At 44.8% G+C, this 144,179-nt stretch overlaps 1 protein-coding gene and 1 pseudogene across 2 annotated transcripts; one reads left to right on the plus strand and one right to left on the minus strand.

Moving 5' to 3' along the window:
- Nucleotides 1–16,535: 16,535 nt before the first annotated feature.
- On the minus strand, nt 16,536–86,860 carry LOC146786147 (cytochrome P450 2J6-like). 2 transcript variants are annotated; one of them, XM_085635651.1, is made up of 9 exons: nt 86,616–86,860; nt 71,125–71,287; nt 67,524–67,673; nt 63,848–64,008; nt 57,360–57,536; nt 51,732–51,873; nt 28,926–29,113; nt 22,027–22,168; nt 16,536–16,743 (listed from the first exon to the last, which is right to left on the minus strand). In XM_085635651.1, the coding sequence occupies exons 1-9, from the start codon at nt 86,781–86,783 to the stop codon at nt 16,649–16,651; spliced, it is 1,386 nt and encodes a 461-aa protein (XP_085491777.1). In that variant the 5' UTR covers nt 86,784–86,860; the 3' UTR covers nt 16,536–16,648. The 2 variants fall into 2 exon arrangements, with proteins under 2 accessions (XP_085491777.1, XP_085491778.1); XM_085635652.1 differs by lacking the exons at nt 16,536–16,743; nt 22,027–22,168 and adding an exon at nt 26,391–26,544.
- A 54,930-nt stretch (nt 86,861–141,790) lies between these two features.
- On the plus strand, nt 141,791–141,898 carry LOC146786148 (U2 spliceosomal RNA; annotated as a pseudogene).
- The last annotated feature ends 2,281 nt before the right edge of the window (nt 141,899–144,179 follow it).

A 144,179-nucleotide genomic window follows, 5' to 3' on the forward strand; every position in this document is an offset into this window, starting at 1 on the left:
AAGACCTCGTGTCCAATGCATGCATGACTGAAACAATAGGCTAGCACGGCAAGATGAGTCTCGAGCGGGGCCATCTGCCTTCGCCGTGTCATTTCCCTTATCGTAAAAGTCACCCTCAAAGAAACACGTGTCCCTCGTGTAAGCTTGGGAGTCCCAGGGTCACGAAGCGGGCAACGTCCGTTCGCTGGCTACTTGAGGGCAAGAAACAAAATGGATGCCGTATCTAAAATGGAACCCGAGGGTTCGGATGAACAAACCCAAAAATGAGACGAACCATACGTGATTGCGTAGCGAAACTGCGTACACCCACTATACTCGTCATTTGCGGTTCGTAGACACCAAACTCATCCATATTCGTCACCACTCAAAAGTGTCGTTCCGTCTCACACGGAACCTCAGACGCTCCTTTTGCCCTCATGTAGGCAAGCACTAGTCAAGATCGGAATCAATTTCAATATTCAGCAGATCGTTCACTTGCTGCTGGAACATCATTCTATTTATCAATGTCTCCTTGGTAACAGATGGCCGTCTTATACACGTTGTAGCACAAAGGCCACATAAGGCAGGACCACACTGTACACAAAGACAACATGTGAATAGAAACGTTACAACAACCCCTACGATCATCAGAATCTTCCAACCCCAAGTTGACATCAAACCCCAAAACCATCCTAGAAGCGTCCAATTACCTTCGTCCACGTGTATGGACTCGGAAATCTTGTGCAACTTTGAGATGGCTTGGTAGACAGTTGGAGCATTGTCAGGAATGAAAATGCAACAGCTCGAATGGATAACTTTACACACACCACCTCTATCTGCAAGAACAACGTCTAGAACCATCCGGTTCTGCAACGTCATGAGTCTATCCGCCTGAAGTTCAGCTGTCAAATTACCAAGGGCACTCGCAGTAATATTAGCAGTCGACTCAACTACACGGGTCAACTGTTGTAGGTTCCTACTATTAACCATAGGTCCCCAAAACGGCAAGAAACCCTTAAAGAAATCTCCTGCTTCTTGACCGGCAGTATCCTCTTTGCTAATAACGCCTCTCACAACTCTAGTCTTGTGATAGTCTGAGGCAACTGTGAAAGTCGGTGGTAAAAGATTCACAATATAACAGGTACCCGAAAAATCACGGGGTAGCCATGTATATGCGCGTTCATAACATACGAAATAAGTGCCCTTAGCAGTCAGTAAAACAGGGGAAGAGAGCATCGGTAGGACATACGTGTCAGTGCAAGCACTGTTCCCAAGTTGTGCTCTCGGATTTCGACCCAAACCTTTCAAGCAGAAATTACCGAGGTGTGGTACGATCCATATTGGGGACGAGCTCTTAAGCTGTCTATCACCCACTGACGTACTATACTCAGCCTCACTCAGATCCTTATAGGCCTGCACCTCTTCATCTGGGATAAGCGATGCATCAAAAACATCTCTATCTAAATCCGCTATCGCTATCGCCAAAGGCTTGTGGTACGGCCCAGGACCAAAATTGACGGAGCGTGGCTCTCGACTGGGGTAGGAATCTAGTGCACTACGGAACATAGTTTGGAATGCTCGAGCTGAACCCTGGGAGCTGTAAGGAAGAACCAAATACGGAATACCCCTATCCATGGTATGTGGCATTAACCCACACACCCAACAGTTGGTAGTATTCATCACCAACTGATGCTGATGTAGGAGTTGAACGAAGGAGTTATTCATAAATTCCGCACGTCTAACCTGTTCGTGTTGAGGCAAGGGATGAAAAGAATGTGGGGAAACAGTGGTGATGGAACTTAGTTTAGGAGAAAGGGTAGGTGAAACAGAAGGTAATAACAACTGTATTCCAAAATACACACCGCCCACCAATAGCATAGACACAGTCAGAAACAGTAGGAACACCTGAAACAGAAAACATTTTGTTCGTACAACCCTATATAACTCTGATCTCTGCGCCGACATCCTTTCTACTTCCAACAGCTTAGAGAATGCCATCCTCTACAAACCGTCCGTGACGTACTTGACGCACTTCGTTCTGAGTAGCGATTATCAATCCCCAGGAGTTCCCAGGAATCGACAAAAGTAACCGACCTAGCGTCAGAAACCTGCTAAACAGAAAGGAGTACCCACACGGCCCTACGGTAACCCGGATGGTAGGGTTTTCTCAAAACGTTCAGTTTTAATACAAATCTCTTAGCAGTGAAAAGCACATAAGAACTCAAAAAGAAAGGATATAATTGTCCATAATGTTCATAACACCAGGAAAAGGAGAAAACGAATATACGACTACTTTTTATTAGTCCTTGAACGAAGAAAGTATCGACTTCTTCCAGGTCGAGTTTGCTCTGTAAACAGTTGTTCAGCTGGCGCAACAGTGTTCGATAAAGTGGACAACGAGTCGGACCTTGGGTTCTCTGCTACTGATGACTCCACAAGTGAGTTTGGCAGCGACAAATCATCCCCTACAAGTTGAGCGTCACTGAACGGCACAAAGTTCAAAGGAGTCTCAGTTTCCGTTGCCGAAATCCCAGTTCTCACCCAACTGTCTGTTGGTAAGGGGATCGGTACCTTTTTCGTGTGGCCGGCATGAACCCAGTTTTTCCGGCCCTCCAATCGAACCGCAGTCCTTGTTGTCAACAAGACTTGAAAGGGTCCTACGAATCTTGGCTCCAAGTTACGTTTCCGACCAAAATTTCGGGTAACGACCCAATCGCCTGGCCGGAGCTGATGTCCAGGACCCTTTGTCTGCACCGGTAGAGCTTCAAAGACCTGTTGATGGATTAACCGTAGTTTAGTGGTCAAATCATGAAGGTAATCAATTAGCATTGGATACTCCAGACTATCAAAGGCCTTAGGTCTCGGGACTCCCCAAATGTTTGCAGGGCGGCCGAACACAATCTCATATGGGCTAAGCCCTACTCGAGAGTGTACAGTCGCTCTGGTTGATAGGAGAGCCAGAGGCAAGGCATCAGGCCATGATAGACCAGTCGTAGCTTGTATTTTTGCAAGTTTCAGTTTCAGGGTACCATTGTACCCTTCAACCAAACCCGCTGCCTGAGGATGATTAGCGCTATGGAATTTTTTACGAATTCCAAGGCCCTTACACACGCTCTGCATCACACTTCCCACAAACTCACTTCCATTATCCGACCACACGATTCGTGGCATTCCATACCTAGGAAAGTATTCCTTCAGCAGGATTTTCGCTGTGGACAGGGCAGTATTATCCTTAAGAGGATAGGCCTCAATCCATCTAGAGAAAGCACAAACCACAACCAAAACATACTTCAGGTTATTGCATCTCTCCATATGGATAAAGTCCAGTTGGATGACCTCAAAGGGACAAACAGGTGGAGCAAAATGACCAGGTGGAGTGGGGGTGCCCTTGCCAGGATTGTGCATCAAACACACCATGCAATTCTTAACCACTCTCTCAGCACACTTAGTAATACCCTCATTCTTCCATACAGGGGACAAGAACTTACATATTCCTTTTGCACTAATATGTGACAACCCATGAGCCATCGTCACAACAGCTAACACGTACGCATCTGGTAACATCCACCTCTGACGTTCCGTTAAATCAACCCAACATCCATGCATATCCAACCTTCCCACACTTTCTTTCCACTTGGTCTTTTCAGCTTCAGTTGCTTCGTTCTGAATTGCTTTCACACTCTCAATAGTGTCTTCACACATACCAGTCTCCGTCGGCCATCTTACTGAACTTGTCACGTACATTCGGGTTGTAAGATTCTTAGCCGTTTCCTTAGCAATCTCATCCGCAAATGCATTACCACAACCAACATCATCCGTCACTTTCCGATGTGCACTACATTTAACAATCGCCACTTGTTTAGGCAACGTAAGTGCATCCAAAAGATCATTCACGAGCTGCCCGTGTTGGATCTTCGTACCATGCGATGTCATAAATCCTCTTTCTCTCCACAGTCTTCCAAAACTGTGCGCAACGCCGAATGCGTACTGACTGTCGGTAAACACATTCACTCGCTTTCCCTTAGACAAAACACACGCTCTTGTCAATGCAATCAATTCTGCCGCTTGTGCTGAATTCTGATTCAATCTCGCAGTTTCCACAACCGTGCTCAATGTCACTACAGCATACGCAGTCGTCACATCGCCATTCGACAATTTAAAGCAAGAACCATCCACATACAAAGTACCATCGGGATCTGTCAATGGAGTGTTTTTCAGGTCCACACGACCCTTTGTTTCTTCCTCAGTTCGTAAATAACAATCATGTGGTGGTACCTCATCTGATTCCATATTAATCGGCAACAATGTCGCCGGATTCAGTACATTACAACGCTTGATCTGTACATGACTTGCCAAAAGGGTCAGCTCGTACCCAGACAACCTTGCACTCGTCAGATGTTGAGTTTTTGTACGATTCAGGAGAGTATCAACTGCATGCGGAACCATCACTATGAGCATATTATCCATGACAAGACCTGCGGATTGTCGAATAGATGCCGCAGCTGCCGCCGTCGCCCTCAAGCAACTCTGCAACGCTCTAGCTACCGGATCTAAGGTCGAGGAAAAATATGCACACGGACGCTGCTTGCCACCAAATTGTTGCGTTAAAACACTCAACGCACAACCTTCCCTCTCATGGACGTATAGTGTAAATGGCTTGCTGTAATCAGGAGTACCTAACACAGGAGCCGAACACAACGCATCACGAAGTTCAGAAAAACTTTTCTGACATTCCTCCGTCCATGGCAAAGGAGTCAAAACATCCTTGCACGTGAGAGCTATCAATGGTTTCGCTAACAGTGAAAAGTTCGGAATCCACTGTCTGCAGTATGACGTGATACCTAAAAAGGCACGCACATCTCTCTGAGTCCTCGGCACAGTCATTCGAGCAATTGCTGCAATTCTTTCAGGGGTCAACCTTCTTCCCGCCTTTGACAATAAGTGACCTAGGTAGGTAACTTCTTGACAACAATATTGCAATTTAGAAGGTGACACCTTGTGGTGTAAGTCGCATAGATGCTGCAACAGTGACACAGTAGCAGTTTTGCAAACTTGTTCAGTGTCTGCAGCTACCAACAGATCGTCAACGTACTGAATCAAGGCCGCACCAGCTGGCAGCACAAATGCATCAAGTTGGCTCTTGAGAGCTTGGCTATAGATCGATGGGCTCTCACAATAGCCTTGAGGTGCACGTTTGAACCGGAAGCTACGACCACCTAATGAAAAACCGAACAAATCTCGACTTTCTTCAGCAATCGGAATGCTAAAGAACGCATTCTTCAGATCAATTACCGAGAACCATGATGCAGAGGCTGGAATCAGAGTCAGTAACGCTGTAATGTCAGGCACCACAGGAAACTGCGGGACAACAATTTTATTTACCTCCCATAAGTCAATAACTAGACGGTACACGGGAGGCTTGGAGGAATCAGTTCGCTTCAGAATAGGCAACACAGGACTATTACACATGTTACCTCGTGTCTCCTCAATAACATCTTTATCGATCAAATCATAGATGATCGCTAATAGTGCCCGTTCACCATCAAGGGAGATACGATACTGGGGTATGCGCGGTAATCGCGCATCAACTTTCAATTGAACAACATAAGGTGGTATTTCCAGCAGGCCCACATCATTGGGACCTGTCGCCCACAAAGAAGCCGGAAGAGAACTCAATTCCGGTGGGAGCTTGTCGATCGATAGATACATAGGGGAAATCACTCTCTGATCCAATGTAAGCTCCACTCCCGTAGGAGAGCAGTACAAATTCGCATGTAACCTTTTCAACAAATCCAAGCCCAAAAGATTCTCACCACAACCAGTAGTCAAAATCAAAGGAGCTTCTAACTCATAAGACCCAATCGTAAGGGGCAAGGGGCTAGAAACTGGATTGCTAACGGGGGCGCCAGAGAATCCAACGGAAACATTCGTTAAGCCAGACAAAGGCGCGCCAGGGAGTTTCGAATGCATGATGGAACTTTTTGCTGCACCAGTGTCCAACAGAAAAGGCTCAACGACACCCAATGTGGCAACTGCGACATAAGGCCCTCTCTGATCTACCGGAACTGACACTTCTCCCTTCCTTTGTCTATGGCTGTCCTAGTAGATACCATCCGTATCAACATCACGCTCAACATAATAGTCGTCCACATGATACTGTGCAGATCTACCAGACGAGAGATCGCGTCGATCGAAACAATTCTGCGAGTCTGAGGAAGTGGCAAGACGCTCGGCCTGATTCTGAGTAACACCGCGACCTCTACCACGTGAAGCTTGTTGAGGACCACTACGACCTCCTCGAGCCGACACACCATTGTTCCTATCACGTAGAACTGGGCAATTAAACTTCAAATGGCCCTCCCCTCGAAAATACGCACATTGATTATACCCCAACACAAAGCGAGGTGCGGGAGAGTCATTGCGCACCTGTGATCTGGAAAACTGAGATTGTGAGCGATTTGGCTGTTGCGAGTCATTGAAATTAGAGCGCGGAGGATACGCTTGCTGCAATAAGACCTTAGTTTTAAGATCCTTCGTTTTCTTATCTGCACGTTCGCTTTCTTCCTTTTCTCTGTTTTCGTAATATTGGGCCGTAGCCAATATTTGAGCAGTGGTAGAAACAGCCCACGAACTCTCAGAATTCTTCAACTTGTTGCTGAGTTCGGGCAACAAGTTCGATACAAATTTATCAACGAACAACCGCTGACCACCCTCCGAACTCATGTCCTGACCACTATGATCAACAAATGCTTCCTCAAATCTCGTAAAGAAATCGGAGACACTCTCATCCCTCTTTTGCTTACACGCGGACAATTTGTCCCAATTGACGCGCATTGCTGGCATAAGCGTTTTCATAAGAGTAATTATCCTCTGGGGCAAAGCCACAATAAGCTGTTCAGGTTTAGCCCCACCAACTTGCTGGGCGTCTGCCGCCGTAAGGGCAGCCCAGTCACCGCCTAACTCAGCCGCGTGATTCTCGTGACGAATTTTCGCCCAAATCGGCTGAGGCACTACATTGCCAAACAACATGTCGATATCAGCAAGATTCATAACAGTAGCATCCACTAGTTGGGACAACTCCTTATAATAACCTGCAGGATTTTTACGGGGATCGGGCAAAGTTTGCTTCACCTGCAAAACTTCCGATCGCTTCCAAGGGAGGTGTATCCACACTCTCTGAAAACGTCCTGGGACAGCAGGATTAGCATTAGGATCACCTGGCATCCACACTGGGGGAACTTCCCGCATAGGATATTGACCAGGTTTTGCCATCCACTCTTCGGTCTCATCTTTAAACAGTGCTCGAGGTTGCACTGTACATCGAAAGGATAACAGGCGTTCTAGAGCAGCTTGAACCTTATCACCTACAATCACACCAGTTGTAAATTGATGCTGGAGCTCAGAAACCTCAGACGGTACACTATCGACCACATCATGATCCCAATCTTCCTTCAACGATTTACACATTTCCTCAAACACGAATCGTTGCGTGGGCGCATTAAACTGGGAAAATGTTTCAAACACTATACGCGAAGTGTACTTAACAGGATTACGAATCCATTTACGTGCCATTTTTACCAACGATTCACGTTCCCTACCATCAGGAAGCTGGCTACGCCTCTGAGCAACATCAGAAAGAGTCGATCCAAGTATTGGCCCAAAAAGCGGAGAATAAAGAGTAGCAACAGCATTCAGGAGACGGCTACGAACAGAAGGAGAGGAAGAAGAAGGCACAGGAGCAACAACAGTAGGAGTGGAAACAGTAGAAGTGGACGCGGCACCAGGAGTAGCGGGAACGACAGGCTGAGGAGGGGCTGGGAAAAGCGCAGTAGGAAGAAAAGCCGGTAAAGGAGGATGAACAATTTGCGGCACAAGAGGATTCGGGCGAGCGGGAGGAACGACGGGCTGACCAGCAGCCGCCAAAACAGCAGGTTGAGGAATAGGAGGAATCACAGGACCCACAGTATCTGGAGCATAGGGAGGTGGTGATTTCAACAGATAGGACAATAGCGAATCTTCCATCACTTCTTCTCCCGTTTTATCGACATTAGACGGTAACACCGGATAACACTTATCCACCACCATATGATGAAGTCGAGCACTAACTTCCTGCTCTTTCTCATCTTTGTCTCGCTGATACTGTTCAGCATTTCGCATCACCGTAATGACACCTTCTCTCTTATTTTTCTTACTCTGTTTGATTTCTTTCTGCTTGGCCTCTTTACGCCATAACCGGAAGGAATCAAACATGGCTGGCCTAGCCTTCTTTTTAAACAGTTTAGCTTCCAAATTATCTAAAACGGCAGTTTCGAAACTACCATGTGATGGCCAACTAAGAACACCATCATTTTTAGTGTAACGAACCCAATATTCGTTATATACGATAGGACCCACGCCATGGCGACTATAGAGCTCATAAATTGGAGTTCCAACCGGAGGTATCGGACATGAATCCTCCAGCCGGGAATCCGTTCTGCAACATTTAAGAAACCCAAACAAAGTACTACGGCCAGGCATCATGCACACTAACCGAGTTTACAAACTTCAAGGGCTATCGAATTATGATGTCCTCGCAAAAAAAAAATGCAAGACCCTCGGTTTTGGCAATTGCAATCGTCAAATAAAACCCAACAACTAAGAACCACAAATGCTATGGAACCATGCAAACAACAAAGGACCACTGGGAGCGACCCACAAATACTTAACTGAAAGAACAATGGCGTCACCAGGAAGGCCCGTCTATCGTCTCGCCATACAAAGGACTACGCCAGGCGCCAAAACGGGTCGACAGTCAGGGCATCAGTCCGTCGCAGCCGTCAGGAGGCGGGGATCTTCGCGGGAAAAGACGTCAGGCCACTTATTTCGACAACTGGATCGATGAAGCGGGGTGCACCTTCCCTCGGAGATTTCACACGAAGTTCCTCACGATCGTCGGGCTTTGGACCGGTACCGCTGATGTCGCCCCACGTTGGGCGCCAACTGAAGGACTGGGTTATTCTAAGACCCAGCGGTGCCAGGGGACAACACCTGAAACCTTCGTGGGTTACCTGTTCTGGCGTACAAAACACAGAGACACGGGACACTTCCAGCGACGTCAGAGATCAGCGTTTATTTACTGCAGGGATACAGAAATCACAAGAAGTACACAACGTGTAGGTTCTCGGAGACCGCTTCAAATTGCTAAAGTGGATCGCTCCTTTTATACACGTTTTTGCCATTGCACAGTATGGCGAACAAAAGTTACAACTCAGTTCCCACAATAAACTTCAAAAGAGTCGTGTTCATGTTTCAAGAGGCCGGAACATAATTACAGCAGCATTGCCGGTTCCCAACTGTAAAAACATGCCTACCCCGCAATAAAACATATTCCATCCTGACCGTAAACACTTTAGGAGAAGGAACAAAAACAGATGCAAAGAAAGGACAAAGATGCACAACAGGTTAAAAAAAGTGTTTAAGAGTAATAAAGGAAACTTGATGACTGGATCAAAGACCTCGTGTCCAATGCATGCATGACTGAAACAATAGGCTAGCACGGCAAGATGAGTCTCGAGCGGGGCCATCTGCCTTCGCCGTGTCATTTCCCTTATCGTAAAAGTCACCCTCAAAGAAACACGTGTCCCTCGTGTAAGCTTGGGAGTCCCAGGGTCACGAAGCGGGCAACGTCCGTTCGCTGGCTACTTGAGGGCAAGAAACAAAATGGATGCCGTATCTAAAATGGAACCCGAGGGTTCGGATGAACAAACCCAAAAATGAGACGAACCATACGTGGTTGCGTAGCGAAACTGCGTACACCCACTATACTCGTCATTTGCGGTTCGTAGACACCAAACTCATCCATATTCATCACCACTCAAAAGTGTCATTCCGTCTCACACGGAACCTCAGGCTGCTAGCATATCTGATGGGTTTTTTTTGGGGGGGGGGCAATGACGTTATCTCCTTTCTCTGTTCCACTTGATACGTTCAGTAACATGGCGATGCATGTCTTCAGTCATCCATTTGGATGGCCATTTTTGCAATTTTTCACATCAATGTATAAACGATATTCTGCTCTTGGTTAACAGGGTCTACGTTTCTCGTATAAGGATCACATCAAACCCAACTTTAGAGAAATGCCGGTCCTCATCCTGTATCCTTGAAACAAGGCCAATGATAGGGCACAGGAGCTCTGCAGAGGGGAATGAAGGATCCGCCAAGCTAGGTTTGGGCAGAGTGGGGCAGTGTGGCATTGTGTGCACTAAAACACACACGAAGTGCTGCAAAAGTGGGTATGGTCACCCCTGTAAACTTTTACCACACTGTTTAGAGAGTGGCCGGAAGTTTCCCCACCCACAGGCTGGCACTGGGCATATATGTGGCACTCATAGTACCCTCCTCACATCATTTTTGGTCCTGCAGAAAAACAGAAGAGGACTGGACCTGCTGTGTGTGATCTGCGAAGAGCATTGAAGATGAACTTGCTCTTCCTCTGGTACCTAGGGCATGGAAGTGTACTCCAAGGGTAATACGGTTGATCTATTTGGGCTACAGGGTCACAAGTAGCTCCTTTGCGCCTTTTTCTGAATTTCTGACTGATCAGTTCAAACTGTACCTGACCTGGACGCTACTGCTGGTGTCTGCTGGAGAGATTCTTGACCCCCATAGTGCTGTCTCCAAGGTTCTGGACATTTGACTGGTCTCAAAAGTGTCGTCCTCTTAACCAATCCTGAAACCTGGGACCTAGAAACTTTTTGCCAACTTTTTAGGGCCTCGGACTAACCTGCCAAGGATGAAAGTGCTTTGTTGCTGGCCAAACATTCAAGTTGCTCTCAGTATGTTATTTTTTACAGCAGCAAATCTGATTGAGCGGGACCTCGCAGGGAATATATCCAGCCTCTTGGAGACCTCTTCAGATACAGCCTGTAGCCTTGACCTGCTGGAAGAATCCAAACTCCAAAAAAGTGACTATGTCTGAAGGTAGAACTCTTTGCTGTTGAACGACCCAAAACCTATCTGGTAAGTGAGGGTCCTTTACAGGGTGCAAAATTGAAGATTTTCGTGCTCTAAGCTTTCCCGCCAAAAGTCAATGGTTTCACCCAGACCTTTTCAGTGACCACATGACATGCTTGTTTGATTGAAGTAGCTGATCGGATGCGTAGAAATACCGTAAAGTTAATTGGGTATAAAAATGAACCCCTTTCTTTTGGCCCCACGTCAATCCAACATACACTAAAATGGTAGCCCATGGTGTGCATATTTCTATATGACAAATGTTTGCGACACAAACCCGCAGGTATATAAATTAGCATTGTCAAGTTCAAGTTCAAAGATACCTTATTCAGCAATTCAATGCCATAAAAGTAAACATGTAAAAGAAAATACATTTCATCGACAAGCTTTAAAACCTTTAAAAAGATTAAAATGGAAACATTCTTAACATCAATCAAGGGACAGAGTTCGAATTCACAGGTGAGGCAGAAGGCATCCTATAAAGTGCAACGTGCTAGAATCAAGTATGATAGCCAGTGTATAATAAAAATACCAATATTAACGTAAAATGGGCCCTAAAATCAAAGCAGATAAAAACTAATGACGGCTAAAATGACAATTTTTTCCCGTACCGAATGGCTCCTGTTAAAAAAACTTGCAACCACAAAACAAACCATGGGGGAAGATAGCATTTGGAGATACAAAAAAGCAGGCCTGACTTGAGTAAAATGACAATCTCGGAGCAATGGAAGTATAAACCTTTTGCTCAATAAAACATAATAATCACAAAAGAAGATAAAATGTAAGGTATCCTGCTCAGAGAAATTGTCGCGAGGACAAGGTTTTAAAATGCCCGGTTTTGTAAAACCTGGAGAACAGCCAAAAGCCAGGGAACCAAATGTAATTGGAATCTGGTGAGCACAAAGCGATGAAAGATGTTACCAACGACAAGTAGATATGCTTGGACTTGATTGCACAAAGATAATGTAACTTATCTTCCCACCGTTTGTTTTGCTAGCTCCTTTTCTTCCCTAAGACGCTGGCGCTTGTCCAGGAATAATTGTTTAATGGTTTTAGTTTTGGATTTGCCCAAAGGTTTAGAGCTGCAGTATAGGTCCGGGCAACCAAGCCATTTTGTCAAATCCTTTATATACTTTAGCCAAGGGATGTGCACGGCTCTATCCAGCGCTACACAATCAATAATTATTAGTTGGTTTAAGTTAATTTTGTGACTGGCCCAAACTCTCAACCAGTGTAGCAAGAGGTCTACCGCTATCAAATCCGATATGTAACCCACCCCTACTTCTTTGTGTAAAATAAATGCCGGGGTGGTAGGCGGGACTGCCAAAAGCTTACGTAAGAACTTATCTTCAGCTCCCTGAATTTCCTTTCCTTCCTTGTATCCCCAAATATCACAGCCATAGATTGCCATAGGGATGCACTTTTCTTTATCTATCTTCATCAGGGCAGGGGAAGGTTTAGACCCTAGTCTTTTTGCAAAATTTAGTGTAGCCCCCGTTGCTCTGGTTAGAGTATTCTTTTTTTGCATAATTTGTGCACCCCAAGACCCACGCTTATCAAAAAGTACCCTCACATAGAGGAATGTTGGGACTTTGGTTAGTTCGAGCCCTTTACAATACAATTTAGGCTTTTGGGGCTTTCGAGAGCCAATAGACATTGTATGTGATTTCGTAACATTTGTGGACAGGTCTAAAGAGTCCATAAAAACTATAAAACCATCTAGAAGTAATTGGAGGCCCACTGCGATTCTGGCTAGCAGGACCGTATCATCTGCATATAAGAATGCAGGGTTCATCTTGTCACCAACCCTAGGGATATCTTTGCAGCTAGCTATTAAAAAGTCCCCTAGCTTATTTATGTAGAGCGTAAGTAGAAGGGGGGCCAGACTACAATCCTGGCGTACCGCTCTCTTCACATTCCAAGAATTTGTCAAATCGCCATTTCTAGTATATCTAACCGCAGCTGTATTATTTTCATGAATAGTATGTAAAAAGGCCACCAGCTGTGATTTGAGGCCCATGTCACTTAAAATTTACCATAGTTTTGATCTATTTACACAATCAAACGCTTCTGTCAAGTCCATAAAAGCTAAATATTCCCTTTTTGGCGATGGTGTACTTTCCTACTACTAGATGGAAATTTAGACATTGGTCCAGGGTCCCTTTGCCGGGCCTAAAGCCATATTGCAGATCAGAGATGACATTTCGATTGTCCAACCAATTCACAATGCGATCTAGTATGACTTTGCCCATTATTTTGGTAGAGGAATCTAAAAGTGAAGTCAGACTGTAACATGCACCTGTCAAAATGTTGTGCTTTCACTATAGGTAAGGGTGCGATTTAGACATTAACACACAGGATATACTGCAACAAACATAGCAGTAGTCACAGCCAGCATGACTCGGTGGTGAGGAGGTGGGGGGGTCGGGTTGGGGGGTCGTGTGGGGAGGAGGTCGCACGGGGAGGAGGTCGCGCGGGGAGGAGGTCGCGCGGGGTTTAGTTTAAAAAAAGTTACAAATTTAAACTTACCTTGGCCTCCGGTCCCACGTTTGCGTCATGTCTCCTTTCTCTGCTTCAACAGATAGCAGGCGGCCTCCCTCTCCTTCACCAAGGCAATCACAATGCTGCAATGGCATCATTGTGATTGGCTAGGACGCCGACCCCACAGGCCTCTATGGGGAGGCCATTTTCTCTATGTAGGCTGCATGCAGCCTACATAGAGAAAATGCAGAGTGTGCATGACTGGTTTGGTTGGCCCTGGGGCCGACCAAACAGTCAGAGCCCATAACAGTGGGCAAGCCACTCCTCCCCTGTTTGGAGCAGGAATGCCCACCCGCCCCCAACCAAACCCTGCCTTCTGCTTCCTCGCAGTGCAAGAAGCAGAAACATAAAATGGTATTTAAGATAGCAGTGAGGCAACGCTCCTCCGCCCACGTGGAGGAGCCGGCCCTGCATAGCAGAGTACCCTGCCCACCAAACTCACAGTCCGCCAGCTTTATTCAGAGTGGGGTAAACCCCCATGTTTCTGCTGGTGGTACCCCTCCTAGCTCTGCCGCTGGAGGAAACCTTACACAGACGGCCTGACAGACTTGGGGCCATTGGTATAAGTATCATGGACTTTCCACCGCACACAGGATGAATGGTCTGAGGAACTTCTTTTCCAGTTTAAGAGTGCCAGGAAAAGCCTAGTGGCTCTGGACAGAAAAACAAAAATAATGACTCCCACATCCTGGGAAAAACGTGCAAGTAATCATGTTCATTATAAATAAATGTATTCATTGTTTTCAGCGTAAGCCTTAATAATACAAATAATAACCATATTAAAATTAAAATAAAACACCGGTTCTAAAAGTGATTACATTTACGTAGTGCAATTCAAAAACATTGTAAAGATACAATTGGTCTGTTCCACAACAGTAAACAGGCGACAGGCAGCATGACAGGTAAGTAACAGATCATGTACAAGTCACCCAATTTGAAAAAAAAAATTGTTGAAAAGGTAAATAATTACTTTCATTGCCAAATCTATATGACTATAAAACTGCACATCGTATTGTCTAACTTAATGCTCTGTATAATAAAGTGCTATTAGTATATGGCATGTCTGTAGCAATACTAACACATACATTAAAATTAGTTTGGCTTTCTAGTTATTCTTGATCTGACGAGTTATAGTCCAAGTAGTCCAGATATAAGTGGAGACTGCATTGTAGACTACAGAGTGGTTTGTCCTATAACTAGATTTAAGGTATCTGTATATTTCAATATATTATGTGCATCAAATAAGGGAACTAGCCATTTCATGCAGGCAGTAGTTGTCTTAGGACAGACTAATAAATTGTGCATGATAGTTCCACTGAGTGCCATATTGTTCATTGCAGGCTTTGTTATGTTTCCATTTGACAGTATATGTTTTTTGAGAAAGTATGCCAACACAAAACTTAATGTACAGCATATGTGGTGCTTCAATATGTATTACATCTAAATAGGTCTCCAAACCAACGTGATCTTTATGTAAGAGAAATCTGTACACCAAGGAATTGCTGTTGGCACGTCTGTAACTTTATATTGGGATTTTGTTTTTGAAAAACTGAAAATTTGCACAGAAGTTGCATGAAATATGGCTGTCTCCCTGCACATTTTCAGTGCCTATAGAGGAGCCACAGTGGGCTGTGGTCTCCCAGGCCAGTGGAGTACATACCTTTCTTCATTACTTTTTTATTGGTCAATTTTTACATAGTGCCTACATAAGACACTTTCAAAGTGCTTTTAATATGTGAGTCCATAATTAGCATAGGATACTCCTTCAAAACATTCAGATAATTTTACTTTTGTGATTTAAGTTCTTTGAATTCCTCACAAATAAACTTGACAAAATATTTATCTATGTCAATTCCTTGCAAAAACACCAATAATAAAAGGGTAGGGATAAAATATAGTCATAGTAGGGAAGAGTTTCAAAAGATCACCGTTTTGTATGAATACATAGGGCCTGACTTTGACTTTGGTGGACAGGATTTGCTCCATCTGTCCCAGCAGACATCTCTTGCATTGGCAGGAACCATGGTCACGGCGGTTCCTGTCAATGCATTGAAAGGTTGACAGAAGGCACAGTCAACACGACAGAGCCATGCAGCAAAACCTAGTTGGCTTTTTTATCTTAAAAAACAAAATCCCAATGCAGGAATTTGTTTTTGAAAATAAAAAAATAATTACCCCCTCGCCATGGGGTTTTCTCTGACTTGGGAGTCGAGTTGCAGTTTTTATTACCCTTTACCATCATGTTTTACCTGGTGGTGACAGACAGATAAAATTTGCCATTTGGTTGTCCGCTTTAAATAGGGCAGGCATACAAATGGCGAAACCTCCACTTGGCCCTTAATCCGTAGCTCCATTTGGCATGTATGTTGGCAACAGAGATGGAGTAGCCTCTGTCATTGGAAATACTGATGGTCTTCCCGTCTCGCTGTTGTGATGGAGTACCCTCGCCGTCAAACTCTGAAACAGGCCCATAGTCTTTCATTGGTAGTTGCTAAGAATACCATTAGGCCAAAGGAAAAATTTAACTGGAAATGACATCAGCATAGTATATAAAAATACCTCATTGTTTTATATAATGTCGGGCTAGTTTCGTTTTCAATGGGAAGTACTCAATGACAATTTGAAAATTATTTGGACGCTTGTGTCAGAAGGACATGACGTTTACACTTCCTTTTGTTTTGGGAGCTTCTCTGCAGAGCGGGGCACAGCACAGATCTGATATGGGTGCGGATGCAGTGTGGGTGCATTAACGTAGTCCATGTTGACATTTTTCACCCCCTCTGGGAGCCGAAAGGTGAAGACCCGGAGGAGGTTGGCGAAGAAGATGTAAATGTGGGTGTACTTGTAAAGCGCACTGTGACTCCATGGAGTATCCTGGCGCTGAAGACCGCTGGGGAACCCGTCCTGGTTTTCCCTGTGAGATGGTCCCTTTCTGGGTATCTCCAAGGTGAAACCAGGCATCCCTGGCGTCTGTGGGGGGCCGTTGTAGAGATGAGGCAAGCTTAATGCCCAGAGTTGCCGAGTGTGTTCCTGGTTAGAGTAGGTACCGAGGCGAGAATTATCGAGTCCGTTTAGACCCTGGTCCACAACCCTGCCGCGTCGGGAATTGAACCCTGGTCCCTGGCCGATTCTCTGCTTACGGGTCGGCCGCCTCTAACCAGTGAGCCACACCTCTCCACAAGATAAAGAGCTCGATCCTGGCCAGCTGCTCCCCTAAACACACACGGAGTCCTGCAATAGAGAGAAGAAAAGAACTGGGGTCACCTAATTTAAAAGTAATCTCTTCAAAGATAAAATCATCTAGATATGGTGGTAGTAATGATACCAATAATAAGAGGTAAAGGGTGGCTTGTAATGTAAAAGTTTCATGTGATAAGTGCACAACATCAATATGAATGATGCATGGCTACAAGCATTCAGCTTAGGAAAATGTTTAACTTTGTCAGTTAACATCCTTTTCCAACATCTCTGAAAATATGATTGTAAGACTGTATTCATAAAAATGGGCACCTGAAGCATTTTTGTGCTAGTTTATTATTGATTTTTTGAGAGGCTTTAAAATCTGTTTGTTGTCAACTTCTAAGTCTTCTATGTTCTCTCCTATCAAATTGTGGCTTTTGGAATGTATTTCAAAATGTTAATAAAAACTTATACAAACCAAAAATGTAATCATTAGAGCCTATTAGTTGTGCCTATGGCATGCGGAGCACTGATGAAAGAAGTCAAACTTAGTTAAGCTTAGAACTACCCATCTAAGCGTAACCCCTCCATCTATGCCCTTGGGTGATGTAGGGGTGGTTTATTTAAGAATCCCTGTCCTTGGGCAAGATAAAGTGTAGAGGTTGGGAATGCCCCCATGGGTCTTTTTTGCTAAAAACCACATGACCTGCAATGCTTTATATTTGATTCTCTATGATTTCATGAACATTGGCAGACACTTTAATAAAAAAAGCGCCCGGGATCAGGAATTTGAGAGAAACAACTCTACCAGTCCTTAATCTGAAATATAAAATGTGTGTGACAAGGCTTGACATAAATCACGGGGAGCATTAGGGCTCTCTAAACCCCCTTCCCAAAGAGTGAGTTGTTTACCAACATTGCCACCACCACCAATGCCACTACAACCTTCATTACTTTTATCAGCTTCACTCTTACCACCCTTACCACCAACCCCAGTGCAACCACCACAACTATGACCTTTATCAATGCCCTCACAGATACCATGGCTACCACCAACACTGCAACACGCTTTGTCTTGGACACCCGCCATCCAATGGGTACATAGACAAATCATACACCAATACGCCTAACATCATACATCCACAATCAATATCATTGGCCAAAACTACCCACCATAATAAACCAATAGAACCAACATCACATATTCCACAATTTATAGTATAGGCCAACAAATCCACCTTTTTGCATAAACACAGCAACCTTCAGAAGTAGATATTCAGCAGTTATAGTTAGAGTTATTTCAAGTAACTATAACTTGTGCGCTAAGATAGCTATAACTCGCACACCCGCCATGCACAGTTTTCTCATCAACAATTGCACAGCAAATGTTAAAGTGATGTTATCAATAATGTCATAGAAGATGCCATGAGTGATGTAATATGTGGTGAAATTAGCAGTGCATGGCGAGGGCACGAGTTATAGTTACCATAGGGCACGAGTTATAGTTACTTAAGATAACTCTAACTATAACTGAAGAATTTCTTTTGTTTTGTGGGTGTAAAATGTGAACCTAACTATAAAGTCCCTGTAACTTTTGCATTTTTTAGTGAATTTCTAAGGTTTTAAAAATGTTATATTCTAACTATAACATCCCTATACCCTTTGGTTTTTTCCAATGAATTTCTGTGTTTTTAAATGGTATTTCCTAACTATAACGTACCTGTAACCTTAATTATTTTTTGTGAATTTCTAGTCTTATTTAACGTTAAGTAATATTTAATTACCTTACGTCAATCCAAACCCCGCCGCTCCTGCGTCAAGGCGCTGTGACTAGCTCCTGTAGGCACTCAACCCCGCTCCATGCACAACCTTCAGCCTTGCATACAGGTGGGTGGGCTGCAGGGCCTGTGTCCCCCTCACCCTTTTTGATAAATCTGCTATTTCCCATAAAAGGCCTTGGAGGGGAGCCCCCTTACCTGGTATTTAAGTTCTTGGCCTTGCCCTGGGGAGGTGATGGTCGCCGGGGTTGAAAATGGCCTGGGGAGGGTGGTGCATAGCCCTTGTCCTCCATTATATTACACTGGCTAGGCTCGATATCGGCCATGGGGAGAGTGGCTCCATGTTCCCCCCTCCTCAAACTTAATAGCACCCGGGACCTGGCCCACCTGGGGGCACAGCTATAAACAAGTGTGAGAGACCATGCTTGTTCCCCTCCCCCCCCCACAATTTGTGGATTCGACCGCAACTTTCTAGGGAGTTTTCTTTTAAAAAGAAAGGCGTTTTGGCCCTGGTGGGGTCTCTGGGGGACCTCTCACCCCATCTAGGGGTGCAGGGTCTTCCTACCCTGCCCACTTCTCTTTATTTAAAACACTTTCTTGGGGGACTCAGCTGAGTCCGAGTCCCTCCCCTTTAAAATAGAAATTGTCCTGGGAGCAGGAGTTGCCAGGACCTGATCAGGCTCATGGAGGGAGTCCAGGGGAATGGTGTCCCCATGGCCAATATAGGCTAAGGGAGGGCGGCCAAATTGCCCCCTCTACAGTTATTGATATTATGGCCAGACGGTCGTGGAGGAGGGCCTCGTAACCCCCTACCCTTTTAATAAATGTATGGCCATGGGGATGGGATTACTGTGGCCTAATAAGACTTGGGGAGGCTGGCCACATGGCTTGTCTCCTTTTCTATTATATTTGGCCCCAGGGAATGGGATTCCTGGGACCCAAGATGATTATTATTATAGATATTAAGATGGCTCAGGAAGGGGGCTGCATGACCCTCCTCTTTGTTAAATTGGATTTGGCCACAGGTTATGGGGTCCCCGGGGCCTAATGCAAATCCAACACTGTGTGGCAATGGCTCAATCCTCCTGCCATGTACGGCTGAAGGTGGTGCGTGATGTGAGGTTGGCTGCCTGAGAAGGGGTGGGTCATAGGGCCTGGGCAAAGGCCAGGCCCTCTGGCCAACCCCCAGCATGCGTGGCCAAAGGCCGTGGGCCTCGAGGGGTTGGCTGCATGTGGGGAGTTGGCTTAATGCAGATGTTGGGTTTATGTATGATGATAAAATATTACTTTATGTTAAAAAAAACTCAAAATTCACTCAAAATTACAAAGGTTAAAGTAACGTTACAGTTAGGTGAAATATACGTAATGTTTTAAGCTCTAGGAACCACAGAAATTCACCAGTTATAGTCGTCTCAAGTAGCTATAACTCGTGCCCTAAGGGAACTATAACTCACACCGTCACCATGCACTTGTAATCACTCAACATATTACATCACTCATGACATCTTCTATGCCATCATTGAAACTATCACTGCAACATTTGCAATAAACTTATTGATGGGAAAACTGTGCATGGCGGGGTCTATTAGGATCTTGTAACTTGTCATTTCACCATCAGGAGAGTCCCAGACAACCTGCTGAGATTTCACTCAATTATGAAAACTCTTGATCATTATGGCACCTATTTCTCCACTTCTCTAAAAGGCTTTCACGTTTGCTTGGCTTAGAAGATAATAATTGATTATCTGTGCCCATTGCCACCAAGGAGTAGAGGATCTAACTTAAGATCTAACTCACAAGCTTAAGATGGGGACAATGATGACATTGTTGTTCATCATGGAATATAGTGGAGCTGGATTTGCTCTAAACGTCTTGAGTGTGCTTGGGTGAATTTAATTAAAGAGCATCAAGTTATTGTATTACAGTGCAGTATCCCTCATTTGTCAGGATACTGCCCGTTTTTGGTTCCTACTATACCATCCCCTACACGATGATCCAAATGATGCTTAGTCATATGGGTTTCCCTTGATATTCAATCTTTGTTTTTTGCTCACAAATTAGGATTTATGACTAACTTTGGTATTGCTACTAGACTTTCTGTGGTTTGCAACTGTTTTGGCCTGAGAGGCCAAAGCGGAAGATGGTGAAAGTTTTTTTTAGTCATTAAATAGATTTCTACCCTACTACAGGTATCATGCATATGATCATAACTATTCATGTGGAATACGGCCTACCTAAAAAAGACCTATTCAAAGACATTTCAAATAACATCTTGTTTGAATGCAAGTTGCTAGCTTTTATTGAATTGGTCTAAGACAGAGATTTCAGGTATGCTTCTCCATCTCATTCTTCCTTACCAGAGAGCTTGAACAGAGGAAAGGAGACGGGAAAGTCTGCGATATTTTGGTCTGTGAGCTGTCATATGTGAAATAGATTGGTGTGTTGATTTTCTACTATTAAACAGAGCAATAATGCAACTTTCTAAAATCTGCCTCTTATGCATTTGCTCTTTTGCAAGGTAGTATTGCCCTGAAAGTATTACTGTAAAAATATTCCTTAGTAACCATTACTGACCACTTAGTTGATTGTAATTAAATACACCTTGAATTAAACCTCACCCATTAATTAAATGTAAGTACCTTGCTGTTTTATTAAATTACACAAATGTACCTAAATTATGTAGTGACAGTTTCCTTATTGCTGTCCCAATGAGATAGTAGAATTAAAATAAAGGGGCTCACCCTGATTTTAATAAATTTAAATTCAAAGACTGCTGCTTCACATGTCATGATTCACCACCTCTTTTGTTAATACCCCCAACCACATTGGCACAAAAAGAGATCCCCTCTTCATACCTTTATCCATCCACATAGTATAAATTTTACATACATGTCTCATAATAGTCATCTATTTTTATACACACACTTATGGTCAAAAGGTTCAGAAAGCTTATCAAGACTAATGTCTACTAAAAAGAAAAAAACGTAATCATAAGAAGTCACGTGGACCAATTGCTGGTACCAGTCAAAGACAACCAAGCAAAAACTCCACTCTTTAGTGTGGTGATGTGCTCTTATTAGCTTTGCTGCTTCTCCCATGGTTTCAGATGTCACTCACACATTTATGAGTTCAATATGAGTTCAATAACTTATGAATTATGATTAGGTCAGAAGGAGCTGTGTCATGATAAGAGATAATGTCAAATGCTACTTAACAGTGGTGCCCACCATAGGTACAGGAGAAATAGATTGATTGCAATATTTTAAGAAAATACATGTAACATAAATTGACAGATATTGAATTTGAAAGAAGCTTATTTAGATTGTGGTTAAACTGAACATTTGTCATCCATCTGACCCTCCTGGATGTCCATTAGCATGAATGATTTAACTCAAAAAGACTTATTGTGTTCATAGACCAATGTACAATTTGGTATACAAATGTTTGGCACAGGCATGCACTAACTATTAAGCTTGAACAATTGACAAAGAAAAGGTAAGGAGAAAAGGAAATTTGTCACATTTCTATCTTAATATCCATTCTAAACATTGCTTACCTGCAGAGAAGGGTAAAAAGGCATTGCAGGTCACAAAGTTTCCATCCTTGTCCAAGAAATGGTCTGAATTGAATTGTCGGGGTGTCTTCCAGTGTGCAGGATCATACAGCGAAGAGGACAGATTGGCTATCAAATTGGTGCCCTGAAAGCAATAAACCTGCTATTAGTACAATCATTCTTTTTGTCTGATGACATCAAACAACTAGCTGTGAAATAAGGAACACTAGCCCACAGTACTCTTCCAAAGTGTTACATACTAAAACGGGTCATTAAAAATATTGTGATATAAATCAACACATTTAAGTAAGTGGTCATACTGGGAATGAAAGAAACATTATGCTCTACTCGCAAATTGAGGCTGAACTACTGTCTTCTTTTAATAAAGATATATGTCTGTATTTCAGTCAGAATACTTGAGGCACAGCCTGCTTCCGGATTCAGCATTATAAACTAGCCAAGTTTATTTTATTTGTCAGTTTTCTGAATTCTTGTTTACTTCATATTTAGTGGTGCTATTGTTTGCGTTTTCTTGTAAAACATTGGCCATCAGTTGCAGCAGTTATGGGGGATTTTACACATATATGATCACTTTGTCTACAAGGGATATCAAATCATCATTTAATGGGTCTTGGTCGTGGTCTAGAATTTTCCAAAATCATCACATTTCTTGGTCACATTTTAACTACAATTTTCAATTTATAATCTCAGGTTTACTGTCTATTCATTAAAATAGAGACAAGACTGTATTGTCTCCTCAAACTAAGCAAGAGTCAACCATCTGTTCAAGAACATGCTATACCTGATACAATGGAATATTTCTCTTTACTACGAATGCGCTTTCCATTACAATGAGGTCATTACAACAACCACGTTGTTTCAACGCAACCGATTACATCACAAGTCGTTACAATGACATGCTGTAGGGGGCACTCTGGACTTAGGAATATTATTATTTACTATTCCTACTCCAGTTTGTGAAACAGTAGGGAAGATGTTGGATTGTAAATCCAACACCAGCGTGCCCCCTACAGCAATTCATTGAAATGACTTGTGATGTAATGGTTCGCTTTGAAACAACGCGGTCATTGTAACGACTGCGTTGTAATGGAAGGTATTGTAGCGCATTCGTAGTAAACGATGTCTCCCAATACAATGACTTAGGAATTAGTTACCTATTAGTTATGCAACAGTTTCGAGCCAGACTCCAATTAATGCAAGGCTAATAAAATGACTGTATTTTACATTCTTGTACAGCACACTATTACCACTAGGGCCAACATTTATCATAGAGCTGCGTTGCCCCTGCATCACATAAGATAACGCAAGGGCAACACAACACTTAAGTTAGATTTACCAAGCAACGCAAGGTCACCTTGGAATAATGCAAGGCAACACAAGTCACTGCCTTGCGTTACTCTGCCCTGGGAAGGCATTCCATGGGTGGAGCATGGGTGTTCCCTCGCATCCAGCCATGTATTTTGGCAAGTTCCCAGAATTACCATGAGTGGTAGATCTAGGGATGCCTCAGAATTCTACACCTTCCCAGAGGAGGCATGATAAGAAGAAATACCTTCATTTCTCCTGGTTTTTCCCCTACAGCACGCACAGATAGAGAAAAAAGCCTCAGAGGATTGTTTTTGTGCACAGCATAAAGAGAGGACAGGAATGCACCACATAATGTTCAATATGGCGCAATCCTGCCCTTTCACGCAGTGCAACAGTGCGTTGCCTTGCATGAAAGTTTAATACATTTATGGATGGGTTACTTGGGGCTGAACAGTTGACCTAAACATTGAGGTATAACACACGCAAGAGCCCACGGATCCAAATTTCTAATAGTACAAGGGTGTGACAACATATATAAGTGACACCAAAAGTCCTAACAGGGGAAGGTATCCCTTTTAAGGACGACTCCCCTCACACACCAAAGGTGTCATGCTTCATCATAGGGGTGCCTCCTCGCGTTAGGAACCTTGTCCTAACGCGGGCTACAACCCCCTCTCTTCGAGGGAGGAGCTCAGGGATGTTCTTTCAACTTCGGCACATGGGTTATACGAAAAACCCTATGTGAGCGTGGTGTGTGGATGAGTGAAAAGTTCAGTGCTGGTGAATGTGAGTTAAAACTGACTATATAGCTAACCGCCAGGAACTTTATTTTAGCCACCCTATGACAGGATTAAAAACAACAATAAGCTGAATCATACAGCTGTCAAGATTCAAAACAGGTGCAGACAGGGGATCAACATGTTTCGGCCATCAGCGACCTATACGAATGTCTTGGCCTTCGTCAGGATCCAAAGAGTATTAACAGCTACTGCAACAAGTGCAATAACAAAAAAGCGATAAGAAGTATCCAAAGATGTATACTGAACCAAAAGTTAATGTGTTCAGTGAAGTGTTATGCTGCCACCAAATGTGGTATCAAATGTTACCGCATCTTTCCGGGGCTAAATTAGCCATAGGTACAGACGATACCCCCACCTGTTTATAGGTATCGGGTGTTTCAGGCATCTGTTCTCCTGTAAGAAATAAAAACATTGAGGTGCCTGCCCATTATGCCTACAGAAAACGTACATTTCCATGGCTTTCTGAAATGAAAAGAAGTAAGATATTTGTCTCCTGACAACAGAGGCTGATTCTAGTGTCTACCCTTTAAATAACTGAATACGTAATCTCAGTGATGAGACTTTTTTTATCAATGGAATTTTCAACAGTAGTTGCCCTTCCTAGTTTGGCAACTGTTCCCTTCTATAATGCTTCAATAGCTGACATAACCAAAATGTGTCAGATTGATATGTTTATGAATATGTTTAGGAGATTAAAAACATTCTTTCTTCCACTGACAACCAGTGAAGTTCTCTGTGAGCCCCTAAAACGTAATAGTATTTTCTCAATTGACAGATGAGTCAAACTGCTATGTTTTACATTCTTTGTAACTTTGTTAGGTTAATAGATATAAGGGTGAAATACATACTATTTCAGTAGCCCACTGTATAGTCTGAGACTGTGGCTGCATGGAAACTGGCAGGAAGTTAGGCCAATACATGAGCATGTCTTACCAGTGGATCATCTAACCCCTACATAACTTCCGTAAACAGGGAGATAGGCTGATTTTTGACACAAGGAAATTGTGTTATTTGCAGTAGTTAATGTTTACTTGCTACCAATTCACCAGAGGATCTCTTAGTTCAAACAGTGCAAATTGTGTCTAGCTGCAATCTGAGTGCAAATTACTGTTTTCTGATCTTTGAATTTACCTTCTTTTTTTGAGAGCTGTAATCACCTTAAAATGAGTAGATCGAGGGTCTGTTGAGTCCACACTATTAAATATAATGTAGGATCTTTCCCAGCCCGGTAGCATGCACCATTAACAAGCCACACATGTAGCTAGTGTCGGATGTCTTTATTCACCATCGAACAACATTCAACTGAACTTCTCATTTTCTCCTAACGCATGATGACCACACCTTAACACATCCAAAAACTGTTATGTAATTCTCTCATTGAGTCCGCCCTGAACAGCGGGGTACTGGCACTCACAGTCTTAAGACATTACACATAGTCCTCTTTTGTAACAGCAAAAATGAATGGTTCATGGATAGGTATTTCCGTTTAGTTGAATACAAACATATTTACGTGTTACAGCAGTTCTTCAGTTTTTTTATCTTTCATATTATCACCTGCCTATATTGTTCCACATTGTTAGTATGAGAATTCCCCGTGTTAAAACCACAATCTACACAAAAAATTTGTTTAACTTTGCACCTTGAACAGTGTATATGCCTCAGTGTATGATAATATGAACCCCGGCCAATGAGGTGGAAAGTCTTAAAGCTCGACTCCAGCTGAAACTTCCTCAACTCAGTTTTTTTAGGGAGTAGAATGCATCATGGAAGAGGCTCGTGAAAGGGGAGCGGAGAGGTTTGCTTGTGAATCTATGAACGATGCCAAAGCTGGAGGACTTTAGATGCAGGTAAGAGGAGCATTTGCTTCTTTAGCATTGGATCTTGATTGAGGTCATATGTTTGAATCATGACTGACAAAGCAGTAGAGATAAGCAACAGTACATTTTGGTTATAAATCTCTCCTAATTCTAAATGATTTTACAGCACAAGAGCTGCCTCTTATTTTGCCTCTACATCAAGGCAATATAGGTTTTAGAAGACATGTTGTGTCTTCTACTTTGCTGCTTTGCATATTTCAACTGAGATGTTCTGGGGAAGCACTGCACCCATTACTCTTGAGTAGTCACCTTTAACTCATCTGGCTAAGTAGACTACCAGGAATGTACTTCCTCGGGGCCTAGCATCTGTGCATATTGCTAAGGTCCTCTCTCCTCCTTTTGTTTTTCCTTTTCTTTTGTTACCTCATGTGTCATTCCTTTTGCTGTTAGAGAGTTAGAGTTTTGTCTTTGCTGTGGGTACCTCTTCTCCTGTAGGGTCACAGTGGAGCCTGCCATCTCTCCTCTTTGTTGGTCAATAAGGAAGGCTCCACGATATTAGTCCATGATCATCGAAGCTGCATTGGAGGAAGGATGGTAAGTAACAAATACCAAATGTAATGTTTTTACTGTGAGTGCCTTACAATATTGCAACATTACTCATGCTCTCCTCCGCTGTTATTCTAGAGGTGGTTGGGCTTGTATATACCTACGTTCCTGGCTTCTTTATAGACTCAAGGCTTCCCCATCTGGAATCTCGCAGTACTGGGCACCCAGCTGTAGACAGAAGACTGCACGGGCCTGGATTGTGTTTCTCGCTTCCCTATTTCTCATTTACCCAATTCTATCTGGCATGGCCCTTGGACATTATACAGCCTTGGTTTTCCCTCTTTTATTATATTGGCAATTCATTTTAAACTACATCTGAAAAGTAAGTGGTGTGGGATATTCTGACCAGGCTTGAAACTCTGATACCTATGGTTGCCATTAACATAAAAACAAATTGTTTATGAAGGATATATAGATTGATCATGGATATTTAATCCACATGTAGACATAGATATTACTCTCTTGATTAGTAATTCTTAGTAACATCAGGAAATCTCATTCGATACAACGCCAGGTATTACAAATATAGCTTTTTGTAAAGCGTCAAAGTAGATCTTATTTGACACTATGAATTATGTTTCGCAATTAAAATTCATTTTCAACAAAACATGTCAGGGTAAACTTTGTTAATTCATGGTAATGCAGGTTGTGACAGAGTAGTGAGTAAATTACATGGGAATTGCTAAAATACCCTTCTAGAAGCTATATTGGGTTAGTATCCTATAGAAGACACAATAGAGATGTATGATAAGGAGGTTATTTCTATACTGGATATAAGGGTGACATTCTACAATTTAAAACAAAATGGATATGTGGCTACACAAAAAGATTGGAATGTTTGATGGCATGCACAACTGGATATGCCAGTTAGCGTATGTGGGATGCAAACAACTGAAATACACACTGTGTTTTTTGGCATGGTGGTGAGTTTCGTATTGTAAAACTATTGATTGTATTATGCTACTTATGTTATCAGCATGGTGCTCATTGAACTGTATTTGTAGATATCAAATATTATTCTCCTGAAGAAGGGAGTAATTAGATCCTGAAGTGTGTTGGGTTAAAATATATCTATATTATGATTTATAACAAATTGATTTAAATGAAAAATGATGAAGAAAACAAAATAGTCTTGGGGAAATTTATTAACGCGGGCATAGTAAATGACATGAATTGTGTGATTGTGTGTGATTTAGTCAGGAAGACTCCTGTTTATGGTCACAATTTGTAGCATGGAACAAGATCTATGCACCCAAGAGATTACAAAATCAGCAAAGTAATCTGTGAGTACTCAATAAATGCATTGAATTATCTCTTCTCGAGTCCCCAAGCAAAATAATGAGCCTATCTACTAGAGTCAAAGCTATACTTGGGCAATCACATCAAAACCTGTGTAAACCAGCCATAACGATCTCCTCTTAACCACTGAAAACACTGCAATATACATACCCTACAGTGGACTCTGCAATGTGTTTCACTGAGGACTGCACTTGATAGGCCAAGGTAATGCCTTTATGATGAGCCATCTTAAATCTGCATTGGTCCTCTGAAGGGAGTGCATTGAGCAGTCCATTGGATGACCAACGTATAGCCATTAGACAAATGTTTCCATAATCTTTGATACTCTACATGGGCAGAAGGACATGATTGGTCATTGTGCCACTTTTTAATTTCCCATTAGGCTGTGGGCTAGAGGGAATGCTAACCATGACTAAACCATGCACCCCTAAACCCCATTCTATTTGTCAATTTCTGCATGGTGGGGCGCATTTGACCTGTTTTTTGCCGAGGCTGATCTTGATATCCAGCCTGGCACTGCCTCGCTGTCTCTGAATGCCACATCTGTTTGAAAATAACCTCATGCGCAGCAGTATCATGTTCAATAACCCTATAGATCTTGTTAAACCCTGACTCACTTTCTTAAGCAAAAATATCCTAGGTACATTGATAGACTCCACACCTTAAGAAATCTAAAGTTCATTGGTTCTCTGGATGTGCCTTGAGTATTTGTAGTGACTAAAATGGTAATGCTATATATGCACCTTCAGTATTCTATATCTGAATAGACCTGAAGTGAGAAATGAAACACAACATCTCAAAATAGAACTGTGCCTTTGTGTGCAAGAACACCACTCTGTGCCATCAGTAAACCACCACCGCTTTCATGTCAATACCTTGTGGATAGTAATCCTTTCAGCATCTGCTTGCTTTGTAAATGAATTCACAACACTTGTGAGTGCAAGCGTTGTTGAATGAAAAGCACTACAGTTCATGCCATTTTGTCTTTTAAAGTGATATTGTTGCTTCACCTTCCCACCTACCCCATTACAAAGTGCTGGTGTTTCTGTACCTTCTCAATGTTGAATCCTTGCAGTGAGGTCTTCTTCACAACCTGCCTCACAAACCCAAAGGATGTGACATTGCTATAGCGTTGGATCTCGTGAATCACAGCATTGGTGTATGGAAGTCTCAACCGGTCCTCATACTGGATGATCTGAGAGTCTTCTAGGACAGTGTCCAACTCCTTCTGCACTTTCTCTGTGAAGAGACATTTACAGCTTATGACAGGAAAAGAGCAAAATAGTTTATATGACAGTCCTGTGAAATTCGAGATATACATACCCTAGGAAACTAGGCACTCTATGCTGTTTGATGCCTCTAATACATGTAAATGATGCTAATATCCTTTAGTCCCATCCCAAATTCACAGGTACCCTGCACCAATCCAGTTGGCACCGGTGCTCATCTTTAAGCATTTAAATGTTGGTTTTCTAAAACACAAGCCACTTCCTTTTCCATTTTTACAGAAGCATATTTGGGAGATGGAGGGTCCTATTTGTTCTGCCTCTTACAAGACAGAGTTGCCCAGTAAAACCCTTTCCGTCTTTTGAGTGTGAAATGATCTTTATTCAACATTGACCTTTTCAATAATACCTGAGAATCGACACAGGGATGAAGAGCTTTCTGTGCATCAACTGTGAGAGCAATTTAATCTCTAAGAGGATCTTCAGTGTCACCTATGAGGCCCAACAGGGCCTGTGCCTTTACAATGCCACCTTTCAAATGAATGAGGTGGACATAAATTGCAGACAGCTGCAGGACTTAGAGTTTACTAACTTCCTTAGTTTTCCTGAAATACTTTCTTGGTATGCCACAGGAAAGCTCCCATGGCAGGACATTCTACTTAGAGTTGCAGATGTCACCTCTGGCAATTTGGAGGGAGATTGGGATAATGAGTGGACGATAGCGCTCTACAGTTTTTATTATTGGTTCCAATTGGAGTTTGGAGTGTAACATAGCTGCTACAAGAAAGGATAATGTGTTTGAAAATGATGTGCTTCTGTTTTTGTTGGACATGAGGAGCACTCATTCTTCTTAGACTTTGGATGATTACCCTAGCAAGCAAGGAAAGTCAGCATGTCAGTGGTGAATGAGGGTAGAAGATGTTGAAGAAAATGTAAGAAGGTGTGGGGTAGATGGAGGACTTCCTATGGTCCGGCATGGGAGAAAACTGCATCATTAGGCAACAGTGGATCCACAGATTGATTGTCACTGACTAAACAAGGCGAGAGGGGTAGTGAACTCTACTCAGAGGGGGGACCCAAAAATGTCTAGGGATTAAAGGGGAAGGGCAGCTTGAAGTTCTGCTCTGAGAGGGATGACTAGGCTACTCAAAATGTGTGATACAAGTATAGACGTGACGTAATAAGTATAACATGCATGATGCTATGTTATGTTACGTTATGTCACTTCACGTCATGTCACATGTTACACGTTGTACAGATTTGTAGAGTGCAATATTACCCAGGACAGTATCCTGGCACATATATTAGAAAATGAATAAACATAGTTAAAAAAAAGAAATTAAGGATTCATGGGAAGGCTACATAGAGGTCTCTATTTCCTTACATGGCAGTAGATCACGTAAAATGTTTTGTAAAGAAGAACAATAGTTACTTACCTGTAATCTGTGGTTCTCCAGTATTGGTGTCTTTCATAGATTCACATGCCTGAATCATTCCCCGTCGTAGGAGTGGGAGTCCCACGGTACATAAAAAAGCAATAATTATGCATATAATAACCAAAAAACCTTGGTAACACAAAACCAGGAAGTAAAGTAGCCTAAGCTACAAGAAAAAAACCTTCCACACTTATGACTATCCAAGTTATTATGTACAGTCCAAACTACAGCTAATCAGGCGACAGCACCCACCAGAATGTTCTCCTCAGAGGCTCAGGCTCTCAGATTTTCTCGCACAGGAGTGAAACCAAAGTATAACAGCCTAAATAGCCACTGAGGGGAGGTGGGCGGGTTGCATGTGAATCTATGAAAGACACCAATCCTGGAGAACCACAGATTACAGGTAAATTACTATTGTTCTTCTCCAGTATTTAGGGTGTCTTTCATAGATTCACATGCCTGAATCAGAGTAGATAGCAGTACAGATCATAATGCTCATAAGATGCTCCTTATGTACCATAGTAAATACACACCACCAAAATGTATAATCATATATAAAAACATCTGCGCTGAACATATGCAGAACAATTTCAAGATATAGAACAAAACAGTATGGAATAAGCGTCTCATAGAAGAGAGCATAGTGGAGGAGGGAGAACAGAGGCTCACCTTATTTGAAAAGATTGCAGAGAACAGCTTGTCCCACTGACGCATCTGCATCGCTTGAGGCTTCCAAACAGTAGTGCTTGCTAAAGTGTGTCTGTTGGACCAGGTTGCCGCTCTACAGATCTGTTGATGAGGCACACCGGCAAAAAGAGCGGTAGATGAAGAAATTGCTCTTGTAGAGTGCGCTCTTGGGGTTGCCTGCAACGGTCTTCCCGCTTGTTCATGGCATAAACAAATTGCAGCAGAAATCCAACGAGCTATGGTTGGTTTGGAGACAGGATGTCCTTGGCGCAATCTACCATATGCTACAAACAGTTGGTCTGATTTACGTATCGTTGCTGTCCGTTGTAAGTAGAACTTGAGACATCTTCTGATGTCAAGGGAATGCAAGACCCTTTCCGCAGCTGTGAGCGGATTTGGGAAAAATGTCTTATAGGTTCATTAAGATGAAAGTCCGCAGGAACTTTTGGCATGAAGCTGGGATTAGTGCGTAGCACTACAGATTTCGATGTAAATTGCAGGAAAGGTGGATTAATAGTGAACGCTTGGAGGTCACTGACTCTTCTTGTTGATGGCAGAGCCAATAGCAAAGAAACTTTCCAAGAAAGGAACTTCAAGTCCACTTTATGCATAGGTTCAAAGAGGTGCCGCATAAGTTGCGTAAGAACTACATTAAGGTGCCAGGATGGAGGTGGACGTCGAATAGGGGGAAACATCCGAAACAACCCCTTGAAGAATTGCTGAATGACTCTATTTGAATACAAAGAATTAGAACCATCCTGCCGAAACCTTGAAATTGCCGCCAAGAAAACTTTCAAAGTAGAATGGGAGAGGGCCAATCTAGCCAAATGAAGAAAGAATGGTGAAAGTTGTTCTGGTTTTGCATGAATAGGGTGGATATTTACAGATTGACACCACATGCAAAACCTCTTCCATTTTAGTTTGTAAGTATTAATAGTAGCAGGTGCTCGAGCATTAGCTAAAACTTCCTGACAGTCCGCAGGAATATTTAGATGTGCGAATTCAAGGTGTTGAGGAGCCATGCCGCTAATCTCAACGTTCTAGATGGACAGAAGGTTCGGTATTGGCCGAAACTGAATGGGTTCGCACTCCGAGAGGAGGAGAAGTTCGGTGAACCAGTATTGGCGAGGCCACCTGGGAGCAATGAGGATCATGCGGCAAGGTTGTTTCTTGATCTTGCGGAGAACTCGTGGAACCAACGGAATCGGTGGAAAGGCGTAGGCATATATCTGCGACCAGTTCATCGAAAACGCATTTCCGCATGAATTTTTGTGGGGAACCCAACTTGCAAAGGATGGGCATTTGCGGTTCTGGATGGTTGCAAACAGGTCTAAATCTGGGCGCCCCCACTCTCGAAAAACTCTGTTTTTGTTGGTTGATGTAGCTCCCACGCGTGGTTGGATGTTGTGGACCTGCTGAGGGAATCCGCTAGAACATTGGCGACCCCTGGAACATGAATGGCTGAAAGGCTGATCTTGTGACGAATCACCCAGTCACAAATCTCTTGAGCTTGTTTAGATAGTAGGGCTGACTTTGTCCCTCCCTGCTTGTTCAAGTAATGCATACTTGTAGTATTGTCCGTTCGAATTAGTACTGATGTTCCTCGGATGATGGTTCGAAATGACTTCAGAGCCAAGAAAATGGCTTGTAACTCCAGAAGATTGATATGCCACTTCCTTTTCTGGAAAGTCCATCTGCCATTGACTGTCATTCCTTGAAGGTGTGCCCCCCATCCCTCGAGGGAAGCATCTGTGGTTATTGTGAAATCCGGCATTTCGACCAGAAAAGCACATCCTTCCCTTATGTTCTTTATTTGGCTCCACCAATGAAAGGCTTCTCGCATCCGAGGAGTGATGCGAATGATGTCCTCGAAAGACCCCGAAATCTGGAGCCATTGAAGGCTGAGTTCCTCTTGCAATGGCCTCATTCTGTAACGGCAGTTGGGTATCAGAGGGATGCAAGAAGAAATCATCCCTAGGAAGGACTTGTACAAACGGACTGAAATGCACTCTTTTGACAGCAACAAGCGAGCGAGATTGCAGATCTTGAGTTGTCTTTCTTTTGAGACGAAAGCCAGAGCCAGCCGAGTGTCCAGTGTGGCTCCCAGAAAAGTCTTTCTCTGTGATGGAGTCAGATGAGACTTTTCGAAATTTATGGAGAGACCCAGAGATTGGAATAGTAATAGACACTTCTGGACATGTGCGTTTGCGGTTTGAAAAGAATTCGCCTTGATAAGGCAGTCGTCCAAGTAAGGGATAATTTGAATGCCCTGTAGACGAAGGTGTGCGGTCACTGGTGCTAGGAACTTTGTAAATACACGGTGTGCTGAACGAAGTCCAAACGCAAGGACTCTGAATTGAAAGTCTCTGCCAGCCACTCTAAACCGTAGAAATTGTCTGTGTCTGGGTAGGATTGGTACGTGAAAATAAGCGCCTTGGAGGTCGAGGGTGGCCATGTGATCCCCCGCCGAAAGCAATTGGAGGATTTCTTGAAGTGTTAACATTCGGAAGGATAACTTTTTCAGGTATTTGCTGAGGGTGCGAAGGTCGAGAATGGGGCGCCATTCCCCCAACTTTTTTAGAATCAGGAAAAATCTCAAATAAAATCCTGTTCCTCTTTGTAAAGGAGGGACCTTTTCGATTGCTCCTTTCTGAATCATCAGATATATTTGGGAAAAAAGCTCCTTGAAATGAGCAGGAGGTGGTCCTTTTGGAGGAGAATTTGGGGGAATCTTTATGAACTCCAGAGCATGGCCTCTGGCCACTATATCCAAAACCCACTTGTCTGTTGTAATTGTGGACCAGTTCGAGTAGAAGTAGGATATTCTTCCTCCAATTTTTGACTGGGGTAACGGCAGAGATGGTGGCAATTGGCGGATCTCATTGTTTTTTATTTGAATCCCGTCCACAATAGGATGGCTTCTTTCTTGATTGCGAGTAGGAGTTACCTCGCTGACCGTATGATTGCTGTCTGTAGGGTTGAAACCTCTGATTACTGTGAGAGGTTTGATAAGATCGTTGCTGATTGTAACCTTCCCTATTGGAGAAGGACCAACGTCCTTTGGCACCATGAAAGGACGACTTATGAAATTGCAGGCTACCAAGAGACCTCGCTGTCTCTGTGTCTTTTTTAATAGCCTGAAGGGCCTCATCAACATGTTGGCCGAATAGTGACTCCCTATCGAACGGCATGTCAATAATCTTGGTTTGGACCTCTTGGCGAAAAGATGTCGATTTCAGCCGACCTTGTCTCCTCAGTACTGCTGCACCCGCTAACTGCCTAAATCCTGTGAATGCAACATCCACGGCTGCGTCAATGATTTCCGCAGAGGTACACTCTCCTTCCTGTAAAATCTTCAAGGCCTCGGACTTGGAAGGTTCTGGCAGCATGTTAATGTAGGGGGAGATGTCGGACCACATTTGCCTATCGTATCTCCCTAATATGGCTAGGGAATTTGCAGCACGGACAGTCGTCGCATCCATAGTGGAAACCTTTTTTCCAATTGAATCCATCCGTCTGCCATCCCTGTCTGGCGGAGCTGTTATAGGCGAAGAGGGGTTCCTGGCCCGTCCCTGCGCCGCTTGTGCGATGACAGAATCAGCTGTCGGCTGGCCGATAAGGCATGCAGGTGAATCACTCGGCGCTTTATATTTTTTGTCTAACCGAGGCAAGACTGCAGGAAGAGAGTTTGGTGCTGCCATGATCTTCAACCCTTCCTTCCAAATGAAATCTATGATAGGAATTGTCCTGACCTGCTTCCGTGGTTGGTCTTTAAAATCATAAAGAAAGCAATCATCTTTCTTTGTCTCCATAGGTATGAGAAACCTCTTTGTTGCCCTCTCCATAAGGAGATGAAAGCCTCCGATATTCACAGGAGGAGAGTCCACGGGAGCTGGAGCTGACGGTGATGGGGTTTAAATTTGGTATTCGTCCCACTCCGAAAGAACAGACTGATCATCCACCTCTCCCTCTTCCCTGTCATCATCTGTTGTATTGGCATCATGGGAATGTTGAGATGGCACTGGAGAAGGTGGTCTAGGAGATCGTAAAGGAGTTACAGGAACCCTTGGCATGGGTGTGGATGGAAAAGACTCCGCTGATTCAGATGGAGGAAAACTACGGTAATAGTCCTGCAACATATATTGCAAATTATTAATCAAGTCCAAAGGCATTTGTGTTGTGGGAACAGTGACAGGAGCTGGAGCTTGAGACTCCGGACAAGGTTCTTCCTCCTGGTCGTCATCTTGGTATTTTATAAACAATTACGACGGACTCCTAGCATTGCGAAATCTATCATCCTCTCCTGATTCCTCTTCTTCTTCCTCCTCAGAATCTAATAATTGCTCAGGCAACTTCAATGGGGAAAGGGCTTCCAATGAGGAGCCACGACGTTGTAGTAAAGAAGCCGCCGTTGTAGGCAGGGCGGAGGAAGCAGTAGCCGATGTTGCAGACCAAACTTGTAAATCCATGCAGGAAGACAAAAGAGGCGTCAACGAGTGTGCCGTCGACGAGATCGTCGTCGATGGAGCTGGCGTCAGAAAAGTGAGTGTGGACGAGGCAGCTGTTTTCGTCGACGAGGCAGTCTTCGTCGACGAGAGGTTCGCCGTCGACGAGGCAATCTTCGTCGATGAGGAGGTCGTCGTCGACGAGGCAATCTTCGCCGATGAGGCAATTTTCGTGGACGACGAGTCAGTCTTCGTCGATGAGGCAGTCGTCGACGACGAGGTAGGCTTCGACGACGAGGTGTCGGTCGACGAGGAAGTCTTTGTCGACGAGGTGGCCGTCGACTCAGCAGTTGTCGACGAGATCTTCTTAATCCTTACTGTCGACGGAGCGCTGACGAGAGATGAAATCTCCTTCGCCGACGAGATGGGTCGAACAGACATGGAGACCAGAGTCAACGGAGAAGAAGCCGATGCCATGATCATCTTGGGTCTCGGCGACGAGAAGGTAACCGTCGACGTAGAAGTAGCGTCGACGATGATAATCGTCGACAAAGGAGCCGTCGACGACGCCGTCGACGACAGAGCTTTCTGCTGAGGTAAATCTTTGTCAGGAAGTCTTTTTGATGCCAGAGACTTTCCAGACTTTCTCGGGGGCGTAGCAGGCTTAGATTTTGAAGGTGGAGAAGCCTTTTTTGAAGAGGAAGTAGAAGGCAAGCTAGAGCCCTTAGCAGGCTGGACTTTTCTCAACACCTTAGCCCCAGGAGATGATAAGTCTTCCTCAGCCATCCTCTTTCTAGAGGACATAGATGAACCAGAGGCTACACTTTCCACCTCAGATCAAGGGTTATCCTTGTCCTTGATCTTCTGTAGCCACAGAAGTAGGTGCCCTTCTCTATCTCTGAGGGTCTTCTGAGGGAAGGTCCTGCAGATCTTACAATCCCTCACCTCATGATCCGGATAGAGGCAGTAAATACACTTCTTATGGGGGTCTTCTGGGAATAGCCGGAGCTTCCCACAAGATTCACAAGGCCTAAAGAGAGACCTTTTAGAAGATGACATCTTGAAGATAAGCAAGAAACCAGAAAAAACTGTGAAGTACTGAGCAGAGCTCAGGGAGACTCCCTACACACAACATGCGGTACAAAATCTGAGAGCCTGAGCCTCTGAGGAGAACATTCTGGTGGGTGCTGTCGCCTGATTGGCTGCAGTTTGGACTGTACATAATGACTTGGATAGTCATAAGTGTGGAAGGTTTTTTTCTTGTAGCTTAGGCTACTTTACTTCCTAGTTTTGTGTTACCAAAGTTTTTGGGTTAATATATGCATAATTATTGCTTTTTTATGTACCGTGGGACTCCCACTCCGACGACGGGGAATCATTCAGGCATGTGAATCTATGAAAGACACTCTAAATACTGGAGAATATGTCATTACGATATCTCTGATCTTGCACTCTTCATTGCACAGGTAAAGAAGACATCAGCAAGAGCTTTGGCCACACACTTATATATTTTGGAACAAGCCATTGAGAGGCTTTCTTAAATTGAAAATTGTTTGGTTCACACCAGTGGAAGTGCTTTTTGACATTGTAAAACTTGTTATCATAATACCAGCAGGCACAGATTCCCTTCACCTTGCAAGAATGGGCTGAAGGTGATATGGAAATGATGTATGGGTTTGACATTGCAAACTCCATTCTGCCTGTGTCAGTTTGGGTGTACTGTTTACTAATGTGTTGTACGTAGGTAATGTGTGGTGACATCAAATGTCACTGAAGCAGATGCCATGATTAAGAGGCTGTATAAGAAAAACTGGTCCCAGTACATAACAGAATGTACAAATAACATTGATAAACATGTAGACAGACACTAAAGAAAGTTCTAGTGGTATTTTAATCACACTGAACAAGCATAGGCATGTAGCCAATTCCAATCTTTAGATACAATTATTAACAAAGATTACTGAATGTGCCCCGAAGCGGGGAGAAGAGGGAGGGAGGGAAGAGATTTGGTGAGGTTAGTGATTGGGTGTGGACTTTCAGGGAAGAAGTGAAAACGATAATATATCCATTTAGACAACAATCAAATTGGTTGGCATTATTCAATTAATACCATATATTGCATGTTGAATCCATCATAAAATACAATGTAAACACAATTTGGACAACGCCATGTACAACAAGAAATCACAGTGCACCATGTACTAGTGATGGTACTGGCAGTGTTGTGATGTCGACGTTTCGACCCCTTGATAGGTGTCGAAACGTCGACATCACAACACTGCCAGTACCATCACTACATGGCGTTGTCCAAATTGTGTTTACATTGTATTTTATGATGGATTCAACATGCAATATATGGTATTAATTGAATAATGCCAACCAATTTGATTGTTGTCTAAATGGATATATTATCGTTTTCACTTCTTCCCTGAAAGTCCACACCCAATCACTAACCTCACCAAATCTCTTCCCTCCCTCCCTCTTCTCCCCGCTTCGGGGCACATTCAGTAATCTTTGTTAATAATTGTATCTAAAGATTGGAATTGGCTACATGCCTATGCTTGTTCAGTGTGATTAAAATACCACTAGAACTTTCTTTAGTGTCTGTCTAAATGTTTATCAATGTTATTTGTACATTCTGTTATGTACTGGGACCAGTTTTTCTTATACTGTTCTATACCCAGGTCCCAGTGATTTTGGGTTGACCCTTTTTGTAACTACTTCAGAGCAGGTGCACACCTGCGAGGTCTTTTGAGTGATTTTTCACCGTTTACTAAAATGACAGAGAGTGAGACCCTTTCATACACAGAGGAGTATATTAATCAGTTGCTATTGGACCCTGCTAATCAATTTCTATCCTCTGACACTCCGAATATTGATTTCACTTTGAATGATAAGGTGGCGCGTTTGGAACGCCTTGAAAAGAAGCTCATTCGAACCCGTTTACATGGTCACTTACTTACGAAATATCTCCAGGCTAATGTAATACCTGTCGGGCTCCAGATCAGGAACGAACCTGCGATTTTTGTTGATATCCCTAAGTTTAAGGAAGGCTTCAGCTTTGTGCCGAATAACGCGTCTCGCCACTGGATGGTATTGGGGGTTGAAACAGCGGCTGAGCAGGTACAAATACTTTCAAGAGAAATCGCTTCCCTCAAACAAGAAATCGCAGGGGATTCAACCTTAGCTAATGCCAAGGAGGCTTTGGCAAACTTAACCAAATCCCTGAAAGATTTCGAAACTACGACTCAGGGCAAGAAATTGGATAAATTATCGAAGGATATCCGCTTTTATGTAAAAAAGAATACTTATCCTTATCTCAACGAGGATTATTATAAGCAGGATACCCAGGGGAGATTCACGGGTAGGGGTAGAGGTTCCTACAGAGGTAGAAGAAACTTCACCACTTTTTCGGATTCATCACTAAGTTCTGAAAGCGATCACGAACAACCATCTACCAGTTCTGACCAGGGTTACCGAGACAACTGGTACCCCCCACAAGGCTACTACCCTTCTTTTTTAGGCGAGGGCCAATGGAGACCCCCCAGGGGACGGGGGAATTGGCAGAGGGGCGCGCAGAGAGGTCGCCAATCCAACACAACGAATTGGGAAAGGGGCCGAGCAACTACGGGGAAACAGGTACGGTTCCAACCGGAGAATCATGGAGAAATATCGACACGACGCAAGGTCTACAGATGGTAGAAGAGGAGAGCCCAGTGATAAATATTTCATCATACACATTGGATGAACATGAACAACGAATTTTTTGTAAGGGGTTATCCTTTGTACCCACGTCTCAACCAAACAACTTTTCTACAAGGATTGAATTACATAGCTTCTTCCGTAAAATTCGTTTGAGATATTTCTTTAAACATTCGACATCTGATCCATTAGATTCAGCTACAGGACTCAGGGTCCCTTCTACGTTTGTTCCCCCCTCTAATACAATGACCAGTAAAATCTTGGCATATGAGAACATGGTACTAACCGAGGTAATGAATTTGTTGTCAACATATAAGTATACCATCCCAAACACCAGTAAATTGGAGAGAACTGCATTAACAAAACTTAAGAACAATAAGGAGATCGTTATAAAGGCAGCCGACAAAGGTGGTGCCATTGTGATCCAGAATACAGCATCTTATAAAGCGGAGATCATGAGGCAGCTCCAAGATGGGGTGAGTTACTCCAGACTGCGGTCAGATCCAACCATTGAATTGACAAAGGAAATCTTTAAGAACACTTCTGAAGGATATGCAGAAGGCTTTGTAAGCAAATTGGAATTTGATTACTTGAATCAGAAACATCCCCGTTTATCAACAATCTACACCCTACCCAAAATTCATAAGGATATGCATAACCCACCGGGACGTCCTATCGTCTCAGGATGCGGATCCCTACTTGAGCCCTTATGCAAGTATGTGGATGTCTTCCTTAAACCACTGGCAGAGAGCACCGCAGCATATTTACGTGACACGATGCAAACCATCAATCTGATTGATCAATTACCTTTTGACCCCAGTGGGCAACTACTTGTGACCTGTGATATCGTGTCCCTTTATACCAGCATTCCTCAGGAATCAGCACTGACAATTGTAAGTGAAGCCCTGAACACACGACCATCGCCAATGAGAGTACCTACAGAATTTATCATCTCTCTACTAACGATTGCCATGAAGAAAAATTTATTTTTCTTCCAAGGAGAGTACTACATCCAAACAAACGGTGTAGCCATGGGAGCAGCCTTTGCACCGGATCTGGCGATTATTTATATGGACCATTTTGAAAGATTGTTTATCTTCAACAATAATCCATTCTCTGATAAGATCAACCTATGGAAACGGTATATCGATGATATACTTTTCATCTGGGACGGGGGTCCCTCAGATCTGGCTATTTTTCATAACTGGCTCAATCAATGCAACTCTCACATTCAGTTTACAATTCAGTCTGATAATAAAGAACTTGCATTCCTTGACATTAAGATCTACTGTGAGGAGAATAAATTGCATACAACGTTATATCGGAAACCAGCTGAACGAAACTCCCTGCTCCGATATAACAGTCATCACCCACGTGGGTTGAGGGACAATCTACCGGTGGGCCAATTCTTGAGGATTCGGAGAAACTGTACTAAGAAAGAGGACTATATGGCTGAATCTGAAGATCTGAGTAATCGATTGATGGCAAGGGGATACCCGAGGAGATTGGTCAAGAAAGCACGGAAAAGGGCTTGGTTTAATCCTCGAGAGACCCTATTAACACCCAAAGATAAGCAAGACAAGACATCACAGAGAATGATTTGTGTCACCACTTTCTCAACAAGGAGCAATGCAATTAAAAAAGTGATAAACAGGCATTGGGGTTTAGTAGCAGAGGACATCGATCAACCTATTCCACCGATGCACTCTTTCAAAAAAGCTATGAGTGTTAAGGACCACGTAGTCCACTCCTTTCTGGAGACTACACCTACGCCCACAATCCAAGAACTATGGAGTCTTCCACCTGTGATTGGTCATTTCAAATGTGCACACTGCAAGGCTTGTGAAACAACGAATACTACAAAAACTTTCGTTTATAAAGAACACTCAATCACCCTAAATTCATTCACCAACTGCAATTCGACCAATGTGATCTATGCCATACTCTGCCCTTGTGAACTACTTTACATTGGCCAAACTCAACAAAAAGTGAAATCTAGAATTCTGCAACACCATAGCAGAATCAGGTGTAATGTAGTGGGAGCCCCATTGGTGGAACACTGTGCTCTTAAAAAACATAACCCTGATGATCTACGATGGTTGGTACTTGAAAAAGTAATGTTGGGACCAAGAGGCGGTAACATATCCGCCATTCTGAATCTGAGAGAAGCAAAATGGATGACACGCTTGGACACAGTGGCCAATGGGCTAAATGAACTAGATGGTACTTATGCCCAACTAGCAGTTCTTCACACCTAATGTTTATAATCAAATATTTAGGCTGTTCGAATGATCAATATATACCTAATTCTTGAGGTGGAGGGTGGTTATGTTTCCCGTTTCATGCACTCTAGTTGCGGGTTGTTTTTTAATTACTCCTTCCTCCTGATACGTATATACATCTTGAGATTTTGTTTCATTTGTTATATATGTTATTTACGTACAACTACAGGCCATGGTACCTTGACAATGCGTTTTCATTCACCTGGTATCTGGTTTTCAATATGTGTTGACAACCTATTTGATGAATGTCTTTTGGATTGTTTAAATATGCTTTTTAAATCGAGTGCCATGCTATTTACTATGCTATTTACTGTTGTTTAACCATAGAACATGTTCAAAATCGACAGCTTGTCAATGAAATGCACTAGTAAGGTTTTCCGTATGTAAACCGCCAGGATTCTCCTTCAGGATCTGAATATGTGCCCGATTCAACTTTAATGACTTTACTTGCACATTGCAACGTCATACGGATGCTTTCAAATGTAATTAGTTGTACTCGAGCTTTGCATCCATTCACCTTTCAGGCTTTGTTTTATTTATTAACTATTTTAAAGTGTTTCCTCAGCAAGGTCACATTTAAATGAACTTCACAATTTAATAACCTTCCTTTGTGTCCAATGCGAGGTACGAGTCTTTTTTCCATCATGATGCCTTACCGGCATCTAGCTGCAGCACGGGAACGGGAGACACGTGTCCGTTTGCACGTTTCCCGTTAAATAGGCTTAGTAACGGGCCGACCGCGCGCTTGCCTTTCTCAGTTACGAAGTGAGGTCTGACGTCGAGGGTGAGTACCGCTCCTCCGCAATACCGCACTCTAGCATCCTTTGCGAAGTCTCTAGAGGCCTTTAGTGTACTATTATGACACCGGGACCCTTACCGGAGCGAAATTTGGGTACTGACACAGCCCCCCCCCCCCCTTTTTTTTTTTTTTGCGTTACGATCAGGTTTATTATCAATTGGGGCCACGCTAGTCTCCGAGACTATAATGCTACTTTGTGACTATTATTTGAATTTTGTTCTTATAAAGGATAGAACGCATTAGTCTTTTACTGTCATTCTCGCACTAACCCTCCCGTGATTTTTTAAATTTGACTGCAGGGTCCATAGCTTCGATTTCTTTTCTTTTGTGTTTAGATTCATCCTTTGGTGAATAATTAGTGGAGGCACAGCCCCGTTTTTCTGTACACCTACACGTGGATTAGCGGCCACGGTTTCATCCAGGCTATATTGATACGGCCTTTTGGATTATATGATAATGGATTCGTGTCTTCGACACTTAGTAAGTTTTTAGTAATTCATTACACTAATTTTACTGTTCTCTTAACTCTGAGAGACTGCTAAAATAATGATCACCTTAATCCTTTTAGGTGACTTTCACTCTCTGACGCATTTACCGCTGGGAGATTTCTTACCCCTGTTCTCTGACGATTCAATGCGCCACAGAACCTTGCTGTTCGATACGGTAATTTTTTTGAACTTTTGGATTAATTATGTCCTCACAAATTAAGTCCAACTATCCTTATATTTGTTTTATTTGGTTTTCTTTGTAGGTGCCCTTCTCCCCCCGCCCTACCACTTACACTGTAGTCCTGAGGAAGACCCCACTCTGTAAGGTCCAAACGTATACCTACACCTATCAAGGGGTCGAAACGTCGACATCACAACACTGCCAGTACCATCACTAGTACATGGTGCACTGTGATTTCTTGTTGTACATGGCGTTGTCCAAATTGTGTTTACATTGTATTTTATGATGGATTCAACATGCAATATATGGTATTAATTGAATAATGCCAACCAATTTGATTGTTGTCTAAATGGATATATTATCGTTTTCACTTCTTCCCTGAAAGTCCACACCCAATCACTAACCTCACCAAATCTCTTCCCTCCCTCCCTCTTCTCCCCGCTTTGGGGCACATTCAGTAATCTTTGTTAATAATTGTATCTAAAGATTGGAATTGGCTACATGCCTATGCCAAGTATAAGCTTTTGCAGCAACACTTAAGGTCTCCTTTACTACAAGAAAAGCTACATCTGTTTCTGTGTCTTTGAATGTGTGTCTTGAAGCAGACACCGACAGCAGTAGCAGCAGCAAAGCACTGATCCGATCCCACATTGGGATCTTCAGGTACAAGAATTACTGATGTTGTGCATCCTGGTGATGTTTCATCTGGACTTCATACCTAAGTACTCACCCACGGCCAATCAGGTCCTTTGGTCATGATAGAACCTAACATTGAAAACAAGAGAACTGTGTTGTAGCCATCAACCTTCGAAGGGCGTCAGAAGACAGGCAGCGTCCCAATAGAGGAACAACAGGGTTTAAAGTCTTCCCCCCTTAGCCTTATATGTGTCAAGATTGGAGAATGGTCTTGGACCTCAAACAGCTGACAGGTTCCTTGGTACGTCTTTGTTTAAGATGGAGACCTTGCAGAGGACAACCCTATACACTCTACTTGGCAATTTCCTTTACTGTGCAAATATGCCTGATACCTACTTGTAAATTTCAATATATTCATCCAACCCGATTTCTTGCTGTTTACTATCCGTAGTATCATTATCAATTTAAAAGCCTTCCGTTTGCACGTTAGCAATATGAACCCATCCTAGACATTCTTCGAGAGCAAAATGTGTCATTCACTTATTGGAAGATATAATGGTGTCAGCACGCTTGTTGAATCATACATCAAGTGAAATGGAATGTGTCTGCTAGGCCCTTCAAAGTCTGTTCCGGGACTTTGCAAAACTTATCTGACAATAGTCCAAGATCTTGTTTTGTTGGTGCCAATTTCACAACACACAATGATCTAGTGTGTCTTCTTGAGGTGAAAGCTATCGAGCTTATCACTAGGAGCTGCACCCCTGGGGATCCACAGATGCATGCAGTTGTTATCCTAGAGGAACCTGGTGGCCTTCCTGGGAGTGGCTCTGTGGGCAAACCTTCATTTGTGGCCGGTGGAGTATTTGTTCTGCGACATTGGGTTCTCAACATGGGGCATTAACTAATGATGATGTGATTTTTGTTTCCTCTCCACCAAGACAGTGATGTGAGGATGGGCGCTAAAAGAGCACTTGGCCCTTTCCTAATGTCAATATTGTTCAGGGGCTTCCTCAGCACAAATGTAGCTTTCATGTCTAACGAATAATAATCTACCCATGTTTTCCTCCTGCAGCAATATTAGACGTTCCCTAACACATCACATATTGTTGGTATCAATAGGGATGCTATCCCAACTCACTCTCAGGCGCATCCTTAGCAATTTACTTGGGAATATACTAACCCCATTATCTATGATGCCACTTTTCGGGAACGCCTTGCTCATGCACGCTGTGTGTTTGTGGGCCATGTGATCACAGATCTTTCCTCTGCAAATAAACATTAAATAGTCAAGTAAAAGGTGCTTCCAATGACCTTCTGATTGAACACTCAAGGGCCTATTTATGAGCCAGTTTGTCAACATGGTGCAAGAGTGACGCAAACCTCACATGTGATTTGTAAAGACACAAAAGGTCACTTTGCATGATCCTGAGTGGCTCCATAAATCTGGAGTAAATCACTTTGCTGCCTTACCCTGCCCTGGGAAGGCATCCCATGGGCGTTGCATGGGTGTTCCCAAGCAACTCCCATGGGTTTTGACTCATTCCCATGTTTACCAGAACTGGAAAACCTGGGACTGCTCCAAAAAGATACGTCTTCTCAGGTTAGGCGTAACAAGGAGAAATATCTTTATCTCTCCTTGTTACTTCCTCTTTCTATGCGTGCTGCATTCTGCAGCACATATAGAAATAAGAATATGCCTCTCAGTATTGTTTTTGTGCACACAAAAATCCTGCCTACAACAAATTGGCATCCCCGTATTTTAATTGTTTTTCAACGCCAGCAATATTCCAAGAGCAGATTTTGAGAAAAGAGTTGGAGAGGGTATCATTCAATACAGCTACATCAGTAATCTACTCCAAAACATGAAGAAATGATGAATTAAAACCCAGTGACTAATGTAGAATCATTGTTAAAAAGCACATGATTGGATGATTGGATTAATGGCCTTGTCCACATTAACCATTAAATGATCAGCACCATTTGAGAAATAAACATCTGAATGATTAAAGATGATAGTTACCCCATTACTTTTTGCATAGATGTATTGTTCATGAGAGTAACTTGATAATATTTGTTTATTAGGTTTTAAGATTAAGGGATAGTTCATTTGTGCCACTCTTCTGCCTAGAATTCCCTTATCTAGGAGAACTGAGCGTTTCTCTCATACTTTGTCGACACAAGACTGAGACTGAAACTCTGGTTGTGTTGTTAGTTGATGAGTGACTTGTTATAAAATGAATCCTTAATAGATCATTTGATCTTACATTTAAGAAATCGGGATAAGAGGATAGTAATCTCAAAGCATTAGATCTATTTAAAACTTCATGTAATCCTTCCGAAGAGTGCAAAGGCATAAAGTCAATTTGAGAGCTGATCAATCTCCAGACTCACTCACGATGGAAAGCCAGGCATCAGGATTACAGGGACTGTGGTTGGTGGATCAGTAATTCAGGTACGAACTAGAGTGGTGATTGGACTCGAGAACAGGTCCTTTTTTATTGTTTGCCGGGTCTTTCAGGTAGTTTATTGGTATTTAAGTCACCTGAAGTTATAACACAATCCAAAGACTTGTTGAGTTATAAGTGTTTTTGAAAAGATGATCTATGCCTGTTAGCATTTTGTTTAATCAAGTTATCTGATTGAATATATTCATGCAAGCGTGAGAAGGTTTCAGAGCAATTACCATTAAAATTAGCAAACAAAAAGTAGGTTCATCATCAGTTTATTTCATTTCTGTTTCTTGGGGTGTTGACATTAACCTAGATAGATACAATTATTGCTGGTAGGTGGTCATTAGGCAGAGTTTTAGGTGATGAACTTGATGTCTCAGTCACTCAGCTGGCAGAGGATTATACATTATTCCACACAATTGCTTGAAGATTGGATAACGTTTAAGAATAGGGGTAAATCTGAGATGTTTTGAGGAGGATCAACCATTGCTTTTGCTTTCATCATTTTCTTAGTTAATTCCCTCAGCCTTTTCAATCTTTGCTTACATATGCAAGGCTGCAAGTTGCCCTCCCCTTCATGATCAAGTTGGCCAGATTGCTCTTTGACCTACTGCATGACTTTATCGGAACTATCCTGATGCGCAGTCGGATAAAAAAAAAATGTATTTGAGTCAGTGCTTGATGATCAGGCTCAAGATGCAATTTATGTGTAAAGGTCAGATCAGAAACTTTGAACAATAAGTTTTGGTTAGAGGAATTGGTTGTTTCAGTAGATTTTAAATTTATAGCTAACTCATTAGTTAACGTGGGTTGTGAAGCTGGATAACTGGTCCGAGTTAGATAGTTGTCTGAGTTGTTTAGCACATAACTGATTTTATTTGTCAGGAGCTGTACTTGGTCAACCAAATGGTCAATATGAAGAATAGCAATGCTTTCTCTGGGTAACTTCTGTAGATTTCCTTTCGACAATTCAGCAGTGTTACTCTGTTAATTGTTTCTGTACTTGAGGCATTGGTCTTTAACAAATTCACTTGGTCATTTGCCAGCTTGGTGTTGTGTAGTAGGGTGTCACCCATTTTCCTAAAAAAAACTAAAATTGCTTCCAATGCAGTCAAAATAGGATATACTGGAGGAGTATTGAGATGAGTATGATGATCTGATACAGGAGAAAGGGTAAGGTTGGGTTTATTGGGGTGGCAACTCTTTTGTTAAACAGCAATATTGTGTTCAGTAATGTTGTTGGGATTACTTGGATAAGAAAGTGTCTTGAGTTGATCTACGTTTGCCAGAGATGCTTAGTTTTCAAAACATTTATGTCAAAAGAGGGGTGTTGGAATTAATTAAGAAGACTTCATAGGGCCCCCTGGCTTAAAAGTCATCACAACCATAAATGAACTCAGAATACAATAGTTGGGAGTGCTGTGTCAGGGGACTGTTTGTGATTTTACAGAGTAGATCAATACATTTGTAACAACACTGTTATGGTTTCATACATTAGGTTCATGGGTTATACTGCCAGCTGAAGTAGATGTTTTAGCCTCGCATTTGACCTGAGGAGGACATAAGAGCAAGGATGAGTGTATTCGCTGAAGGAGCCAACAGTCAGAGTATGCATGTGACCCTTTGGCCACATTTTTTATTTTTCTTTCGGGGCTCCTTTAGGCCATTTTTGGTATCCAGATCTGGCACTGTTTTGCAGCGTTTCTGAGTTTGCGCCTGAGTACAGCTCAGTGTTTCTGATTTTTCTGAGACAAGGTGAGCTGCTGATGACCTTGCTCTACAGCTGCTACTTTTGTTGACTGTGTGTCTGTTGTGCCACAGAAGAGTGAGACATGCTGTCCCCTGCTTCCATCCAAGCTGTGCATCAGAGAACAAATCAGAATTACAAGCCCAAAATCAGCAGTAGCTGTGGGATCTCTAAGGATAGTGGAGTAAGGAAGTGAGGTATGGTGGGGGAGCCTGAAGGTAGCCAGAGTGTCTGAAAGATGGTGATATTGCAGAAAAGATCTAGTGCAGCAGATGCCTCGAAACAAGAGACTTGCATGCAAATATGTCCTAAACTTTTGCTGCTAATCTGGCGGCGTCCTGCCTCTCCCTGAAACACAGTCCCAACTACATGGATGCTTGCCATCTTAATGTCCAAGGTGTCAGTGATGCTCTAAGCTGTTGTCCAAGAAATTGCTGCTCCTTTGTTATTTAAACCACTTCAGATCAAGTACTGAGTGGCTCACGGCCAATACCAATGTTGCTTGAACACCATCTAGAGGCAGTGTGACATTTGCAAGAAGGGTGCCCAGTAGGCTCATGAAGGATTGAAAGGAGTTTAAGGCTATTTCATTTACACTGTTTGGTCCTGCTCTGTTACCTTTGCATCTCTCTTGTCCTTGTCCCCTTTCCTCTTCCTGGAATTTGTTGGTATAACCCAGGCTATTTATTTGCATGTCTATTTATGTCCTTGCTGTTTTCCATTCAGACCAGAGGAGTTTTGCCCCCAAATCCCTGTAAATGTTTCAACATTTTTTATGCTCCGGACGTGCATCAATTTTAACTACTATGAAGATGTCAACATTCATTCTTGTGTCCCAGGGGATTTAAACTGCAAGTTGTTGGCATTTAAAAATAAAATCAGTTTTGCTTAATTAGGTTTAATGTCCGAGCCAATGAAGAAGTGAAAGGTGTTCTCTCTTGAATGTCCCTAACCAGCTCATGGCATGAAGCATATTACCTCCTACTCTTCTTTTCCCTATTCACTACCCGAAAACTGAGCTTTGTTTTGAAATCTGAGATTTTACCTATCAGTTATTCCCAAGTTGCTGCTCTCACTGCAATGCACTCTTGACTATGAATGCAAAACACATATTTAAAGTAATTACCAGCACCCAGCATGGATACTGCATAGTAATAAATGGTTGCACATATCATCCAAGACAAAAAGCTCAAATCTTTCCAGACTTTTTTACTCACATAACTATTGTAGAGGTGGGTACATGTTCAATACAAATTAAAAATGACATTATATAGTAAAACCAGTGCAGTGCTTGAGAACTAAAAGGCAATAATTATTTCTCTAAGTGTAAATGTTATCATGATCAAATCAGTACTCTACTATAGATATTGCTAACATGCTGTACAGCAGTTTAATACAATCTTAGGGGCTGATTTATAAGTAGGAGGTAAGGATACCCCGCTGAGTTTTGCTAGCGGAACTCCGCAAAGTTACAAACAAAACTCTGCAAAGTTCACGAGTGGCAGAGTGCAGTGCGAACTGCAGTTTGTGCTGGTATTCCTGCCACTCGGGTAGAAATTCTACCCGAGCGGCAGCTCGCACTCGCGAACTTACCGTTCAAGATCGCGAACCTACCAAAAAATCCGGATCCCGATCGCGAGCAGGAAAAAAACTCCTCTGCACATCGTGAAGCGGAATTTTTTGCACTCCGCGAGTCTCGCAGTGTGCGGAGTGCAGAAAACTCTGCGTACGAAGCAAAGTTCACCACCCAGGCCTACAACCGTGATGGACTACCTTACCGCCAATGGTTTGCCTGCCAGATTTAAATGCCAGCAAACCCTAGGTGTAACCACTGCAGAGAAACCTCTCTCAACAAGGTTCTTGTGAAAGGGGTATAAGAAGTATCTCAGATTTAGTGCAAGTCAAGCCCTCAGGGCAAAGTAACAGTGATGGCTTCCCAATATTTGAGGTCATAAACCCTACAGTGTTACATAACTATTGTGGTCTTTTGGAGAATATAGGGATATTTAGATTTATAAGAACTTGCCTGAAGAAAACCTAAAGTTGTGGTGTGTTTAGAGCTTTATATCCAAGTTGCAGGTCTGACTTGGATCCTAGCCACATATTCCTAAAAAGGGGGACAGGGGATTCTATTATTGCATTTTCATTGGGATCCCATGTGCTCTGTCCCTAAAAGGACGTGTTTTATTAAATAAGTGGTATTCTCAAATGTAACTTTGTACCCCAGTTTCGGACCTTAAGCGGGGTGAGGTGCTTTGTAAATGAATAGGAAACACCAAACTTTTTCCTCAGAGTATGCATGTAATCTTTTTTAGCAGGTGTGTAATTAGAACCCACAGCATTAAGTAATAGGAAGTGATTTAACATCCAGGTGAACTAAGACTTTAAAGAGATCTCTGATCATATTTAGTATTGAGTGCGATGAGAGTATTTAAGACCCAGCAAGATGGTTCCTTACAGTGCATGATGCAAGGGTGTTTTTAGAAAAGTGGATACAGGGTCCACTAGTGATTAGCAGAAGATCATCTGCCCTTTTCATAAAGACCACCAACATGCATCTAGACAGTATCAAGTTGAGGGCCCAAATGTCCTTTGGAATGTCAAGATCGAGATGTGCATGCCCATATTCAAGTTGTATGGAAGGTAGAAAACAGCAGTCAATTTCTATAACGTCCTCAGATTGCAAGATTTTTACCAATTACGTCCTATGCTTACAACCGAACATAAAATGTACTGTTGGTGTCACACGAGCAACTGGACTTAGGATCCACCTTTAAAGAGGAAGTACATTGGTTTTTGCTTATGCTAATACTCAACTCATTTTTCAATACCTCTAAAAATATAGCTGTGAAAACTTTCAAACTGCCAAGATACAACCAGTGGCGGCCACCACAAATAAAAGGAGATGGGGTGGGTGGAGGGAGCGTGGGGGTCGCGTGGGGGAGGGTGTTAGAAATTTAGAAATACATTATTTTAAAAAATCCTTAGCTTTAGTCGCTGGCCACCTCCAGCATTGCGTCGCACTGACTATTCTCTTCCTGGGTCCCAGCAGCCCCTGGGACAGACTCCCATCCAATCCCCGTGCTGCAGAGCAGCACAGGGATTGGCCTGAGCGGGCTAGAAAGATGCTCCGCTCAGGTCAGAGAGTCTGTGGGGTTTCTCCAGCCGGCTGCTCAATGCAGCGGGCTGCAGAAACCTAGGTGCACATGTGTGTTTTGGTCGGCCTGAGACAGCTGGCCAAACACACATGAGCACTTAGGGAGTGGAGTGCACATAGCACTCCTCCTCCTCCTCCCTCCCATGGCCCTGCCCCTCCCTACAGCACTGGCTAAGAGCCAGCAAATGCAAAATTAAACAATGCAAGAACATAGTTGTATTTTACATTTGCTGGCTCTGAGCCAGGCAGTGGGTCAACACTCCTGCGCCATTGCGGTGGAGCCACTGCTGGATACAACTCCTGGGTATCAAGCATCGGTATGATAAGACTGAGCCATGCAAACTCAAGGTCTTTTAACAGACACATTCCTGTTGCACCAGTTTAGTAGCCAAGACCATTTCCCATCTTTGAGGCATTAGACTCCTATGCCATGCCTTCATGAAAGGATTATAGGTTCCACCTGTGGACACTACAACACCCTCCATAGACAGAGGTCTTCGTGTAACCTCATGCCTTGAAAACCTCCGGAATACTTCTTGGCTTAAATGTAGGAATTTTCCCAAAACATTAATGTATAAACTTATGAGGCATACTTTATCCTGTCCTCACTCAGAGTCTCACCTTGTAGTTCAGGTTGATTCACCATGTGGAGAAGCGCCCAGAGTAGTGTGTTGTTGGTTGTTTCCATACCAGCTATGAACAATTCAACCAAAAGGTGGACCAAGTTGTCTTCATCATATGGAGTAGTTGTATCATCAGAGGCCTGGGTAAAATAAGAGGCTGGGTGAGAAGTTTCAAAGTATCCAAATCAGTATTGTAAAAGGAGGTGACAGATAGGGCTTTTTATGTGTGGAAACTCCACACTCATAAAGTTACTACACATAATTCCTTTTGTGAATAGCAAACAGTCGTAAACTTACTGAAAAATGCCAGTTTACCTTTTGTGAATCAGGCTCTAAATGTTAGGGAAAAAAATCATCTTTACTGTTCATAATACCAGATGGGATATTACACAGGGTATTAGGGCCAATTGTGTATTAAAGTTGATTCAGTTAGCGAGTGAGTGGATCTTTCTTCATTGTATATGAAAAAATCCTCAACACAGGAATTCCTTTCTTTTATTTATCATCTAATTTCACTAATTCATCCAGAATTTTTTAGCTTAATGGTGTAGCTTGGTTTGTTTAGGTCATTTTCTGAGCTCCCTAAGGCATACGCTTTCCGCAAACAGAATAGGTGCCTGATATGCACACCGCAGAAAGGAAAAAATCTCCAACAATGGAAATCCGGTCCTTTGTTACCCTTGCCCTGCAAGGTAATGAGAGACGAGTAAACAGAATGGAACCAAGAATGGTTCCATTCATCCCCACCAACTTGGCTGGGTGCGATGTCTAGTTGACTGTCCCCCAGCAACCCCGATCAAACACTCTCAATCTAACACAAGACAGATAAAAGCCTGATATGCGGGTTCCCACAGGCAATGTTCAGGCTCCGTTGACCTGATCACAGGCTACTAAACCAGACAAGACTTGATGCAGTGAGTACAGCATAGCTGAAGTGATCCTTCAAAAAAGGATCACGCTTCTCATTCATAACAACTGATTTACCTTTATTTTTGCATGCAGGGTGTGACAAAAGGCTTGTCTCGCCACCGGAGGACCTATGAAGCAATATTATTGCTTTACACATGTATGTAATGTCATTTTTATGTATTGTGCTATCTAGCATGTCTGTTTTACTTTGGGTGCTTGATCACAGTTGTTTACCATTGATTATTATAGATGTGTCCAACAAAACACAGCATTTAGAATGCATTCTTTCCAGATGCATGGACCACATTAGGGTGTATTTTAATGCATGGTGATATCTATTTGCTATACTGTTGAGGAACGGACGGTTTCCGATAAAGTGCCATTCACCACGGGAAACTAATTCTCTTTTTATATGTGTCAGAAAAATACAGAAAGTAACACCAAGTAGGAGTGTGTATGGTGTTTTTGAATTTGCATGCAGAGTGTGTGAAGGCATACCACTTTGCGTTTTCATTGTTTTTGAACTAGGAGTGGTCTCAGGGAGAATAGTTCCTTGGTGCAGGCGAAAGTCGTGGGGAAAGGTGGCTTGAAACATGTAGACCGATCAGAAAGTAGGATCATTCAATCTGAGCATGCTTTCTACTGTTCTTCCCCTTTAAATCATACCGCCTGGAAGACAGAATAAAATGCAGGTTTTCCTTCCAGACTATCATTTTTAACTCTAAAGAACCCTCCAATGTCTTTTGCCCATCATTTTGTGTATACCATACAGTGCTTGTGTGTAACACACAGGGAACAGCATGCCCGATTCTGCAGCAGAACGGGAGGAACGCAATATTGAAGCATGCCAAGAGGATAAATCATAGTGGGTGAGGGTTATGCAACAAAATACTTTTTTGCCCCATGCTCTTCAACATCTACATGGCCCCCCTTGCCGCCATCGTCAGACAGCATGGGCTCAGCATAGTATCCCATGCCGACTACACCCAGTTCATCCTCTCCTTCACTCCGAAGTCACCAGACTCAGCTTCCAGGAAGGAATGAAAGACGTTGCAGCCTGGATGAGCAACAGCTGCCTGAAGCTCAACTCGGAGAAAACTGAGGTCCTCGTCCATGGACCCTCCCCCACCACTTGGGACAACACCTGGTGGCCCCCCGCCCTGGGAAACCCACCCACCCCGACAGACCACGCCCGTAACCTCGGACGCATTCTAGACTCCTCCCTCACCATGACTTGCCAGATCAACGCCGTCGCCTCCAATTGTTTATACTCCCTCCGCATTCTCCGCAAGACCTTCAAGTGGATCCCATGCAAAGCCAGAAAGACCATCACCCACTCCCTCATAACGAGCAGACTGGACTACGGCAACGCCCTCGATGCTGGAATCAACAAATACCTGCTGCACAAACTCCAGACCATCCAGAACACCACAGCCAGACTCGTCCTCACACCTCTCGACATGAGCACATGACCCAACCCTGCAAGATCTCCACTGGCTCCCCGTCGAGAAGAGAATGACCTTCAGGCCACTCACCCACACCTACAAATCCCTTTACAATACCTCAATGAAAGAGTCTCCTTCCACGTACCCAAAAGAAACCTCCGCTCCACCAACCTCGGCCTGGCAGAGACCACGCGCATCCGCAGAACCAGAGCAGGTGGAAGAGCCTTCTCCTACGTCGTCACCAAGGCCTGGAACGAGCTCCCAGTCAACATCAGATGCTCTCCTACGCTGCACACCTTCAGGAAGAGCCTCAAGACCTGGCTTTTTGGCTGACCCGGAGCTGCACCCCCCCACCCCCAGTGCCATGAGACCCTCATGGGTGAATAGCACGCTTTCTAAGCCCCTGAGTGATTGATTGATCAATTTTTCCACAAAGGAGGCTTAGCTCACATATCTGAGTAGGGCTCTTATTTTTGGTGTACTTTCAAGTAAGCAAGATGAGCCCTCCTCTGTAAATACCTCTTGCCTACCTCCCGTTCATATATGAGTACCTCTGTATTTCATCCAGCTGTAAATGGGGCAGGGGAGCTTTAATCGAATGACTAAAGGAGCACATTCAGATAGCCTGTGGGAATGATAAGAAATGGGAGATTGAGATAAAAAAAGATGTTGTGGAAGTATCGTCTAACTCCTTCACTCACAGGATTTAGTCCAATTGTCCTGATGCAGAGTGGAGAACCATTCACTAAGGACATTCTAGGATGGATGGATATTGCGAGAAAAAGGGAATGATTGCCGGGAAATATTCTGAAAGATCAGTGTGTATTTATTTTTATTCTAAGTAAGGGACAAAGGTAGGTGGAGAGATTAGTGGAAGGTGATTGGGTGAAGGTCCGGAAGGTGGGTAAGGTTCCAAAAGTGAAAGTGTGTATTCGGAACCATTGAGAGTTGTGGAATGTTTGAATAACTCTGTGTTAAGTGATAACTGTGTGTGGCATGAGTTGATTGGCAATAGGCAAAGAGACAGAAAATATGGAGAGGGGCAATGAGGAAAAGGGGCCTCTTGAGTACAATTGGTTGTGAGGAGAGGAAGTGATTATGGAACATGAAGGTTCGAGTGGAAGCCTCTGAAAAAAAAGAAGAGGTTCGGGGGGAAGATGGTGTTGGTATGGAAAGAACTGGGAAATTGGGTAGGATTACTAAAACTCCGCCTAGATTATGAGTCTAGCGGTCCGAGGACTGCCAGACTCATAGTGGCATGGTTGTCCAGCCACCGCAGCACCGGAGGTCCGACCACCCTATTACGAGTTGAGTGGTCATACTGCCTTGGGATCACAGCCACTGCCAGGGAACCGCCTTTCCCTGGCGGTGATGCGGCGGTCTTGAGGACACAATATGCTTGGCGGGACCGCTGCTGTCCTACAAAGCATTTTAAGAGTTTCATCTATGCCCCGGTTTTCATGGCAGTTCCACCTCAATGACAACCATGGCGAAGAGGAAACAAAGGGGTCCTACAGGGCCCCCTGGTGCCTCATGCCATGTGGATGCATGGAGGGGTGCACAACATATGCTCCCCAGTATGCATGCACACCATTTCCTGCATGGCATGGACTTTATAGTCCATGTCGTGCAGGAACTGTTTTTGGCGTTCCCATGCGGTGGACATTTCTCGAGGCAACGCTGTGGGAATGCCATAAAACAGCCCGCCAGACAGAAGGAAATGCCTAATCTGACTAGAGGCCCGACCATGGCTTTGGTGCAGCGGGAGCGTGGCTGTGGCATACCGCCTGCTTCCGCTGCACCAAAAGTCATAATCTGGCCTATGGTGTTAAAACAGTATGGCCGTCAAGGTCATTTGTTTTGATTATCAGAAAGTCTTAGAACGTATGTTTAGCATTTAATATCATTCTTCCATCGTATTTTGTTATCAATATTCCACACTGGTGGTATCAAGAGGCTATTTTATATTTTATGTTGTGATATTTATCTATGTTGGTATTGATTTATTGTTATGCATTGATGTGTATAAATGGGAAGTATGTCTGGTGTTGCTGCTTGAAAGCAGCAGAATGTGTGAGGCAAGCTTTCTGTGAGAAAATATAGAGTGTGGGATAAGACCAGGCTTTGTGGAGGGTGGTTGGGACTAGGATTTTGGATGAGAAAGGCGCCGCTTCCTTGCTGTTTCCAGCTACTGCAGAGTTGAGAATATAGGATCATTTGTACACCAAGTTGGAGCATGCATCTTCACCACAATGGTATCTTGCAACGCTTAGCAACCAAGATTTAAGGTACTTTGTTCAGCGGAAGTAAGTTGGTCCGTGTATCTGGTATGTGCTCCATTACAGTCAGCCTGAACTTCTGACTTTGTCCCTGTTTGGCGTGATGAGATAACCATAGTTGGCACTTTGTACTTTTAAGCACTATTTCTTCCTAAATCTTTAAAATTGCATAGCTCGGGGTATACTGACTGGATTTTTGTTCTTTAGGTCTCAAATCATTTTCTAAATTGTACTGTATTTGTCTAAATTGGTGTGGGATGTTTCTTGTGTTGTGTTTTCACTTAATTACTGTTTGAAGTGCTGCAATAATACTTTACACATTGCCTCTAGGTTAAGCCTGACTGCTTTGTGCAAAGCTACCAGAGGGTTAAGCACAGGTTAATTTGTGGTTTGTTTTTGTTTTTCACCCAGACAAGAAATGTGGTTGCTGCTTGAGTAGGGTTCCCTCCCTCAACCAATACTCCAAGTTCTTCAAGTAGAATAGATCACCCAATTTGGGAAGAGTAAGCTTTGAGAGCCATCATTAGAGGTAAGAATTGATGTAAGGAATGGAAGAGAAGGACTCCTGTCCATTGGGATAAGGGTTAAATTAGAGGCTTGGCCTACAGAGGAATGGAAGAGCTCAAGGTATCAATGAGAATGAAGGGCGAACGGTGGTAGTTACAGTCAGAGATAGAGGGGTAAAGGAAGTTCATGACTGTTTTGATGGATGAGGTCACATAAGACAGGGATAGCAGACATCATCCTCAAAAAATGGTGATATGAAATTAGTGCAGTTTTAAGGACTTAGAAAACATTAGGATCTAGCAATCCTTTATTTATTCTGTTTCTTTTCACACATTCAGGGAAATGCAGCAGGCCCTCAATCACATTATATGATCAATTATTGCAAAGTTCTTCCTAATCTTGCACAATTGTTTGAAAATGCCTGTTTGTTTTTCACGTGTAACTAACACCTCCTTAAACCAGAGTCAACCAATATTCAATACTTACTTTTGATATTTGTGTCAGGTAGTAGTCTACAAAGTCTTCAGGCTGCTCTGGCACTCCATTCTCTTTGTGCCTTGTAATTTGCTTCTTCACAAATGTCTCCATTAAGGTTTGATACTTAAAGATCTTCTGATGAGGTGCTGGAAGATGGCGCATCAGCCAAGGGAAAGCATCAAAGAGCTGCGGAAGTAAACAGTAACAGGTTTGAAGCGTGTTTTGTGTTCTGCAACAAACACTAGTGCATCACAGTCAAATTATTACAGGTTTTCAAACTGCCCTCTGGTGTCCTCGTTCAGAATTTCATAACCTGGATTACAGGTGTACTCTAACCAAGTCTGCTCTAATAATGTTGGTGTCAAATGAAATAGAGGATTTGGGGGTCTGTACGAAGCTGTTCTGAGAGCCTTGAAGAACGTACATGGCCTCCATAAAACCCAGTGCAGAACTGTGGGACATAATTCTGGATGGGGACTTGAATTTTGGAACAGAGCAATACAATCTCCGCTCAATAAATTGGAAACCATTATCCTGCTGCTAGCATGGATTAGGGGAGAACACAAACTACATGAATTCTTCAGGGTTGATGAAGATACAGAATGTTCATAGCTTATATTATTACATCCATGTTGTCAGCGAGATGACACTTTTACATCGGTAGAATAGTAATATGAATACATATCACTAATACTTGTATTACTTGTTTAGCACTCCAGTGGTGTAGCTTAGCAGGTGCAGTGGCATTGGAGCCCAGAAACCGAGGGGCCTAATGGATCATTATTGCTGTATTTCCCAGTTCAAACATTGGCCCGGGTAGGCATTTCTTTTCTTGCACTGGGGCCAATGACACACTGGTCATGTCACTGTTAACTTCATACAATGTTGTTATCACTCGTCTGTTCGACCTGTCAGCTTTGGGTTGTCTTCCCCCAAAAGTGTGCCTACTTACCTCTATTTTTGGTGCTGAAATTGTTTTTTGCTGGCCATAGGACTCTGTGCCCTTTACCACTACCAACAAGTAGTAAAGTGCGAGTGCTCACTCCCTTAAACATGGTTTGATTGGCTTACACTTGATTGACATATTTAATGTACGTATAAGTCCCTTGTAGAGTGGTATACCATACAGCCAGGATCTTGTAAATTAAATGCTACCAGTGGGCCTGCAGCACATATTGTGTCATCCACTTAAGTGGCACCTTAACATGTCCCTGGCCTGCCACTGAAGTCTGAATGCAGTTTTAAACTGCCATGTTGACTTGACATTTAAACCACCTTTGCAAGCCTTAATCTCTCCGTTTATTATATATGTCACCCCTAAGGTAGGTCCTAGGTAGCCCAAAGGACAGGGTGCTGTCTAATTAAAAGGTTGGACATTTACTTTTAAGTTTTACATGTCCTGGTACTGAAAAACTCCTACATTCGTTTTTCACTACTGTGTGGCCTACCCCTCCTATAGGCAAACATTGGGGATTCCTTAATACATTTAATAAGCTGTAATTTCCAATTGGGAGGGGGTAGCTATATCATGTTTGGCATCTTTAAGATCAAGGGTAAACTTGCATAAATTAGCTAGACAGACAGAATACCTCAACACCTGGACTGTTCCTTGACTGTCGGCCAAGTGTCAGAAAGGCCCTAGCCTTAGCATGGATGTACTTAAAACAGGGTACTTCAAACAGGAGTAGGGCTCCAGACCGCAAATTTCTAGAAGGAATATAGGGGGGCAATTTATGTGACAAAAAAGCATGACCATTTGTATTGAATGCAAAATGACAAATGCATTGGGTTTTAAGATGTAATCTGTTCTACCAGATTAAGGCAGTGACAGGCTTATGTTACAAAGTTGTTCTTGCTTTGCTGCATCAAGATTTACTAAAATAGTCTGTAGGCACGTCAGCTTAACAGTGCAACAGTCTAGAGGGCAGTGGTAGCTTACTTAATAATAATCTGCATGAGGTGTTATGCAAGCCCCCAAACTGAAGCGTGCTTGTCAGGTGCAATAAAAGGGAGATGTTTCTTGAGGATTTCAAGTTGATGGAAGTCTTCAGACCAGACCTTTTGAATTTGGGGTAAAAAGCATTAATTGCAGTCAAAGAGGATGCCTCAGTTTTACCCCTTGGCTCCAGCTGTCAGTAAGGGGTCACATTTTTATAGCCAGAGATCCGAAGTCCATCATGCGATGTTCTCCCAGAGTAAGAGGACTTCCTCAGCTATGCATACCCAGAAAACAGTCTTTAAACTGCTTGACAGAGTTGGAGGGCTGGTGGTCAAACCTGAGCAAGAGTAGGGTATCATCACCATTGGTCAACGTGCTAAAAGTGAAGTAGAGAATAAGGCCACCAGGAGGCTGGATATAAAGATAAACATTACATAAGAACAGAGCCTTGAGGGACATCACTGGGAACTTTCACTTCAAGAGATCGAAATGGCAGGAAAGATACTATAGCCTAACATATCTGAGTTGGCCAATGAAGATAGAATGATTGACTATATCAACATCTACAGAGAGATCCAAGAGTAAAAGACATGCAGTCTTATCCTTGTCATCTTTCTACCTCAGAGGTCATCGAGGACAGTTGCCAGCATGGATTCTGTGCTATGGCCTCATAATCACCCAGAAGTTTGTAGGTTTTAAGATGGTTAGCTACACAACTAGCAACATGCTTTTCCATCAGTTTAGCAATTGGTAGCAAGGTGAAAGAATGAAAGTTCCCCAAACAAGGGGTACTCAGCCCAGGGTATTTGATCATGATGGTGTGGTATCATCATGGTATGATGCTGTCAATTTCCTATGCATTTGTGACATATCCACTTATCAGCAAGATATTAATAATCTGACTCAACTTGTTGCAGATGGAGGGCACGTGGCCATTGGACAAGGCTCATCAAGAGAGCGTAATTTAAGGTTTGTCATTACGTGACAGACCTTTGTCTTACTGTTGGGTGAGTGTCCTAACATGTGAGAGAAAAGTGGTATATCTGGAAAGATATCTAGTTTTTTTTCTTGGAAATCACAATGAGAAGTGACACTTTTAGACTAAAACCCTAGTTTGATTGTCAGAAGAAAAAGCCTGTGAAAGTGTGTTGTTTGAAGAGAAAGAACATGACATGACGAAAATAGAAAAATTATTTTCTAGGGGTCATAAAACACTATCCGGAGTAGGTCTTATTGACCAATGGTATAGGATCTTCTTTGTTTATAGGAACAACCGACTATCTCCAAATAGGTCTGTAATCAGAGAGATGCTTGGAGAAATTATTAATAGATTATAGGTAATAATTTTCCAACCATAAAAAGCTTTGCATCTCCTTTACTGAAAACGGAATGGGCCAATCCAGGTTGGTTTGAACCTTTTTTTAGAATCCCTTGCTATTCCTTGAGGGGAAAGGAAGTAGCCCATATAACCTACTGAATCTTTTCCCAATGAGAAATTTTTCCAGTTTGTCCTGCTATTTATTCTCCCTCAGACTCTGTAGAACTTGCGTGACATGCTGTTCATCTTCTACTCGATCTTTAGAAAATACAAGAAAATCATTGAGATAGACCACCGAAGTCTGGGGGATCAAATCTCAAAAAATTGTGTTTATAAAACACTGGACGACAGCAGGGGCATTCCTATGGCCAAATGGGATCACATGATATTTGTGATGCCAAAGGGGTGTTCTCAGTGTTGTCTTCTATTCATCACCTGATTGGATTTGGATCAAGTGATGTGCTCCACTTAAATCTAATTTAGTAAGGATTAAAGGGGCACATGTATGAAGCCTTTTTCCCGTTCGCAAACGGGACGATTCTCAAAATTTGCGATTCCCTATTCTGCAAATGCATTTAAGGAATCGCAAATTGCGATTCCTTGAATGCAATTCTGGAAGCACGCAAGTTGTGCGATTTTGCTATTAGAAATCGCAAATTACCACCAACTTCAAGTTGGTGGTAATTTTCGATTTCTCTGAAAAATGCACTTTTCAGCATTTTTAAAAGTGCTATGTGGCGTACATACATGCCCATAGGACATGTATGTGCTCCACATGTGCACACATTCTTATTTCAGGGGTGCGACAGGCTGTCCTTTTGACACCCTTGCACCCTTGAAATTGCATTTGCAATTTGTGAGTACCTAATGGGTACTCCCAAATTGTGAATGTCTTCCCATTCATTCCGATGGGCCTCTAGGTATTCCTTAAATGCATTAAGGTTTCTGCGTAGGGTTTTAAGTATACAGGAAGAATGGCGCACTCAACAGGTAGCGGTGAAGTAGGAAATTAGTTATCAAAAGAAAATGGTGCTACCAGGTCAGGGGGAACCCAAAACCCCTGAGTGGGCAAGGGCCTCACCCTGAACAATACATACAAAGGTCCGGTGCACACGTCAGATAAATTGGTTCAAAACAACATGAATTAACATAAATATTTTGTGTTTGATCAAAATTGAAGACAGGGGCGACAAGAAATAGTATTTGTTCGTTTTATATACTGTGAACCTCCTTTAGGAGGAAAACACGAAGAAGAAACCAGCCGACACGTGTTTCGTCAAGCGGGTAGTCTCCCGTGACTCTTCAGGGCTGGGGGTAACAAAACAAAAACATAGTACAATACCAAATATCAAAAGATACATTTATTCTCTAATTTGAGACGAACAAAGGTGTGGTAAGAAAAACACCTCCATGTGAGTGGAAAAAACCTTATAAGTAATGTGGATAGAGCAAAATAATGTGACTTCCCACAACTGGAAGAAAAGTACCAATGGTATTGTGTGAAAAATATGATCAAAACATTGTCTAACCCTGAAGCAGTTAAAGTTTCTCTATCACAATTGGAGGATCCACAATCAACAAGAACAGGAAGCGAGTGCTTTTGGGAAAGGAGTTAAAGTTCCCCTTATAGTGAGACATAGCCAGCAAGACACAGCCAGAGGATTTCAAAGGAGGAAGCAGGGTTGTCGAACCTTTACTCGCCTCTATTCGCTGCACTAGAGGCCAGCTTTTTAGTTCTCAGTATTCTTAGTAGGCGAGAAGGATGTACAGAACAGGAACTCAGATGTCCATGTTGGCCACAGTATAAACATAACCCCTGCTTACATCATCTTGTTATTTCTTCATCTGTGAAAGGACTTTTGGTAAAATCCACTTGCATGGGTTCGTCTTCAGGATCAGATGTCTTAAAATGTGTTTTAAATGCAGGCCACTGAGGGGGTTTTGACTGAGGTTATTTATGACTGTCCACTCATCTTTCACAAGACAACTATTAATCTGAATGATTAGCTAGATTAGATCTTGTAAAGATGCTGGTCTAGCGGCTTGAGCAAATTCGTCCTTCAGCTGACCCCTTGGTGAATAACGTGAACGGGTCTGAGTCAGGCCAACTAATCTCTCTAGCCAAGGCCTTGAACCTGCAGATAAATGTATGGAAGTCCCAAGAACCTTAGGCTAATGTCTAATATCTCTACTTGGGCGAAAAACTTTAACTTTGTTTTTTATATATGCAACTAGAAAGTAAAGAAGTAGTTATAAAAAAAAACTTAAATATGTATTTGTGAAATATATTGTAGTAGGGTATATATTTTTTTTGCATATTTTAATTGTTTAATTTTTTTAAGTACTGTGGTGCTTACTAGTTAATACCCTGTTACTCTGCAAACTATATAGAGTATTATAACTAGATTGACCTACCTTTACATACTTCCCTAAATAGTCTCAAGCTTTCCTATGCTATTATTACACAATACTACAATATATATCAATTTAAAACCCACAACACAGACTAAGTGTGGGCTAAACAACATGGCTGCATTTTTATTTTTGTAAAAGCAGTCATTAGCTAATCATACACTGCCTTGTCATTGGCATGCACCGTGGTACACTTTAAAGTCACTGCGGCCCAATATATCACTAAGTTTTAACGCCTCATAATTCTAAAACTACTCAACCAAATACCATTGAGTTCCAAAAAGGATCCCGTCTAACTGACAATATATAATTTTGCCAATTTTTATTAAAATCTAACTGCCCATTTTGGCAGCACGCGTCTGTAAAAAGTCTATGAAAAATGCATTGGTTAAAAAACGTGTTTTGAGACCTCCCTTTTTTCTGTGCACCCTCTTAACAAAACACTGCAAATCTTTACATCATCCACCAATGATGAAAAAATAGTAGGTTTGCAAAGTTTTGTGAGATTAGTCAGACAGGGACAATGTTATTAGCAGCACGCAAAAGCCAACAAATTCCCATCTCTGGGAATACTAACTATAATTAGAGAGTGGATATCGCTACTCTGTAAGATATATGCCACATTCACTTACTGATTAATATTCAAATTTTTTATTTTCAAATTCTTTTTTGCTTTTTTTGTATGTATTCTGTATTATTATGTTTTTTTCTTCACTGTTTAAAAGCCACAACAAAACTGATCATAAAAAGTTGACATATATTAATGAATAACTTTAACATGTTTCTTATGATTCATGAATTATGTTAAAACTCAAGACACTCACTCACCCAAGCCCAGAATATGTCTGTGAAGTTCGCAAAGAAATGAGAGGCTTCCATGAGCTGAAGGAAATCTTTATCCTCGCTGGAGAAGCGGTGACCAAACACTACAGCAGCAATGACATTTGTGGCAGAATTTAGCAGGGCCGGCGAGGGGTTCACAGCATCCCCTGTGGGTAAAGTAGGCTGCAATTAGTGGAGTAAAGAGACCCTCAGGCTATAACTAGAAATAAGTAAGAGATTTCAAGTATGTGCTGCATCACCGAGCAGCTTTTTCCTGAACAATGCACCCGTGGCAGCACATGCAGATAAGCGCTGTGGGGCGGGTCGGGGTGGGGGGTGAAAGTGACATACGACGGGAATGTAAAATAAATAAACTCACTTACCTTGCGCTCACTGCATTGCTGACTCAAGGTAAGTGGTTTTATTTGTTTATTTATTTTACATTCCCTATCCTGTTGTTTGTCATTTTCACAGCCCCCAACCCCACCTACTGCGCTTACATACATGAGCCGCCACTGCAATGCACTACCATCTTCTCACTTCTTCCAAATGTCCCATTGTCTTCTTATCAGCACCTTACCTCCCTATAACCTATTTTAAGGGTTTCGGGCAACATGTGCAAAGCTTAGTGTTTGCGATGATCAAATAATTAATTTTTGCAATTCGCTATTTGGTAAACGCAAACACTAATGTACTAAAGTGTGTGTCACACTTTCTGCGATTCCAAGTGGGTCGCAAATAGACCTACCTCATGGATATTAAGGAGTTAGGTCTCAGTTTGCGTCCCATTGAGATTCGCAAAAATCACAGGTGTGGTGGCCTGCTTAAGTCAGCAGACCATATGTCTGTATTTGTTTTTAAATAAAGCAATCTTTTCTTTTAAAACGCAGTCATTTAAAGATAAATGGGATGCGTATAAAAAGAAAAAAATAAACGTTTAAGTATCATTTTTTAAGAGTAGACAGTGGTCTCTGGGGCCACTGCCTGCCCTAAGATATATTGTTTTCCATTCTCAAAGGGGCAGGAGCTAATGGCTTACCAACTTTGTTAGTGGTAAAGTGTGAATGTTTTGCGACCACATTTCAGATGCCAAACATTTGTACATACCAATGCAAATTGGTATTTGGAAGGGACGCTCTAAACACGCCCCTGCCAAATACCGATTTGCAAACCCAAATTGCTATTCAGTAATGGGTTACCGAATCACAATTAGGGCTTTGCACATTTCCAAATGCCTATTTGTGTTCGCAAACAGGATGATTCTGGGAATCGACCTGTTTGTACCACAAAAATGTTTTGTACATATGGCCCTACATTTCTAAGGAAAAGCAGCCTTTCCGCGTTAAACAATCACGATCCCCCAAAAACTCATCTGTACACAAAAGGCCTGATGACCAAAGCCTTTTTGTGTTCCCATACCATGCAAATCACAGAATTACAGTAATTGTGAACGCAAAAGGGCTCTTTGTAAAGCAAAAAAGCCATTTTATGAGTTGTAAAATTATTTCTGATTTGTGAAAGGGCTTTTGCGTTCCTTTAAATATCAAACATAGGAGGGCTCGCTCCTATTTGCGATTTGGAGAGGAAAACATCAGTGACTATGGCCACAATTTCAGTTGGAAACCATTGAGGAGTTACTGACCCTTGAGTTGGCGTGGTAACTGGTTCACAAAGTATAAGGTGTCTTTGTGAGACACCTTTCCCCAAGAGTATGGAATTGGTTTTCTGGGGCCAGATGTAAGACCCTTTTTAATAGTCGCAAATGGAAAATAGGCCCGTTTGTGACTGCTAAAAAGGTCTGTGGCATGCACAAACCCTATTTAGAGTCGGTAATCTATTACAGACTCACAAAATAGGGTTTGTGAGTCGCTATTAGGAAGGGACATGACAAGAGCGTCCCTCGCTAATAGCGACTGGCATGCGACCAAAAGGCAGTCGCAAAACATTTGCATTTTATCGCCAATCGAAAGCTGGTGGTAGAACAGTTGCAAATGGAAAGTGGTCCAAGGGACTCCTTCCCCTTTGTGAATGTGGGCGCAAATATTTTTTAAGAGCTCTTAAAGAAGGAAACAGAAACGTTTCATTTTTCTTTTCGAAACGCATCTTGGTTTCCTTTAAGGAATCGTTGTGATTTTAGCGATTCCCAATGGGTCGCAAACCGAGTCCTACCTTATGAATATTAATGAGGTACATCTATTTGTGACCCACTGGAAATCGCAAAATATGTCAAAGACACATCAGGACAAGGGTATTTTCGATTACCAAATAGCAAATCATAAAAATCTTCTATTTGGTTATTGCAAAGCCAAACCTATGTACATCTGGCCTTAATCTTCTCAGCTCAAATGACTGTTTTTCCAGCAGAGTTTTTAAGCAGTGGAGTGCCACAGTGATATCCACACCGAGATACCAACCCAAAGCTGTAACATTGTGCCAGCCAGAAATACAAAAATACTTTACTCATTTGTCATCTGTACATGGATAGCATTAACTAATACTTTTTTTTAAAACTTTGCTGCAAAAACCACAAAGTGCTTTGTCACTTTTCTAGTCTAGAGTGTAAACCACTGTGCTAATCCAGTACTTAAAAAATCTGCAAATGCTTTCTCCTGCACACAAAACCTCTCTGAAGTTAATATGTGAATTGACATTCTGGCACTCTGTGGTGGTTTGGGGTGTAAGGGACAGAGATGCTGCACCACACTAAAATAAGTGGACACCAATCCAATGGGCAGAAAAACATTTTGACTGTGCCAGAAATCATTTAATTGGGGACAGGATCAGTGCTCTGGGGTCTTTTTGCCACATAGTCACCAAATACATTATTAGGTCACGACAGTAAGGAAATAATTCTGAGCACGGTCTGTCATTATCCCGTGATATAAATATTGTGCATATAAATCATTGAATTCAATTAGTTTAGGGTTTTGCTAGAAGGGCTTTTAGCATTTACATTCGGCAGAGGAGGCCAACTCCTTTAAAGCTGTGCAACACACGAAATACCAACAAGGAACTGCTCCAAATATGTCTAAAGGAATCCAAAAATGCTTTAACAGTTAGCACCAAGAGGTGGCACTACTGAGCTTCATCTACCACCCAACCCAACCAGAACACTCCACAATATGGTTAGGGTGAACTGTAGGTAACCATTGCATCACAATTTCATGGTTGCCACCAGCCTATGTGTTGCGACATTTACCCGGTCAAAAGCATTATTGGAAACGTTTTCACCTCAGGTTCATCTTCAGTTCACTACAGGAAATCTATGACTACACATGGGTTGTCGCTGAACATAACATCTGGGAGGGCATCCCCTATGAGGACAATACACACCTGTCTGAAGAACATCTCCTTTGGTAATGTCCAGCTCACCTAAATGCACTAACGTACTCTACTGTAGGGAAGCATCACACAGCAGATGTACATTGGTTTCAATTTTTGTTTTTCTGATATTGTTAGGATTATGTTGTGCAGTGTCTGTGCTTGTTGCCTGTAGCTTCTAAGAAGGTAAACACTTTTTTTTTCTTCTTAATAATGACTGTCATGGTGAGCAAATAATTTCAGCAGAGCCATTTAAAGAGGGAGCTTCACGGGGGCAAGGTTCATGGTCCTAGTCAACTTATAAGTACTGTGTGTGGGGATCACACGTTTTACTATATTAGAGATGGCACTTGGGCTTTACCTTTCTTCATTGCAAAACATTCCACCAAGTTATGAGCCTCCTCCTGGATCCTCCGTTCTAGAATTTTCTTTCCAAGTCCCAGGTTCCGCAGGGTCATCATTGCAAACCGTCTCTGCTGCTTCCATTTGTCTCCAGACGTGAAGGCAAGACCTATAAAAATGATGAATCTTGTTACTGTTCTTTTAGAAGCACATCTGCTTAATAAGACTAGCTCCACTTCTATCCTAAACTGTTCTAACCTCAGCATGGAGTTATTGTGCTTGCATGGTGCAACAATAGAAGGCCCACGATACAATAAGGGAAGGAGATTGGCTAGGGATAAATCCACCAGATCGCTTGAAGACTCTTGACGGCCAATTACAGATGACAGAAATGAGTTGGCCAAGACAGATAGACAGGCATTTATTGTGGTAGATCGATGTTCCACGCCATGTTCCAGAGGAAGATGGAGGGGGCTAATGAGAAGGAAGTCTGAGTCGAGAAATGTAATCCCCTGTTCATGGTTGAATTAGTCTAATTGTCAGCGCACCATAGGTAAACTCATGCTGGCTTTTATACTGACAAGTTAACACTTTACAAACTGTGAAGTGTTAAACCTCTGCAATATTCTTATCTGGCCTGCAAAGTCCTTTCACCAGGGATTTTAAATTCAATTTTCCTTTTCCAGAAAGATTTGAAACCTCATCACTGTAAGGAACACTTTGTTACTTCATAGCCCTTTGCTGCCACTCTCTCCCAAACACAGTCCTCAGTTTCCCACTCTACCATCCTATTCTATGAGAATTAAAGTAACTAGCTACATACAATTACCAGTCATCAATAAATACAGGCTTCCTCCCAATGCACTGTTCTTTACAGAGGTGTGACTTTAGAATTTACTAAATTGAAAATGGGTGGCAGACGGTCTTCTTTGAAACAGGCACGTGGTCACGGGTCCTATTATGGATATGGAAAGCATCTGCTGCCTAGTGTTCTCTTTCACACACTTCTTCATTCAATCTCCATTTGGATGGTATCCTAGCTAGAGGTGTGCAGGGGCCACTGCAGTTCATGAACGTGTCAGCCGAACAGGCAGGTGTGTGATTTAGAAAAAATGTTTTTATTGATTTCTTTTATTTAATTGGATTGATATCTTTGTGGAGATGGTGACATCCTTAGAGGTAAGTCACTAAAGTAGAGATATATACTTTTAAATAATGCTACTACCTTTATAGTATGCCTGACATTTTAAAAATGTGACATTACAGCAGAGGAAGATATGCCAGTGCAGATTTGCACAAATCCAATTCCCATGAGGCCAGGTCACTAGCTACCCGGAAATAAATAGAATTAACAACAAGTTCAGTATTCTATTTGATGAATGCTGTTCATGGCCCACCTTCTCCATCCAGTATAAGAAAATTGATTGCAGCATGAGGACTTTCAAATCTATTATCTTATTATCTTATACAAAATGTCAAACATTCCTCCTTCAATTATAAGTTAGAAATATTGAGGTCCAAGAAATAATAGGAGCACCTGCCACTCAGAGGAGGTAATTAAATATTTAAAACAAACACAAAATGTATCCCTTTTGCCATCAACTCAACCCTATTACGAGTCTGTGAACCGCTGTGCCTGTGGTCACGGGACTGCTGAGATTTTGGCGGTCTAACCACTGTATTACAAGATGAGCGGACTGCATTTGGAAAGGCAGCGGCTGAACCGTCGACACCGCTAGCACACAGCAGACTGCCTTGGTCGTGGTCGGGGAAAAGCCGCTGCCATTGGACAGTACTGGGAAGTTTCACCGCTGTCCGTATTCCGAGTTGGCTTTTTGACGAGCTGACCGTGGCGATGGGACCACCAGCTTCAAGTCCGCGGAAACTAAGAATTTGGGGTGCGTACTTACCCCTTTCCTGGTATTTCATTTGGAGTTGGATCCCTTTCTTCAGGTCCTCCCTTCACAGCAGTATCTTCACCCCGAGGATCACAACCCTGTTTCCGGCGATATACAGGTGAGTCCTTTTTGTACCATATGTCCATTGCCTGAACTGTCCACATACGGGCCAGACTCCGGCAATGGGTAGGTGGTATTTTTCCACATGTATCATGAATATGTGTGCATCCGACACATATGCAGTTGAAATGCTCACAAAGGCATCAATACATATGGTAAAATATTCACCATCACCGCAAGATCCCCTCAGCTTCACCGCGGGCACCGCGGTAAACTCGTAAAATGGCAGTTGTAAGACCGAAAAGGAAAGGGAGTTATTAAGCATTTCGCTGACTGTGAGCACTGCTTTATATCTGCAAGACTCTAGTTCTGCCAAACTGGCATGTCCCCTCCACCCTACTTACAGGTAGTTAACCACTGATTGGACACTGGTGGAGCCTCTGTCCTAGCCTGCTACCGTTGACCATGCTTTAGGAGGTACAACCTATTTAGGATGGGGCTCCTAATACGCATTGTCCCTCAATAATGGGTTCCACAAAAAATATGAATTGTGATTAAAGGCTCTAGTACTTTTTTCACTGGAATAAACCTCTTGGTTGGGTTTTGTTTCTGAGAACAAACAAAAAATTGCAATAAAGTCACAACAACATGGCAGCTCGAACAGCATTCATATCCGACAAAAGTGCTACAGCTTTTCTGCGGAAAAACTTTTAACTGATGTCCGGCACTGCAGCTCAAAATGTTAGAGTGGGTGGTTGAAGTAAAGCAGCAGAGTCTGGAAATATAAAAATACTGCTTTTATTTGAAGTGCCAAAAACTGACCCACTGGTGACAGCAAACATGTCCTGCTGACACGAAGTCCAACTGAACAATCCAGAACTCAACTAACATTGCCTAGACATAGTGCACATTCTACAGGTGACGAGTAGATGACATATAAACATTCTGAAACCATGGAAACAATAGCCATACTACAGTGGTCTTCTGTGGGAAGGGTGGAGGCGTGGCCTAAGTAAATATCTGGGTTTTTCACCAGACATTTCTATTTGAATATTTAACTGGAAATGCAGATTTGAATAAGATGACTTTCTGAGGAAATCAAAATATCTGAGTCAAGAAAAAACACTTTAAATGGGAGCAGGTTTGAGGAAGAACACAATGCTGAGAATTCAAGTCCTGTCTAAACCCTGAAAACAATAAGGCAAACAAAATTATGGAAATAATCATATATGAGATGTGTAACTAAAAATTTAGATTAGTGTAGGTGTCAAGATAGGTTTGAAATTGTGTTGTCGGGTGGGCATAAACAGTAATGTTTTGAATGGACTGATTTGTAAACATGGTGTCCTCTGAAATCAAGGCTCTTATAATTATATGAAATTGTTAGAATTTGATTTTTGATGAATAGGAATTGTAAAATATCAGTAAAATATATTCTGAAATCCTATATATCAATATTTAGGAATAAATGTTGTGTGGAGAATTTTAAATAAATTTATATTTATAGTTAATTTACCTATAAATTAGCGTTTGGGAAAAAGACAATAACATTGATATGAATAAAAATATGGTAATAGAAATCCTTTACCTAAAAATCCAAGTGTTGAAGAAAGACAGCAATATCAGACTGAAGGCATAGATAAATCCAAACATGTTACTTACCCTTGCCCTTTGAGGTTTCCTCAAAAAGAGGAGTGGTCGGGCGTCCAGAGAGCTCCTCTGAGTGGGAGATTAGACCATCTCTTATAGTCTGGCATCCATTCAGCACAACCACTGGCTTTTGCCCCAGCCAAACAGTGAAAACGTTCCCATAGGTCTCTGCAAGCTGGGGACAGAAGGTAAAAGTTCACATCACTAAAGAAGTCCACAATATACAGGCAATCTGATAACCTCAATAATGGAAGATTTACTATATCAACATCAGACAGTGTGCAGGCCTATGGTGATGCAGCAAGATGTATTTACTTTACGACACCCAGCTGATCCTCCCCCTCACCAAGGACCCCCACACCACCAAAACCAACCTCCACGAAGGAATGAAGGCCATCGCCGACTGAATGAAGAACAGCCGACTGAAGCTGAACCCGGACAAGACGGAGGTCCTCATCCTCGGATCCACCCCCTCGGACTGGGACAATTCTTGGTGGCCGACTGCACTAGAAACACCCCCAACACCCACCGACCACGCACGCAACCTAGGGGTCATCCTCGACTCTACCCTCTCCATGACGAAGCAGGTCAACGCTGCCTCCTCCTCCTGCTTCAACACCCTCCGCATGCTCCTCAGGCAGGATCTTCAAGTGGATACCCACTGAAACAAGAAGGATGGTCACCCAGGCCCTCGTCAGCAGCAGACTGGACTACGGGAACGCCCTCTATGCAGGAGCCTCGGCCAAACTCCTGAGACGGCTCCAACGCATCCAGAACGCCTCCGCGCGCCTGATCCTCAACATCCCTCGCTGCAGCCACAGCACACCCCACCTGAGAGACCTGCACTGGCTCCCTGTCAACAAGAGGATAACCTTCAAACTCCTCACCCCAGCACACAAGGCACTCCAAAACACTGGACCAGCATACCTCAACAGCCGACTCAGCCTCTAAACCCCCACCCGCCAGCTCCGCTCCGCAGACCGCGCCCTCGCCACCGTCCCCCGCATCTGCAGAGTGACCACCAGCGGCAGATCATTCTCCCACCTCGCCAACAAGACATGGAACACCCTCCCCATCCGCCTACGGCAGACCGAAGACCTTCTGACCTTCAGAAGACTTCTCAAGACTTGGCTCTTCGAATAGTAGCAGCTCCCCCCCCCCCTCAGCACCTTGAGACCCTCACGGGTATGTAGTGCGCTTTACAAATGCTTTGATTGATTGATTGATTGACTTTGCATTTTCAGACAGTTCTTTGTCTGAGGTGCTTTGTGCCTCCTATGCTATTCACGTTCAGACATATTTGTGTGTGTGATGTATGCAAGGCAAGGCCACCACTGCAGATTACATGCTGCTTGCACACAGAGTGAGATATGATTCTATTCAAGTAGGGCTAGGAAGCTGGTTGCCTCAGAATACAGGGTGCACAAGCATGAAGGAAAACTCATCTGCCTTATTAAAAGTGCATTATATCCTATGGCACTTTTAATAAGGTGACACAAAGTCAATTTCCTGAGCCACAATCATGGAGTGTCCAACAATATTTAATTCATGCAGTAGTTTTCTTTAGAACTTCATCTTTGGTCTTTATTCCATATCTTTTAATATTGGATTGCGCTTCAGTTCTTTATCAGAGCAACCAACAGTCACAGTTTTTGCCAACACGTGTTTCGCCTAATGGTAATAACCAAAGACTTTATCAGGGCATGGACTGCAAGATCTACAAATAATAGACTCAATGTCCACTGCAATTAAGCGTCTTCAGCTTCAAATGACCAATAGGTGAACTCCAGTTGTAGCAATTTCTGCATAATATGAGTAAAATTTGACTCCAATCTATCTCCAATCTTCACAAGAACAATCAATATCCCTTAAACTCGAACAGTGCGACGGAGAGTACTCCGATCTGGTTTTTGGCGTCTAGCGTTTTAGTAAGGTGGACAGGATATCCGTCACGTATGTGACCGAGTACCTCTCTGGCAAACTCTGAATCAGGTCATTAGTGTTTATAAGTGGCTGCTAAAGGACGCTCCAATTGGAGCAAAATTTGTATATAAAAACCATAACCAATTATGCTCCGCTTCTAAGGACATGCCCCTAAACTCATTGTTTTCACATGGGGCATCATTCCTCCAATCTGGACCTGTGACTGTAATTGATCCAAGCACAAAAAAATATTCACTGTGTAAGAAGAAAGCAAACAGAAACGTTTTCCCCTGGTTACTATTGCCAGGTGGACCTTTGTCTACATCACCGCTTTATCATGCAGCATGTGCAGTGGTATTGGGCAGAATTGAGGCTCATTCTCTTGACCGAGTCCCTCAACTAAAATTATCCTTGCTCAATTGAAACACAATAGCCTGTGCCCCGGTAAATCAGTGTAGGTAATTTGTGGAGGGAGGTGGGTTAATGCATGTTGAAAAACAAAGATTAAAGTGCAGGTATGGTTACAAACTAAGACAGGAAAACCACTGAAATTCACAAGTTATGGTTAGGAGCTCAATATGTAATTTGTACAACAGGCATGCTGATTATAATATTTATACATATAAACATGTTTTCCTGACATTGCTGCTCCTTTTATGGAACCATAGAATAATGGCTAAATCACTAAATTATAGCTATTGTACTAATGCTGATGTGTATATAGTACCACTAAGGAAAACCAAAGGGGGTGATGGACAGAGTGTTAAACATTGCAAGCACTCACCCCCAGTCAACTGATCAGGGTTTAATCCATCATCATTCTTTAGCTCACTCCGCCACCCCACTTCAGACATGGCCATATGCAAATCAGTCTGACCCTGTGCCTCATGGGAACAGTCCTGCCCGAACTGCCAAGCCATGTCTTCCCTGGACCGGAAACAAGCATCCTGGGAACGGTTTCTGGCTAATCAGCCGTCATCAGCCAGGCTAGCTTGAATCCAGTGGCAAAGTGAGCAAGTGACCCACATCTGGGCATACCCTGCCAATTTAGGGCGAACAAAGCAAAACTAAAGGGGGTGATGGATGGAGTGTTGAACATTGCAAGCACTCATCCCCAGTCAACTGATCTGGGTTTAATCCATCATCATTCTTTAGCCCACTCCGCCACCCCAGTTCAGACATGGCCATATGCAAATCAGTCTGACCCTGTGCCTCATGGGAACAGTCCAGCCCGAACTGCCAAGGCATGCCCAGACGTGGGTCCCTTGCTCACTTTGCCACTGTATTGAAGCTAGCCTGGCTGATGACGGCTGATTAGCCAGAAACCGGTCCCAGGATGCTTGTTTCCGGTCCAGGGAAGACATAGCTTGGCAGTTCGGGCAAAAAAGTAAAGCCGAAAAGAGGTTGGGTGCAATTAGGAAATTCATGCTTCTGATACTGAAAAAGCAAACGGGTATGCATATAGGTTCATAAGAAACTTGGGGTCTGGTGTACTATGAAGAAGGTTGTAGATGTTTGTGGCAAGTCGAATGCCAACTTATTACTTTTGCATTATTAGGTTGTGTCTCAAAATTTCCTATTACAGTACCAGAGCCACAAAAGCTGAAGAATCCTGCCTTGGCAAGTCCGTAGCAACAATTGCTTGATTGCCACTGATGACCTAGTTGTGATGTTCAAATGTTGCTTCAGAGTCTGTTGGAGCTGGGATAGCCATCAGAGTGCAGTCATCCAAGACGGACATTAGACTTCACTAAAGGGAACAACTTGTTTCACTGTGACTGGAGACCAGTAGTGCAGTGGCAACAAGACTTTTGCTGGAGCCAGGGGACTTCAACGGACATCGACCTTGTGGCCAAAGTCGCCCCACTAGACTGTGGACTGAGGAGTTGCCCCAAGAAGCCCCGCCCCCCTATCGACCACACAGCTTCCTTAGCATCTTACATTATCTTCAGCATCCTGTGTCCCTTGTATCAGGACCCCTCCATTGAAGTCAATGGTGAGACTCAACTTGAAACTACTTCAGTGACAAGGTAACTGTGCTAAAACCTCCTTGACCATCTGTCTCCCAGAATTGGTCATCCAAAGTGGGCTGGAACTGCAGAACAAAACTTTATAAAAGTTTTACAAAGTTTCCAAAGTTTCTGTTACCTGCAGTAGTACCAATGCATGTTGGAAGTTGGAGTGAAAAGCGGTGATTTACATTTTACTTAAAAATCTATCTTTCCCAAACCCTCTGGTAAATTATATTTGTTTTGGTGTCTAAATATTCATAAAAAATAAGACCTAGTTTTTATATATTGGTGTCAGTTGTGTGGCTTTCCTATTTCGTTTTTCTGGTACTTCTAAATGCTTCACACTTGCTCCTTCGTTTAAGTGTTGCTGCTCGAAGTCACAGCTACTCAGGGTTGAGCTAAAGGTTTTACAAATGAGCCTGATTGGACCCAAGATGTTGCTGTGAGTGTATTACACAATAGGACTCACAAACACACCATATAATGCACCACTTTCTTCACAAGGTGGTGGTAGTGTAGAGTGTCCCCTCTTCATCGCTGGACATGGTGATTTCTGTAGAAATAAGGCAGCTTCAGAACTCTCACCAACTGCCATTTGTTGAGAGAGACAGCAATTTATGAGGTATTAATGATATACTTAAATGAATACACTGACAAGACACCCAGGCGGGCTGCAAAAAATACAATTCAAAAGACCTTCATTGACAAGAGACATTGTGTTCCCAAAGATATTGTGCAACTTATCATTAAAGGATGAATGAAAGGCAAGGTGTGAAGGTAGCTTAGCTGCTTTTCTGTGTTTGTACTTGCTGTGGGGTTGGCAGTGTTGTGCTCACACCTGACGTCTAATCTGATGACGGACGTAACATTACAGCCACCTCTAGGTGTTTCCAGGATGACGCCTAGTTGTATTCACTTTTTCTTGTGAAATATGTTCTCTACAGTTGTAGGTTGCGAGAGAGGTGATGAGGTATTTAGTCAAGCGGGAGAGGGTGGGGAACCGAACCGCTGGCAGCTCAGCGTGAGCCGGCTGACGTATTTCCTAATGTGTGTCAGAACACTTTGCTGCAGGCTATCCAGACACAAGTTTACACTTTACGGCCCCGTGCACTACTAGTGCATTAAGCAACTATCTGTGAACGCTCATATAATGTGATCTTGAGGTGCACCGCGAGGCGACCAATGACAAACAGTGCATTTCAGTCATGGTGGAGGGGCTGTCCCCCTTGAGGTAACAGCAGCCCCTCCCATCTTCTCCCCCTCCCTCACCCCACCGACTTTAATTTCGCATTTCCGCACCCGCCATTCTTCCCACGAATGGTTGGTGGAGGGGTTTATGTGCAACCCCCTTTCAGTGTACATCAATAAAGTCATTGCCAAATGTGAGACCGACATTTTTGTTATCCATACAATAGGATTATGAAAACAAAACGTAAAACCTTAAATATTGTACCTCATTATTAGAACTTATTGCGTCAAATCAGTCGCACATTACCCTTTAATACCCCAAAAACTATTGTAATTCGTGGTCCATAGAGAGATGCTTCTCAAATGGTTTAATTAAAAAATCCAAGGGCAGATTTACAAGAAAGTGATGCATCTGTAGAGATGATTCACTTTCCTTGCACCACCCTGAGAAACACTTGCGCCACCATAGATATGTCGTATTTACAATACAGCGCATCATGGCGCAAGGATTGTCAGAAATTCTGACGCATCTGTTGGAGCAAAAGTCACGCATTGCTGGAGTCGTGTCGCAAGCACGCCTCAACTCCAGCAATGCATGGGGAGGCCTATCCTCATTGTGCTGCGTCACTCCTTACACCTGCTCCAAGCAGGCGTAAGGTTTTGACGCAGTGGCGTCCAAACGTGGCCTAGTAAAATCTTGTAGATTTCACTGGGTCACTTCTATGAGGCTTTTTTGCATTGGAACGCCCACCCTGCATACATTATACCTGATGCAGGTATAATGTGACGCAGGGCTTTACAACGTGACGCATCTCCCTAGATACATCACATGGTAAATGGGCTGCATAATTACGCCGACGCTGCTTCACAAAAAGTGATGCTGCGGTGGTACACAAATTACACAAGGGGCTTGTAAATCTGCCCCCCAGTTTGCTTCAGTTCTCCGTAGGGTCAAATCTTTGCAGACCTGGGATATATTGATGCACACTTTATGCTAAAATGTAATTTGGGATTCAGTTTCGTAGGCACCACAGTGTACAGCTATGTGATATCTAACACAACATTTTGTTTTAAAGCTCTCATGTGTTCAAGGATTCATTCTTGTAACGATCTAATGTACTACCTACTTAGATAACCCCACAACCACAAACAATCACATAAACCACATACTTGGTAGAACGTGTGATACTAGTGTGTATTTGATGTGTGATCTTGGTGTTGTTTTGGAAACATTGTTTCTTATCACCTACAAATCTGCAATACACCACAACCCCCACATTTGTAAAAACCCTATTTTATGGTGTGTCATCCAACTGATTGTTTTGCTAGTACATAACTATATTTCTCAGGGTTCTGCCCCATCTGAATGTAATACTAGCATTCCTTGTGACCCATTTTGCTATCACTAAGTCATTAGTCAAGAGGTTGTAGTGTCTATTTAAAACTACCGAATTTATCTATGCCTCGACAATTTAACGTTATGAGTCTAATTCTATCTTTTTTGTGTGTTTTTCTGTTCTTATCTTGGAAAGTGTCCTCTCTCCTTAGTTTCAGGCTCTTTCTTTTGCTGTTTTTATAATCCCCTTTTAAGAACACCTGTTGTGCCTCGCTCTCACCATTTACTCATACGTCCTGCACCTTATTAGGTTCTAAGGTGCATACAGAAGTGGATTACAAGAGGTCTCTTTTCTAGGCAATCTGCTCCCAATCTTATTTTCCTTGATAGAGATTTTCACACCTAAGATACAACTACTCTCAGTACTGTGTTCAAGCGTAAGACAAAAATTGTATTAGTTGTCCTTTAAAGATGCCATGAAACATTCCAACTGCTCAACAGACCCTTCCATAGCATCAATATGTTGTCACTAAATTGCCCCCAATACCGTATCTTATGATCAGTCCAGTCGGCACTGCCAGGGCACCAGGCATGATCCCACTCGTGCCATCCCATAGACAGATGTATGAGGGCACAAATCGAGAACCCATAGTAGTACCACACTCCTGTTTGTACCAATCATAGTAAATAAAAATACTTTCTTAGCCATGATCGAAGTCACTGTCTTCAGTAATATTCATATGTTAATATTCATATGTTCATAATAATTAGTTGACAGTTTTCTAAGAAAATACTCCATTGCCTCCAATCTGCCTTTGTGCTCAATGCTGGGTTAAACCGAAATCACATCAAAGGTTGCAAGCATCATCCGTGGTTCAATGCGACACACTCAAAATTTCAAGACCATGTTTAGTGTCCCTAATACGAGATGGTGGAATCATAACAGTGGGTCTCAAAAAGATATCTACATACTCCAACAACCGCTAATTTGGGGAATCAGTACAGAGAACTATAGATCTGCCTGGTGGCAATGGTAGCCTACTGTGTATTTTTCATAATGTGTATAGGCACGAGTACCTCGACTTTCAGGTAAGTGTGCTCATCCTCATTGAGAAGTAGGCTATCAATCTTTAACTTGGCATTCATTCTCCTTGTAAACTCTTGAATCAGATTGTTTGTTAATTTACTAAATGTCTCCACTGCTCCTAATTGTCTTGATTTCCTCAGAATAATTGGACTGATTCATGATAACTACATTCCCTCCTTTATCTGCTTTCCGTATAATAATGTCTTGACAGAATGACTGCCTGATGGAATGTTAGTGTTTGGAATGTGTGCGTGCGTGAATCAGTTGGATGAAGGGCTGAGCAGCAGGGAAGCTGCTCCTGGTGGGGCTCCTACTTAGAATCTGACTTTATCTCTCTGTATTTAACTTTACCACCTCAATAAATCTACGTGGTAAACTACTGGCTTGGAGCGTCTTTTTTTCAATGCTACATTTGGTACCAGAAGTGGGGCACTTCATCAACCTGAAGAAGCCGTCATCCACGCTCAAGGTAAAAGAAGTTCCCTGAATTGAAAGCTACGCAAATTTAGGCAGACTGGCACAATGGGCCTGAGTCACACCAGTGACCTCCCACCAGTCGCCCTCAACACCAGCGTGCCAGTCCCTGCTTGGCTTTCCTCTCTACTGCCTGCCTGCCTTACTTCGTCACACTGCTGCCCTTGGAGGCCTGGCTGCTTGTTTCTCCCTAACGTCACCACATTATTGCCAAGTACCCTGGAGATCTACTGAATCCATTGCCACCCTGACGTGTTGTGCACGCTGATTGCTTTTGACTGCCCAGCTTCGCTTTGTAGGCACGGAGCCTGTCACTGCTGCCTTTCTGCGTTTTGACGGTCTCTACACTTCGTGTGATCAGTGCTTCGGTCTCCCGCTACCCACTGCCCCAGAGTCTCCTCTGCCCTGCTCCAATCTTCATGGAGAAGACCTCTACGTGTTTGTATGCCTTCGGAGAGTGCCTGCCGTGACCTGGGATAATTCCGCACTTAGCGTGATTAGGAGCGTCAGTAAGAGTTGCCTGTCTTGACAGCTGTTCAGCATTTGCACTCATCGACCACTTTTCTTTGCGTTGTTTGAGACATTGGGGGTGAGTTATTGATTTAGTTATAATTTTCTGCATCGACTCTGGTGCGCCTCTCAATGGCAGTTCAACTGCCTTTCTCATACTTTTAACCATCGCTCAAGCGCACACATTTCTCTGTGACATCTCCTGTAATGATAGCTGCGTTGCCTCCTTTGGACCCCTGCATGCATCGACGTGGCTGGAGCCACCCGGCGCGTGGTCATGCTAGATGCCTCCATTTTGTGTTTGGCACCACTGGAGTACATCATAGTCAAACTGCTCTGTGAAATCCTACACCACGCATTGTGCCAACCACGTTATTGCTCTTCTTCAGTGAAGTTTTATTGAAGATTTCTTTCATGCTTCATTTTGTATTTTCTCCGATGCATGCTTCAAGGGTAGAATAAATGCAATATTGCCATCTAATGGCTTTCCAGCACTAATGCACCTGAACTTTCAATATACTTCAAATACATCGGAGCACCGTAACAGTTCATTGTGCTTCACAGCAGGTACTGTTTCCCTTTGTTTCTTCAACGTGCTGTTCCCCGCTTTGATCTTATATGCAACACTATATTTGGCATCACGAGGTTTGGCTGTTTATTTAGCAAGTCAGACATTGCTTTGTCTGTGTTTGCTCTTAATGGAACCTTGCATTCATGGAACTGAATCTTCTGCATTGGACTGTTCTGTCTTCACGGTGCCACCAAGTACATTGACTTTGCCTACTGTGCTACTTGGAGTTATTTCAGCCTCATCTGCAATCTACGTTAACTTTTGCTTTCAAGAATGTATTCATGTTTTGCCTGACCTTGCCATTCTTTTCAATGTGTTTTAGATCATCACTTCTCATGCAAGCCTTGTTATTATGCGCAATTTACATTCACATGTTTTTGTTGCTTTTGCTCTTACTTGCTGCTCTCACTTGCTGAGCTGTCATTTGTTTCCTTTAGAGCTTTTCTTTACCTGTTTTGCGGAAGTACAACACATGCATGTTCAGTTATTGTACGTTCTGCCGTGTGACTAATTGTCACACCTTTAACTCCAGCTTGTGATTGGGGAATTTCTATTGTTGTTACATTATACTGTGTGGCATTTTATACCACATGCAATAAGTTCCCCTTCTGTTGTGTACATACACACCCACCCAGTTCTACAGTTTGCATATAATGCTTTGCATCGTGTGGTTTTTCCACCACACCTAAATATACACTTATTGTATTTTACTCTGTACTGGTTTCTATACATTGCATTTAGTTCTCTTTGAACTTTACATTTTGTCATGTGGCCTTTACCCACATCTATTACATACATTTTTCATTGTTCCGTGTGCTTTGTTCACACTTTCATGTGGTACTCCCACAACTATTGCGCATGTTGCATTTTACATTTTTACGTTGTGCTGTGTGAGTTTCTCCCACACCTGCTTCTCCTTTACTGTACGTTGTTTCATTTGGTTCATCCACATACATTGCACATTTTGCATTTCACATATTTACTTTGTGCTGTATGGGTACCTTCCATACCTTCCACCCAACCTGCTTTTGGGGAAGTTCTATAGTGTAGCTCACTTCTCCTTTTCCACCTTTTCCCACCTTTGTGAGCTTGACACCCGTTTATTCACTGTGTTTCATACCACAGCTGTATTCTGCTTGTGTGAACGACAGCCTTCTTTTCCCTCTGCTTTTGCTTTACTTGTTCTATCTACAGCTGTCTTCCACCCTTTCACTTTTCTCAATACTACACTTTTCTTGGGAAGGAAAGCTCACCTTATGTTTCTGCTACCAGATGAACCTCTCTTATTTCTAGAGTGATGTTTCATTGGCGACAAAGCCCTTTCAGCCCAGAGAGCACCACGCACCTGGCATGGGGCTTCTATAAGAAGCAAAGATTACACGACTGTGATGATTTATAAAAGGATTGTGCACCTGAAGATGACCTGAAATTATGCGCCCAAATTTATTACCAGTAAAGGGGCCGTCGCGAAAAGAGGTAAGTGCAGTTCCCTTTACCCTGTCTTGTGTCGCCAGCCACAGGCATTCTAGAATGTTTGCGATGTTTGTTGACGTCTGCTTGGATTTTGAGACCTATTGTGCAGTCATTCATTGAATGGACCCTTTTAATCCCAGAATGGCAACTACCTTTGGTAAAAAAGCAGCCTATCACAGGCATCGGACACGGCAGCTATGACGAACTGTCACAATATTTCAGCGTGAGTGGAGAGGGCGTAATGTCTATTTTAGTAGGTGGGTGAAAAAAGTATACATTTTGTATAGGGCAAAAAACATTTCGCATGGACCCCTGCATGCATCGACGTGCCTTGAGCCACCAAGCGTGGTCATGCTACGTGCCTCCATTTTGTGTTTGGCACCACCGGAGTACATCATAGTCAAACTGCTCTGTGATATCCTACACCACGCATTGTGCCAACCACGTTATTGCTCTTCTTCAGTGAAGTTTTATTGAAGATTTATTTCGTGCTTCATTTTGTATTTTCTCCGATGCATGGATTTGCTTCAAGGGTAGAATAAATGCAATATTTGCATCTAATGGCTTTCCAGCACTAATCCACCTGAACTTTTAATATACTTCAAATACATCGGAGCACCGTAACACTTCATTGTGCTTCACAGCAGGTACTGTTTCCCTTTGTTTCTTCAACGTGCTGTTCCCCGCTTTGATCTTATATGCAAAACTATATTTGGCATCTCGAGGTTTGGCTGTTTATTTAGCAAGTCAGACATTGCTTTGTCTGTGTTTGCTCTTAATGGAACCTTGCATTAATGAAACTGAATCTCCTGCATTGTTAAACTGTTGTTTTTTTTTAAAGTATTCAAAGCACTGGACTTTTATGTCTTCACGGTTCCACCAAGTACATTGACTTTGCCTGCTGTGCTACTTGGAGTTCTTTCAGCCTCATCTGCAATTTATGTTAACTTTTGCTTTCAAGTATTTATTCATGTTTTGCCTGACCTTCCCATTCTTTTCAATGTGTTTTAGATCATCACTTCTCATGCAAGCGTTGTTATTCTGCGCAATTTACATTCACATGTTTTTGTTGATGTTGCTCTTACTTGCTGCTCTCACTTGCTGAGCTGTCATTTATTTCCTTTAGAGCTTTTCTTTACCTGTTTTGCGGAAGTACAACACATGCATGTTCAGTTATTGTACGTTCTGCCGTGTGACTAATTGTCACACCTTTAACTCCAGGTTGTGATTGGGGAATTTCTATTGTTGTTACATTATACTGTGTGGCATTATATACCACATACAATAAGTTCCCCTTATGTTGTGTACATACACATCCACCCAGTTCTACAGTTTGCATATAATGCTTTGTATCGTGTGGTTTTTCCACCACACCTAAATATACACTTTTTGTATTTTACTCTGTACTGGTTTCTATACATTGCATTTAGTTCTCTTTGAACTTTACAGTTTGTCATGTGGCCTTTACCCACATCTATTACATACATTTTGCATTGTTCCGTGTGCTTTGTTCACACTTTCATGTGGTACTCCCACAACTATTGCGCATGTTGCATTTTACATTTTTACGTTGTGCTGTGTGAGTTTCTCCCACACCTGCTTCTCCTTTACTGTATGTTGTTTCATTTGGTTCATCCACATACATTGCACATGTTGCATTTCACATATTTACCTTGTGCTGTATGGGTACCTTCCACCCAACCTGCTTTTGTGGAAGTTCTATAGTGTAGCTCACCTCTCCTTTTCCACCTTTTCCCACCTTTGTGAGCTTGACACCCGTTTATTCACTGTGTTTCATACCACTGCTGTATTCTGCTTGTGTGAACGACAGCCTTCTTCTCCCTATGCTTCTACTTTACTTGTTCTATCTAAAGCTGTCTTCCGCCCTTTCACTTTTCTCAATACTACACTTTTCTTGGGAAGGAAAGCTCAGCTTATGTTTCTGCTACCAGATGAACCTCTCTTATTTCTAGAGTGATGTTTTGTTGGCGACGAAGCCCTTTCAGCCCAGAGAGCACCACGCACCTGGCATGGGGCTACTATAGGAAGCAAAGCTTACATGACTGTGATGATTTATAAAAGGATTGTGCACCTGAAGATGACCTGAAATTATGCACCCAAATTTATTACCAGTAAAGGGGCCGTCGCGAAAAGAGGAAAGTGCAGTTCCCTTTACCCTGTCTTGCGTCACCAGCCACAGGCATTCTAGAATGTTTGCGAAGTTTGTTGACGTCTGCTTGGGTTTTGAGACCTATTGTGACGTCATTCACTGAATGGACCCTTTTAATCATAGAATGGCAACTACCTTTGGTAAAAATGCAGCCTATCACAGGCATCGGACACGGCAGCTATGACGACTGTCACAATATTTCAGTGTGAGTGGAGAGGACGTAATGTCTATTTTAGTAGGTGGGTGAAAAAAGTATACATTTTGTATAGGGCAAAAAACATTTCGCATGGACCCCTGCATGCTTCGACGTGCCAGGAGCCACCAACTGTGGGCATGCTACGTGCCTCCGTTTTGTGTTTGGCACCACCGGAGTACATCATAGTCAAACTGCTCTGTGATATCCTACACCACGCATTGTGCCAACCACGTTATTGCTCTTCTTCAGTGAAGTGTTATTGAAGATTTCCTTCGTGCTTCATTTTGTATTTTCTCCGTTGCATGGATTTGCTTCAAAGGTAGAATAAATGCAATATTACCATCTAATGGCTTTCCAGCACTAATGCACCTGAACTTTCAATATACTTCAAATACATCGGAGCACCTAACACTTCATTGTGATTCACAGCAGGTACTGATTCCCTTTGTTTCTTCAACGTGCTGTTCCCCGCTTTGATCTTATATGCAAAACTATATTTGGCATCTCGAGGTTTGGCTGTTTATTTTGCAATTCAGACATTGCTTTGTCTGTGTTTGCTCTTAATGGAACCTTGCATTAATGGAACGGAATCTCCTGCATTGTTAAACTGTTTTTTTTTAAGTATTCAAAGCACTGGACTTTTATCTCTTCACAGTGCCACCAAGTACATTGACTTTGCCTGCTGTGCTACTTGGAGTTATTTCAGCCTCATCTGCAATCTACGTTAACTTTTGCTTTCAAGTATGTATTCATGTTTTGCCTGACCCTGCCATTCTTTTCAATGTGTTTTAGATCATCACTTCTCATGCAAGCGTTGTTATTCTGCGCAATTTACATTCACATGTTTTTGTTGATGTTGCTCTTACTTGCTGCTCTCACTTGCTGAGCTGTCATTTATTTCCTTTAGAGCTTTTCTTTACCTGTTTTGCGCAAGTACAACACATGCATGTTCAGTTATTGTACGTTCTGCCGTGTGACTAATTGTCACACCTTTAACTCCAGGTTGTGATTGGGGAATTTCTATTGTTGTTACACTATACTGTGTGGCATTATATACCACATACAATAAGTTCCCCTTATGTTGTGTACATACACACCCACCCAGTTCTACAGTTTGCATATAATGCTTTGTATCGTGTGGTTTTTCCACCACACCTAAATATACACTTATTGTATTTTACTCTGTACTGGTTTCTATACATTGCATTTAGTTCTCTTTGAACTTTACAGTTTGTCATGTGGCCTTTACCCACATCTATTACATACATTTTGCATTGTTTCGTGTGCTTTGTTCACACTTTCATGTGGTACTCCCTCATCTATTGCGCATGATGCATTTTACATTTTTACGTTGTGCTGTGTGGGTTTCTCCCACACCTTCTTCTCCTTTACTGTACGTTGTTTCATGTGGTTCATCCACATACATTGCACATGTTGCATTTTACATTTTTACCTTGTGCTGTATGGGTACTTCCCATACCTTCCACCCAACCTGCTTTTGGGGAAGTTCTATAGTGTAGCTCACCTCTCCATTTCCACCTTTTCCCACCTTTGTGAGCTTGACACCCGTTTATTTACTGCGTTTCATACCACTGCTGTATTCTGCTTGTGTGAACGACAGTCTTCTTTTCCCTCTGCTTTTGCTTTACTTGTTCTATCTACAGCTGTCTTCCACCCTTTCAATTTTCTCAATACTACACTTTTCTTGGGAAGGAAAGCTCACCTTATGTTTCTGCTACCAGATGAACCTCTCTTATTTCTAGAGTGATGTTTCATTGGCGACGAAGCCCTTTCAGCCCAGAGAGCACCGCGCATCTGACATGGGGCTACTATAGGAAGCATAGATAGATTACACGACTGTGATGATTTATAAAAGGATTGTGCACCTGAAGATGACCTGAAATTATGTGCCCAAATTTATTACCAGTAAAGGGGCCGTCGCGAAAAGAGGAAAGTGCATTTCCCTTTACCCTGTCTTGCGTCGCCAACCACAGGCATTCTAGAATGTTTGCGATGTTTGTTGACGTCTGCTTGGGTTTTGAGACCTATTGTGACGTCATTCATTGAATGGACCATTTTAATCCCAGAATGGCAACTACCTTTGGTAAAAATGCAGCCTAACACAGGCATCAGAGACGGCAGCTATGACGAACTGTCACAATATTTCAGTGTGACTGGAGAGGGCGTAATATCTATTTTAGTAGGTGGGTGAAAAAAATATACATTTTGTATAGGGCAAAAACATTTCGCAAGAGCTACAGGCGTGTTACGTGTGAATATATTTTATTAACACATATATTTTTGCAGTAGGGTTGTATATTCACTTAGAAAAATGTGCCCAAGATCACACAAAATACGGGTACGTGGGTATGTCAGAATTTAAACCCAGGTCTCTTGGTTTCTACTGCGACAACTTATTTAAAATACTCTCCTGTGTTCATGGCTATGCATGCCCTGCACATTGGAACATGAGTTATTCATATGAAACAGTATGTGTAATTATTTGCTGTTAATCATAATTAAGCATGGAAATTAAGCGCTGTCAGTAACGTTGCTACCGTACCTGCATGAGGGTCTCATGGCGAATCTCAAATTTCAGGCTCCACAGGTTGCCGATGATGGGGAGCGGGGTCGGTCCGGGGGGGTATCGCCTCCTCGACCACTGCAGCTTGAGGTACTGTGCTGTGAGGACAGTCACCACCAGAGACAGTAAGAGCTCAGTGAGCGACATGCTGCACGCCTGTCTCAAATCCCTACAATTCTTTGGACCAAGTTAGCTGAACTTCGCCTTCTAAATCTTCTGTGCTCTCTCGGTGTTCCGCATTTATGTATTTACAGAAAAGGACACGTGAGTGCAGGTGTGTCAAGTTCCTCCGATGAGGCAGAAACAGTAGTGATTGAAACACACTTTCCGGACCTGAGGCAGTTCCATCATTTCACTTCTGAGTCATGATTTGTCATACAGAATCACTGTCTGCTGACTGGACACACTCCAGCAGCCTCAGGGTTCCCCGCGTCAGGCTTTTCTTACATTCCTGTAGTCCAGCATTTGTAATATGAAAAGCAGAATTACAAATCTCAGACTGCAACTCGCAAAACTCAAACATCAGCTAGAGTTGCAAGCTCTCCCTGTCAACTGCACTCATGGTCGACTCAACTCTAGGGCATTTATATGAATGTAGATGGACTGCATATCCGTTGTGTTTGTGACAGAGTAACCTGCCCGACGAACTCCAAATGAGGTCTCAATTTCTTGATCCCCAAGCCTGTGGTGATGCCCCCAAGCGTTTCTTTCACTCAGTACTGGACAGAAGTAACCTTGCCTAAGGGCTAGGGCGGTCGACCTTGAATCTGGGAGACTGGGTTCGAGTCTCGGCAATGACGCTGAACATCCTGTGATTCTGGGCTAATCACTTAATCTCCCCATGCCTAAAAAAAATGAATGTGTCCTCATGTAATGCAACTGGTGCTATGTAAAGCGCTCTGAAACCCGATTCGGGTCAAGTTCGCATTATATAAAACTCTGTAATAAAAAAAAAATCTAATCTTAAAAATTTTTAAACCTTTCACTGCACTTAGGTGATGTTTTGCGCACATATAGATGCCAGTCCATAAATGGAGTAAGGGTCTGATTTAGAGTTTGCGGATGGGTTACTCCATCACAGACGTGGCGGATATCGCGTCCGCTGAATTACATGTCCATTATATCCTATTACACTTGTAATACGGCGGACAGGATATCTGTCATGATTTTGAAGAGTAACCCATCTGCCAAACTCTAAATCATGCCCTTAGGGCCTGATTACGAGTTTGGCGGCTGGATTACTCCATCTGTCCGCTGTGTTATGAGTTCTATTATATCCAAAGGAACATAATACAACTCGTAATATGGAGGTCAGAATATCCATCACGTTTGTGATGGAGTAATTCTTCTGCTAAACTCGTAATCAGGCCCTAAGGGGCCTGTTACGAGTCTGGCGGTCCACTCGTGGTGCCGCGGCGGTGGCGGTCTTGCGACTGCCCCATTACGACCCCAGTGGTCATGCCGCCTTGGGACCGCCGACTCTGTCAGGGAACCACAATTCCCTGGCGGTGGTGCGGCGCTCCAGAGGGAACTATATCCTTGGCAATATCGTGTATATTACAACTTTGCACAGAAGTTCCAGCACGGCATGGATTTTTCAGCATCTGCGCTAGTCACACCTCTGGCTGGACCAGGATTTCTGCCTTATTTAATTACCACTGGATGGAGACACTGTTGGCTATTCATTATTCAACAATTTTTGCCCGTTTAGGATAATCTCTATCACTCAACTGAGGTCTTCTGGTCCATAGTTCTTTGTGGCTGTTTTTTACCAAGTGCATGGGATATTAGAATGATTGAGATGTTAGGCCGGTTGGGCTGGTATGATTGGAGTGAAAGGAAATCTGAGTGAGTTGTATCTAGGGATAAATGTGACACAGGGGGATTCTTTGAGAACTGTACATACATTGTATGATTTTACTGGATACTGTTGTAATTTTATAAAAATGTATTATGAGCACCTTGAAGTTTGGTTTGGGCAGTATTGTGATGTTTTACACACCTTTAAAGAATATTCTACATAGCCGTTGGAATCTATAATCAGGCAGGGTATACTGTTGTCTTTGGCTGCTGTGCGAAGAGACAGGCTGGTGTCGGCTCGTGCTGATTTGCGGTGCGGGCACAAAGAGCCCAAAAGCTTGATTGGAGCGAGCTGAGCACACTAAGGGTCCAGGACCTTAGCGGCACGACTTTGGGGTCAGGAACTCACTGCATTGTGTCCAAGAGCTGATCTATGAGCCCTTTATGTCCCTCATGTTCAGATCAGGAGGCCGGTAGGCTGGCCTGTTGAGTCACTCTCTGGTCCTGGGTTCAAGATTAAGTGGTTGGCACAATCAGTGCTGTAACCAACTAGTAGCATTTAATTTATAGGCCCTGGGTACATGTAGTACCACTTTACTAGGGACTTATAAGTAAATTAAATATGCCAATGGGGTATTGCCTTGTTTAGAAGGGCGAGCACAAGTACATAAGCACTGGTTAGCAGTGGCAAAGTGCACAGAGTCTTAAGGACAGCAAAAACAAGGTCAGTAAAAAAGAAGGAGAAAGGCATAAAGTTTGGTGGAAGACCACCCTAAGAGTGAAGGGTCTACCAAATTGGCATATAGCCAATTGGCATATTTAATGCATTTGCCGACACCCAAGGCACCACCACAGGCTCAAGCAGCTGATAAAAGAATACAGACTGGAGCCAGTTGTAGAAAGCCAGCTCTGTATATACTATACCAACAAGAGGTATAGTCTGCACAGAGTCCAGTGAGTCTCCAAAGGTAAAGCAGAGATTAAAGTAGTTAATACCTTACTCTCAATTTAGTGGTAGCAGTAAGGCTTATTAAAGGGTAGTGTGAATGCATTTGTTGTACACACTCATACAAGACATGAACATCCACTCAATGACTAACTCCAGACCAATGTTTTGCACAGATATTATTTTAGTTACTATTATTTTAAGAACCAAGTTGAACTCAGTTACAGGCAGATAATACTTTCAAAAAGGTATCAGAAATGCTTTATGGTCTTGGAAATACTTTGGTATTGTCAATCTGAAACAGCAGTGGCGTAACGAAAGGTGAAGGGGCCCCCCTGCAAGGTACACAGAGGGGCCCCCTCTGGATTTAATACGGAACTGTCCGGCCTGAGTACAGTGCTTAGGGGGGGCCCTGCAGCTCGGGTCCCCCACACACTGCGGGGGCTGTGGGGACCTTTGTTACGCCCCTGTGAACCAGTAACATTTAGTACTTGAAAAAGATAGACAGTTGTCGGTAATAGAATGCAATGCACTCCTAAGGAAGAAAAACAGGGTTATGCATCATCTGGTAGGTACACGACTTACGCTGCCAGTGTTCGGGGGTTAGACCAGCCCCGGGCAAGGTTCAGTTTAAGGTAGGAACTGCACCACCAGTGGCACTGGGGCGTCTGGGTGCAGAGTTCAGAATCTACCCCATGGTGGGCGATACCGGCAATGATGATCTCTTCATTTTTGTCTGCACCAAAACATGCAGCCTGCAGTGGCAAGGTGTGGGTGTTAAGGTGAGGGGTCCCTGAGGGTGGCACACTACATGCTGCAGCCCTCAGAGGCCCTCTCTGGTCACAAGGCCCTTCGTACCAAGGGTACCTTTAAAAGGGACTTACAAGTGGCCCAGACGCGTGCGAATGGTGGAAACAAAGGTTCAGGTTAGGAAAGAACACAGGTGCTGGGCCCTGGTTAGAAGGGTACCAGCACACACTCAGTCAAGTTTGCATCATGTATCTGGCAAAATGTTAGGGGGTAACAATGCAAAAAGGGGCGCTTTCTACACCGGTTTGTCAACAAAAGCATTAATCACAACAGAAAGAGCACCCATGACTGAGATTGTTTACTGCACTGCCACACAATGATAAACTGTTAGGGCCAACTAGGAGTGTGGATTAGCTTGAAAAGTATCCAATTATTATTATTATTATTATTATTATTATTATTAATAATATCTACACTATTCTCGGGCTGCCTTTTACCACCGGACAGTTTATAATGTTGCAAAGGCATAGCAGGGCCAGATGTCGGTAATACAGATCAGAACACAACGTTTCTGAGGGTGCAGATTATGAGGTTGAGATCCCATTTATCCAACATCTGGGAACATACCAGAGACTATGTACTGCAGGGCCAGTGACTAGGTAAATAGAAGATGTTTGGTACGCTCACGCCAATGGTGGGCAAGTGTCAGACATTTTGCTAGACTTTGCACTGGTTGGCCTGGGTACTGTAGTATTTAGCTGGCGTTTGGGTTAAAATAAAAAATTCTGCACAATTTAGCCTGAAGTTGGGTAAATAGATGGTATTTGGGAAAATAACAGTGAACCAGTACTATATAGCTCGTATTTGGTAAATATCCGAAATCCTGCACTATTTAGCTGGTGTTTCGGCAAATCACAGTGAATCTGTACTATATAGCCAGTGTTTCAGTAAATAACAGTAAATATGTACTATTTAGCCGGGGTTTGGGAATACCTATGATAAAGTACTAGTTTTACAAACGGTGGACCTGATTCACAAAGGTAAACTTGCCCGTCTATGACAGGAGAGTCTTATCTTTTTATGTGTGGAGACTCAGCAGTCGTAAAGATTCTCATTGTAAAATAACTTTGTAAATAGTAAACAATAGTAAACTCACACAGAAGTGTTAGTTTACCTTTGTGAATCCGGCCCGCTGCATTTTACTCATGTGTCTCCCCCTAATCTTATTTTCAAAGGCATGTTTAATGTCCATTTTATATGGATGTCTTCTAAAGTATCACTAGATTTTAGAACACACTTTTATTCATCCAAGACCAGAGGGAGAGATTCTGTTCTTCTGGGGAAAACTAACTTCAGAAGTCATAGTAACTTTTCTAGATGGTTCCAGAAAATTGTCAGAATATTCTCTGATATCAATATTGGGCGGAGGCCCTCGCAGTCATGGGGGAGTCTCCAAGCTCATGGCAGAGGCCGCTTCGTCGTGAGGGAGTCCCCATGCTCTGGCAGAATCTCTGCATTGAGAATTCTCATTGCGGCGATTCTGCCCTGAGTGTGGAAACTCCGCCACAAAATATCATCCATGTGAATATTCCACCATTAAAGTTAGTAGAAAATATACACCTGATGGGACAATGGGCCTGATATACAGTTTGGTGGATGGGATACACCATTGCAAACATGGTGGCTACTCCATCCGCTGTATTACAAGTGCGTTATATCCTATGAAACTTATTTGGAGTATGGGCTATCCATCAAGTTTATTATAATGAAAGCCTTCTCTCAAACTCCAAGTCAGGGCCAGTACATTTGTAAACAATATGTAGGGCAGACTGTTTACATGAGGCAATATTTTTCTATAGGATTTTCTGACCTACAACTCATTGTGCGACAGTATTCGCAAAATGCATCACTGACCATTGGATGGGGTGCAAAGGCAATTTTAAATAGGGTTAGAGCTTTATAGAAAAGTTTATAGGCTATTCTTCATTACTTTTTGCAACCTGTCTTTCTTAACTGCCTCCTTTTCTCCACCCTACTTTTGCTTTCCAAGATTCCCATCAATCTGATAATGTTCCTTTTGGTCGGCTTTGTGAATTTCCTACTTTTTCCTACGATAGTTTACTCACACATAGGGCCTTTAATGCAAACTCACTTGTTACATGCATCTTTCAATTTAAAAACACTTTCTCCTACCGTCATAACTGTCAGTAGTGATTCAGAGATCTTAAAGTACAAGTGGTATGCCTACTTTTATTTTCCAGATTTTTCATTTTAGATATGTTCCAAAGTTGTTGATGGGTTTCACCATGATATCATTAGTGTTTGTCAGGTTGTTGTTTGATTCACAATCTCAGAGTTTGTTTCCAGAGTTAGGCTCGGTCTAGAGCACCCACTTTCTTCTGCTGTCTCATTATCTCTCCTGGGTATGTTATAAGATCCTTACTTTCCACCCACTTAGTTTCAAGAAGCTAGTTTTATCATATATCTCTCTAGGAGCACTGGTACATTAACATGGCAGTTTGTTTTTCAGCCTCCCATCCTTTTACATTACACAAAGAGCCCGATTACGAGTCTGGCTCTCCGAGGACCGCCAGACTCATGGTGGCGCGGCCGTGGCGGTCTTGAGACCGCCACATTATGACCCTAGTGGTTATGCCCCCCTGAGACCGTCGTTCCCTTGAGGTGGCATGACAGTCCAGAGGTATCAATATGTTTGCCAGGACCACTGCGCCCCCCCAAGCATATAACAACTTTCATCACCTCCAATGATTTTATGGAGGTCTTTCCTTTGACGTTCCCATTGCAGTGCCTATTTCCTAGGCACTGCATTAACTAAAAAAGTCATTATAGGTCAGGCGGTCCTCACGCCCGCTTTGGCACAACCGTGCTGGCGGAGAGCCAGCACAACTGTGCCAGTTGAAATCGAGCCCTTAGTGTAGCGCGCATGGTGCCAGGAGTCATAGGGATGCCTAGTAGCCTCAGAGCATCCACAGTTTTTCTGCTTTTGCTTTCAAAACGCATAGTAGGCACAGCCAGACAAAGGGGCTGATTATGATGTCGGTTGGAAGTGTCTCCGCTGTCCTGTTGGTGGCAGTCAGATCGACCAATCTCACTTCGGAGGCGGTCGCTCCGACCACAGTATTGTGATGCACAAAAACCCATTGCTTACTGAGCGATGTGGTTTCTCCAACTGGAAATTTTGCTCGAATAGAGCCGATCAGAGCAAGCTCCGACCTCGGAACCTCCCTATTACCCTATTTACAACACACCGTCTCTGTCAGTCCAACCACCCCCCCGTCACAGCAGGCAGAAGGGAGTCTTTTCAGGCCAAAAATCGGCACAACACACCTCCTACAAAATTTGCTGTGCAGCTATGGAGCCCTTCATGCATCCCTCTCGTATACATCATTGATTAATATGAGAATCTGAACCAATGTAACTACCAAGCGAAAGTCAAAAGAGTTTAAAGTGTCCTGTAGCATGCTGAGCATGGCAAATGAGGGAATGTCATCATCAGGTATCCACAGTCTGACCAGGAAATACTGGGATAAACACAAATTTAAGGTTTGATCAGAAATGGCTATAGCTACATGTACATATGTATACCTAAATGTATGGATGAGTACACCACAGCGCAAATAGCAACATTTCATGGCAACAGAACATCAATGCACACACAAAAGTATGTCCACAGAAGCATATGCTCTGGCACCAGGGCCGCTCCTAGAATCATAAGTTCCCCCGGCAGAACCAGAATATGAGCCACCTATATATTTCATAAGGTGTCATGTTATAGAAAATCACATCACAGGAAGTGACTTCAAGGTACCATAAATTCCCTGCATTGTTGCACCAGCTTTGTAACAAGCACATAATCTAGTGTGGATATCTGTAAATTGACCATCAACACATATATAAACACCACATTAAAATGATGTCAAAAGATAGGGCAGATCTGTCAAGTCTCCAAACAATACATTCACCCAATTGTATGGGAAAGCTAGGCCTAGATTGTTTCTAATCTGACAACTTTCTTAATCTGATGCACTAGTTGTTGACAGGTCAATACCGGAATCAAAACACTAAACTGACTAATATAGTCCAGCCGGGCATGCCACTACCCCATCAGCCCAATAGAGCAGTCCCACATCCTGTGTCCAGATGAGTTCAGCAGTGTCGGAGCAGACATCCACCAGAGCCTCTGCTCTTCATGATCTCAGCCTCACTGCAGGGCAAGTAGCCAGGGAATATGTGACGTTGCAACGCATACCATTACATCGCATGCCGTTGCAACGCAATCCTTTGCTCCGACTTTCTGTCGGGGAGGGCGCTGAAAGTTGGAAAAGAATAATTTTCTATTCGATCTCCAGTGTGTGCAACAGTAGGGAAGGTGTTGGAGTTAAATCCAACACCTTGTACCCACTGCTGCACACCTTTTTCATTGCAACGACATCTGATGTAATGGCATGGGTTGTAATAGTAGCATTGTGAAGGTTGTTTCCCGTAGCCAGGTCACTATAGGGAGTCGCAACCAGCAATATATGTTGAATGTGTCAGTAATAAAAAAATTTGAAGGATCCAGTACATATCCAAAGCTGGACTCAGACATATGAATCTCTTCCATACAATCCCTATCATGCACACAGGTCTGCTTGCATGCACACCTCACTCCAATACATTGGGCCACAACTATCTTGGGCTCAGTATGCTTTGTCAGGCCTGGTTTACATGTCCCCGGTGGACCTGTGGCCTTCCCCCACCACTGTTTACTAAGGTCAGCTAGCAGGGCATGAGCTAGGATCCCTACCTGTCCAGTCAGGACATGGTCTCAAGAGCATCCTTGAACTCTGCAGGCACATACATGATGGTTCATGATCCAAAACCTTTGGAAAGGAAGACACACATCTAAAAAAAAGCAGACAATTTCACACATACGAGATAAAGAGACAGGGAACTGTGTAGCTATTGCAATCCTGTGGAGGAACACAACTTCCACCCCGTGCAGCCCAGTTCCCTCAGCCCTTCCCCATTAGAGAGTCGCTGTGCCCAAGTGTTGCAGTGTTGAGAGTGCAGTGGCCTTACAATGCATGCACATGGCCTGGCATGCAATGAGCATTTACAAATCTATGCTTTCACTGGATACCATTTCAAGCCCTCATCTGCCTGAATATCCCTAGCAGCGTCCCCTCGAATGGATGGAGTTTAACACAACCTGTCACTGTGTCAAGTACAGCTGTGACTATGGATCGCAGGTTCGCTGCATCCAGCTGTGACCATAACATGTGTATCAAATCCTAAATAGGTGCATGACATCGTGGGCACTGAGGGGAGGACACAAACGTTCAGGGTGGGACAGTTGGGGTGAGACATGCCCTGTGCTGGATGAGAATTGAATGTACTGGAGTTTGGCATTATGTAATACTATACATTGGTAGTGTCACTGACTGGTTAAATTCAGCAACACTGAGATTGGTGCCTGAAAAAATAGTAAAAAGCTATAGGAAAAATCCATCTGCTCCTTGGTTTTCACTTGAACTAAAAGCTTTTCAAGTGAAATGCAGGCATCAAGAGCGCTTGTGTAGGAATAAATATTGTCCAAATGAAAAGGCTGAATGCAAAGAATTACTTGCACAGTATAAAGGTTTAATTATAGCAACTAAAACTTTTTAATACACTTAGATTGTTCAAAATGGAATAACCACAGTACTTTTAATCCAGATGAATCTTTTTGTAATAAGCTAGCAGACTTCCTTCAGTCCAAAGTAAACTCCTTCTTTCAAACCATTTCACCTTCTCAAAATATGTTAAGTACATGCGACCCTTCAATCTATGCTAAGGAGTTGGACCCACAGCAAACCTCTAGTGTCCCAGCTAAGCCACAATGTAGAAGTTTTTCTCCTTTTACTAAGGAAAAAATAATTCGTTTTATCAATTTCATTAAAGCTGGGGCTCCATTGGATCCTTGCCCACCTCACATTCCTAATCAAGTGGCGAGTGCAGTGGCCGGCCCGCTCACAAATCTATTGAATGAAATACTGGCCATAGGGCAATTTACGAATACATGGAAAGAGTCATCTATTCTTCCATTGGTGATCAAAACCCTCTTTGGATCCAATGAAGGGGGGAAAGCTATAGAAACATATCCCGCCTACCTCTCCCTGCTAAAATACTAGAGAAAACAATGAACGAGGAAATGTTATCTTTTTTGGATGCTAACCTGCTGCTTGATTCGTCACAGTACGGCTTTCGAGCTGATCATTGCACGGAATCAGTCTTGGTAGCAGCCTCAGAGGTACTAAGATGTTAATCGACAAGAGTGGCAAATCTGCATTGATTTTATTGGATCTATCTGCCACTTTTGATACGGTTCACCATTCTCTCCTTACTTAGCTACTCAATCTCTTAGGCTTCAGAAACACGGCACTAACCTTGTTGAGCTTGTTTTTGAGTAACAGACAACAGCGAGTGGAGACGGGAGATTTGAGTTCTTTATCTTCCTCCCTTCCCTGTGGTGCTCCCCTGTGGTCTTTCCTCAGCCCCACGCTGTTTAATATCTATGTTAGCCCCCTTATTAACCTCCTTCACAGCTTTGGTTTAGCAGTGTTCTCCTGTGCCGATGACACTCAGATAGTGGTGTCTATTTCATCGGATGTAAACAAGGAGGCAAGGAATTTTTGCAACTGTATGAAGCAAGTTGCAATTTGGATGCAAAATAACTTTCTGAAATTGAATTCTGAAAAAACTGAGGTGCTGCTTTTTCGAAAAGAGGCCACCTTTTGGAATGAGTCATGGTGGCCATCGACCTTAGGCCTGTTACCAGTTCTGGTCCAGAAAGCAAGAAATCTAGAAGTCTATTTTGATACAAACTTATGCTTTTATGAGCAAATGAATTCAATCAACTCTTCAGGCGTTTTTGTGTTCATGGTTTTTGAAGAAAATCGTTCTGTTTACCCCCTTTGACTTGCAAAAAACAGTGTTAACAGATCTTATTTTTTCGAAGCTGGAGTACTGTAATGTCCTGTATTTAGAGGCTCATAAATATGTGGTTAGGAGACATGGTCAAGCCCATGTCTCTCCATGCTGTCAGTATTTCCCTAATTGTGGTAGGAAGTGCAGACTAGCTGATGTAGAGTATGGGATCATGTCCGTCAGTTTCCTCAGGCTCTTAGCATAGCTCCAATAAGCCACTTTCATCAGGCTGTCAGTTCCACAGGGGAGCAGCGCTCCAGAGAGCAACATCGACCCCACCATTTCCTGTGTTCTGCATGTTGGTAACCTGCTCACTTCATACAACTACCTCCCAGACAAACATCATGCCGACCATTGCAGTGGTGCTGCCACATAACATATTTAAAAAACGGCACACCCAGGACACCCTTTCTCACCGGCAGCTGCAGCCTCAGCAGAGCCACACTTCTCCCACCCCTTTTCTAGATTAACCCCTTGCAGCATGGTGTCCTACTCCCTGGAGGTGCATGAGGCACAGCCACCGCTAGGTGATGGAAAAAATACAAGATGCGGGGAAGCATTACCCTCTTGGAAAGTAATATATATCCTTGGACTGTAATAGGAACAGTGCTCCAAAAAGCCATGTGTGGATGTAAGGAGGATATGGCCCTTGTCAGATTTACACAATGGGATTGTTAGCACAAAAACACCTGAAGCTCCCATATAACCCCCGCTCACCCACCATTACCTCTTGTGGAGGGTAGTCCACATAGAGGGGAAAAACACAAGACTTGGCCCACTTAACCCCCAAACTCAACACACCCGGGAAATCTGATAGTCTCTCAGAAATATCTGGAATTTCCTTGCAGATATACTGAATAAAGCAAAAACCAAAGGAAGTGATGGACGGAGTGTTGAACATTGCAAGCACTCACCCCCAGTCAACTGATCTGGGTTTAATCCATCACCGTTCTTTAGCCCACTCTGCCACCCCAGGTCGGACATGGCCATATGCAAATCAGTCTGACCCTGTGCCTCATGGGAACAGTCCAGCCCGAACTGCCAAGCCATGCCTTCCCTGGACTGGAAACAAGCTTCCTAGGACCGGTTTCTGGCATTTCAGCCGTCTTCAGACAGGCTTGCTTGAATCCAGTGGCAAAGTGAGCAAGGGACTCACGTCTGAGCATACCCTGCCAACTTATGGCGAACAAAGCAAAACCAAAGGAAATGATGGACGGAGTGTTGAACATTGCAAGCACTCACCCCTAGACAACTGATCTGGGTTTAATCCACCACCGTTCTTTAGCCCACTCTGCCACCCCAGTTCAGACATGGCCATATGCAAATCAGTCTGGCCCTGTGCCTCATGGGATGGGGCCAATCGCGATACAAAAATCTGAGAAAACCAGCTACAGGCCTGCAATTCACACACGTCAGGCGGGAAAAATTACTAAAATGTGGAAAAAAACTGACAAACAAATGTTAAACAACAGCCAAGCACAATGGATGTTGCCGGAGCAAGTACGGAGGAGAACCAGAACCCCACAAGCCCCCCCGGAGGACCTGCCTGGGACCTCAGGGTCAAGGAAGGGCAAGGAGAAGAAGAGTTGGAAGAAGCGCTTCAGTCCTCAGTAAAACAGGATCCTTATAACGGAGGTGGTCGAACACCTTCTACAACTGTTTGTCACCTCCACTGTGTCATTGGCAACATAAAATAGACTATGGCAGTCCATCATGGACAAGGTGAATGCAGTCGGAGTGCTGAAGAGGACAATGGAAGAGGTCAAGAGGCGCTGAAATTATGTCAAGCGCAAAACAAAGCTGACACTCTCCAACAACCGGAAGGCAGCAATGCAGACAGGAGGTGGGAGTCCTGCGCCATAGGAGGAGCTGGACGACATGGAGGAAATGGTGTCCACAGTCATCAGTGGGGAGACGGTGGCTGGAGTCGGGGGACCAGACACTGCTCAACATGATCGGACACAACAGCACCAGGGTGAGTAACGACCAGGGACTGGTGGGACGGGGGGAAATGGCCACAATGTCACACATGCACAATTGAGCTGAGCACATCTGCGGACAAACCATGCCTCAGACCTCAACTCCCACCAAGAGAACAATGTACCCAAGTATGCTACATGTCAGCACTGTACAAGCACAAAGGCACACCGCATGAAAGGGATAAGGGGAAGCAAAACAGAGCAGCAGGGACCACCCCCGCAATGCAGCACACACACATAACATGCAGAGCACATCAACACTGACAACAAAGTGGCACAAACTGCAACACGTCCACAACAGAACACAGGACACAACTGATGCCTACTGGGTGTAGACACTGGCCAATCGCAAGTGACATTGCAGGGAAATGTGAGTAGACAATGTACAAGTTCAAACACACAACTGGGATGTTGTTGAAATGCCCACTGTCCCACAGCAAATAGGCAGCCCCTTCAAAACAGCCACGATGTACACAGTCATGCAGCCTGTATGTGAACATGTACAATCCGACAAAACACATGTGAACATATTGTCAAACTGCATCTCCCCTTCACATTGCAGAGGGACAATCAACACCTCCTGCAGAGCAGCCCGAACGTCTCTTCTCTGATGACAAAGAGGACCACCACAGCTTTGACTCCAACGCCCTCCCAGAGTTCATTGACAGTCTCCGCAACCCACCTCCAGGAGCAGGGCACCCCAGCTGCAACAGGGACACCCCGCTCCCTTCACAGACCACACAGCAGGCAGCACCCACCACCACGGCTGCCTCCCAGGACCCCCACGACAAACACATGCCCTTCCAATCCTGTGTGTTGGGTTGCCAGGAGCAGCTGACTGAACAGGTGTGGGTGGGCTTCGACCGCATGGCAGACAAACTAGATGCCATATGTGGGTGTCTAAGTCCGCTCCATGCTCTCAAACGAATCATGGCTGACATTGCCAGTGCCTTGACTCTGAGACAAGAACGGCTGTCTAGTCAGAGTGGCTCCAGCGAGCTCGCCCGGGAGTTGGGACTCATGCGGAGGCTCATGGAGACCATGGAGTGGGCCAATGCGGAAAGAGCGGCTGCCACGGCTGCACACCAGCGAGAGGTAGCTGGGTTCCACAATGACCTCAAAACCATCCTCATCACATTGCTGCCACAAGGCCTGGGGCCGATGCATGCTGCTGCTACCACTACATTCACTCCTCCGCCCCCTGAAGTGTCAGTGCCACATAGTGCAGTAGACATTCCACCTCTGGCCCCTGAGGTGCCACTTTCACACCGTGCTGGAGAAAGGCCAGCACCACCCATACGTGAGGCAAATGAGACAGCAGAGGACGAAGATGCGGATGAAACCACCTTACTGGTATAGAGAAAACTGTAGCATTCATCTCCACCATATGGCCGGTTTCAGCTTGCTTCTTCCCTCTGCACCATCACCTTCCACTGTCGCCCGATACAGTCTGCGACACTCACCTTGTACCTTGCAATGGACTGCCATATTCTGTATGATCGCCAATGACACAGCTAACAGACTGCGGACTGAACTCTTCCTCTTCCTTTGGACTTGTCATTTCCTGAAGGACTCTGGCTGGCCCTCCATGGGTCAACATTGTAAAGTGGACTTTGCATGGCCCTGTACTGCTCCAGATGCAACACTCCACTGAATGTGCATTAAACATTTCGAATCACACAGATGTGTCGTGTCTATGGTCTTTCACATGTGGTAGTATGGATGAATGTAGGGTCAGTGAATTCTCTTACGTCCATGTGGCTCATGTCATTAGACTTGGGTCACAGGGTGACACATTGCCGAATGGTGTCAGGGTGGCACCGATGCAACAACAGCGATACACGCATTTGTTACTTTCTTGTCCAGCCCCGTACGGAACAACCTGAAAGCCTGGGGGTCATTGTTCAAACCCTTACGCTGGACTGGCATACGCCAGGCCAGCCCACTCCGCTTACCCTTACAGGGGGAATGACAACGCTACATGTTCCAGGTCTTCCCCTGTAGAGATCTGCAGCTCACAGGTCTAGTTGTCAGCATGCCAAAGCCATTCCTTCATGGCTGGTGTACACCCACACCCCACCCATCCAGCACATGCTTCACAGCACATGTGGCCCTGCCAATAAAAAGGGCCGGGCGCACGTGCTCGAAGCCATTTCCAACCTCTCTCGGGGTGTACCCGTGTGGTGTGCATGTAGGCATGAGGGCCCAGGGGCTTGCGACATCAAATTCCGCAGGCCCGGAGGTGACATGATGGCGTCCGCACCACGATACCCAATCATAGAGGGTCCATGGTTTGCGGGGCACCAGATACAATGCGGCCGGTACAGGCGCACCGCCACGGAATGGTGTCTTTCCGCGCACTAAGGTAGGGGCACCGTAAGTGCTGAGCGGGTATGCAGCCTGCGTTGATGCCCCGTCCCGGCGGTCCGAGAGCTCAGGTTTTGCATGCCTTGCTGGACCACAGTGTAGGCCTGAGCCAGCGGACAGCGGGGGCCTACCGCCAAGTGGCATGGCCTCACAGGTCACAGAGTTAGTGGCACCTCAAGGGCTGAGCGGGTGTGCAACCTGCGATGATGCCCTGTGCACTGGTATGTCTTCTGCCATGGCGAAATCAAGACCCAGAATCAAAAGTGCGACCTGGTGGTCTGTGGAGCGGAGCTGCATGATGTGGAGGGTGCCATGTCCGCGGGCCCCGGCCTTGTGGCTTGCAGAGGCACATGGTGGGCCCACTTTTCTAAATGCTGGTGGTGGAAGGTGAGCGGTGAGGCCTGGGTGCGCAGGGGCGGGCATGCACCGCTGGGCGGCGGGAGGGGCTGGGGTGCATCTGCCTGGGTGCACAGAGGCAGGCACGCACCACTGGGCGGTGGGAGGGGCAGGGGTGCATCTGCCTGGGTGCGCAGGGGCGGTCAGGCGATGATGTCTTGTGCAATTGTATGTACTGTGCCATTCATGTATCTGGACTCTGTTTCAGATGACGGGTCTATCTCAGATTTGGAACCTGGTGAACTACACTACATACCGGCACGTGGTTGGAGACACACCAGTGGCAGCAGGTGAGCAGTGTGGCCTGGGTGCGCAGTGACAGCACTCTCTCTCCCTGTCCCTTTCTTCTTTTATCTCTCTCTCCCCCTCTCTGTCTGTCCATCTCTCTCTCCCCCTCTCTGCCCGTCTATCTCTCTCTCCCCCTCTCTGTCTGTCTAGCTCTCTCTCCCCCTCTCTGTCCGTCTATCTCTCTCTCACCTTCTCTCTCCGGCTATCTCTCTCTCCCCCTCTTCCTCTCTCTCTCCTTCGCTCTCTCTCTCTGTCCCTTGATGTGCGCAGGACACACCTTCTCATAATGATTTTTGTCTTGCAGGCTGTGACCTATGGAATGTCCCGAGGAGAGCCGCCATGTGTCTTCATTTCTGTTCTGTGTTTATTGCAATCCATTTTCATTTGTTGCTTCGAAGGTGAATGTGTGATGCTCATTTTTGTGACGACACCTGCATGTCACCAGCTGTGATTGTGCGACATCAGGCGGATTATTTGGTACATGATTCCGTGTAGTTGATGTGGCCAGAGGCGGTGCTGGGGAGGGGGGTGTCCTGGGGGTGGTAGCGGTGGGTGTTGCGGCACTCTTGGGTGTCCAGCACGCATGTTCAGTGGCTCCATGGCATCTGTTGTTCTTCAGGTGTGGTTCTGGGCTGGGCTCCATTTTGTGGTGCAGGCTGCGTCCAACTTTGCACCAGGTGTTAATTTTCTGCTGCTAACACACCTTATTGCATGTTTCGTAGTCTTTTCACCGATCTGGCTGGTCATTGAGAATGTTGCAGTGTGGTGTTGTTGTGGCTTTTTGAACGGGAATGCCTACTCTGCATCTTATTAGCGATAGTTGCCGGGGTCATCTGTGGCGATGTTTTTAGCGGCTGCTAGTGCAGGTAAACTGGTGCTATGGGCTGTTGGCCCTAGCTTGTGAAGGGTGATAAATTTATCGCGGCTTTGGCTGCGTTAAAGTGCCATTAACTCGGTGATAGCTCCTTGGGAATATGCCCCGAAGTGTTTATCACCAGCACTGAATGGCACCACTTAACTGTTGCTCTGTTTGAGACCTGCCTGCTGCCCTGATCACCTACCTGCCGTGAGGGGAACGGCTACTTCAGTGGGGATACTTCTTTGTCTTTGTCTTCGCCCTGCTTGCGGACGCCTCCGCCACCGCCGTGAGGGGAACGGCACACCGGAACTCCATTTCCCGGCATTCCTGGTGAGCGGCTCTTGCGGTGACGACACCTGGCAGCGCCGGACCACTACTTAGGCCGCCAGGTGTCACCGCAGCGCGGGACGCTCTGTTTGAGACCTGCCTGCTGCCCTGATCACCTACCTGCCGTGAGGGGAATGGCTACTTCAGTGGGGATACTTCTTTGTCTTTGTCTTCGCCCTGCTTGCGGACGCCTCCGCCACCGCCGTGAGGGGAACGGCACACCGGAACTCCATTTCCCGGCATTCCTGGTGAGCGGCGCTTGCGGTGACGACACCTGGCAGCGCCGGACCACTACTTAGGCCGCCAGGTGTCACCGCAGCGCGGGACGCGCGCGGGCGGTGCCCGGGCGAAGCCCGGGCCAAGGGCGGGCCCGTCCTTGCCCGTCACTGACAGGAACAGACTGGACTGGGCAACCCCCCTAAGGTTGCATCCCTATTAGTCGCCTTCAGGTACCACTTAACTTGCCTATTTAATTTAATTTTTGCATGTTGGAGAGTGTAGTGATAGGGATATTGAGTGATAATCTAACAACATATTGACCTCATATTTCCTGTACAACCTCGCTGACTAGTGAAGCTAATAATACCGTAATTTGTTATCGCGTCTTTGCCACTACCATGCCAGCTAAAGATACGAAAGGGAAAGCTTCCAATGTCAAATTTTCTGGAACTATGGACCAATTCATCACTAAAGTCAATTGCGTTATTGATCAGGAAATCACGCTCCTGGAACGTCGCGTATCACAGGATCTCGCGGCGGCCAGGAGATCCTCATTGGGCCATATAGCCAATGTTTGTACCCCCGTCCAACACATTACTACAAGCCTTGTAACCCCATGCTCTGACATTGATGTTTCGACTTTGGACTTGCTGCCCAGTGGAACAGTCGCAGTATCAGTGGGCGAACAGTCCATGGTCTCTGATTCATTGTTGAACTCACCCTGCCCATTACCATCCACACATAATGCAATTCCAGAGCCATGCACCAGACAACTGCGAGATAGGCATCCCGGGGCTGTCCCCAAAACTAAGCAAGGGTATATTCCCACATATGGTGGAAAGGCTAAGAAAGGAAGTAAAAAAACAAAGCCTGTGAACCATTTGAGAAATTCTAGAACGCCTAATGTCCATCTGGAGCAGCACACACCGGCCACACCTGTAAATAAAAATGCACCTCTAGTTCTCCCATTACCTGTTATGCAGGCTGCAAGCGGGGGGGCAAATGCCATAATTAGGGACGAGGGAACGAGGGAATGTGCCATGATTTGCCTAACATTTATGACACAATTAGATCTCTCCTCCGCCCCATAGAGGATAGAATAAATAAAATTGAAGACCATCTATCCAGGATTGAACAAGGGCTCAGGGGCCTTACTGCTTCTAGAAATACCACTGATCAACCTGGGGTTTGCAAAACATCGGATAATACCCGAATAGAAATTGCTTTGGCTGCCACACAAAACTTGCCAGGATTGCCCTTAACTCACCAGGATCTAACCGCAATTAACAAGTCTATAGTTGTGCCCGCCAGTGAGCAATCCACCCAATGCACAGCACTCCAATATAAACATGATGCTTGTTGTTATCTTAACAGGGTTCCCTTATTGGGCAAACACGAGGTCGAATCCCCTATAACCTTGAGAAACAGGGTTGTGCACTGGCTTAATAAAAATAGACCGCTTCCATTGCACAAAGCCTGTAAGATAACCATGGTTAGGAGGGCACCATGGGTTGGCCATTTGGTAAAAAACATAGAGGGGGATTGTATCCTAATCAACTTTGATGACCCCACTATAGTCGACTATATCTGCAATTGGAATGATTCCAAAATAGGTGTGTCAATTAAGGCCTTTCCTTTGACTTACTTTTACCCCCCTGGTCATTTTGCCACAAAATCTGATGGATGGAAAATCGTGCACAGAAATGGGAGGGGCCTGCCACAGGGGCACTGGCCTAGACGCCCCTTCCCCTTAGATCCTATCCCCTTGCAAAATCGGTTCAGCAGCCTGGAGTCTGTTGATTGACTGAGGGGCGGTGGAATTACATTAGGTAATTCCCTGCTCCCCCCAGGTTGCTGTTTATCCGACGATACATCCATCCCTTTGAAGGTAATAGACGCTTATAATAGTCATATTACTAATAGGGAAGCAACACCAGGGGTAAGATCAAGTGTTACATTTGGTAAGCCTTACGTGGAGAAGCCAACTGTAGTACTCCCGAGGACCTTAGTAGAAGTAAGAAATATCTCTGAGGAAGGTGCTGATAAACCAACAACTAGCCTAACAATATCCAAAAATGCTATATTACCAGAGGTAGGACTTAACATCATGACCTGGAATATAGCTGGCTTAAGTACAAAGTTAAATACCCCTTTTTGGAACGATTTCATTAAACAAGGGTTCGACATCATATGTCTTCAAGAGACCTGGTATAAAGAAGCTATCTATGTGGAAGGCTACACATCACACTGGGTACTGGATGTGAACTCAGTAGCAGGAAGGGCAAAAGCTGGCCTTTTAATTTTAGTATCAACCAAATTAACTCAATTCAAGCCTAATACTCATTATGAGGTGGCCCCTTAGGCTCAGTTATTATGTTTGGAGCATGCCGTAGGCAAGGACTTAATTATTCTTAATTATTATAACAATACCTTTGATGCACGCAGGGGTCCCATTGTGTGCGAAATAGGTAGAGAAATAGATAAGTTGCTGGTTGGTTCTAGGAACCAACCGATTTTATTTTGGGCAGGAGATTTCAATATACAGGCCTGTCCATATGCAAACCAAAGGACATGTGGTTTCTTGGGGGAAATGGATGATAATGTTAATCCTCCATATACCCATTTCCCTCATGATGACTACGGCACCTCTCTTAATAATTTGATAGCTAAATTGGATTTAGAGTTACTCGACTGTTCCCTGCCCACTCCAACATTGACCACATACTTGTCTCCTGCAATACTGCTTAGACCGATCTATGGATAACAGAGCAAGCAGTAAGTGACCATAATAGTATCTCTGCAACTTTACTGACGTGGGGAAATGTACACTCAGACCCCACCAGTTCTGTTAGTGATATTGTTGCAGAGAGACCAAATGGGGCAAGAATTAAATGGGCCAATGTCAATTCTGTTAAACTTCTGGGAGAAGTTATCACTAAATGTATAACTGAAATTGACTACTGCCTAAGTAATAAGATAGTACCTGCCATACTGCTTTCTAAATTTTATCAAATTAATACTGTTATTGAAGGCTTATTGACAGGTAGGAGAAGGCCATCAAAAAGCAGGTCAGTTGGCTGGTTCGACAAAAATTGTACACAGGCTCTGTCGAGATTAAAAACTGCCCTGGCTATTAAACCTAGGGATAATACCCTTATTAAAGCTGAACGTCATAACTATAAGACTTCCCTAGAAATCCGGAAAAAAGAAATACAGGAGGAGTTATGGCATAAACTCAATTTAGCTGCTAATACAAACAATAATGTCTTATTCTGGGAGACAATCAATTGCCCTTTCCTTAAGAATGATACCACCCCCGAATTAACGTCTCATGTAAACTGCAATGACTGGATTGATCATTTTACTAATATTTTTAATCCTGATAGGCTGGTTTTAGATTTTTTAGAAAATCACAACTCTGTATGGTTATCGTCACCTTTATCCATTAGCCTGGATGAGGTTTATCTGGGGCTGACAAAAAGTAGAGGGGGTAAAGCCCCGGGCCCGGATGGTGTCCCCATGGATCTGTACAAACAGGAGATGGCTCTCTGGGCACCTATTTTAACCCGTATTTTTAATGCCGCTATAAAAGGTAACCTTCCTCTGACCTGGGGACAATCTATCATTGTCCCCATATTTAAGAAGGGGTCCAGGTCCGAGGCACGGAACTATCGCCCTATCTCCCTCCTGGACTCATCAATTAAAATTTTAAGTAGAATACTCCTTAATAGACTGGAGATATGGGCAGAAGAAAATACTATTTTATCACCAGTTCAATATGGGTTCAGGAGGGGAATGGGTACGATGGAGCAGTGCCTGAACCTCGACCTCATCATAAATAAATATGTTATGGTCAAAAAAGGGAATCTGTTTTTATGTTTTGCCGACCTCAGCAGTGCCTTCGATCTGGTCGAACATTCTATTTTATGGCCAATACTCCTGGAAATGTGCGCACCAATAGATATTGTACATTTCTTGGCCAGACTATACGAAAGGCTCTCCTGTAAAGTGCGTTTTGGGCCCGATGGGGAATCTACCCCCTTTTTTTAGAGTTACTCGAGGCATTAGGCAGGGATGTGTTTTGGCCCCTTTGCTTTTTTCTTTGTTTGTCAATCAAATTGATTTAATTCTTAGGCAAGTTGCTGCTGACGCCCCCCGAGTAGATGGCGATCCCATTCCAATACTGCTATATGCGGATGACGCCGTCCTCCTGTCACGTACCCAAATTGGTTTACAACGTTTAATTAGCTGTTTCTGTAGGTTTATTGACAATAGGAAACTGCTAATTAACAAAGAAAAAACATATGTAATTGACTTGCGGGAACAAGAAAGGGGTTAAAGGGACCTTTTTCCTGGACGAGAATAAAATCCAATCTGTGACTAGTTTTTGTTATCTTGGTGTCACATTTTCTGATGATGGGAGATGGGACAATGAATGCGAAAATGTGCGCCTTAAAATGGTAAAAAATACTAATGGAGTATTCAGATTTGCTTCCAAGCTTGGGAACAGTAGGATTAAGGATATGATTTCGATTTATAAAGCCAGATGTATATCATCAGCCTTATATGGCGCTGGTGTGTGGGGGCACCACACCTTTTGTGGTAACCGCATCCAACTCGACAAAAACTCATTTTTGAGGCGTCTATTGAGTGCCCCTGCATCAGCTTCCACAGAGTTAATTCATAGAGAGGTGGGCTTAGATTACATTGAGGATCTTGCAGCTCTTCGCCCTCTGGCTTTATGGCGTTCCATCTGGTCCAAAACCGAAACCATATTTACTCAAAAAGTAATTAGAGACTGTCTAAGGCTGGACCACTGTTTGCATATTTCTTGGCTCTGACATATTTATTACTGGTATAAGCTCCTTTTTAATTTAGATCCTTTTTTAATACCTGAGGAAGCTGCCAGTATATCTAAATTAGATCTTAAGGTGTCTTTTTTACGTCATTCAAGACAATCTAGAGATCTTGTCTGTGTCAAACAATGCACCTATGTTTTTTACCGTGAAAATAACCTAAGTGAAGGTTTCCAGTCATATTTGACAGAAGTTACAAGAAGATCTCACCGTTTTGTTCTTACTCGCCTAAGGCTTGGTATAGTACACCACCTTGTGTCCTTCCCTATCACTAGGCAGCACAGTAATACTTTATGCCCATGTGATGATTTATCCAAACAGAGTTGTTGTCATTTTATGCTGTTTTGTAAATTTTATGTGTTTTTAAGACGACATTTTTTAAAACCTATCTTTTTAAGATATAATGTACAGTCTACTAGGAGTGCAATGCAGCTAATGTTTAATCTGGAAAGTGCAGATATATGTTTTTATATAGCTACCTATATTTTGAAATGTATGAGTGCCAGGAAATCCATTGTTATGTAATTCATTAGATCTCCAGTAAGTTGCACCGTCACTTTATCAAGTATCGTAAACGCTTTTTTTGCACATGTCCAGAATTGCAGATCCATTTTATTCTGTATTTTTGCACATTAACCGGTACGTTAGTTTTTAGGATATATATACTATAAAGCATATCAGAACTATTTTATCTGTTTTATATTGTTCACTCCATCATGCATTTGCCCTTTTATGGGGATGGTATCATAATTAGTTTGCGGGGATAGCATCACAATTAATTTGTTTTGTATACACTCATGTAATTGGTCTATATTCTGCCTCTTTATATTTTTACTGTATGATTGTTGTATGTTTTTATTTCATGTTTGCTATGTGGCTGTATATACATGCCGAATAAAGCATTTTGAACTGAACTGAACTGTTGCTTTACAAAGGCACAGAAAATATGACAACTATATTGATGGTAATGCAATTGCCACAGTTTATTCCTAATTTTTGATGGCATACTACTGAATGCAGCAGTTTTGACTTGAAGTGATGGTATTACTTCTGATTTTCTTTTACTACCCTATTTTCCTTTTTCTTTTTTAAATATATTTTATTTTTAGTTGGGTCACATAAATTCATGTTCAAATAATCGTTCCGAGAGATTCCGTGGAAAACTAAACAAAAGAATATAAATTTATACATTTTGAACTATCATTACTCTCATGTATACAAGACATTTTTTTCAATTCATTATTACTCTTTTTGAGAGGTAACTATTACATTGGAGGAAAGAAACAAAAAGAGTGAGCAGAAAAACAATGAGGAAAACACCCCTGCACGCTATAGCAGCATTATTTTTATATACAAAATTTCAGTTCACTCTTATTTCAGGGGTCCCCAGGCTCCTCCTTCCACCGATAAATTGGAGCCCATATTGTTTTGCCCAGATTCTTGGCCTTTCGACTTTTTCTTTCATAAATTCCTTTCTCCAGGTTTAAAGTGGAAAGAAGCCGAGCAAGCCATTCTGAAAAAGATGGGCCACCGGGTCTAGGGAGGCTGTAGCAATACAAATCTTAACCACTGCCATTGCCAAAAAAATGAAGGATGGTTGTGCACCATCAGATTCTGTGCTACTGACCCCCAATAACATCATTTCTGGAGTTAAGGCCACATTAACCTTCAGGGTTAGCTCTAAAAATAGTTCTATACTTTTTCTAAGGGCGTCCAGCTGCAGACAAGTTGAAAACATGTGTACCACATCTGCACAAGCAGTTTTACAGCGTGGACAACAGACACCTACAGACCCGCCCCATTTTGCTATTTTATCAGGTGTATAATACAAGTCTAAGATCGTTTTAAAATGCTGCGCCTGTAACTTTGATGAGCAGAGTATACTACGTCCTTTGTCTAAGGAATCAAGAACGCCGGATCCTTTTATCCCGAGCCTTTGATCCCATTTTTCCGCCTGTCTCTCTAAGGGGCATAATATCAAGGAGGGCGTTAAAAATTATCGCTGATTTAGCGGCAGAAAACTGCCGCTAAAGCGGCGATAATGGGCTTAATAATATGCCCTTGATTATTCCAATAGAAGTCCATGTTCTGGTGTGAATAAGGGCTTCTATTGGAATTCTCCAGGGCATATTATCAAGCCCATTATCCCCACTTTAGCGGCAGTTTTCTGCCACTAAACCGGCGATAATTTTAACGCCGACCTTGATAATATGCCCCTTGATCGTCTGCCTGCATGGCGATCAACTCCCTATAGATTCTACTAATAGTACATCCAGCTTTATTCCTCAGATTATCAATCATGGTGTTCTTGGGTAGCCCATTTGGACCCCCTGTTTTCTTCCCCAGATAACTACATACCTGCAGGTATTTAAAAAAATCTTTTCTATCTACCCCATATCTATCCTGTAACTCTGAAAATGGCCTGAGTCCAGCTACATTAACTAAGTCCCCCACTATACCGACCCCTAAATCTTTCCATCGTTTCATTATATAATAATGAAAGACTGTTGATAATGCTGAGTTCTCATATAAGGGGGAATAGTAATTTATTCTGCCTATCCCCATCTTTCTTTTTAACGTCTTCCACACCTGACCTGCTGCCAGTAAAGTCTTGAATCTTACCTTCTTGTAGTAACTAGGTTCAGTGAATCATAAAAACAAATTTTTTGAGTCCTTCCCCACCAATAGTTCATAAATGTCTGGCACCCTCCCCTGGTTCCAGGGATCGAAGGGGTTTCCCCCACTAACAAACGCATATATTGTAATGCTGATGCTAAGTCACATATTCTATAGTCTGGGACTGATAATCCTGCTTTCTCCTGAGGAAGAGACATGAACTTCATGGCCCGTCTTGTCTTACTATATGCCCATATAAATGTATATACCAATCCATCCACTTTTTAAACCATACGGTCTCAAATATCAACGGTATTGATCTAAAAAGAAATAAAACTTTAGGTAAAAAAATCATTTTCACCACATTTCAACGACCTATCAATAATAAGTGAAGATTGTTCAACCGAGCAAAATCCTGTGATCCTTTCTGAATGACCGGGTTAAGATTCAGCTCAACAATTTCCCCAATTTTGGATGAGATATTCACTCCTAAATACATTGCCGACTGCATGACCCGGGGGTCATTCAGCCTGAGATATTCATTAATTACGATTTGGGTTTTGTGCTTATTAAGAGAATACCCTGATATTTTCCCAAAGGCCAGTGTTTCTTTCGCAATTTCAGCCAGAGCTGATTCTGGTATTGATGTAGTAACCGCTAAGTCGTCTGCATAGCCCAAGATCTTGGTGTCCATCCCACAGCTGCTTACAAGCTTTATCCTGGGGTTTGCATCAATTCTGCGAATCAAGGGGTCAATATAGCATGCAAATAATAACGGGGAGCATGGGCACCCCTGCCTAGTCCCCCTTTTTACCTTGAATTCCTCTGTTTGTCCACCCGCGAACACCAGTCTGGCTATGGGAGCAGTATATAATACTCGCAAAGCTTTTATAAAAGCCATACCAACCCCCAGCTGTTCGAGGACTGCCCACAGAAAATCCCAGGAGACCCTATCAAATGCTTTCTCTGCATCCAAAAGAATAAGTACCATAGGGTCTGACTCTTCTAACGTGATCTGTAGTGCCACTCCTAGGTATGAATCCATGCTGTCTAGGCAAGATAACTCGACCAAGGACCGGGCTCAGGCAATTTGCCAGGACCTTTGAGTACATTTTGGTATCTGTGTTCATGAGCGTGATCGGTCGATAAGAACCTGGATCTGTGGCTGGCTTCCCCTTCGTCAAGAATACCACTATACTGGCTTGTGCCCAGGATTCAGGGGGTGACTCCCCACTTGTACCCCACAAAGCATGTTTGAGAAATTTTCCCTGAGAACGGACCAGAAACTTTTATAGAACTCGAGTGGAATTCGGTCTGGACATGCAGCCTTCCCTGCTGCAAGCTCACTGAGTGCTTTAAATATTTCTTCACACAAAAAAGCAGCAGCTAGAGATTCTCGGTCTTCCGAGGAGAATTCGTCCAGACTACTAGCATCTAGATACGCCTTAAATATATCATCGGCAATATCCTCCGTAGTTTCCTCAGAATCATATAATTTCATATAGAATCTACGGAATTCCTCTCGGGTTCCCTGAACTGTCGTCACCAAATTCCCATGCGCATTCTTTATTGATATTATCTCGTTCTTCTGTCTAGTTCCTATTGCTAATATGAGTCCTGATCACTCGCTACACTCATAACATTCCTCCTTTCGTGTCAAATATTTCTCAGTGACCTTAGCTACCACCACATCCCCTATTGCTGCTTTAGCTAAGGCAACCTTATTCAGTATACCCTCAATACTGTCTCCGGACTCTATTGCCCTAACTAAATTCTCTCCCACTGCTCTCAATCCTTGGTATAATACATTTAAGTGTTGACGTTGATTTCTAGAACAGCGTAAGCTAAAACTTAGTGTCTCTCCACGGATGCCTGCATTAAGAGCATCCCACACGCTACCAGTTCGAGCACTCCCTCTATTATATCCCAGAAATTCTTTTATCAATTTTTTCATATGAGTGATATACCCTTCGTCCACTAACAGTCCCCTTTCAAAAGTCCAGTTCTGTTGTGCCCTTTCGCCCCTAACCTGTAATATCTCCAAGACTAGAGGACTATGATCTGACATTATTCGGGGAAATCTTTCGATACAGCATTTCAAGATTAGACCCTGAGAAACAAAAAAAGAATCCAGTTGGGCCAGTGTGCCGTGAGGAGCCGAGAAATAAGTACTTCCAGAGTCAGATTCTGACGTTTTTTTTCTCCATGTATCTAATTATCCATTCCCTTCAACTAAGTGTGACAGAGACCTATAAACCCTAGGCTTTCGGCCTTTGTATAATCCCGGACTGCCACCCCAGTACACCACAATCCCATTGATGTTCAAATCCCCACACATTATAATGGGGGTCAGCCATCCTGCTAATTCTTAATTCAAGAAGTCAAAAACCTCGGGGTCGTCCCCCGTTGGCCCGTATATTGAACATAGAGTAAATGAAAAAGTAGATGTATGTAACTCTGCCATGACTCACCGCCTGGGTTTATCACCCAATTGCTTCTTACAAATGATCTCTTTTCCCTGGGTTAAGATTGCGACCCCCCTAGTTCTAGTGCCCTGTGAAGTGTGTGCTATAAGGTTATACCCTAGTTGATCTAAAACATTTTTTTGCGTTCCCATAATGTGTGTCTCCTGGAGACAAACAATATCAGACTGCAGCATTTTCAAATCTTCCGCCACCCTACGTCATTTTCTAGGGTCATTTAACCCACAGATATTAACCGAAGTTATCCTTAAGTTTGCCATGATAATTTTTTAATTCTTTCTATGTCTTGAAAAAGCCACCTCCCTCGATTATTTACAGCCTTCTTATTCTTCTTTACCCAGAACCTGGTTTCAGCTTTTATCTGAAATGTCCCTTGTGTTTGTTGTACCCCATTCCCTCCCCTGCCCACCCCTTCCCCCCTCCCCTCTCCTCAGAGACTCACCTTTCCCCTTCCCTGAGCCCATTCCTCCCCCCACCCAATTAGTGAGACAAACAGACCCTGTGAGGTCTTCAGGGATGGCGCCTGTGTTCCCCCCTGATGCTCTCATTATTCTAAACAAAGCCTCTTTCACTACTTCATTATATCCCTTTCCCTTTCATCATACCAATTATACATTTGCTCTGTTACTCTCGTACAGTCTCTACTTCCGTATATCATCCAAGCATTCTTTTGTCCTAATTTCAGATGTAAAAATTCTGACTTTGTTATTGTATATTGTTTTCAAGCGTGCTGGATATAACAGTTATGCCTCTACCCCCTGCACTTGACACGGTTAGATCATCTGTCTTGGGCGCCAGCGCCTTTCAACAGTCACATGACAGAAGTCAGGATGAGCAAAAAATGTCTGTCCTTCATGTGAGTGTTTAGAGTCCAGGCGAGCTTTGTGAAATACAGCCTCTCGCAATAGAAAGTTCCCAAAATACGGCTCTTGGTTGTTGCGCCCCCCCTATTTGTGTCTGCCTGGGATTTTTGAGCATGAGAGGATGGCGGTGTACTCATTGGACTTCCATGTCCCAGTTCCATAGTAATTTTAGGACGTAGGCTCTTATGTCACTTCCCTCTATGCCTTCTTCTATGCCCAGAATTCTTAGATTGTTGCGTCTCTGCCGGTTTTCATTATCTTCCATTGGATGTCCATTATCTGTGCAGCCTGGGCTTCACTTTGATCTTGTCTTTTTGCTGCCTCATTCTCTAATCCGGCGGTACGTTCTTCCACAGCTGTAATCCTTTCACCTGTTTCAGAACAGGCTTTTGCGACCTTTCTAACCACCCCTTGTAGCTTTATTGTTGCCAGATGATTTTTTTTACTATCTCGCCGTGTCTCTTCCTGGTGCTGTTTAATCGATTCATAGATTAATTTCAGGGTCAGCTCCTCGGAATCGTGACTGCTAGGTCCTTTTTTGCCGGCCGAATAGGGTTCCTCATATTCCTTTTGCGTGGCAGAATAATCCCACTTTAGGGCAAGGCTTCCTTGCTTCTTCAGGCCTTCCCTGCCTTGTCCCTGGGAAGCCCGCTCCTTACTTCGCCTGGAGTTTCTTTTCCTGCGAACTACAGTATCAGGCCCATCCATCTGACTACTAGGATCAGAGCTAGAGGATATAGAGACACTCTCGATATCAGAAACAGCCATGCTTGCCGCACTTGTGTCTGAACCATCAGTCAAGGAAAAAACATATCCCCTGGATACAGGGACTCTTCAAAGGACTGGTGGCTTGCAACCCATTTTATCAAAGACTTTGTCTCCAGCCCAGTCCTACTTGAGGGTAGATGATCGACAGCCTTGGGTGAGGCAACATTCCCCTCTACAGTCTGGGGTACTTACTCCCATGGAATAGCGCCCTGTGCTTGTCCGACCCTTGCGCCTTCGACTGCCCCTGTCAAAGAGATTTCATTTTCTATATTACGGTCCAATTGTTCTAATTCTGGCCCGTCCCTCTTATTATTTACATCACTGTTAGGGATAATTTCCTTGCATTGACTTGTGGAGTGATGCTCTGCTTCTCCATCCCCTCCTACCTTAGTGATGATGATTTTATGTCCATCAGGGGCCGCCAGCGCTGCGGGGAAGAACTCAGTTATTGTCTGCTGAAGGGGGGATCCATTTTTGTCCCTCTTTCTTCCCCAGCGTTACTTTTGTTTGGATTGGTCTCCATACCCTTGCCTCCTTTAAGAGCAGTTTTTGACCCCCCAGGAGATAATGGGCTTTGGGCCCTTGGAACGTGAGGGGGGACATGCCGGTGTAGGTATCACAATGCTAGCCACTGAGGCTGATTGCCCAGCTTCTCCATTCCGGTCTCGGGTAGAGCAAACAGATTTGGGAGGCATATTCAATTTGGTGCCTTTTCCCATCGAGAGCCACCCAGGCCGTACTGCGAGCACAGCCAGGAGCTCAGCAGCGGCTCGAGTGGAGACAGAGATCCGCTCTATGGAAGCCCTCAGCACCGCCAGAACCGTCCGTGAGCCGGCTGCCACATGGACCGCCTATTTACTTCCACGGTCCAGATACGCGTAATAAGCAGTGTACGCCTTCCCCAAAAAAGACCGGGTATTTTGAGCGCTCCACACCGCCTCAATCAACAGTATCGAGCAGTGGGAGATTCGGAGACCGCAGCGGTCTGTCACAGGTACGCCATCTTGTCTCAGCCTTGTGATGTGACATGTCTTTTCAAAAGCTGACATGGGCAATTGGCTCGGTAGGAAATAGACGTGTTGTTTCAGCTGCCACCCAATTCCCAGTTTTGACAGAGTGGTAAACAGATATTCCCAATCAAAGGTATTGAATGCCTCCACTAAGTCCAGCACAAGGCAGGTTACGTAGGGCCACATCCCCCCGGCCAGCAAAAACAACCTATTTATCCTCCAAATATTAAGCGCTGTGAATCCATCAGGGATAAAAACCTTTTGGACCCTATTCACTAGATGCAGCAAGCTTACCAGCAGGCAGGGCACCACTACCGTACTAATGCATTCATGATCCATAGCTAGCATGGACAATGGATGGTAGGACGTCAGTTCTGTTGGGTCACTGTTGGGTTTTACCAGCGATCCCAACAAGGACTTCCTCATGGAATGCATTTGTCTCCAATCACTCAAGCTCGCCTGATCAAGCTACAGTCACCTGGGCGCAAGTTAAAGCTCATAGGCCTTTTCGAGCTTGGACAGGAGGCCATCCAACCCCAATTGGGTGTTGATCACCGCACATGCTGCAGGAACAAGTATAAATGCAAAAACAACAGTTGATGGACAGAATGCAGAACAATGTCATACATTCACCCCAGTACAGAGATCTGGGCCCAAATCCATCGCTTTTTCGCTCACCATGCCATTCCAGTTTGAACCCAGCCGTATGCAAATCAGTCTTGACCCTGTGCCTCATGGGAACAGTCCAGCCCGAACTGCCAAACCAGGTTCTCCCTGGACTTGAACCAAGCATCCTAGGACCCGTTTCGGGGTTTCACCCCTCTTCAGCCAGGATAGCTTCATTCCAGTGGCATGGAGAGCACGGGACTCACAGCTGAGCATACCCGTCCCACTTGGGGTGACAAATGCAAAAACAACAGTTGATGGACAGACTGCAGAACAATGTCATACATTCATCCCAGTACAGAGATCTGGGCCTAAATCCATTGTTTTTTTGCTCACCATGCCATTCCAGTTTGAACCCAGCCATATGCAAATCAGTCTTGACCCTGTCCCTCATGGGAACAGTCCAGCCCGAACTGCCAAGCCAGGTTCTCCCTGGACAGGAACCAAGCATCCTAGGATCAGTTTCAGGGTTTCACCCCTCTTCAGCCAGGATAGCTTGATTCCAGTGGCATGGAGAGCACGGGACTCACGTCTGAGCATACCCGTCACACTCGGGGTGACAAATGCAAAAACAACAGTTGATGAACACAATGCAGAACAATGTCATACATTCACCCCAGTACAGAGATCTGGGCCTAAATCAATCGTTGTTTTGCTCACTATGCCATTCCAGTTTCAACCCAGCCATATGCAAATCAGTCTTGACCCTGTGCCTCATGGGAACAGTCCAGCCCGAACTGCCAAGCCAGGTTCTCCCTGGACTGGAACCAAGCATCCGAGGACCGGTTTCGGGGTTTCACTTCTCTTCCGCCAGGATAGCTTGATTCCAGTGTCATGGAGAGCACGGGACTCACGTCTGAGCATACCCGTCCCACTCGGGGTGACAAATGCAAAAACAACAGTTGATGGACAGAATGCAGCCATCTTGTAAGTACACTTCCCCTCACTGTCAGGTACCCATAGGCCTAGGTTAGCTGGTTGGGCAGGGTGGCAGGAGGAGTGGTTACTATAACTACAACTCCCACCAGTCTTTGTCCTGCACACCTGCAGTGTTGACACAATGGTAGGAAGTGTTGAATAAACATTTTCAAGTAAGGTATACAGGACTAATAGTTTCTAAAGACAATACATCCAGATGCCCAGTGGTATAGTGCTCCATATGAAACATGGGGAAGATGCAGTCATTGGACTTAGCAGTGTGCTGACCTGTGTTGATATGGCAAACTGGTATAAGGTTTCCAATTGGACGAAAGCCAGATGAATCTTTTTACCACTGTGCATAAATGACCCAAGACTGTGGGCCAAATGCCTTTCACCGCAGCTATGCCTACTTCCTTAGTGTGTCCACGATAAAAGAAAGGCATTTGGCCTGACAAACAATTCCTTCTACTACTGGACGTATGAGCACATTTACTATGATCTGTGTGATATGGCCCATTCTGTGACTACACCAGCTTGCTGTATAACAATCAAGCTATGTAATCTGTAACACTAGACCTGCTGGTGCGCAAGTTGATGAATAGGGATAGCAGAATGGATTCCATGTCTAAAATCAATTGTGTGACTCCTGTTCTGTTAGCCATGCTGACAGATGCTCAAACACACCACACCCATCTCATTGAGCAACTGCGTTGCTTTTACTTTGAAACATGACAAGCTGAGATGCATGCGGAGGGAGATAAGTCAGGGCAACTCCTGGCCTGCCTCCCCTGCAGCATAACACCAACCCAGCACATGCCGATGATTAGGGATCACCTGCACCAGATGTGCACTAGTCAGGCAGCCATCCGTGAATCCTTCACGGTGTATTGTCGTGGCCTATACAATCCCGCATAGTCCGAGCACCAGGTAGATATTTCCAACACCCCTCACTGGATTGAATCTGCCTATACTTGTTCCTGCAAAGCAAAAGACACACAATTGATGAACGAAATGCAGAACAAATCAAAACATTCACCCCCAGTCAAGAGATCTGGGTTAAATCCATCATTCTTTTGCTCACCATGCCAACCCAGTTTAGCATTCTGACTGGCACGATGGCTTACAATGGTGACTGGTGTTTGGAGCACAAGCACTTGATGGGAGTTTGGGAGAGGTGTGTACATATCAATAGCTTTGAGCCTTTTCATCTTCATTGCAGGTATGTGGGTTATCTGTATTACATACATATCACATGATCTTTAACTATTCGTTTTTTTAAACCAAAAAACTTTCATTTAGCTGACTGGGACCATTGCAGAGATGTCTGCAATAGTGCCATTGCTAACTTGTGTGAAATGTGAAGTTTCTACTCACCAGACTCCATGCCTTCTGGTATTCCAAACAAGCTTTCCGGTGGAATGATGGCACGCTCCTTCTCCTCCCAGGAACTAAAGTGCACAGGTGGTACAGGAGGGCCACCACCAGTCCGTTGTACATCCCTGTGTTCCTTGGTGGACAATTTTTTGAACCTCCTTCGGACGTCGTACCATCTCTTTTTGTTTTCATCCATTGTGTGCAGGACGGATGCTACAGTGTTCACCTTGTTGACTATCCTGTCCCACATCTTATTTTTCTGGCTGATGGGAGTCTGTTAGACTAGGGTCCCTGTTTGAAATTGGATTTCTGGTTGGCTAGGGCCTGCGCCTAAGCCAGGCAGAACCCACTACTCTAGTCAGGGCAAGGGAGTTACTCACTGAAGATAACCCATGTTCACCTCCTTGGTAGCTTGGCAGATCAGTCAGGCTTATCCCAGAGGCAATGTGTAAAGTGCTTGCGCAACACACTCGCACAGCAGTGACACACTAGGCACACCACAAAGAAACTCCACACAAGGTTATATAAAAATAGGCTTTGTATTATCCATAAAAACACATTAGAACACAATCCCATATATTACACCGTGCCACTGGCACTAGTCATGAGGGATTACATAAATCAATAGGCCAATCGGGCCACTGTCATCACATCACAAGGTTCATGAATCACTTGGCCATTGGGCCACGGTCATAGCAACACAAGCAGTGAAACCAAGTAAATGGAGGCTGTCTGCACACAGTATGACGCTCTACAACAATACACATTAGGTCATTCAGGGACTGATATGCAGAAATAACCTCCATCAGTCAGCATCACCGTTGGCAGTACAAACCACACGATTAAGGTCACCATAACCGACACTCGCGGAGTGCCCATCTTATCTTGTGAGGCAGTAAATCTCCACTTTCAGGAGTCTCTGCTCCCCCCCTTTAGGAAGTGCAGAAGCGCTGTGGCAACATCCGAATCTGGGTCCCCATAATGCCACTGAATAGAATCACCCCCTACATCAAGCAAATGTGTAGCTGCCCGCAGCCATGCGGCAAAGCTGCAGAACATCAGAAATGCAGAGATAGTATCAGTGCTACCTAAGCACTCAAGTGAGATTTGCCGATGGCCCCTCAGGGCCGGAAAACAACAGCACGCCAGCTTTCTTGAACTGTAGCCCCTGAGATTTTGACTGGTGTCCAGCTGTCACGCTCCAGACCGCGTGACTCGGGACAAAAGGTACTCCGGTCCCCAAGGCACTCACCAGCTCCCCCGGCCACAGCTGTATCCTTGGCTGGCGTCGGCCCAAGTCTCCTTCTGAGTCTCACCCTTGGGACTCCTCCTTGCGTCGGGGCACACAGGGTCCGGAGCTCTCAATGGCTTCTGTCGTCACCCAACTGCTGTAGGCAGACGTCCGGCACCGCTCACATCAGGTTCAGGCAACCCGCGGGGCTGTCCTCTTCATCACGGGAGCCCCGCCAATAAAAAGACTTAGGCTGCGGCCTGTCATCTTTGCCTGGCTTCCGGCGGCTTCTACGTCGTGGCTCCCTCTCGCTGCCGGGCCCCGCCCACAACCAGGCTTAGCTTCTGCCTGGCTTCCGGGTGGCGGTAGCTTAGATTGAAAAACGCCCACCAAGTACGGTACTGCAACACAAGCCCACGCCAGGGGCTCGCATACACCGGGCACAAAAGAACTCAGGAAGAGCTCCACTGCAGCGGGGCCAACTCCTATGGGCAACAGGTTTTTCAGTGCTCACCACACACTTGGTGCACAAAGATCAATTGCTCACCATGCGCTCCAGTTGCAGGGACCAGGGGCAGTCCTCTGGCCCTCCTCCTGCACTGGGCCTTCTGGGAGAATGCTGGCATGTTGGAAGGCGGACCTCGGGGAGTCGGAGAGACCACCCAGAGGGGCCCCCACACTGTACGAAGTAGCCGAGCGCTGCAGAGAAGCCTCCTGGGAGATCCTTCTCCTATTATGTACTAGCACAGTAACACCACCACACAGGACTCAAGGAGGTTGTCTCAAGACGAGCAATTCTTTATCAGCACTTAAAGGTTACGGGATCAATATTTACACGAAAAGGGATCAAGGGATCCACAAAAGTCTCAGTGTCTCTTTAGGAGGGAAGGGGTAGCGGGACAGTCTTTGGCAGGAGCTTGGTACGAGGGTACCTGGGTCCCAGTTCTTATCCTCAAGCTGGAGGGCCTCCGGACCTCGGAGGGGTCGAGCCGCGACGGCGTCAGCAGGGCTCTGGCGTTCAGTTCGTGGAGAGCCGCGACCAGGTCAGCTGGGCTCTCAAGATGGTTTCTGCTCAGCTCGAGCCGCGATGTCGTCAGCAGGGCTCCAAGGGAGGTTTCAGCGAGGTTGGGCCACGACAGCGTCAGCAGGGCCCCGATGTTCCGGGGGGGCTTCAAGGTTTCAGCAAGAAGGAGCCGCGACGCAGTCTGCAGGGCTCGTGGGGGTTTCAAGCAAGAGTTCTTCTCCGTAGGGTCGGCCGCGATTCAATCAGCTGGGCTCTCGACTCCGGGATACAACTGCCGGTCTGTTGCGGGGTCGCCCCAGATATAGGCCTGGAGCCCTTTGAAGTCCGGACCCTTGCGCCCGGAGGGGCGGAGAGGCCTGGGTGGGAGCGGCCAGACGCCCAGCAGGAGAGGCGCCGGGCCCAGGAGAGATGGAGGCCGATCGCACCTCGGTGTGTGGGGACGGTTGGGGGTCCCATCGATACCGCCCTCCGCCAGGGCGATGAGGTGTTCACGTGATACCCCCTGGCCTCAATGTCTGGGCCTCGCTGGGGCCGAGGCCGGGTTGAGCGGAGTCAGGTGGACTGGTGTGCAGGGTCACGTGGCAGGCAACAAAATGGTGGAGCCCCGAGGTGTATGCGACCTCGTGCGGCTCGAACGGGTGGCCCGTGGAGGCCAGGGCGGGGAACGGGCCCAACCCCAGGGAAGTCCGGACCACGCCACGAGGCCGGGTCCAACAGGCGTCCCCCCCAGCCAAAGGCAGGGAGAGTCACCCATCTTCTTGGGGATTCTCCTCGTCAAGGCGGAAGAAGCGGGACAGGCCGTCAGCGTTGGCGTGGTCATTCCCGGGTCGGTGCTCAACCGAAAAGTCCATCCCTTGCAGGGCAATGGACCATCGCAGCAGCTTGGGATTCTCGCCTCTCATTTGCATTAACCACCGCAAAGGCCGGTGGTCGGTCTGGACCCGAAAGTGGGTACCGAAGAGATAGGGCCGGAGCTTCTTAAGGGCCCACACTACAGCGAAGGCCTCGCGCTCGATGGTGCTCCATCGTTGCTCCCGGGGCAGCAGCCGTCGGCTGATGAAGGCCACCGGGCGGTCGAGTCCCTTCTCATCAACCTGAGACAGGACGGCCCCGATCCCATATTCGGAGGCGTCTGTCTGTACGATAAACTCTTTACTGTAGTCAGGGGCCTGGAGCACAGGGGCAGTGCACATCGCGGCCTTGAGAGTCTCGAAAGCTGATTGGCAGCGGGGAGTCCAGTGCACCTTCTTGGGCTGTTTCTTCGAGGTGAGCTCCGTGAGAGGCCCCACAATGCTCCCATAGTCCCGGATGAACCGCCGGTAGTATCCGGTGAGGCCAAGGAAGGCCCGCACAGCGGTCTGGGTAGTGGGAGGTTCCCATGCCTGGATGGCATCGACTTTTGGTTGGAGGGGGGCCACCTGACCGCTTCCCACCGGATGGCCCAGGTAGGTCACCGATCCTTGGCCGACCTGGCATTTGCTGGCCTTAATCGTGAGCCCAGCCCTTTGGAGGGCGGCCAGGACGGCTTTGAGGTGAACTAGGTGCTCAGCCCAGTGGTTGCTGTACACGGCAATGTCATCCAAATAGGCCGCGCTGAAGGCCTCTTGCCCGGCCAGGACCTTGTTTACGAGTCTCTGAAAAGTGGCCGGGGCATTCTTCATGCCGAAGGGCATCACCCGAAAGTGGTAATGCCCATCAGGGGTAGAAAAGGCGGATCTTTCTCGGGCGCCGGGGGTAAGCTGAATCTGCCAGTACCCGGCGGTGAGGTCCAGCGTGCTCAGGTAGCGGGCGGACCCCAAGCGATCGATGAGTTCGTCAGCCCGGGGTATAGGATGGGCGTCCGTCTTGGTCACAGCATTCAGGGCCCGGTAGTCTACACAAAATCGCAGCTCCGGGGGATGGCCGGGGGCTGCGGCCTTTGGTACCAGGACGACAGGGCTGGCCCACGGGCTGTCAGAGGGCTCGATGACCCCGAGGGCCAACATCTTCGCTACTTCGGCCTGGATGCATGCCCGTACTCGGTCGGGTACCCTGTAGGCTCGGTGTCGCACGGGGGGCTGTCCCCGGTGTCGACGTCGTGGACGCACCAGTGGGTCACCCCCGGGGTGAGGGAGAAGAGGGCTGCGTAGTCCTGCAGCAGTTGTTGACAGTCGATGCGCTGTTCCGGGGTCAGGGAGGAGGCGAGCTGGACACCTTTGATGGATCCGTCGTGGACGTCGTTCTGCAAGAGGTCGGGTAGGGGCTCGGAGTCGTCCTCGCCCCCCTCGTCAGTCGCCAGCAGCAGGCTCAGTTCGGTCCGGGCGAAGTAGGGTTTGAGCCTGTTAGCATGTAGAACCCGGAGGGGGTTCCGGGGGGACTCTAGGTCAACTAGGTAGGTGACGGGGCTCTTCTTTTCCACCACCTTGAAGGGCCCAGTCCACTTGTCCTGGAGGGCGCAGGGCTCAACAGGGGCCATGACCCAGACTCGCTGGCCTGGCTCGAACTCGATTGTCGAGGCGTTCCGATCGTACCACCACTTCATGTCCTCCTGGCTGGCTTCGAGGTTGGCTTCGGCCAGGGCTCGGAACTTGCGGGTCTGGTTACGTAGGGTCAGGAGGTATCGGTAGACGTCAGGAGGGGCGCCCTGGAGCTTTGTCTCCCAGCCCTCCTTGACCAGGCTGAGGGGCCCGCGGACCGGATGTCCATACAATAGTTCAAACGGGCTGAACCCCAGGGACTTCTGCGGGACTTCCCGGTAGGCGAACAGGAGGCATGGCAATAGGACATCCCATCTCCGCCGGAGGGGCTCTTCCAAGCCCTGGATCATCCCCTTTAGGGTTCGGTTAAAGCGCTCTACCAGCCCGTTCCCCTGGGGGTGATAGGGGGTTGTGAATTTGTACGTGACCCCGCATTGCTGCCACAGGGACCGCATGTATTTGGAAATGAAGTTTGTGCCCCGGTCGCTCACCACTTCGCGGGGAAATCCCACTCGGGAGAAGATTCCCATTAAGGCCCGGCCCACCACGGGGGCCGTTACAGTTCTTAACGGGACAGCCTCCGGGTACCTGGTGGCGTGGTCCACGAGGACCAGGATGAAGCGGGATTCTCGCCTCTCATTTGCATTAACCACCGCAAAGGCCGGTGGTCGGTCTGGACCCGAAAGTGGGTACCGAAGAGATAGGGCCGGAGCTTCTTAAGGGCCCACACTACAGCGAAGGCCTCGCGCTCGATGGTGCTCCATCGTTGCTCCCGGGGCAGCAGCCGTCGGCTGATGAAGGCCACCGGGCGGTCGAGTCCCTTCTCATCAACCTGAGACAGGACGGCCCCGATCCCATATTCGGAGGCGTCTGTCTGTACGATAAACTCTTTACTGTAGTCAGGGGCCTGGAGCACAGGGGCAGTGCACATCGCGGCCTTGAGAGTCTCGAAAGCTGATTGGCAGCGGGGAGTCCAGTGCACCTTCTTGGGCTGTTTCTTCGAGGTGAGCTCCGTGAGAGGCCCCACAATGCTCCCATAGTCCCGGATGAACCGCCGGTAGTATCCGGTGAGGCCAAGGAAGGCCCGCACAGCGGTCTGGGTAGTGGGAGGTTCCCATGCCTGGATGGCATCGACTTTTGGTTGGAGGGGGGCCACCTGACCGCTTCCCACCGGATGGCCCAGGTAGGTCACCGATCCTTGGCCGACCTGGCATTTGCTGGCCTTAATCGTGAGCCCAGCCCTTTGGAGGGCGGCCAGGACGGCTTTGAGGTGAACTAGGTGCTCAGCCCAGTGGTTGCTGTACACGGCAATGTCATCCAAATAGGCCGCGCTGAAGGCCTCTTGCCCGGCCAGGACCTTGTTTACGAGTCTCTGAAAAGTGGCAGGGGCATTCTTCATGCCGAAGGGCATCACCCGAAAGTGGTAATGCCCATCAGGGGTAGAAAAGGCGGATCTTTCTCGGGCGCCGGGGGTAAGCTGAATCTGCCAGTACCCGGCGGTGCGGTCCAGCGTGCTCAGGTAGCGGGCGGACCCCAAGCGATCGATGAGTTCGTCAGCCCGGGGTATAGGATGGGCGTCCGTCTTGGTCACAGCATTCAGGGCCCGGTAGTCTACACAAAATCGCAGCTCCGGGGGATGGCCGGGGGCTGCGGCCTTTGGTACCAGGACGACAGGGCTGGCCCACGGGCTGTCAGAGGGCTCGATGACCCCGAGGGCCAACATCTTCGCTACTTCGGCCTGGATGCATGCCCGTACTCGGTCGGGTACCCTGTAGGCTCGGTGTCGCACGGGGGGCTGTCCCCGGTGTCGACGTCGTGGACGCACCAGTGGGTCACCCCCGGGGTGAGGGAGAAGAGGGCTGCGTAGTCCTGCAGCAGTTGTTGACAGTCGATGCGCTGTTCCGGGGTCAGGGAGGAGGCGAGCTGGACACCTTTGATGGATCCGTCGTGGACGTCGTTCTGCAAAAGGTCGGGTAGGGGCTCGGAGTCGTCCTCGCCCCCCTCGTCGGTCGCCAGCAGCAGGCTCAGTTCGGTCCGGGCGAAGTAGGGTTTGAGCCTGTTAGCATGTAGAACCCGGAGGGGGTTCCGGGGGGACTCTAGGTCAACTAGGTAGGTGACGGGGCTCTTCTTTTCCACCACCTTGAAGGGCCCAGTCCACTTGTCCTGGAGGGCGCAGGGCTCAACAGGGGCCATGACCCAGACTCGCTGGCCTGGCTCGAACTCGATTGTCGAGGCGTTCCGATCGTACCACCGCTTCATGTCCTCCTGGCTGGCTTCGAGGTTGGCTTCGGCCAGGGCTCGGAACTTGCGGGTCTGGTTACGTAGGGTCAGGAGGTATCGGTAGACGTCAGGAGGGGCGCCCTGGAGCTTCGTCTCCCAGCCCTCCTTGACCAGGCTGAGGGGCCCGCGGACCGGATGTCCATACAATAGTTCAAACAGGCTGAACCCCAGGGACTTCTGCGGGACTTCCCGGTAGGCGAACAGGAGGCATGGCAATAGGACATCCCATCTCCGCCGGAGGGGCTCTTCCAAGCCCTGGATCATCCCCTTTAGGGTTCGGTTAAAGCGCTCTACCAGCCCGTTCCCCTGGGGGTGATAGGGGGTTGTGAATTTGTACGTGACCCCGCACTGCTGCCACAGGGACCGCATGTATTTGGAAATGAAGTTTGTGCCCCGGTCGCTCACCACTTCGCGGGGAAATCCCACTCGGGAGAAGATTCCCATTAAGGCCCGGCCCACCACGGGGGCCGTTACAGTTCTTAGCGGGACAGCCTCCGGGTACCTGGTGGCGTGGTCCACGAGGACCAGGATGAAGCGGTGGCCCAGGGCGGTCCGGGGGTCCAGGGGCCCCACAATGTCGATCCCGACTCGTTCGAACGGGGTGCTGACGGCTGGAAAGGGCTGGAGGGGGGCCTTGACCCGACCCCCGGTCTTCCCGCTGGCTTGGCAGGTCTGACAGGACCGGCAGTGGTTGTCCACGTCTTTTCGCATCCGGGGCCAGTAGAAGTGGATCACCAGATGGCTGTAAGTTTTGTCTTGTCCCAGGTGCCCGGCGAGGGGCACGTCATGTGCCAGGTTGAGAAGGAACTCTCGGAAGCGGAGAGGGACCACCAACACGCGGCTGGCCCCGAGTTCTGCCACTTTCTGTTCACTGTACAATAGGCCCTCGGCCCAGTAGACCCAGTGGGTGCCGGTCTGGTCACCGTTGGCTTGGGCGGACGCTTGTCGTCGGACCCCTTCGAGAGAGGGACAGGACTGCTGTTCTTGCTGGAACTGTTCTCGCGAGGGGCCCCCTTCGTGGAGGCCATTGTGTAAGTTCTGGTAGGGCGCCTAGGGAAGCAATCTCTTCGGGGGAGGGTTCAGTCGGTCCAGTGTCGGTGTCCGCCTCCCCCTTGCTGCAGGCGGGGGTTGGTGCGAGCCCCTCGGGCTGGGCGGTACCGGGGGCCTGGGATGAGCGGGGGGCCTGGGCGGCCATGGACCGGGTGATGGCGCAGGCCCATTCGGATAGGCCCAGCATTCGGAGGTGCTCTCGTCGCTCCACTTGAGCCCAGGGGAAACTCTCTAGGTCGTTCCCCAGGAGGCAGTCCACGGGTGCGTCGTCCCGGACAGTCACTTTCAGTAGGCCTGACACTCCTCCCCACTCGAAGGGGACCAGGGCCATCTGGCACAGGCTTTCGCTGTTGTCGGCCGTCCGGACGGGGCACAGCACATCGGGTAGGATTTGTTCGGGGGTCACCAGGTGGCAGCGGACAGCGGTGACACTGGCGCCGGTGTCACGAAGGGCTTCGGCCCGTCGGCCATTGATGGTGACCTGCTGCCGGTATTTCTGGGTGTTGCTTGGGATTGGTGTGCGGGGCACCATTTCTCGGCTGCCCAGGCAGACCAGGGACATGGCCGCCGGCTCCCATTCGGTGGTTCCTCGGTCGAGGATTTCTTCTTCTTCCTCCCCTTCCCCCAGGGCGGCGGCCACCAGCTGATGGGGCGGGGGCCCGCTGGCCCCGCTTCTTCGGTTCAGGGGGCATACCGGATCGCTGGCATAGTGTCCGGTTTGTTGACAGCCGTAGCAGGTTACTGGGAACCGTGGTCCGGTTCTGGCTGAGGTCGCCCCTCTTCGGACTAGGCTCGGGGAGAGGTGTTGCGGCGGCGGCCCTCGAGGCGGGCTCCTGGGGGCCCCGGCGGGGGGGTCCCGATTCCAGTTCGGCCCTCCCCCTCCACCGCGTTGGCGTGGAGGTCCGGTGGGGTTCCTCTGGTACTCCCCCATCGAGTTCCGGGGGACGCGGGTGTTGACCCATCGATCGGCCTCGACGGCGAGTTTACGTGGGTCGGTCATCTTGCTGTCGAGGAGGTGTTGCCTTAGCTCCACGAAGCAATTGTTGGAGAGATGTTCCCAAACAATGAGGTCGACCAGCTGCCCGTAGGTGGTGACCTTGCTACCCTTGATCCATCCTTCTAGGGCCCGGCTGAAAAAGTCCACATATTCCACCCAGGTAGTGCCCGGGATCTTCTTACAGTCTCTGAACCGCTGGCGGTACATTTCCACGGTTAGCCCGTACCGGGTGAGCAGGGCCTCCTTCATGTGGTCGTAGGAGGTCATCACCTCCTCTGGCAGCTGGAGCAGTGTGTCTCGACCTTCACTAAGGAACCGACCCCACAGGCCGGCGCCCCAGTCCTTTCGGGGCACCCGATGGGAGGTCATGGCCACCTCGTATGCTTTGAACCATTGCTGGATGTCGTCATTTTTGTAGTACTCCTTGATGACATCTTTAGGGATATGTACCTTGTTTTCGGCAGGCGGTAGGGTGTCTCTATTACTGGGGGTGTCGGTCCCCCCGTTCTTTGCCTTGATTTCGAGCTCTTTGAGACTTCGCTCGTGCTCAAGGGTCAGTTTTTTTTCCTCCAACTCTCGGTGCCGTCTCTTCTCTTCTATCTCCTCTTGTAGCCGTAGCTGCTCTAGGGCCAGTTTCTTTTCTGCTAGCTGGAGTTCGCCGTCCAGCCGTAGTCGTGCGAGCTCTAGTTCGTGGTTCCGGACCTTCTCCCTTTCTCGTATCTCCTCTTCGGAGAGGCCGATTTCTAGGCTGTTTCTTCCTCCGGTTGCCGGAGTCGGTGCGGTTGATGTGGCCACAGTCAGGGGCAGTGGACCTTCGTCCTGGGAGGGGCCTGCCCTGGCCTCCCGCCAGGTCCTCAGGGCTTTCTGCATCTCTTCTTTGGTACCTAGGCCGGTGGTTGCAATGCCCTTGTCTTTGCAGAACTGTTTCAACTCTTTGTGCGTGTATTCCTCCAGCCGTTCGGGCTGGAACTCCGTGGTCGTGTTGTTCTCTTGGTTGCTCATGACTTCCGGTTGTTTGGATGGGTAGCTCGTGGGTTACTGGCTTGTACGTACTGCGTTCGGCTCGGATCCCGTCGCTGGCCACCAAATGTTGGAAGGCGGACCTCGGGGAGTCGGAGAGACCACCCAGAGGGGCCCCCACACTGTACGAAGTAGCCGAGCGCTGCAGAGAAGCCTCCTGGGAGATCCTTCTCCTATTATGTACTAGCACAGTAACACCACCACACAGGACTCAAGGAGGTTGTCTCAAGACGAGCAATTCTTTATCAGCACTCAAAGGTTACGGGATCAATATTTACACGAAAAGGGATCAAGGGATCCACAAAAGTCTCAGTGTCTCTTTAGGAGGGAAGGGGTAGCGGGACAGTCTTTGGCAGGAGCTTGGTACGAGGGTACCTGGGGCCCAGTTCTTATCCTCAAGCTGGAGGACCTCCGGACCTCGGAGGGGTCGAGCCGCGACGGCGTCAGCAGGGCTCTGGCGTTCAGTTCGTGGAGAGCCGGGACCAGGTCAGCTGGGCTCTCAAGATGGTTTCTGCTCAGCTCGAGCCGCGACGTCGTCAGCAGGGCTCCGAGGGAGGTTTCAGCGAGGTTGGGCCGCGACAGCGTCAGCAGGGCCCCGATGTTCCGGGGGGGCTTCAAGGTTTCAGCAAGAAGAGCCGCGACGCAGTCTGCAGGGCTCGTGGGGGTTTCAAGCAAGAGTTCTTCTCCGTAGGGTCGGCCGCGATTCAATCAGCAGGGCTCTCGACTCCGGGATACAACTGCCAGTCTGTTGCGGGGTCGCCCCAGATATAGGCCTGGAGCCCTTTGAAGTCCGGACCCTTGCGCCCGGAGGGGCGGAGAGGCCCGGGTGGGAGCGGCCAGACGCCCAGCAGGAGAGGCACCGGGCCCAGGAGAGATGGAGGCCGATCGCACCTCGGTGTGTGGGGACGGTTGGGGGTCCCATCGATACCGCCCTCCGCCAGGGCGATGAGGTGTTCACGTAATACCCCCTGGCCAGTTCTTGGTGCCTCAATGTCTGGGCCTCGCTGGGGCCGAGGCCGGGTTGAGCGGAGTCAGGTGGACTGGTGTGCAGGGCCACGTGGCAGGCAACAAAATGGTGGAGCCCCGAGGTGTATGCGACCTCGTGCGGCTCGAACGGGTGGCCCGTGGAGGCCAGGGCGGGGAACGGGCCCAACCCCAGGGAAGTCCGGACCACCCCACGAGGCCGGGTCCAACATGGCAGCACCACCCCAGGGTGCAGGCAGGCCAATCATACGGCAAAGCCCAGATAGTGGTTCCCTGGTAGCCCAGCAGTCTTCTGGCATGACATTCAGGACCAGCAGTGTCTGCTCAAAAGCCCAAGCAAGCTTAGTCCAACAAGGTCACAGCCCCAGTACTTATAGTGCTACAGTCTTTGTTCTACTCCTGGCACAGGCTCTTAGCCCAATCCAAAAACAGTTCTGGGGGACACTTTGCAAGTGCAAAACAACCTCCATTGAAAGTGTAAGCTCTGGCCCCAGACACACCATCATTGTGGAAGGCAGACACAGCCCTATTCAGGTGCAGGTGCTACTCCTCCCACCACTCCAAATGCAGACCAGGCCTATTCAGCCTAGACAGCCAATACACCACATCCTAGCAGAGGACCAAAGACATATAGCACACAGAAATGCCTACTTCCAAAAGTGGCATTTCTAAAATAGTAATAATAAATCCGCGAACACCAATACGCAGCATTTATCACCACTATTCCCAACATACCAAACTTGTTCACGCTACCTCTCTCATGTCAGGAATTACCACTGAACCACATATCAGGAAATCCCCAATGCATCCCTATGAGAGGGAAGCCTCACAGTAGTGATAAACCAAATAGGCTGTTTGTCACTAGCAGGACATACCACACAGTTAAGGCACGTGTCCTACCTTTTACTCACACCGCACCATACCCATAGGGCTAGCTAGGGCCTAACTTAGGGGTGACTGATATGTAGTAAAAGGGGAGTCACAGATGTGGCAACAACTTTATGTGCCACTTCACAGTGGTAAACTGAGTGGCTGTTTCTTCTTTGACATATTGAGGGTGAGTGTGAATTAGAAGGTGTGCCTTAGAAAGTAATCTAAAACAAAAAAGTGATATGGGCAAGTAGTGGTGGAATGCAGTGCATGAGTGTGTGCAGGGCTGACAGCAATGACTGTGAAAAATTCTCCCTAGGTCTTTCAGTAGTATTGTGTGGGCAAAGCATCATGGTCTTTTTTTGAGTTTATATAGGTGTATTGGTGGGTTTGCCTACTATTTAAATTGATTTTTTCTTCTTTTGGGGGTCCCTGCCTGTTTGGCTTGAGTTTTTCAGCTTTGCACTTGACATGTGGCACACAAACCATCATGGGTCCTAAACTGCATTGGATGCACCATAATCTGCTTGGCGGGACAACCAATGCATGTTCGTTATCGGAATCCCTCTGGGACAGCCTTTCTGACCGGCGTGTTTGGTTTTGACTCATTTCCGACTAATGTGGTCAGCTCGGAATCGTCTCCTGCCAACGCAGTCAGAGTTTTCCCTCTCCTATACATCATAATACCGTGGTCGGAGATATCGCGGACTAGTCGGTTGGAATGTATGTGCGACCGCGTCGGTCTGACAGTCTTTCCGAATGACATCGTAATAAGGCGCGTAGTACATGTTATCCCTCTGCAATCCAAGACTTTCCATACTGTTCCACTGACTGGAGTGGGAATAGTAAATTTTACCCCTCCGTAATCCAACACTTTCCCCACTGTTGAAGTTATTGGAGTTGGAATAGTAAATTTTACCCTTCCGCAATCCAACACTTTCCCTACTGTTACACTGACTGGAGTGGGAATAGTAAATATGATCCCTCCGCAATTCAACACTTTACCTACTTTTACGTTGACTGTAGTGGCAATAGTAAATTTTACCCCTACGCAATCCAACATATTCCCTTGTATTACACTGACTGGAGTGAGTAAATTTGACCCCTAAGCTATCCTACTGCTGTATTGACTGGAGTGGAAAAAGTACATTTTACACCGTGTGAGGTAACATTTTTCCTACCATTACGTTGCGTGAAGTGGAAGAAGTAAATTTTATACATTTTTGGTAGAAGACTTTGCCTACTTTTGTATAATTTGTAGTGGAAATAGTGTTTGTATTAAATGGAAAATTATATAATTTATTTTATATTGTTACAATTTATATTATTATGTTTTTGCTTGTTTCAAATTATAATATTTGTAATTTTTAATGTTTTTAATGTGTAAAATATGTTTATAAAATTGTAAGGAATTGTTGTTGTTTGCATTTTTATTATATTTAAAATGGTTTGTTTTTAATATTTTATGTTAAAAGTATATATAATTGTATATATATATTACCTACTGGCGGTCGCCAGTAGGTAGGTATAGTTAGGACCTAGTTTCCATAGGAAAAGCATTTTTTGTTTTCCCAATAACTTTGGCGCCGTTTGACGAATCGTCACAAAACTTTCAAAACTAGTGGGGTGCTTCGGTCAGCTCCTGTCTTGAAAGTTTCGGGGTGATTCGTCAAGCAGGGGCCGAGACAAAAGGGGGGTCCCAAAACATGTTTTTCTCCATGTTATTTTCAATAGGAAACTTTAGACACGGCTATAGCCCGAACTGCTGAACGGAATTACACCAAATTTGGCAAAAAGGTAGCCCTTGGTTCAGAAAGAGTCATTGTTGTTAAATGGTGAAAATCTGTTCAGTAGTTCCTGAGAAATTAAAAAAAATAGAGGTTTACACACTTGTCACATCAGCCCGACCCCTCCCTGCACCACAGTGCAAACGTGCCCTGTGGCGCATTTTAAGTTGGGGGATTAATTCCCCTTCAATCCTGAGGTTCCCTAGGGGTCAACTAGTCCACCAGGTACCTCTTGTAAATGCTACAGGGCTGCGTTGCAGAGAGGTGGTCTGAGGCCACGCCTCTATATATGCCACTCTGCAAATGCAGCTTCTGGTGCACTGCTGGTGGGGCGATGAGGGCCTGTTGTGTCCTGAGGACCTCAAGACACAAGTGAACTTCATCCTCTGAGCTTGGCCTTAGAACACCTCTCTGAAACACAGGTCTGTGGCGCTTACTGGATGTACCTATTGGGTCACTTGGCCTCCAGGGACCTTCAGGATTCAAGGGGACTTAATAGGGATGTCATAGTTAGAAATTAGCCTTCAAAAAAACATTGAAATTCACTGAATAAACCATAGGTTTCAGGTACGTTATAGTTGTAAATTAGCATTTAAAAACCTTAGAACTTCACTGAAAAAAACATAGCTTTCAGGGACGTTATAGTTAGCTGGACATTACACCAATACCAGTTACTACATACGCACTCATTGATTCCTAGGTCTACACACACATAAACTCATTCATCCATACAATCACTCATGCAGTCACTCATCAATACAACACTATCATATGGACTCATACACCTATACAGACACTCACACACCACCACTCATCCATGCAGTTACTCACACACCTAGTCAGTCATGGTAAGAATCAGCCACACTCCCATTTACCCACCTATACAATTATACACACACCACCTCACTTATTCGTACAGATACTAGCGCATACTTACTCTCTTATATAATCAGTGATACAAGTACACACTCATGCAAACAGCCAGTCTCACAATCACTGACTATCATGTAGATTCATTTATATACTTCAACTCTCACATACACTGCTTTTTACATATGTAGTTACTTGGACATGTACCACTGAGACATCCATTCACTCACCAACACACCCATACACATACTCACGCACCCATACAGCTCTTTCCACATACACTCCTGAACCCATACACCCAGTGAATCAACCACTCACATATCTACGCACAGAGTCACACACCTCCCACCCACCCACACACACACTCAATCTCCCAACAAAATACTCAGACAACCAATCAATAACCTATATAGACACTCATGTAGCTACTGACCAACCCATGCAGCAGCTTGCACAACAGACAGACTGATACAGACATTCACACAGACATTAACCCATGCATTCAGTAAGACATATTTAATCACTCACTTATACAGTCAGTCGTGCACCTACTAAATCCTCCATCCAGACACTTATACACCCACTCATTCTTCAATACACCTTGGAATATATATAAAACATATTTAAACTTTACAGAAACACACAGTCACTGGATGATGTCATCAGTGATGTCATTAGTGATGTCATTTGAGATGTCAACAGTGATGTCATCAGTGATGTCACTGACCATGTCATGAATGATGTAATATGTGACATCATGTGCAGTGCATTGTGGGTGCGCGAGTTATAGTTAGCTAAACTAACTATAACAGTGGGATTTCTATGCTTTTGTAAGAGTGAAATGTCCAGCTAACTATAATGTCACTGAAACCTTTGTTTTTTTCAGCGAATTTCTAAGGTCTAATGCTAATTTCTAACTGTAACGTACCTGAAACCTATGTTTTTTTCAGTGAATATATATAGGAGGAGCAGTACTGGAGTGCTTACATGGGGAAGTCCCCGGTTGGCTGGCAGTAAGAGGAATAAGGATGACTGCGGTGGAAGATGTGGGTCCCTGAGCCCGGCAGTTTTTCGTAACAGTCAGCACGGGGTCTGTGTTTTCTCGCCAGCAAGAATTGCCTTGTCCGGAAGACTAACACCAACTGGTAATTGGACACTGCAGACGCTGAATGCCGATGCGGTGAGGTGGCTCTGGCGCTATTAACTTTACTGATGGGTCCCCCTCAATCCCGAGGTTGTACTGTAATGAAAATTATTTTATGGTACCAGCCATTGTGGTGATAAAACATTTTGCCTTTGCCTTGGAATTAATTATTTCATGACCCTGGGATATATAGCTGCAGTCATCTGTCCTATTGAGTATCCTTACCACACAGCTGCATTATGGGATATGGAGTTTTTAGGCGCTCTACAGACTTGGAGTCGCACAAACACTCTGCGTTTACCAGCATAATCCCGTTACTAGACCACAATTATCGGGTCCTGCAGCCCAGTGAACATTAGCACTTTGGTATTCTAATCAGGGCAGAAACTATTTCGATGCTGCAGCTTGCATCGGAGGTCACGCCCTTACAGACTGGACATTTGCTTGGGTGAACTTTACATAGCATCGGCAACAATTATTGAACACGAATCACAAAGTCTGGCATTCTCTTTCATTCATTTTAACAATTATTTTTTATGATCAATGTTTATAATGACAATTCAGGATTAAGAGTTCGGTGATGCACTTTTAAATGCCCATAACAATCCCATCGTGACAAATGCTTTATGTGTCTTTCATGAATGCTTAAACTATGCTGTCCTGTATTTAGCGGTATTTCAAGCAAATGAAAATGTAGGCATTGCATGCAACATTGATATTTTTCTATTGTTATGCTTCACTTTTCTTATTGCCGTTTTACGGTTGTGGACAGCATACTCATGACGCATTTGGGCCGTTAGTGGAATACTTACCTTATAGTATGTTTTCCATGTCTATCCATCAGTCAGGTGGGCAGGGATTTATAAATGTAGTACTACAGCACACCAAACTAGATTGACAAAGGCCTCTTGGAGGCTGTAACGCGTCTCTCCTGATGCTCGGGGTTGACGGCGACAACTATTAAATAAAGCGATGCCGAATCCCGAACCACTTGTGTCCGTGCTTCCTTCCATGGCGCTGCCGAGGGAGGTGGATTGTTCGTTTGGCCATATATATATATATATATAGTTACATTATTTAAAAAAAAAATTATAATGTAAATTAAAATTATTTTTTAATAGCTTTTTTAACTGGATATATGTGAATATATAGATATATATATATGAATTAATATTTGTGTCTAACTTTAAAAAAATAGTTTATTTGTTATATTTTTTGAAATATTAACTTGATATTACTATTTAAAAATATATTTATTGTAGCGATATTAATGACAACAATGTTATGATTCTTCATAGGGCTTATCTCACACCTTCCCGATTAAATCATTTGGTCTCATCAGCTGAACACACCTGCCCTAGATACCGAGTGCTGTTGGCTGCCCTTAAGCACATCCTCTGGGTGTGCCTGAATATTGCCAGTTTCTGGCAATTGGTACATGCACTATTAGGGACAGTTACAGAGCTAACAACACTCAACTCATGGGAAGCTACAGCTCTGGGTATGTTTTTTAAGGAGAAAATGTTTGAAGGTGCGGATATGTTTTGCTAATTTTGCTCTTCTTTTAGACAAGCGCATACTAACTATGCGTTGGCGTGCACAAAAGCCACCAACCTTTCTACAATGGTGTCGAGCTTTGCTCCATTGGGGTCAAGCAAAAAGTACTGCGCTGAATTGTGAGGAGGCCCGGAGAATAAGAAAACATTTCATAGTAGAAGCCTGGGACACCATGTTAATACAATTCAAAGAGCATAAAGCAGAGTACCCCTCGGTCATCTCACATCAGTCTACTCCACCTCTGTCCACCACTGATAGAGAATAGCAAGACATATGGTGGAACTGGGCCAACATTAGGATCTGATCTAGCACTACTTACTCATGGCCCCCTAACAAACACCCCCTCCATCCTCTCATGTGTCTAATTATGTTTTCCGCTCGTATATTCCTCTTTCCTCCACCTCTTCCAAGATGGACTTCTTCAAAATGAACCCAATTAGTTAATACCAAATCTTTTTTTTTTTAAGTTTAAAGATTTTGAATCAATCTCTCATAATATGTGTAGTGCAAAAAAAGCGCATTTATCTTCAGGGCCCATCATCTGTGTTTTCTTCCACTAACCCCCTAAACCCTTTGGTATCACTTAAAGTTGAATTATATGCAAACCTTGGTGACCTTCTAAATTTGAATAGCAGCAAAAACTGATGTTAATTATTGACCATTATACAGCCTTACATCACAGCTGGTTATCACTCAAAGGCTACAAGGTGCTACCGTAGTTCATCCTGTCTTCCTAACCGTCGTTCTTAGTCTATTAACCTTACCAGCCAACATTAAGGACTAGTGGGACGAAAACAACCTGACTAGTAGTCGGCGGTTCCACGTAACAGATTAGGATGCAACCTTCCATGCGGCAGTCGGAAACATCCCTTTTTCCATTGAAGCTTTTGCTGCAGCCAGAAATGGGCCACAGCACAAGCCGCAATGGAAAATGGGATGTTTTTAAACATCCATGCACCGTGTGCCAGGCACCATGTGGTGCCTGGCACACGGTGCATGAATGTTTGGGGGGTACCACATGGACCCCTCTGGCCCTATAGTGGAGGCCCATGGGGGGACAGGAGCCCTGCTATGGGCCCCTAACTTTCCTTTCCAACAGCCTTTTCCATGTCCATCTGTCCAACATGGAAAGGCTGTCGTAAAGAGACATTGTAATCCCTACGGCAGTTTATCCGCAGGCACCAGCCCCATTGTTGGGATTGCATTCCAACCGCCATCCTAACTGGCTCCTTGAGCCTGTCGGAGGTGGCAGTTGGTTTCTCTGACCAATGTGGTCCAACCAATCGCATCGTAATGTGGCGGTTGTACTGCGGCCCCAGATGTTGGATGGACCGCCAACGACGGTCTGTGGGTGGCAATTCGTCTGACATCATAATTGGGCCCAAAGTGTTGAACTATAACTCCCAGAATGCAATGTAATGTTTTCTAAAAATGTTGGGTAAAAAGCCAGTAATAACTCAAGAGAGCACACATGATGAGGATGAGGAAGGTGCTATTTCTGGAAGTTACATGGAAAAACAGCTCCTTATGGTCCTACCTTATATTACAGCCACAGCTTTACCTTACAATAACCAAATGTTTCCAAGGCAAACATGTTAGAAAAAGGAATTAAGTTAGTGACATTGAATAAGCACCAATGGAGCCCTATAACTGTTTTAAGTCTATTAAAGAAGTGGGCTAATTTATTAAATGTATCAAATCTCATGGACATAACTGTTTAGTTCGTTTCACTGTAAAGTTTTACTCGACAGTCACACATGAGGCACTGGAATGTCACACATAAGCGGACTGAAACTATATAAATGTCACACATAAACAATCTAAAAACTTGGCAGCTATGCTGTGTTCTTTTCAGCCACCTTATTGCCAATACATGTTGACCAGACAGAAAAATAGACTTAATTTGTCGCTGTTAAAAAAACGTGTGTCACCGTGCTGCTGGATACATTTGAAGATCTGGCACAATTATATAGTATGATGATTAAGGCTGCTGTTACTTGAGAGCCAAAAATTCAGAGAATAAGTTAATGTCCAGACAGGCACAGACACGTGTTCCATGACAAAATATGAAAAGAACACAGCTGTCTGAACCAGTGCTGGGTTAACTCATATCAAAGATATAAAATCAATTCTTGAGCAAGTCAGAGACAGCATGCTCACATTTCTCTGTTCATAGAGAGGGACTGCATGCTAATTTGGCCTGTGTCATGAGTTTATTTCTTACATGAGAGATGGTTTTAGCTAGAGAATCAATTTTTAGGGTAAGTATGTCGGGGAGGATTCCTGTCCCATATGCGGAAGGACATGTGGTAGGTCTTGTGTCTATAGAAGGCGAGTGATCTTCAACAGAGGACAGGATGGGGTAATTGAGGTTGGAAATGAGGAGGGTTTGTTTGGGATGGATGTGTTCTCCACTGGGAGTCAAGGGTGTGTTCATGGAGGGCACAGTGGTGGATGATCTTGCGTTAGGGCTGGCACTATTGTGGCCAAAGTGTACGTCAAGGGGCTGAGTTTGGGTAATGCCAATGTTGTGGTGGTAGGATTGGCGCTTTCCTGACTAAAGTGTATGTCTTGGGGAAGGCAATGGTGCAATGTGTTGCAGTTAAGTTCTGGAGGTGAATAGGTTCTTGGTTAAAAGTCCAGGGGAGAAGGGAGTGGGGTGGGGTGCAGGACCATCGTAATACAATAAGGCAAAAGGTTTTGAGAAGTGTTGGTCAAAGATGGTGAGCTGATGGTCTGTCGCTTGGATTAATATGTCCCCTATCCTGCAGATAGATGTGAAGATCTCCCCACTAAAGCTTTGGGGGAGGGCTGAAGTGGTGATCCTAGTTCCATAGGGGATTTTGATTGTTTTTGTAACTTGTAGGTGGAGAAGGAAGATGTTTCTCCATTTTGCAGGGTGTTTTGAGAAGAAAATGTAGTCAGTTTTCATGTTGCCATTGCTTGCGTTGGAGTAGGTATCAGCTATTAGTTTCTCCAGAAGTTGTTTGAGTAGGTTGTGGTTGAACAGTTTCATTGCATTATTTGAGAGATTGCTTGGATACTTTATGATTCCGGAGTTGGGCCATATCTCTCAAGTGTGGCGTCAAGGGGTATACGGTAGGAAAATGTAATTGTGACTGATCCATTTATTCTAGCTCTTACAGAAATGGGGTGGAGTACTGTGTATTTCTGTATATTATAGATAAGTGCAAGGTTAGGGGTCAGTGTCCTGAGACAAAGAGGGTCTGGGAAAGCGTCATTTGAGCAAGCCAAGGGTTTGTTATCCGTTTGGTAGATAGTGTCTGGGGAGTCCTCGTTTTTTTTTACGGAGTTTTATATAGCGCGAACTTGAACCAGTATCGGGGATCAGAGCGCTTTACATGGGACCAGTTGTGTTACTTGAGGACACATTATTTTTTGTTAGGCACGGGTAGATTAAGTGATTTGCCCAGCATTTTTTAAAAGGTCTGTTTATGTACAGGAAGGGACACATGGAAAAAGCAAAAATAATGCATTTCACCTCATTTCGCCAACTTAAGATCAGGCTTTTCCTGGTCTTAATTTTGGCGCTGCCTCCTATGTACACCAACCTTGTACATAGGGGGCAGCGTCAAATACAATGGGTCTCGCAGTGGATCGCCCACCACAACACCCACTGCACGCCCCTTTCACGCTAATCATAGCGTGAAAGGGTGCCTTAGGTACAAGGTAGCGCACACCCTATCGCCACCAGAACGTCACAAAAAGTGATGTTGTTGTGGCGATAGGGGCTTGTACATATGCCCTGTGGTCTCTAATCTTCGAACAGTCTACATTCATATTTTACGGAGTTTTATATAGCGCAAACTTGAACCAGTTTTGGGGATCAGAGGTCTTTACATGGGACCAGTTGTGTTACATGAGGACACATTATTTTTTGTTAGGCACGGGTAGATTAAGTGATTTGCCCAGAATCACAGGATGTTCAGCCTCATTGTCGAGACTCGAACCCATTTCTCCAGATTCGAGGTCGACCGCCCTAGCCGTTAGGCCAACTCCTCACCTCTGCATTTCCAACGTCCTGACCCGGTTGCATTAGTAGTAGTAGCTAGGTCTTTTGATGTTGCTAAAAGGTTAGAAGGTTTGGAGTTTGTACTATAAATAAGGTTGCTGGAGATAAGCTGGAAGACTCTTGGTGAACAGAGCAAGTCCTTTTTCCAAATAAATGTTGGTATACAATTTTGTTGTGCTTCTGGTGTCTTTCAGCCAATACAGTTGTTAAGGAATGTTGGGGGAGGGGGATATGTTCCCTGAAGGGGTGTTGCAAAAGCACTATCCATTACAATGCCTGGAACACTCTTTCATGATCCTTCTGAGTAATTTTTTACTTTTCAATGTTGCAATTGTCTAGAAAGTCCTAGGCTCTCTTTACATGCTGGCCTTCCTGAAAACTGGCAGTAGTCCTCTCTCCCTTTCCCTGCTTGGTAATGAGGGTCAAGTCCTAGCTCCTTTTCCATGCTTCCATATTGAAGCCCTTTCTCCCTTTTTATGTCGAGCGTGAGCCAGCGCTCAAGCACTGCTCTGCAAAGATCTGTGGTAGTTCAGTAGGGAGAGAAGCTTCGCCCACTCCCCCCACCCTTATTTTTCATTGGCTTGTGTGCTTGTCCTTTGTAAATGCTGGCTTCTGATTCATTAGGAGGCTTGTTTGTCCCTCCTTAGTGCAGCCATGTAGTCATTTGTATCCTCCCATGGCTACTGGCCCCTTTACTTGATTGTTACACGGGGCGTGTACTATTTCCTTTATTATGTTTTTCCATTCACACAGTTTTGTCTGTGCCTTCTCCTCTCCTCCCCCACCCCTCTCCACCCACTCGCCCGCCCGCCCTCCCGTTGTCTGTGCCTTCTCACCCTCCCACCCTCCCTCCCATTGTCCGTGATGTCAAATTGCCAACCATTTGCAATGCAATAGGTCTTGCGTAACTTGGAGACCTATTGCATTGCAAATGATTTGTTTTGTTCCGTATCCTGTTAACTCATAATGTAAACTATGACGCAGTTACATTTTTTTTTTGTTAACATCGTAAATGTTATATTATCAGAAAAGTCTTCACTGGTGGTCCGTTTGGAAAACGTGTCTGCTCGCCCCTCCCCAAATATGTATCTATTTTAAATTGGTAGTTCATTATGTAAAAACGTTTTTCACACTTCTGAAAGATTTCCCTAAAGGCTTTTGTAAGAGGGGAATGTTTCTGTTATTCATCATTTATATCTTTTTAAAACGATTGCGGTCCAACCTTCATTAGCGTGGAAATACAATGATAACCTCGTATGACCTTTTCACTGGAGCGCCTGTAATAAAACATGTAAGCCAAAAGACAGTGTATGCTCATACATAAGCATGCCCAGTAGCTGCCTGAGGGCCTTCTAACAAGTGAGGGATTGGTAAGATTGTAAATAGCCGTATCCATCGCTTCTCAGCCGTTTGGCTAGGATCAAGTGTCGTATCTGTTCTTATCAGTAAATAGTCGTATCCTGTTGGTACGTGTAAAAGAGTAGGTTTATTGACAAACTAAAAAAAGTAACATCAACAAAGAATCCCAATATACAGGTTTAATACATGTATTAGGATATCTGCGTAGCACTGTAAAACTCCAAACAGTAAACTGGATGAAAAGTTTCGACTCGCAGTTGAGACTAGGGGGCATATGCACTAGGAAGTGGCGGAGCATGTCGTTAGCCTCCTTAACTTAACAAAACACTCCGCCACTTCTGAAACGCAAGGCTGCACCATATTTACGAGAATGTGGTGCAGCCTTGCGTTTCCCCCCGCGATGGCGCTAAGTGCACCAGAGTGAAAGGGTGTCTGTGTGCAGGGGAGGATTGGTTATGTGTTGGAAGGTGTCCCTTCCTGCACATAAACAATCCTAAAATGCCATATTAGCATTTTTTAAAAGGTCTGTTTATGTACAGGAAGGGACACATGGAAAAAGCAAAAATAATGCATTTCTCCTCATTTCGCCAACTTAAGACCAGGCTTTTCCTGGTCTTAATTTTGTCGCTGCCTCCTATGTACACCAACCTTGTACATAGGGGGCAGCGTCAAATACAATGGGTCTCGCAGTGGATCGCCCACCACAACACCCACTGCACGCCCCTTCACACTAATCATAGAGTGAAAGGGTGCCTTATGTACAAGGTAGCGCAGCCCCTATCGCTACCACAACGTCACAAAAAGTGATGTTGTGGTGGCGATAGGGGCTTGTACATATGCCCCGTGGTCTCTAATCTTCGAACAGTCTACATTCATATTGAAATGTTGTTTTAGGAATGGTTTCAAAACTTACGACCTGAGTGAGTTAGTTTTGGCACATATATTATCAATGCTGGACATGATGCACGTGTATCCTCCATGTAACCTGACATTAAAACAAACTTTAAAGTGAGAGGCTTAGCGTAAGCAATTCTATTACACTCCTTCTGCCAATTATTTTGGAAACATGGCTTCTTTAGAGGATCGCTTTGAAAATATACAAATAACACCCTCCAGAAATGAAATCCTTCCCTGCGGGGACTAACTTTTGCCAATCTGAACCTCACCTCAAGTTTATTTACAGAAATCTGAAGTTATATTTCACACTGTAAGATAATTGACTTGTTGCTTCCCAAAAGCCTTAATATATGAATAGAAGATTATCCCCTACACGTTCAAGTAAGCTCTGTCAATCTTTGTACATTTAATGTGTAATAAATCACAGTACTTTGTTTTAATTATACCTTCTGAATATGTCCTATAAAACGAAAAGTTGGGCCTATCCTTAAAAAGAACAAGGGGCATATTATCAAGAAACACCGTTAAAATTATCGCCGCTTTAGCGTCAGAAAACTGCAGCTAAAGCGGCAATAATGGGCTTGATAATATGCCCTTGAGAATTCCCATAGAAGCCCATGTTCTGGTGTCAACATGGGCTTCTATTGGAATTCTCTGCGGCTTGACAATATGCCCCCAACACTTTTATTAGTATTGTTGGTTAAAGCTTAAAATTAAACTGCACCTCACCCCAACAAGGGTTGTTTAGGAATACAATATCCAGTAAAAATGCTAATACCTGCCTCCCCAGCCCTTCCTTTAGCTTTGGGGGCCAGGAATAATCTGAACTGTCCCATTTACAAGCGAGAGAGATGGTTAGTAGTTGTTTTGGCAGCGATGACAAGGGCGATGGGTGGTGCAAGCTGCAGTGGCCTCCTTGTCAGAGCCCTGGCACTTAACATTTTACAAATTAAGCACCCAGTGACGTAGATCTTTCTTCTGTATCCTACAGCACCTGTGGGCGCCATTTTGTAGTGTTCCAGGATATATTTTTTGATAATTCGAAGCCCGGTTGTTTTCAAACCACATATGCACCATTTGTGTTAAGGAAGCAATGGAGTTGGTGAAGCAGTTGAGCCTAGTGTCACTTTGGATAGGACAGTAGAGGATAGATAAGTAAGCCAGAAGTAATTTAAGTGCTTAGTAAACTCTTTATCAAATTAGTTGGTGCCTTTTTTCAGAATAAGATACTTCAGTGCACCATATCCTAGCTCTATTGCCTGCTACAGGGATCACTGTGTCTATAATATGTAATTTTGACAGAATGTGATGTACACTATTACTACACTTGTGTGAATGTATTAAATACCATAACTTGCTTGCTGGCAGCTTCCATTTCACCCTTTTTACCTGAGTTCACTATCCTTTAGTTTCCCCAAAAGCAGCATATTGATGTAAGTCCTTACTGTGAATGTTAATCTTCTCCCCCACATAGCTGGGTGAGGAATATTAAGAATGTTCCCAAGGAAAAACATCTCATTAGAGCAG

Source organism: Triturus cristatus, chromosome 11, assembly GCF_964204655.1.
Source record: "Triturus cristatus chromosome 11, aTriCri1.1, whole genome shotgun sequence".
NCBI lineage: Eukaryota > Metazoa > Chordata > Amphibia > Caudata > Salamandridae > Triturus > Triturus cristatus.

What these genes read in the sequence shown, in the direction of transcription:
- LOC146786147 (XM_085635651.1), bottom strand. Translation starts at nt 86,783, where the DNA reads ATGTCGCTCACTGAGCTCTTACTGTCTCTGGTGGTGACTGTCCTCACA. An exon ending in GCCATGAGACCCTCATGCAG is followed by an intron (nt 71,288 to 86,615) that starts GTACGGTAGCAA and finishes TTCTGTCCCCAG; the next exon opens with CTTGCAGAGACCTATGGGAA. An exon ending in ATGTTTTGCAATGAAGAAAG is followed by an intron (nt 64,009 to 67,523) that starts GTAAAGCCCAAG and finishes CTTTACCCACAG; the next exon opens with GGGATGCTGTGAACCCCTCG.